At 39.3% G+C, this 127,563-nt stretch overlaps 4 protein-coding genes and 4 long non-coding RNA genes across 9 annotated transcripts; 4 read left to right on the top strand and 4 right to left on the bottom strand.

The window, feature by feature from the left end:
* Nucleotides 1–547: 547 nt before the first annotated feature.
* On the top strand, nt 548–2,272 carry LOC26528095. Its single transcript, XR_001449539.3, has 3 exons — nt 548–1,068; nt 1,227–1,616; nt 1,675–2,272. It is a non-coding gene; the product is annotated as an uncharacterized LOC26528095 (long non-coding RNA).
* Nucleotides 2,273–30,132: 27,860 nt separating this feature from the next.
* LOC6572799 (protein timeless homolog) lies at nt 30,133–121,652 on the bottom strand. The gene is made up of 18 exons (XM_001998869.4): nt 121,420–121,652; nt 121,030–121,353; nt 115,793–116,050; nt 115,349–115,668; nt 111,278–111,463; nt 106,728–106,851; nt 104,736–104,902; nt 96,160–96,337; nt 92,513–92,646; nt 92,348–92,428; nt 84,526–84,626; nt 37,210–37,296; nt 37,056–37,104; nt 36,327–36,468; nt 33,554–33,759; nt 33,157–33,245; nt 31,897–32,100; nt 30,133–31,838 (listed from the first exon to the last, which is right to left on the bottom strand). The coding sequence occupies exons 1-18, from the start codon at nt 121,519–121,521 to the stop codon at nt 30,211–30,213; spliced, it is 4,380 nt and encodes a 1,459-aa protein (XP_001998905.3). The 5' UTR covers nt 121,522–121,652; the 3' UTR covers nt 30,133–30,210.
* On the top strand, nt 40,979–72,542 carry LOC6572800. Its single transcript, XM_044007530.1, is given in 5 exon segments — nt 40,979–41,075; nt 41,668–42,211; nt 61,800–62,310; nt 62,395–63,504; nt 67,637–72,542. Coding segments are annotated over 2 exon segments (3,396 nt in total). The 5' UTR covers nt 40,979–41,075; nt 41,668–42,211; nt 61,800–62,310; nt 62,395–62,601; the 3' UTR covers nt 70,130–72,542.
* LOC116803692 lies at nt 87,013–88,287 on the bottom strand. The gene is made up of 3 exons (XR_004363732.2): nt 88,122–88,287; nt 87,116–88,046; nt 87,013–87,051 (listed from the first exon to the last, which is right to left on the bottom strand). It is a non-coding gene; the product is annotated as an uncharacterized LOC116803692 (long non-coding RNA).
* Nucleotides 102,801–103,908, top strand: LOC116803693. Its single transcript, XR_004363733.2, has 2 exons — nt 102,801–103,258; nt 103,566–103,908. It is a non-coding gene; the product is annotated as an uncharacterized LOC116803693 (long non-coding RNA).
* Nucleotides 120,156–121,119, bottom strand: LOC26527497 (E3 ubiquitin-protein ligase RNF170). Its single transcript, XM_015166599.2, has 2 exons — nt 121,030–121,119; nt 120,156–120,969 (listed from the first exon to the last, which is right to left on the bottom strand). The coding sequence occupies exon 2, from the start codon at nt 120,931–120,933 to the stop codon at nt 120,367–120,369; it is 567 nt and encodes a 188-aa protein (XP_015022085.1). The 5' UTR covers nt 120,934–120,969; nt 121,030–121,119; the 3' UTR covers nt 120,156–120,366.
* A 998-nt stretch (nt 121,653–122,650) lies between the features above and the next one.
* LOC6572801 lies at nt 122,651–123,124 on the bottom strand. Its single transcript, XM_015166600.3, has 2 exons — nt 123,057–123,124; nt 122,651–122,980 (listed from the first exon to the last, which is right to left on the bottom strand). Exons 1-2 carry the CDS (start codon nt 123,082–123,084, stop codon nt 122,682–122,684), a joined length of 327 nt encoding a protein of 108 aa, XP_015022086.1. The 5' UTR covers nt 123,085–123,124; the 3' UTR covers nt 122,651–122,681.
* Nucleotides 123,125–124,623: 1,499 nt separating this feature from the next.
* On the top strand, nt 124,624–126,191 carry LOC116804875. 2 transcript variants are annotated; one of them, XR_004364896.2, is made up of 2 exons: nt 124,624–124,914; nt 124,995–126,191. It is a non-coding gene; the product is annotated as an uncharacterized LOC116804875 (long non-coding RNA). The 2 variants fall into 2 exon arrangements; XR_004364895.2 differs by having other exon boundaries at nt 125,072–125,949.
* The last annotated feature ends 1,372 nt before the right edge of the window (nt 126,192–127,563 follow it).

Below are 127,563 nucleotides of genomic sequence, written 5' to 3'. Positions count from 1 at the left end.
TATGAATTATTCGCTGGGAGCCAATTGGGAGCCACGTTTACGAGCACAATTGAAACTCAACACCGTCGTTGGCCATCGAACGGGCGCTCCTCGATTTGCTGCCTGTCGAAATGCTGTAATTTGTTGTAACTGAATGTGGGTGGCACCGCAAGTGCGTGTGTGTGTGTGTGTGTGTGTGTTGGTGTATGTATGTGTTGGTGTGTATCTTTGCAAGCGCTTTTTAATAGCTGCTCGCTCGCTGCGCTGCCAGCGACTGTTGCTGCTTATTATTGCTGCTGTTATTGTATCGAGTACAGCCAGCCGCCCCCTGCCACCCCTCGCCAACCCCTGCCGCCCTCTGCTGAGCGTGCTGCATGGTAATGTGTATTTAATGACGCCATATCATGTACAAGCTGGAGCATAATGCTGGCCATAACTGGAACCCGGGGCCGCTATCCTCAATGGCCCCCACCTCTGCAGCCCAAAAAGCTAATGTCCAGCTGCTTCTCGCACTCCCGCGACTCCTGCCACCCCGGTTACTGTGGCCGGCTGGTGCCAATAAAGCAGGCGGGTGCGCCTGCTGCTACGCATTTCAAATTTTTCACTTTTATACATCTCGTTTTTAATATTTTTTCAAGTGGCCCCCATTAAACGTGGAGCACTGGCCTAATTGACGCTTCGCTCCACTGTCATATTTACCTGATGTAACGACGCTAATAGCATTAAGGGATTATTTATAGCTGCCCCAACGAGTCTTCTACATCAAGTAATCGCATCTAATTGTGGTCAAGTCTGCATGCAGTTCGCTCTCTACTGAAGTGCTGCATTATTTACATAGAGCTCTCGCCTTAACGAGTTGATGTTTGCTTTCAATTTGTGTGGCTTACGTCGCCCCTTCAGCTATGCCTGGCCAATTATACAAAATTTTTAAGACAACAATCATTTTTAATGGCCATCGGAACTAAGGAAGGCCGTGCTGGGGCATGGGGAGAGCATAGAAAATAGCATGGGTTGCATGCCTGATTGCCTTGCGGCAGGATACTTGACTGGCCTGGACGCTTAAGCAGATTGAAACAATCTCCGGTGTGTGTAAGTGTGTGTGGGGGAGGGGAGTGTCAGCTGAAAGCTTTAGCTGCTGTTAAAACGAAAAGGAAATGCTTTTTCTTATGCGCTCGTCGTTGACTACGCCCCCACTTCACCTGTCAGCCGGATAATTTATAATGAAGCTTCCTTATTGACATTGGCAGGCGGTGCAAAATGGCGGCTCTGGCGCTTCCGCTGCATTGATTTTTGGCTGTCATGCATGCAGCTTGGCTGACAATTGGCATAAATTATGAACAGCAGGAGCAGCAGCAGCAGCAGCAGCAGGAGCAGGAGGAGACTTTGCCGCTGAAATTGAAAATTAAGGGGCAGGCTAAGTGGAGCGGGCAGCGGACGTCGCTTGAGTCAAGTAAATAACAATCAAAATCACTTTCGACCCCCAGACGATTTATTTGGAGGGACTGAAACAGCATTAGAGCAGCGCAGAGCAGGCGGAGTCGCCGGAGTCGCTGGAGACATCTGAAGGCATCTGGAATCACAACTATGAGGCCTTAATCGCTAGGGCCAGCCTCATCGCCGTCGTCAGATCGTCAGAGGTTTTGATTTATTGCTATTTTATTTGCGCATATCCTTATTTGCCTTCTGTCGACTTAGCGAACAGCCATGCCTGCCCTCAGTCCGCAGTCCGCAGTCCTTAGCCGCTCGTCTGTCAGCTGCGACGGCCTAAGGCTATTTTATTGTTCGATAAGTTATCAGCGGTCGAGCAAACAAGCAGCCGAGCAAAAGCAAACGTTGCGGCTAAAACTTGACTGGGTCGGCATGCCGGACTCGTACTCTGATTCCGACTCCGACTCTAGCTCTGACTCCGACTCTGACTCTTGGGCAGGCAGTGGGATTCGAGCTGGGACTGGGACTGGCTCTCACGATATCATAATTTCACTCGCTCTGAAAGTAACTATGTTTATGTTTTGTACGAGCTGCCTAAATCTAAATTAAATGCCTTTTGAGCACAGCAAAAAAAATGAGAGAGTTGATCGGACAGACAACGAATAGTAGTTACCCTTTGGATAGAGTAAATGTAAACTGTATGGAAAAGTGCAGAGGTCGAGTTTAAAAGAGTTAAAAACAGACAGAGAAGAAATAGGAGAGGAGAGAATGAGGTGCGATAGGAGTTGAGAGGAGAGCTAAGATGAGATATTAAACATGACTGCATGCGGATGGGATAGGATGTTTGTAAGTATGTATGTATGTATGCATGTGTGTATGTAATTATGTATGTATGTATGTCTGTTTGTATGTATGTTATTTAAATATGTAGGTATGTAAGTGTGTATATATAAATACGCATTTATCATCTACAATATTCAACATATTTTCATTACATTTGAGTCAAAAGTTGTCTAAAACTCTAACTCAAGTTAATAAAGTGCGTGACATATAAAAAATGAAATAAAATAAATAAATAACACTTCTCAATATTGAAAAATCTAAAAAGGTCTTAAAATCATTCACGACAAATATTGTATGTATGTATTTATGTATATGTAAATATAAAAGGTGTTTAGCAAAAAATATGCCAAATATCAACTATTTACAATATTTTGCCAGCCTTTACTGTCATATATTACCATACAAGACATTTTTCTTTATATATATGCTCTTACAACTCCCTCAAACCACAATACACCACACAAGTGCCCCACAGACTGTAGAGTATCTGTGAAAGCCTTCAGCACGTTGTCACTCGCTGTGTGAAAAAGGACTTGTACTTGGTCTCTGACTCGGACTCCGAGTTGGACTCGCAGTCGGAGTCGAGGGCGGCCACACCCACGCGTGATGGGCAGTGTTTGGGCGCGGGCAGCGCAAATAAATATTAATCATTGTGTAATAATTTTCTGCTGTCAGCTAAATTTAAGCAAAGTATTCATAATCCACAAGTGAAAAACCACTTTTGACAAATCGTTTTGTGCGTCTTCCGCATGCTTAGGGCAACAGCAGCTGCTCGAAGAAGCGAAAAGGAAAAAGAAAGCAGAAAAAGGAAAGTAAAAGAAAATACACTTTTAAAGTTGGCAAAGCTGATTTGATTGCTCGAATTGTGTTTCACACATTTGGAAAGGACCTCTTGGCAGCAGCAGCAGGAGCAGGAACGGGCGCAGGAGCAAGTCCTTTGCGGCGGTTGCCAGGCAAATGGGTTTGCAATAATGAAAATGTATTAAAGGCCGATACCTTTGTGCGCAGCGACGTCTCTCTAACTCGTTTGGGTCAAACGAATATGTTGTGTTTATGCAGGACGACGGTCGATGGGGGCGTGGCTGGGCAGGCCAGGCATTGTCCGTGCGGTTGCCGCTGGCTGTTGGCATTCGATGCACGTAGCGCATTGTTTGAATTTCATGGCGACTTTATGAGTTTTGTAATCAAACAAAGCCACGCACACACACGTTGATGACGTTGTTATTGCTGCTGCCACTGCTGCTGCTGCTGTTGTTGTTGTTGTTGTTAATGCTGCTGTTGTTGTTGTTGGCTTAACCTGCACATTAATATGTCAGCTGCTTGCAGACGGCATATTTGGGCCAGCTTGGCGCTTGTTAATGCTAATGAGGTACGCCGAGCAATCAAATATTAATGCCAGAGACTTGGCAACGCCGTCGACTTTAGTTGCAGCAGCAGCAGCAGCAGAGGCGGCAACAGCAGCCGCCACTTACAGTATCTGCTGGAAATATTTTATTGCATACTTTCGGGCGCAGACATTACCTGTGCCAGGTAGGCGGGGCACACGCAAAAAGAAGAACAACAACAATAACAACAACAACTAAGCAAACGTCGCTCGACAATGTGATTTATTTGTGCTGCAGCACTTAAAAACTAGACGTACACACAATGCCGGCCACACCCACATCGACACGGCGTGTGGGCGTTCGACTGGAGTTCGTAAATTGAAAGGCATTGCCGGAGTGCCGTTCCAGGACTTAGTCAACAGACGTGCGGGCAAACAAAGGCTGCCCTGGCCAGAAATTAACTAAGCAACAGTCGCTAGCTACTATGAAAAAAACAGAAAGAGAAAGGGAAAGAGAAGGGGAAAGAAACTAACAAAAATAAAGAGAAAATAGAGAAAGGAAAACATTTTCAGGCACTCCAACCCGTCCCACAGAGAGAAAAAGAGAGAGAGAGAGAGAGAGAGAGTGCAAATAGCTGGATGGATGGTCCTTTGCATGCCGGCAAGGAGCATGTCCTGCGGCTCTATCGGTGACCATCTATTGAAGGCCTGCTCAAAAGCATTAAATAAATATTTGCTTGCCTCTGCAGGAATTTTTACAGCACGTACCCACTAAACGCATAAAGCACAACAATGCTGAGCATAACACGCAACACACTCACACACACACACACACACATACACATAAACATTGATATATGTATATTTTGTAAATATCATATCATCAGCAGTTTTCTATAGAGTCCTCATTGGTCGGCTTTTTGGGGTTGACTCTCCGTTGGACAGTTCAGTGTTTACCATTTATTTTTGATTTGGGTATTTAAGGTGCGGACGGACAGGGCTGTAATATATGTGTGTGTGTGTGTGTGGGTGCGAGCGTGCGTAAGGCACCCTGAGCGCGTTGGCCGTGTGTATTCAGGGCAGGGTATTCACCAGGGTGTTGACAGCTTAAGTGACATTTGGCAGCTCGAGCATATCTAATATCTAATAAATTGTGACAAGCCAAATGTAGAAAAATGTTGGCCAAGCACAAATCAATATGCAGTTAAGCAAATAGCCATGGCTCTAAAGCATTCATGGATAGCTAACATAGATAGTGTGAATGGATGTACATAGGCATATATATGGATATATATGTACATATACATATGTATATATATGTATGTATACATGTACATATGTATATATATGTATATATACATGTACATATGTATATATACATATAAAAATATAATAATACAAATATAATTCTCATACAAAGTCAGTGTTGTATAATTCGCTTGAGTGGGATCTTAAGCAACAATAAAGTGGAGCTGGATGAGCGTGATGGGCTGACGTGGCAGAAATAAAAACCCATATCGAGAGAAATTAATACTGACATTAATACTGCCTTTTAATACTGACATTAAATGATCTACTTTAAACACCTGAAAGTAAATCTTTACTAAGCACTTTATATAGGGCTGTCCATATTCGACAAACCTATCTGGTTACGACGGAACCATGTTTTTTTTTTTTTTTTTTTAAGTCAAAGTACAAAACAATTTTCTTATGTTGACTAGAAAATAATTTTAATTGGTTCAAGTAGATTTATTGACATCACTTTTTGAATGTGATATCTCTCAAAAAGCCGCCTTGAGTCTATACGGGTATTGTGTACTTCTCTGTCAAAAAATATAGGGTTACCAGAGAGGTAGGTCGAATATGGATAGCACTGTAAATACATTTTTACTTATTTTACTTTTTTACTTAACAATTTTGTATATTATATGTATATCGCCACTGCTCTATGCATACATGCTAAAATCAAAATATACCTAAGGTATTATGCATGAATTTTAAATAAGAGGCGTCACTCTTGGGATCAAATCCCAATTCAGCATTTCAATCATCACAGTAATATATGTGCTGTCTGTCCATGCAGTAATTTGCTAAAATATTTCCACTAAAAGTAGTTTTAATTTCCAACACCTCATTTATTTAATAATCTATTATTCAATTTGTGTGATAATTGTTTCGTTTATGCGAATCGCAGTTGGGTTTTACAGTCAACAAAAACGTGAGGACAAAAGCATTTGAAATTGATATTATTATATACATAATTGACAAGGCGTATCTAATCAATACACACACACATACATGGATGCAGTCACATAAATATATATCTATAAACATATGCCGCAACGATAACAAAATGGTCTCGGCGTGCCAAACATTTGAATTTGAAATAATTAACTTGCATGCTAATTAGTTGCATTATCAATACAAAGCGCATTATTGACATTAGTTGCTGTTGCTGTTGTTGTTGTTGTTTTGTTATGACAGCAACATGAAAGTGACCTTAAAGTCTGGCACAGTTGGCTTTTAGTGTCAAAACGTTGCGCTAATGGGTATTTATGGCAGACATAGATATATTCATATACGATGAATAACAAGTCATCAAAAGCGCAATATCAGCAAGTGCGCGGCAAGTGCAATGAAGGACCTCAACATAAATCATCCAGCACACCCACACACACACACATGTGCTCACAAGTGTCGCCTGGTGCCTTGGCATGAGTTGAATAAATTTATTGTTGTGCATTATGTTGCCTAGATCGCAGCTCCTTCATGTGCACGCACACACCCACACACATACAAATAGACATATATATATATATATATATATATATATACGTATGCGTAATAAAAAATGTCCATTATGAATATGAAATGCATTGCATTTAACCATGGCAACGAGGCAGCCGCCTGTTAAATAGATGGCTCGCAAAGTGTAAATAATGCCAAACCGCGACTCACTTCATAGGTATGAATATTAATTGGTGTGAGTGTTGCTGTGTATGTGTGTGGGTGTGGGTGTGCCACATCCCCTGGCAGGCTAATCGCCGACAGCCTACACCAAATAAACTCAAAAACTAATGGCGCAAAAACAGAGTCTATGAATAAATCACAGCAGATTAACTCGCAAATTATGCGAAAAGGGATAAGAGATGGGAGTGCTCCCATTTACCCCTTCGCTCTCTCATCTACTCCCCCACTCTGTCTATGTTTCGGTGTCAGATCCTAAACAAATATGCGGCACAAGCTAAACCCAATGCCCCAAACACAAAACATTCCGAGCTACACTCAAATACAAACAGTTCATGTTCGAATATACATATATATACATAAAATCGCATCGATTTGCATAGGTTGATATTCGGGTTTGAGCATAAGACAAAATACTGAAAAGCTAGTCGGGGAAGCTGAGCACTTTAAATTTATGCAAATTATTGATTTATAATAAATAAATAAAGTAAAATGAAAGTATAGTAAATAAATAAAATAAAGTCTCTCACAAATTGTCCAGAGTTGCTTAAATGGAAAACAGGATATGTGCAAGTCGAACTCTGCCCAGTTGTTTAAGTAGAGTATAGAATTTGGCCAGTCGAGTATGCTCAACTTTTTAGAGATGGAAGACAGCAAAACTTCTCATGAATTGCTTAAATTAAATACAGAGTCGAGCATGCTCTACTTCAACTTAGAGTAGCTAAAATTATAACTACTCATGAAAAACAGGGTATGTGCTATCTGATCATGCTCAACGCTTTATAAGTTCAAAGAAAAATCATTGGAGTGTCGCTCATAAATAGAAAACTTAGTTTTTGCTAGTCGCGCAAGACCAGCCCTCCTGAGTTGCTTAAATGGCTAACAGGGTATGTGTTAGTCGAGCATACTCCACTTTTCAGAATAGATTAAGGCATATAAATAAATCAATCATGCCTAGCTCTAACAGAGTTACTTAAATGGGAAGAGGGGCATGGGCTTGTCTAGCATGCCTAGTTCTCTGATCTTGATCGATTGAAAGAATGGGTATATGATACTCCAGCATGCCCAACTCTTCAAAGTTGAGCAAAGGGCAAACAGAGTATGCGTTAGTCTAGCATGACCTACTGGATAACTGGAATGGAGTAGCTGAAATGGAAAACAGTGTATATTCCAGTCGAGCATACCCAACTCAACAGAGCCACTAAACTGTAAAATATGTAAAATATGCCGAGCATAACTCAATCTTCACAGTTGTAAGAAGGGGCATGAGCTAGTCGTGCATTCCCTACTCTACAGCGACACTCTAGTAGAAAACAGCCTAACTGGTAGTCGAGCATACCCCACTATGCTGCAATTCGTCGCCTTTTGTTTGTCTGATAATAAAACTTTGTCATTTTTCTGCCAGAGAGCACTCAAAAATTTTCGCTTGCTTCGAGTGCCACATGGCGTATGCGTAATTTTTGCATTTTCATGGCTCTGCCACGCCGTCTGCTCGCCTGTCATGTTCCGCTCGATGTGTACACAATTTCGAGTGCTCGTTTAGTTTTTAGACAAACTATTTTTGCTCTCTATATCTCTCTTTCTCTCTCCCTCGCACTCTCTACATATATGTATATAAATTTCGAATTTGCAATTTATGCAAATTTTAATTGCTTTCGAAATTTATGAGCCTGCTAGAATATTGGATATGCTCGCATGTATCGATGATTAAACAAAGCAATTGCTTGTTTATTGTATATGACCGACATAATTAATTAAAATAATTTAAAGGCAAACAAATGTGAGCTCCCAGAGCTTGTTTACTTTTTGTAGAGTTTTTCTTTGGGCTCAAGTTTTTGGCTTAATATTAAAATGAGCTCAAAAGTAAATAAAGCCAAGTATACGCGTATAAGAGTATTGGTGTATATATGTATATGTGTATATCTGTTTAGCTGTAAATCTTAATGTATGTCTGCTTGTCTCGCCTAGAAGCAGTCATAAGTCATGTGCCAAGTTTTTGAACTTATTCAAAAAAGTCATTCCAAAGATTTGTCATCAACGTGGAGCTGCGTTTCGAGCTCAACTGTTTGGCTTATTGACATCCCATATAAAATGTTATTAATGTTCGCTCAACAGGGTCAATAACTGCGTTCATTTATGCCAGGCGAGAGATATTAAGGTAGATATTGAATGACGATTGGTTTTTAATGGCTTTCGCTTTTATTTATGTTGCGCTGCATGCACTCTTAACGGTTTTTGCTTAGCTTAATCAACAGGGGAGATACCCATCTATTTATATAACGGCATCTCATCTTGATTTAGCTCTCGTTGGGTAGTCTGTCGAGTTAAATGACTGCAATAATCGGGCCATTGCCAACGTGAACTCGCATATCTATAGTTCATATATGAACTCGAAAAAAAAAAAACAGTTAAGAGTTCCATAAATTGCGTCGCTTGGCAAAATAAATTCCCTTTCGCGTTGCCAAAACTTGTTAAAATCTCTCAATTTTGATCCGAATTTTTCGTGCTGTGGGGGGCGTGGCTGGCAGCTGGCAAATGTTATGCATTTGCAATATATTTTATGTGCATCGATTTCTGCTATATTGGCAAAATAAGAAATTGTTTTTGATCTAAATTTTTTGCTACTCCCGTTGCTGCTGTTGCTACTCCTGCTGCTCCTGCTGCTGCTGCTATTGCTGCTGCTGCTCCTGCCGCTGTTGCTGCTGGCAAAGGAAGTCATAAATAAGCCAGCAACTGACGCTGACTGGACAATCAAGCCCGCGTCTTCATTGTCCTGCTGCCCATTCTTGTTGATGCGCACTTTTTGCTGACTTCAATGCGGGGCGTGGCCTTTTCTGCTTGCATCTGCGGCAATTTAGCCCCCCCAACCCACAACTCTCCAGCCAATTCGCCCGCATTGTGAGCAAATCAAGTTATTACGCCCAGGGCCATGGATGGGTGTGCACGTGTGTGTATGTGTGTGTGTGTGTGTGTGTGTGTGTGAGGGGGTCACATATGGCGCGCATAAATAGTTTCAGCATTTTCTATTTTCCATTGACTTTGTCGCGCCAGCCATGCGACAGTTGGGGCCAGCTACAAAGTTTCTTTATGCGCTTTCCATGAATATTTCGTGGCAGGTTTATGTATTTAATGGACTTTCCACAAGTTTTTGTTGTTCTTTTGGCTGTTCTTTCTCTCTGCTATTCTTTGCATTTCTTTTCTTTTCATTTCGTCCTGCTGTTGCGCCAGCATAACAGCTACAACAACAACAATAACAACAATGTCGATGTGGATGTTGATGACGAAGTCGCATTATGTCCATTCGCAAAAGTTTTGTGTCGCCAGCATTTATAACCGTTCCAGCGTCCATTTTGATTATTAGCTGGCCACAAATGCACAGCGTGAGTGAGAGAGGGAGAGTGGAAAAGTGGCAATGGGAGAAGGCATACGCCTTCGCTTGCATTTTTGGTAACGGCAAATGACGCATTTTATTATTCAATTATTTTCCAGACAGACAGCTCGCAAAGCAACTCATTGGCTCGGGGCTAAATCAGTGGCGCCAACTCACCCATAAATACTTGAATGCTAGAGAGCAGCGCAGCAGCAGCTGCCCTTTAACTGGGCCTCTTTCAATCAGCTAGTCGCTAAATTTGCACAAAGCCCGAGGCGCTGCTCTTGACATTTCGCCTGCAAAAGGTTCAGGGCCAAGCGACTCGACTCGAGCTCAGCTCGGCTCTGAAAGGCAGTCAAACAAATATGTTGCCTGAAAGGGTTTTCAGTCTAAAAAAAAAACACAGCTCAATGCCAAAGCTCAAACAAAGATGGCCAAGAGGATTGCAGCCGCCATTAACCTGAACAGAACGAAGCACAGAATAAATAAACTAAAACATGTTTACATCTTGCGTGCAACGAGGCGTATTAGTAGTGTGCATAAAAATTGAATGCCCATTGAGCAGTTGCAGCAAACAACTCAAACTGGGCGTGGCCCAACATAAATCTTAAAGATGCCACTGCAAAAACTTGGCCAGCCTCGAGACAGCTCGAGAGTCGCTCCGACTGCCGGCCTGCCCGCCTGCCTCCTGCCCGCCTGCCTCCTGCCTCCTGCCTGTCCGCCCGTCAGATACTTTGACTTTGCCGCCCTTTGCCTGGCAGCTGTAATAAAGTGTTGTCATGCATTCCGTGCAAACAGTATATCATATTTGCAGCACCAGCAGCAGCAGCAGCAACACGAGCAGCAGCAGCGAGTGGCAAAAGTTCTTTATATATCATTGCAACGCAGGGAATAGCACTGCATAAGCACTTTATGATGGGGCTGAAAACAAGTTGTACGAACCGAAAAAAAAGCAAAAAAAAAAAAAATTGAAGTAAAAGTACGAAATTGTTATAACTTCATTTAAAGTGTGTAAAGTGGGAAAACAAATAAATTCTACTTCGCCAAAAAGGATGCAACTTGGCTAATTAAGGATTTCATTATAGCAAGTTTATGCTATACTGGCAGCCCGCAGACCCAACCTTGCACGGATTCTCATGATGGCAAGAAATTTGTAATGAGTTGATTTAGTTTACTAGCTCTATTTTGAAAGTGGATATATCACTTGAAACTGGTATTATACCTAAAAATATCTAAGAATTTTTATGACTAACTGTCATCTTGCAAGACTTTTTCTCGGTTTTTAAAAAAGATTTTATATTATAATAAATGTATGTGTGATACCCTCATTTGGAAACAATTTCTAGAAAATGTAGATCTTGTTCTAATGTATTACTCTAATACTAAACTAATTATTCAAAATATATTCTTTAGTTTAATAGCCCACTTAACACAATCAACCAATTCTCTATATAATAGTACAGATAGACTGAAGTAAACCTATTTGATATGCAAACTGACTATGGGAAAACTTTTGACTACTATTTTAGAATTCTTATATTCATATAGTCTCATATTATTGTATTCTTATATTCTTACACTCCGATACTCTTATACTCTTATATTCTAATATTCTTATATTCTTCTACTCGTGTACTCATATATTCTTACACTCTTATACTTTTATATTCTTATACTCTGCATTCTTATATATTCTTTCATCGAAGCTTCACCGTACTTGTATAGTAGGTCTTGTCAGTATTCAACTTTCGAGTCTCATCAAGGCTGGCAGACGTTAAACCAAATGCCATTAAATTTGTATGCTTAAACGGAGGTGAAGTCTTTTCTGGGCTGTAGTTGTAGTTGTTGTTGTTGTTGTTTTTGTTGTGGCTGCAACTGCTGCAGCTACAGCTACAGTTACAGCTAATGCAACTGCTGCCGCAGCTGCTGCTACTGCTGCTTCTTCTTCTTCTGCTGTTGCTGCTGCTGCTGCTGCGGTTGCTGCACTTGTCTGTCTCACACTTAACATCCGCCTCGAATGTTCCTGTCTGTCGCCGATTTGATTTGTTATTGTTTGCGAGTTGACTGCAAAGCCAACACGTCTGTCCGCCAGTCCGCCAGTCCGCCTGTCCGACCGGGTGACTGTCTGTCTGACTGTCTGTCTATCACTCACTTGGCAAACATTTTATGGCGCTTAATTGCTGCAATTGTCCACAGATTTTCAAAGTGAAAGAGATAGGCAAATAGCTAAAGTGCCAGACGCTTGGCTGGTCGAGATAAGTGAAAACCATGTGAGCTGAAGTCAAATTGAAAGCAGTTGACAAAATTGAATGATATCCAGGCATTAAAAGCCCATCAGCTTTAAGTGGAATGCAGAGGAATAAGTAAATATGTAGATATGTGAGTATATTAAAGTAAATAGAGCTTGGGTAATGAAAGAAATACTGTTGGTGTATCTAAGGATATATATTTGATGGATGGATATATAATATATAATAATAATAATATAATATGCAGATAATGAAGGAAATACTTTTGGTATATCTAAGGATATATATAGTATATGGAGATAATAACAGAAATACTTTTGGAAAGGTATATTTCTGACCCTATATGGAATGAGAGAATGAAGAAAATACTTTCGGCATATCAAGACGTATATATGTGATATAAATGTATTAAAGCATATAGAGTTTAGTTCAGAAATGAAATACGTTTGGTATATCTAAAAGAATATATACATATATATTATTATACTATGGACCCAATGAAAGGAATACTTCTGGTATTTGGATATATGAACATATTAGAGCATATAGAGCTTAAATAATAAAAAAAAAAGAAATTCTTTTCTTAAATCTCAAGTAAACATTTTCATCTCAGTCTTGAGGCCAAGCAACTGCCTACTTAATTTTAGATGAAAACAGTTTATTTCTTCTTTCTTTTGGCTAACATAATTAAATGTTGGGTAAAGTGAGTGCATCAACAGTTGACTGAGCAGCGAGCGCGCTGGTCATTCAAAACAAATGCGAAATTGATGAGCTAGGCGAATGACAGTCCATGACACGCCCACCTCGCCAATTCCATTACAAGCCGAACGTGCTGTCCTCATCAACAACAACAGCAGCAGCAGCGATGGCAGCGACAGCAGCAGCAACAACATCGTCATCGCCATCAGCATCAACATCATTATGACGTTTGCATAATGAACACGCGGCGAACTGTGTTCGATAAATTGTCGAAATTCGTTTTGACTAAAAGTCAATAAAAGTCCACTTAAGGCTTCATTGTTGTCCGCAGCCGGAACTCGAAGCAGATCCAAGGGAGCAATGGCTACAAGTTGTCCACTGAATGTTGCTGCTGCTGTTGCTGCTGTGCATAAAAATTGTTTTTTAATGCGCGCACATCAATAGTCAAGCCAAATAGTCCGCAGCAAATTTAACTACCAACATTTTGTTGCTCACTTTTCGCTCTGTTTCGCTGCCATAAAAAACGCAAGCAAAGGCAAGCAGGGGTTGGCTTGGGGCCAGCTTGGGGGTGGCTTTTAGCACCTAGGCCGAACAGCAACAGCAGCAGCAACAGCTCTGACAGCTACAATAAGAGTGCTCTCAACTCTGGCTGACATTAACATAGTTTCTAGCTAGTTTTCGTTCAGGTTTAGCCGTCGTTTTTTCTGCTTTGGCTTGCATGAGTCGAGCCCTTTTTTATTTGAAATTAGCTTTCGGAACCTTTTGGGGCTGGGGCTTGTTTTGGCCAGACAAACAATAAATTTAGCTTGGCTTTCACTTTGTTAAGAGCGATGCGCAGCTCATTAGCCATGTACTCGTATACCTTTAACCGGCTAATGCGACTTTAACAACAAGTTTTTGGCAGCTCAAACTTTGCCTGCTGCCAGCTGAGGCAGGGGCAGGGGCAGGGGCAGGGGCTGTCAGCGGCAGGAGGCGTAGCTGACTGTAGACTGTTGCTGCGCATAGTAGCAGCTCGCATGAGTGTGTGTGTGTGTGACTGTGGCTAATTAGAACACATTTCTTCAATTTAACCTGAACAACCCGAGCTGACAAAAGGAGCCAAACAGCAGCCAGCCGAGGGTGAGAGTGAGGGCGAGGGCGAGGGCAATGAAGCTTGAGTTCGATTTAATGAAACACATTACGCAGCAAAGTGGAAGTTGTGCGTATGAGTGCAGGGGTGTGTGTGTGTGTGTGTGTGTGTGTGGGAGTGAGAGAGGGCGAGAGAGTGGGAGGGATGTTGGCATTCATACAGCATGCGCATTTTTGTTAAATCATTTCCAATGAAAACGCTTAAAACTTTTCGCATGAATGTTATTGTTGCTGATGCTGATGTTGCTGCTGCTGCTGCTGCTGCGGCTCTTATCGTTGTTGTTGTTGAATTTGACAAATATTTATGCTAATAAAAGTGCCAACAGTTTTGGCTTGGCAACATTCGAACTTTGTTGTTGCTGCTGCTGCTGCCGGGCCACGTGTGTGGCAAAAACTTTCCGTGTTTCGTTTGAAAGGGTTGAGCGGGTTGAGCGGGTTGGATGTGGGGTGCCGGATGCGGGCCGGGTGCTTGGGTCGATTTTGGTTGGTGGTTTCAACAATCGTTGAAGGCTTAACGACCACTTAGAGCACCACAGCGCTGTGGTGCGTGATTATGCACTTTCAGTTTTAGCACGGCTTTAACCAGATGAACATATGTGGCTCGACCTTGTAATCCTTTTATGTAGTTTCGAAGCTTTGGCTCGATTGCCGTTAGTTGGCATTGCGGCATGTCTAGTAAATATAATTTATTTATTTTTTTTTTTATAATTTTTACAGGTGCTGCTGAAGTTAATTTTTGGCATTTACAGTTTCTTCTCGAAAAAGAAATATATGAAATTTTAATAAAGCTCTCTTCCCTCCCTCTGTTTATCGCTCTCCCGCATTTCTTTTGTAGTTCTATGCATACCCATTTCTTTTTTATCAGCCACGGATTATTTTGCAAATACTTTGTACTTTGCATATTCAACTAAGCACTTAGGATTATAATCAGATATTATCCAAATGGATTCATCTCTGATTCAGACTCAGTGTTCCTCAGTACGATCTTCATTGCATAAGACTATCTCTCTTTCTCTCTCTCCAAAACACAAAATCTGTTTCTCTCTCTCTCCCCTGTGTCAACGTTAAATATTCCCTCTCACTTTCACACAGATTCACGTTCTACTCTCGTCCAATTTCTCTTATTCTTTCTCTCTCATTCCTTGCATCTCTCTATTATCTCCTCCATTGGATTATCATACAATGTAATTTAAAGAGATTTGAGATTCACATATCGATTCACATTTCGGCACTGACGTTTGTCATTCGTCAACATCAAAGTCTGCTGATGGCTGTTTGGCCATGCTTTTAACTTGCCTCAATTAGAATTGCCAGAGGGCCAACAGCGACTCCCGGCCGAGCGACTCGAGACTTCGAGACTCGAGAATCGAGAGCCGCCAGCCATAGCCACAGCCACAGCCACAGCCACAGCCAAGCGGACCGAATTTGACTTTATTAAATTAACGTTTCATGTTCGTTTAATGAACAAAGTAAAGACGAAAATAATGATGCAGTTAGTTAGCCCAGAGGGGGTGGCTGACTGTGCGTGCGAGACGAGACGAGTGGAGCAGTGTGGGGGAGGGGCTGCGGGGGCTGAAGTAAACGTGTCGCTTACACGAAAACAAAAGACGGCAAAGGCGAAAAATGCCGCAAGATGTTGCCGCATTTTGTTGCGTTGGCAGCGACGTCGACGCACGGCGAACGGCGAACGGCGCACGGCATAGCGTGCTGCTGCGGCTTTTTGCGTAACAAGCCACTCTAATGACAATATTGGCACTTACAACAATAACAACAGCAGCCGCAAAACAGCGACGGTAACGGGCCGCCCCAAACTCTGGGCGCTGAAGCTGGCCAACAACAACAGCAACAGCAGCAGCCCAAACAACAACAAGAACCGTAATAATTTTTGTGGTTATTACCAAGATTACAACAAGCAACAACCAAGGCAATGGCAATGGTAATGGCATTACACACACACACACACACACACACACAGACACAAATACATACACTCAGACGTTAGCTAAAACATGTCGCACACAGGCATGTTGACACACAGGCATACCTACTCACACACACACACACACACTCATATATACATATATACACATATGTATGTGGCAACATTTATGGTCTGCTTAGAATTGGCGACGCTTAGCAGACGGCGTGCCAGCGGTCCGGGGAGAGAGACTTCAAGGCGCAATGTTTTCATTTTTAATGAAAGCACGTAAAATGCGAAAAAGTCTCGCACACAGTCACACACATGTGTGTGTGTGTGTGTGTGTGTGTAAGGTGGCTGGCATTCATAGATTTGCTTTAATTATAATTCTAGACGCGTTTATCACATCAACAACAAAACAAAGCACGCACACACACGCACACACACACACATTGGCATTTTTTTTGGCAGCAGTTCAACTGCGTACTTGTACTTGAAATATTATACACTCACACACACACACAGGCACACATGCACACATGCACACATGTATACAATGTGCTCTAATGCGTGCGTGTGTGCCCACAAAATGTGTTTTTCATCAGCTAAACCAACATAAAAACTAACAGACACACACACACACACACAAATACATTTGCCTGGCAAACACATTTCTGTTTGCCATTTTTAAATATTGTCTGTATCCGAGCAATTTTTCAATTTACCATACGTTTTATTATCGCATCGTGTATTAAATTCCCAATTCTTCTGCATTCGCCAAATATTTGCTGCCCCAAAAACTCACAAATATTTTAATATTTGAATATTTTGTTAGCAAATATTGAAAAGTATATTAGGAAATTGATGGGCAATGGCATGCGTTGATAATTGAATAGCTGCCGCATTCCAGATAGTTTCTGCTCCATGTGGCATTCGGGCTTAAGGTATTCGCTCTTCGAGCATTTGTAGTTTGCATATTTCCACTCACCATCGCATTTATTTACTTTTGGGTAAATTTCTTTCTTTCTCGTTGGCTTTTGTTGTTTTTCAAGTATTGTTGTGTGTCCTTTGTATGTGCCTCAAATATTTATGAAATGTACTTAAAATTCTTGATGGCATCATTTTTCAAATCATATTAAAGCATGCCATATAAAGCAGGATGAAGGTGGCCCAAAAGCTGGCATAAGCAATTTCAGGTTTTTCGCTTGTTGCATGTGAAATTTAAGATTATAGGCTAAAAGGAGAATGTGTGGCATTATAGAGATATAGAAACTGTTTTACATTTGAGGAATAACTAAACAATTGCGTATACAATTGTATGTTGCATACTTTTAAGGGCATGCAAAATGGGAATTTAAATGCGCACAAATTACGAATAGTGAGGTTAGAGTGAGATCTTTAAGTATATACAATTATTTACTGGTATTATTTCGTCTTGTATGGCTCAGTTAAAAAGGTTTTTATTTTTATAAAGACTTCAATTCGTACAATGAAAAAGTATTATCTGTTTTATACATCTTGAGTGACGGAGTATAAGACCAACTCTCATACAGTTATTAATTGGACTGACAGATAGTCTTCTGTTGGGAGCGGAACTTAATAGTTGGCTCAATCGTTTTAAATTCCAAGTGCATTCCCTTTTTAAGGTCTGGTCCTAGAGGTATCTAATTAGTCTATGACTTTATCTTCGATTGTACCTGTGAGCTTGTATAGTAAAAAATGACAGCATGGCTCATTAGTCCCGTAATAAAGCAGCTTTGAGTAGATCATCAAAATTACAAATATTACAGCTGTGATAAGATGTCTTTTTCGTCATAATTTATTAAAATACTCCTAACTCATATTCTATTATAGTTTGCTATATTAGTATTACATATTTTTCTTTACTTGCTGTGCTTATACTAAAAATGTTTTACCTTTAAATTGCATTTGGAATTGTTAATATTATCTCACGACTCTAGAGGTTCTAAAAACCTTATATCTGAAATTTGTTTTACTTACTTTAAGAATTAATAAACTTTTCTGAAGACTTTAGAGCCTCTGAAAAGTTGAAACAATTGTCTATAAACCAGTTTATGTATGAAATGTTTGGCTTCTACATTGAAGCTCACTGCAGTGCGTGCAAGCTGAAGTCTTTTATGATATAGATTTACCGATGTTGCATGTTAAATGAATCCATCTCTTATATGAATCAAACAGACCTCAACAAATTTCAAAATATTTGCTTGGGTTTCAGATATTTTCGGATGTAAGCGAAGTTAATATTGTAATTAATATTTAAATTTCTGGAATCTAGAAGCAAATTCCAGATATTTAACTGTTCATTACAATATTTACTTCTCTTAAAAATATTCGAAAATTTTTTAACCATGCTGAGTCATTCCTTTAGCTGCATAATAAAGAAAAGAAAAACAAGAATTTTCCATTGCCTCCAATATCACGTAAACAAATTTATCAAATGAATCTCTCAAATTCTCTTGGTATAAACCCTGGTTACAGTCGGTTAGCATTGAATGCAAATACTAACATCAGGTAATAGAGTTTTTAAAATGAACATTTTAGCTGCTAATTAGAATAGCCGGCAGCTAAGCAGCTTATTTCCCCTGCACCTTGCATCAAATATGACTAATTGTACGAGCTCTGTGCGCTTTATTAAAATTCGTATTCGTGGCTGTTTATCTGTTTTATTTTTGTGGCTTATTGAAATATGTGACCATATGCCACTGTGAGCGAATAATCCCAATTAAGCTCACTCTGAAACTAAAAGCAGCTGGCGGCATCGGCTATGAAGGCCACATGAGCCGCTGCTTAACGTAGACAACAAATTGTGTATTTTGGATTTGTGGACAGTTTAGCAAATTGTTATAGTATCTACAGGGATATCTGAGGTGAGACCTTGACGACCAACCAACACAGCAGAGCAGAGCCGAGCACAGCAACAGCTGGGTCAATGGCATGTCAAAAGGTTAATGCTCTGACAAAAATAGAAAGATAAATACAATGGCTGCCGGGAAAGGGCATATGAGATATGCAGATATAGATGTAGATGTATGTGTGAGCATGGAAGATAATATTTATTTGATGTTTCCGTTATCATTGACAACAGCAAGAGCACACGCAGACACAGAGAGGGAGGGAGAGAGAGAGAGAGAGAGAGAGAGAGAGAGTCTCGAGTGCTGCAGTCAGCAGACAGAATGAGAGGGAGAGAGAGAGAGGAGCAGCACTCCAAGTCCTTTGGCAGTGCATTTGCCCGTCTGTGCTTGGGCATGCAATAATCTAATGTGTAAATACATATGAATTGTAAATGTGGGCGTGGCGCATGCAATATGTTACATGCCACTAAAAGAGGCGCACAGCCAAAGTGCCAGCTGAAAAGGCAAACGGCAAACGGCAAATGGCAAATGGCAAAAGATTTGCCTTCAGCTGCTAGATGAAGTTTTGCCTAGTTGCTTTTATTGCCTGAATAGCTTCATCTGGTTGCATGCCAACAATTGCCGGCGAGCGGCTAGACGCCGGCACGTGCACTTGACTGTGGGCCCGGACAAAGCGCGACGACAGCTACACACATAGGCGAGGAGATGCCAGCGTCGCCAAAAAGTCAATAATAATAGGTTTGAAAGCGAGCGAGGACGAGCGCAAGGGTTGAGAAGGGTTAAGGAATGTAATAATACTTAAAAAAAAAAAAAAAAAAAACGAAAAAGAAGAAAAACATTGAAATTCGACGCTGCCAAAGGCGTATCAAACGACAACAACAACAAAGACGAAGACGAGGCGAGACTAGAGGCCCAACGAAAAAGTACAATGCGTGCGGCTCGACACGGGGCGTATGAGTTATATTCAAAGTTGTCGTAAGCCGTTCAACGATCTCGGCGCTGTCTGCTGGGCACGTCTTTGGCTGTTAGTGCTTGCTGCTTGACTTTTAAGTGGTATTTACTCATGTTGCTGCCAAACCACCCACCCCCCCCACCCCACACCCCACAACCCAACCCTAACCCTTCCCACGGCGCATCCACATATGCTGGCCGTGTTGTGTTGCAGTCAGTTCGATTCGATTTGTCATTTTGCTGCCAGACAGACAGACAGACAGACGAGCGAGTGAACGAGCAAAGGAGTGAGCGAGACAGCAGCTTTCAATTCTTTGCATACTTTTGTGTGTTGAATTCGAATTCAATTTCTGATGCTGAAAGGTTTTTAATCTTGTTTTCTGCCCACCCAACAGCCAACACCTTCAGCTCAATTTGAGGCAACTCTTCTAGCTGTTGTTGTTGCTGGCCTAAAGCAACCCTCGTTACATTTGCCGGCCAGTTGATTAGCTCAACCAGCATTTGGCCTTGTGGCTGGCTGTTTGCATAGCTGAGCGGAAAAGTCTGTTCGAGGAAACTGTTTTAAATAAATGAAAGGGCCTATTCATTGCCAGGGCTTGATTAGTTGGAGCTTTCATTCATATACACCTAACAAGGCATGCATATAACACCTGCCTAACTGTGACATGTCCGAAAATATTCAAGCATTTTAATTGCATTTCTTTTTTCTTCAATTTTTTGTCACGTGTTTCACAAGCGGATTAAAATCTGCCAAAGGGCGTTTGTCTTCGTTTTATTCTATTTTGTTCTGTGAACTGTTGCGCGATTTTTGGATTTTTGGATTCTTAATTGATTTTTGAACAGTGGCACGAAATTTGTGACTATTCGCATGACATTCGTCCGGGCTTCAACAAAAAAATGCCAATGCATTTTTAGCATTTTTACGAGAGGGAGAGAGACAGAGCGACATAAAACCGAAAAAGCAGAAAGAAAAATAAAAGTGAAAGTAAAACAAGAATTTCCAGCAGAACATTTTTTCGGTAACACCAAAAAATGCTCTAGCCATGCGTGTGTGTGTGTGAGTGTGTGTACGTATGTGCCGTTAGTCTGTGCACGCATTTTGCAAATTTACCACAAAGCAACCCAGCATCCAGCCACAGCGCCAGCTCTCAGCTCACACCTCTCCGCACCGGCAACGGCAACGGCTCAGGCTTTGGTGTAGATTATAAAAGTAAACCGAGGGCCACGTAGCAAAGGGATATAAAGCGTAAACTCACGCACACATTGCGAACAATAAAATAACACACAACAAAAAAAAAAAAAAAAAAAAAAACAGGAAACAAATCCAAAAAAAAAAAAAAATACTACAACAGAAGAGACGAGAGCTGCGTCCACGTAACATTTCAGCTGAGAAAAAGAAAAAAAAAACAGTGAGCGAAAAAAATCACACGCACCCGAAATAAAACACATTAAAAATGGCAAACAAAATGGCGGACATATTTCTCGCAGCCGCCAGCAGAATGCCGAAAGGTAAACTGCTGCTGCCTGCCTCCTGCTGCCTCCTGCTGGGCGCACGCGAAAGAGCTCTGCCAAATTTCCACATTTGTTTAGTGCTTAATGCCAGCCGCTTTGCATGCCAAACAGGTGCTATGTAACTTATCAGATTGGCCCGCAAAGCAACACGGAATGAAACTGATTTATGTACTAGCGAATGCCAGTGAAAAATGCCCAAATTGTGACTGCCATTGCGTTTGTCGCTCTTTCATACATACACCCTGTAATCAGCGGAGTGTGAGCAGGAGAGCCGGCGAGAAAGAGAGTGAAGGAGTGAAATATGAATTCTAAATTTGGTGTGTTGTATGATATATATGATGACATGACGTACTACAATTCATAGAACATTATTATCAAATACTATCCAAATTTATAGGAAATAAAGAGGGAGGAAGAGATATGGGGAGCATGGGTAAAATAGTGAAAGGAAGAAGTAGGCAGTTATAAACATTTGTTGAACAATTGCCCATAGAGAAAGACAATTAGAAATAGAGATAGAGGGGGAGAGAGACGGGAAAGAGAATGAGAGAGAAAAACAACAACAGATAGAGAGAGAGAGGAATAAAAATATAAAATATATATAAAGAAGTGATAAAAATTACACAGTTAGTAGAGTATAATCGAATTGTCCCATAATCATGAAAGAGTGAGGGGGAGGGAGGGGGAAGAGATATAGACAAACACGGAAATAGAGAGACTATTGGATCTTAAAGAATAAGAATCTAATAGCTGTTTAGTTGGGAAAAAATTAGATAAAAAGAAGAGATAGATTGATATGTTGAGAAACACTTTATTTTAATTATATCTGCAATTTATATTATTTTTATACCCTGAACCCATTGAAAATGGGAAATCAGGGTATAATGGTTTTGTTGAAATGTATGTAAAGGCAGAAGGAGGCGTGGCAGACCCCACAAAGTATATATATTCTTGATCAGGGCGACGAGCTGAGTCGATTTGGCCCTGTCCGTCTGTCTGTCTGTCCGTCTGTCCGTATGTTTGAACGCGTCGATTTCCGAAGATATAAGAGCTAGAGACTTGAATTTTTTTTTAAATGACCGTATATACAGCGCGGACGTCGAGTTTGCTTTTAAAATTCGATAAATCATCCCGTTATGTTTTTATCGAGTAAAAACATTCAAGTTCAAATCAGTTGCCACTATAGGTAATTGTGAATGATTTTTCTTTTTTTTAAATTTCTCAAATATTCAATATAATATGTAGATCATATGCTGAAAGTTTCATTAAATTCCGTTCAGTCAAAAATTAATAAAAAATAATCAAATATTTGGCCAATTAACAAACGCACGTGCAGCAGCTACAACAGCATCGTATGCGTATGCACACATACATTCAAACTTCTTCTAGAAACATTCGTTAAAGCACATCAGCTGTTAGTTTCGTTTAGTTGTGGTAGATGGCGCAGCAGCAGTGAATCTATTTCAGTTTTGCCAGCGCCAGTAGCAGGAGTGGGGTGGCCTAGTGTGTTAGATGCATGACGCTCGATCGAGAAGTCGCGGTTCGAATCCCGATCGATGCAACTGATGTTGTTTTTTTTAATTGTTTCAAAATATTTCTATATTTTCATAAATGAGTTTTCTCATTCCCCTCTGCAGGGTATCTCACTCAATCGTCAGGCCCTGGCATCTCGCCTACGTCACTTTATTCCACTTTGCTTTTAGCTTAAGATCTTAAGCAACCCAGACAGGCAATGCCGCATTGGTTGCGTATGCCCAGACACCTGTGTGGTCCATTCACCTGCGCCATTCCGCCCTCCCTTCCCCCCACTCCTCTCTGCCTGGCACTGCGAGCTGCAACTGCGATATTTGCCATCGATTTAATAAATAAGCCTGTAAACAGACAAATAAAAACCAGACTCTGATGGCGCCAACGTAATTTTGGTTTATAGTCGCGGATCTGTTAATGCGTTGGCAGCCCGTCGCCTGCTCCTCCCCTTGACCACGCGCCCCTCCCCCACATCAGCATCAAGACGCCCATAAATAAAAACCAACGAGGCTTGAATTTTGCATGCATTTCATTCAGTTTTTCAGTTTTTTCATTCCATTTTCGCTACCCGCGAGAAAAACGCGCGTGAAAATTGCCTCCGTATAAATAATGGGCGCCAATGGAGCACCGCCACCACCTGCCCCGCCCACAGTGTGTGCCGCTGCATTATACTGTTTACTGCTGCAATTGCCTGTAGTTATTTTATTTATGACTCCGCAAGCACTTATGTGAGGCTCTATTAACAAATCGTTAGCAGAATTAACAGAGCTGCCCACATTTTATATACCCTATCCAAAGTGAACTTGAAAGTGAATTGAATGATTCACTTTTGTGGTTTATATATTTTATATATTATACATTTTAGTTATTGAACTATATCCTAAATTCTTGTTAGTTTGATCGTTTGCTGAGCTGCTAATTTATCTATCGTTCTATCTTTCTCTCTTTCTGACTCTCTGCCTTTCTGTTTTCTTAACTGTGTGTCGATATTTCAATCTCTCAGTCTCCCACCTGTTTCTCTCGTGCTGTAACCCAGTGAATGTTTGCCATTCTCTCCCTCTCTCTCAAGCTTTCTCGTAAATAATTTCTCTATTTTTCACTCTCGCTGTCTAACTCATTTCTTCTCCATGTGTCGATATTTCTCTTTCTTTCTCTCTCTCTCTCTCTATCTCACTCTTTTTGTATGCCACTCTCTCTGTTTCGCTATTGATTGTCAGTTTTCTTTCTCTTCCTCTATCTCTGACTCACTTTCTCTTTCTCTCTAAAACCCTCGCTCATTCTACCTGTTTTGCTTTCTATAGCTCAGTCTCATTACTCTCTTTCTATCTCTCTCTCTCTGTCTCTCTCTCTCTCTGTCTGTCTATCTCTCGCTATATCTCTTTCTATCTCTCTCTCTACCTTTTCTCTCTTTCTTATTCAGCAGAGAGATGCTGCTCCCTCTCCCTTTCTCTCTCTCTCCCCATCTTTTCTAGTTTTCTTGCTTTCTTATTCCATCTCTCTTCTGTATCTATCTTTCTCTCTGATTTGTCTCTCACATTTTCTCCTTATTTCTCTCTCTCTCTCTCTTCACCCACTATCTTCCCGTTCTTTAAGTGTATTTGCTATTCACTATTCTAGCAGTTTGCTTTACTCCAACTGCCATCTGTGAGCTGGGCCAAAAGTTGAAAAGGTTTCATGCTAATAACTATGCCAAGCAAAAAGGTTTCATTCAGTTAACTATGCCAAGCGAAAAGGCCCAAGGAATTATGTTAACTATTTAAGTTGAATGCTGCACAAACTTTATTTTAAGTTAAGATCATATTCTTGGCATTCTTTATAGCCAGCCCAGTCCAGTCTAAGCCCAGCCAGGCCAGGCCAGACCACGCCCACTCCCACTCCCACCCCCATTCCCTGCCCGCACGCATAGTGGCTGCAATTTCGTTGGCAGTGACCAAAAAGCCCAAAGCACAAAGACAAAAGCCAAAAACTTTCTTTCTTGAGCGCCGCATGAGGCAAATCATCGAAATTGTTAGCTCCACGCTTTTGGCCACATTCAGCATGGCAGACCACATTTTGGCTCTAATAAATCCAGACAAAGGCTGCCTTTTGGCAAGCACAAATTTATGGCCGACGCAAACTTGGCGATTTGTTCGGGCTTATAATTCACGCTTTAATTGGTTAAGTCAGTGGGCGCTGAGAGGATCCCAAAAACAGTTGCGATTTATTTATTGGACCTTAAATGTAAAATATTTGGCGCAAAATCAAAAGATGCGTCCATGCTAAATCATATGAGTTATTTATGTAGCCGATGCAGCCAACGCCAGCCCAGACACTTGGCTAATTATGGTTGGCCAGGACCGGCAGGAAGTTGGCCTTAAGCGCTCCATATAGGCTCCCTAAGCCTTGGCTACAATCAGCTCTGCGCCTGCTGCTGTCAGCTCAAGAAATTCTCCCCCAGGGCACAGCGCACAACAATACCAATTAGTCGGCTTTGCGTCTCCGCTGTCCAGTCCAGGACAAGTCTCAACCCTCATCACAGCCCAAACAGAAAACGTCCACAAAATGTTGCTTAAGCCGTTTCAAAGAATTAGACTTCCAGGGTGCTAGAAAAAAACTAAATAAATTTGTATTTAAAGCCAATTTCTGTGAGAGTGCAAACAGACATTCAAGGCAATTCAAAGGATCTGAGGGATAGAACTTTGAATCCATTCCTCTGAAAACATAAAGATAGCTTCATTTATTTCTATAACTAATGAAATTTAGAAATCAATATGATTCATGCTTTTGGACTTTAGGTATTTATTAGAGTTTATAAGCTCTGTCTCTTTACAGTAATATTTGACGAGTTTCAAGACTGGAGCAGCAGAGCCTGGGATGTCGAAGGGCAACTCGAATCGGGAAAATTGAGATAAAATAAAAGAGGTAATCCATAAGTCACTCGAGAGAATGTACTATTATTCTCATCCAGAAGACGTCTGTGGACTGTAGCCCAAGGATCTGCTAAGCTAAATATGTGGATATAAATATAAATATTTATATACCAGTATATTCACCAAAAATTGATTTAATCTTTACGTATTTTGCTTAGATTTCTTAAATATTATTGTAATATTTTAATATTTACTTATTTATTATGTATTTTTCTTACATTTTTAAAATATAGTATTTAAACACTATTCAACAATCCTTAAAATAGCCAAATATATTTTCACTGACTACATGCGTAGAAAATGGATTTTATCATAGCTTAGTTAAATGGGACTTACTTTGCTTATATTCTTCGCATGCTGTGCAACATTTTAATTAAGTTAACTCTACAAAGCTGCAAAACAACTTTGTAGTTGTTCATTCTGCTCGATTCCGCAGGGATTTCAGTTTTTAACAACTTGAAAAAAAAGTCTCATTTTTTTCTGTCTTTGTTTTACTTGGATTTGGCTGTGAAGGCGGTAAAAATGAAATGTTTTTGTCACTGCACAAAGTCGGCAAATGTTGTTGTTATATTTTTTGTTTCTTTTTTTTTTCTCGCAAACAAATGTTTTCTTTAGCACTCTGTCTCCCTCTCTCTCTCTCTTACACACAGAGAGACTCTCTCTTAATGCTTATCGCACGTCAAAGACGCTTTTTGTCTTTGCCCAAATCTGCTTCAATTTGAGCTCTGCTTTGACTTCGGGTAGCGTGTAAAAAGTTCTGTTGTATAAACATTGTGTGATTGTTAGAAAAACATGTGCCGCTGGCATACAAAAACAGTCACACACACACCCACATACACCCACACATACACACATCCAAATGGAGACAAAGACAAACTCGTCAAATAGCGCCATCTTCTGCATATGCGAATGTCCTGAAACGCCTTTACCTCTGCCTCTGCCGCTGTCTCCACCTCTCCCTCTGCCATTGCCCCTACCTCTGCTTCTGCTTCTTTCTCCATTGTGCTTTATGACGAAAAATCGCATATTTTTTCTGCACATTTCACTGTGTATCCAACTCATTGAGTATACGTGTACGTCTGTGTGACTGTATGTGTGTGTGTGTGTGTTGATATAAACTCGCTTTTATAGTCCACAGATTAGGTTAATCCTTTCGGTGTTTGCCATTGAGATCTCTGACGCCCTTTTGTTCTAATGATGAGCGCATCGTTAAGGCGCGTGTGAAAAGCCTGGCTATAACTCTTTTAGCCCTCCTCTGCTTGTTGGCCTAATGAAAGCAGCTAGAGTTTATCCACACACGCTTTGGTGTGCTTAATGAACTCGGGCTGCTGGCTGGCTGGGGGAGAGAGAGAAAAAAAAAGAAGAGGAAATCAGCTCAAGACTTGATAATCAAGTTGACGGAGGCAGTTGCCGCGTTCGCCTGCTGTCAACTTCAGCTTGCCGCATGGCCTTTTGTATGGCAACCCACCCTCTTGCCACCCCGCCCCTATCACAATCCACACCTCAGCTGCTTGAGCAGAGTTCAACATAATTTACGATGTATTAAGCGATTTTAAACATAAACTTGTTTTTGTTGCTACTTTTCTTTTTGCTCAGATAGGCGGCCAGATAAAAAGGTGTGGCACCCAAACACACACACAGACACCTATACACTCTGTAGTACGTATGCAGTTGACATGTGCGTTGATGTTGATTAAATTAATGAAATAAATTATGAGTAGCGTCGCGTCGACTTTTTTAAATTGAGTGTGCGCCATCTTGAAATTAATAAAGTGACTGACTGGGCATGGCGGGAGGTGTAGGTGTACGTATGTGTGTGTGTGCATGTGTGCAGCCATTTTTGTGTCTTGCGTGTACTTTTTTAATTTCGCATCAAAATAAATAAAGTGTTTAAGCCAGCGACGACGAAGACGATGAGCCGTCTGACGTTGGTGACGTTGTCTGGGCACCTGATTTATGCCGGGCCATAGATGAGCTTGTAACGGCATTATGCATGCCACAATTTATGCACGTGCTTAATGCGATATGCATTTCATTACGCATACGCCACATTGGCCATGCAACGAGCGAGTGCACACAAGAAGCAGAGCAGCCTGAAAGCTGATGAAGTTTTGAATTATGAATAAAGATAGGAAGTGTGGGAGGGAGAGAGGGAGAGAGAGCTCAGTTTATGCTACAAAGTAATTGAAATGTTTTCAGCTAAGCTGGAAGATTCCAATAGAAGAAGCCAGAGAAAGTAATTCACATTTTCAGTCTCACTTTCTATAGGCCTTGGGTTATGCAGCCTAATTGGATCTTTATTTTACAATCCTTCCATCTTTCCAAAATCAATCGTACACGATATTCCCATTTGCTGCAAAAATTGGCTTGATAAGAGAACTGTCACAATGCTTTTTCAGGCCGGCATTGTTGTTGTTGTAGTTTTTGTTGTTGTTGTCCTGTCGAGAAATGCAATAAAAACGCATGACGAGAATGCAGGCCGTTTACAGTGCGTAACCCCAACAACAGCAATGACAATCATCTACAGTGGCTGCAATGCAATGCGACTAAGTACGACTTACCACGCCCTCAACCCTGCCAGCCCTGTTGTCTGCGTGCAGGACAATGCCTCCGCCTCCTGCTCTGGAGAGGGGAGGTCAAAAATTTTGAATGCTGCAGCCGTGTCAGGGCAAACGCAAGCTGGACATGAACAGTAATGGATGCAATGCAATGTGCAATGTGCAGAGTTCAGAGTGCAGAGTGCAGTGTGCAGAGTGCAGTGTGCTACTGCTGCAGCAGAACAATAACAGCAATGCCAGTTGCATCAACAAAAGCCACCAAATTAGCCAACATACATACGCGCTCTCACAAAAGACTTTTCTGAATGTCCTGCCTATGGCTACGTTCGAGGCTCCCACACAAAGGAGCCCTACAAATTGTAAGCTAACATTACAGAGATAGAGACAGAGACAGAGAGAGTGAGAGCGGGAGAGTGAGAGGCATAGCGAGAGAAGAGTTGAAGCCAAATGTCAGATATCCTTTAACTGTCAGACAGCTTGAACCGCAGTCTGTTGACTGACTTTTGTAACCTGCTCAGCAGCACCTGCCCGAGACAGGTGTATGCGTGTGTATGTGCGTGTGTGTGTGTTTGTGTGTGCCGCATTTTCGAACATCCCAACAAAGTGTTTTACCTCGCACCATAACAACTCACTTCTGCCACTGTCACTGGCAAGGCCCAAAAATGAATGTACTCGAAAAAGCAGAAAGAGTTGACATTTGACCTGTTCTTGGCATAAATGTATAAATAAATGATGAAATCAGTTATTATAGAAATATATATTTATATACCCATGCTTACAATGTGAATGTTCAAGTCTTCAGTTCATTATCATTCTGAGCTTTTAAGCAATAAAAATGTCACACCAGATGGATTATACGAAATCTGTGTTTTATAGGAATTACGGATGGAAGGACAAATGGATGGATTCAACAGACGAAAGGAAGTACAAATGATTCATGGGAAGGAAGAAGGAATGAACAGGCGTAGACAGACGGAAGGACGGTCAGAGGATGGAAGACGAGATGGACGAATAGAAGTACAGTTAGCTCTCAGTCCTAGTCACGAATATATATAACATATAGTCTGCCACGCCCTCTTTTATCAGGATAATGGAAGGACAGAAAGGCGAAAGCACGAATGAATGAAGAAACGGATTGATGGATAAAGAGTCTGAGAAACATACGAGTGGATAGAAGCACAGATAGCTCGTCGCCCTGATCAAAAATATAAAGAAGAAGAAATACAGTATAATTCGGTCATAACGACTCCGCCTAGACTGTCCACACGGTTAATTCGATGAAAATTCGGATCCTCAGACAAACTTATATGAGCAAACTTAAACGGTTGATGCGTCTTCCAGGTATACCGCCGGTACCTTGAGCGTCGTTATAACCTGATTCTACTGTACTTTATTGAAACTCATTTTGGACTGTACAGGAAAAAAAGTGTACTCAGTTTCAGAATGAATGATTCAAGTGCCCTTTTGGATGCATCCATGCAGATGTCTATACCTACAATTCACAATTCACTGAGATCTATATTAAACTCCTTTAGGTTTAATCTCTCCAATATCACGAATCAGAAAGCCAAGCTTTAGCAAGCTAGTGCAACACCATTCGTATATATCCTCTAGTTTCATGACATAATTGTAGTCTCACTTATGCCATTATAACATCTGCGCTTTCAATTGGTTCACACTCCCTCTCCCTCCCTTCCAGCTTCAATTTGGTAACATTCATTAGCCTTTGCTGCTGAAATTCACATTGGCCATCGTTTCTAATCAATGTCCACATCGTATGGAATGCAATATGCCAATCAAGTCGTAGCTGTTCAATTGGCCATCTTTGCAGCTGGTTAGCTGAGAGTGCAGCGCAGAGTATTGAGTCTATACTGAGGAGGGGAAACAACAATTTCAATTAATTCTCAGCGCGTTATGCAAGCTGCAGTGTGACATTTATTCAATAGCAAAATCAGAGTTCCAAGTTAATTACATTCTAGAAATCATTATTCCCATCAACGCCGCCGTCGTCGTCGTCGTCATCGATGATGGCCAGACGACGTCGCTTGGCCGGCTCGGTGCTGGCTGGCTTCTTGCGTGCCAGAAAATTGATATCCTCGTCGTCGGTGTCGGGCTCATCGCGTTGTTGGCCATCCTCCTGCTCATTGTCGCTGCGTGGGCGTTTGTTTGTCTTGTAAGCAGGCATGGCGCCAGCATCATCGTTGTCGCTATCCGAGTCAATTACATTAGCACGACGTGTGCGCTGCAAGGACGACGAGGCGACACTCGCGGAGGCGGAGGAGGAGTTTGCCTTGATTGTGTTATTCGCCTGCAATGTGGCATTCTCTTTGTCATGCTCCGACTCGGCTGGCTGCTCTTGCTCCTCCTCTTCGAGCTCTAGCAGCCGCGCCCTAAAGCCCTCCGAATTGAACTCGAGTGCATCATCCTGCTCGCCCGGCTCCTGCCCATCTGTTGCCGGCTGGCTCGCCTCATCGAGAACCATATCCTTCAATTTGATTTTAGTGGCGCGTTTAGCTTTCAATTGTTCAAATAAATCATCCGTGTTTGGCTTGCCAGCCAGCTCCTGCCTCTGCTCCTGCTCCCTCTTCTTTTCCTTCTCCTGCTCCCGCACCGTTTGAGCTATCCGTTGTGTCTCCTGCTCTGCATCGGACTCCTCGCTGGACACATCAGGCTGTCGCCTTCTGCGTGCCAATTTGCGCGCTATTTCATTGACTTCCTCCTCGTCCGAGGAGTCCTTTTGTTGCAGCTCAGCTTTCGCTTTGCCCTTCTTGGAGCGCTTGCCCTTGGCCCTTGCTGGCGGCTTGCGCTGCTCGGCCTCGTCGTCGCTTTTGTTGAACATCAGGCTGTCCAGCTTGCGCTGTTGCTGTTGCTGAACTGATATATTCTGAGCCGCCGCCTGCTGGCGTTGCCTGCTGCGCTTATCCAAGTAGTCCTCCTCCTCCTCGTCCTCCTGCTCGCTGTCGCCCGCTGGCTGGGACTCCTCCTCGCTGTCGTTATCAGGCTCGACCTCCTCACCGGCTACAATCTTGGCGCGCAGCTTCAGATCTGCCGCATTGAGATAGCTGGGTATGCGCCAATAGCTCTCCATGCCCACAATGGGCGGCTGCATGCCCAGGGCAACGAGTACCTTCTGAAAGTCTGCCTGCTCCATGGCAGCCTTTTGGCTATCGAGTAGCGGCAGCAACGGCACACCGTCATCGTCTTCGCCCGCCTCCTCGGCATCCTCGCTGGCATCTTCCAGGCACTCCCTGAGCCAGTCCAGCGCCTCCGCATCCACCTGGGCGATCAGAGCGCGCACAGTGCCTACATCCAAGGGCGTGCGCACACGAACTCGTGGCTTGGACTTGGACTTGGCCTTTGGCCTAGACAGTGGCTCGCCAAATGTTGGTTCCTCCATGTAATCCTCCTGCTCCTGCTCCTGCTCCGACTCCTCGTCGCTATTGCTATCCTCCTGCATTTTAGCTTGCTTCCGCTTGCCCTTGCTCGCCTTGGCTGGCAATACCTCCGACTTGTCCGCAATCAGATGCAGCTGCACCATTCGCTTCAATATTTGCTGCTTGTTCCGTCGCTCCCCAAACGCATCCACAATGCGCTGCAGGCAGTCTAGATAAAGAGACAAGAATAAGTTTTAATTGAAAGTGGGCGGCAGCAAATGACGCACCTGGCTCCAGGCGATGCTGATCGTATAAGTCGCTCAGCTCCTCATCCTCCTCCGGCTGCCACAGATTCTTGCCACCCAGCGCCGCCTTCGTCGATCGCTTTGTGGGCGCCTTGAAGAGCAGCCCCATTTCCTTCAGCTTCTTTAGCACGCCGCGTCGTGTGCGTGTCTTGTCTACCAAATTGTCCAGAATCCAATCAATCACATCTGAAAGAACACGAAGCACACACGCACACTCGACTTGATTAAAGCTGTTGCTTTGCTTTTTTGTGGTGTTAACTGGTTTCGGTTTTCTATCTTTTTTTTTTTTTCTCTATATACTCTAGTGGAGGGTCTACTGGCTATGTGATGTGAAATGAAATATTATGTACACATATTTATTAATTAAATAATGATGATATTATGATGTACACATAAATATTATTAAAATCATATATACATATATATTCTTTGACCATTATGTCTAGATATTCAGCTGTCCATGTATAAGATTTAATCTCTGTCTAGAAGTCACAGAAGAATAAATTTATTATTGTCATATTATAGAACTTTGATAAGCTTTAAAATGTTATAAAAGTTACAAAGTAGAATCCGATTATATCATTGCTCAAGGTACCGTCCTTATACCTGTAAGACGCTATAACCGTATAAATTTGTATGGAACACAATTTCCTCAACATAACCGCACGGACGCTATAAGCAGAGTCTTTGTAGCCGGATCCTACTGTAATTCAAATTTTTTGATTTTCATATAGGTAAACTGTTACCTTTACTTATTTCTCTATAGACTAGACTAATGAAGAGAATATACCAAATAAGAGATATATAGAGTATAGTATACAGACAGTATCTTAAAAATATACTCTCATTTTCCCCTCTCTCATTCTACAAAGCAATTTATATATTTCTTTCTAGTTGGAAAAATCTTTACTAATCATTTTAGTCTAGGTAAAAGTTTTCTATACAAACGAATTCGCTCAGATAATTCTTGATTCTTTAATCAGAAACTACCACATCCAATCCCATTAAAATATCTCCTCTGTATAAGAAATTCCTTTTGTCCCTCTCACACATCATCAAGGGTATTTATCCTTCGACAACATGAATGTCACTATTCAATTTTGTTTTCTGTTTGGCTGTCTTTTTGTGTCCCGCTCTTGTGCCTCGAACGTTTTGATTGCTTTCATTCATTTAGCGTAAATTGGGTTTTAATTTACAGGCTGGGGCAGTTGTGGCCCCTGGTCGAGTATTTGTCATAGTTACCCTTATCGGTTTCGGGATTCCGTTGATTCTCCTCGAATAGGAAGCGCAGCTCCATCTCCTGCTCCTCGCTCCAGGCGCCCTTGGTGCCGCTGCAAAAACCGAAATGAATGGAAGGCTACAGAATAAGTTCTTCAAACTGGACGCCCAGCATCATTTATCATCTGTTGCCAGTCCCCCTCCCAGCTCCCAGTCCCCCCTAGCCAGACTGACGACCAAAACTAGTCACAGCAGCTAAACGACAGGCGCAGACAGCCTCAGCCAACGACTCAGTCAATCATGTGCCCATTGTGCTGATGGGCCTTTAACCCCAATGTGACAGTGCCACCAAGGCAGAGTCCCCTGTGCCCCGTTGGCCCTTTGCTCCTTTGGCCCGCCCATCTAGTCTACCACTACTCACGCTTCATAGGCATCACAATAGCCCGTCTCGAGCTCGTTGGCCTCCCGTACGGTCTTGTAAAATAATAACTCTGCATAGATTTTTGGATTAGTTGGTGCCACTTCGACAAATTTGCGGACCACATAAATGCCCAGGCGGCGCAGCTCCTCCTGATGGGCGTCACGTTCCACGCTGAAGACTTGTTGAAAGATCCGAAACAGCTTGGCCTGTGTAGCAGAAAAAGGGAGATAGAGAAAAATACAAACAGAGACAGAGAGAGAGAGAGAGAGAGAGAGAGATGAGAAGACAACGAACGTCACTTCATATTTAAATGAAAAGTGCCGACAAAGACACTAGCCACAAGTCGAAAGCTTTTGCCCTGGTGTCCTTCAGGGGAAGGGCGGTGGGCGTGGGGCGACTGCTATCCTGCGGTTGTCGCCTGCGGTTCGGTGCCTGTGGCTGCTGCCAAAGCAAGATATCATTTGCAGTCGGCAAAAGTTTATAAATGCTTGCATACCCCTAACCCAAGGCCACACCCTATGCCGCCCTCAGATCCGCATTGTGTATCGTTGTTCGCCCCGGCTGGAGGTCTCCCATCCCAGCCGTATTTGAAATTTAATTTATCCTATGATTGCGCAGACCCATTAGTGGTTTTGACTTTGCATATGATGCCACTCTTGTTGTGCCCTGCCTCAGCCAGCTCGAGCACGACATCTGATGGACACTGGACATGTCTCCCCTCACAGCAGCCGAGAGCAGACAGCAGACTGCAGACTGCAGACAGCAGAGCCGGCTAAGCTGGCAGAAGGGATATGCAGAGCCAGGCTGAAGTCAACTCGTTCCATATGTCTGACGCTATTCGGTTCACATAATGCGCCATTTGTTGGCTACTTTGGTGATCAGGCGCATATCGCTTACAAAATACAGCTTAAGCCGCCAGCCAGCCAGTTATATAAATGTTGCCTCTTAGGACTCGCGACCGACGCCTGGCGTTGAATGTGATTTATGAACTCTGCTCAAAGAAAAGTTTAATTGCCAGCCGTGAAAAGCAGCAGCAACCAACGCGCACAAAAGAGCCATACAAAATCTATATATATATGTATATAGAGAAATATATCTAACAAAAAATAAAATAAAAAAGTTCTTCTAGCAGTTCGAATAGCGAAATACTCTAAAAATAAAAGTAATGAGAAAAGTTTAACTCTTTAGATTAGATACACAAAAGTTGAAAGAGAGGAATCGATTTACATCGAGAGAAATCGAGTTATATCGAGAGATATTCCGTTACATCAAGATTTATTTATTTAAGAGCTAACAGCAGAGGCGTTCAGCTCTGGAGATCTATACATTAAGATAAATTCATTAATATAGAGAGGTATCGACTTATGTTCAGAGAAATTGATTTGTATTGATAGAAATAGATTTATATCGAGATAAATTGATTTATATCGGGGGAAATTCAGTTATATCAGGGCCAATTAATTTATATCGAGACATACAAATTTATATAGAGAGGTATCGACTTATATCGAGGGAAATCGATTTAACTCTATCAAGACAAATTAATTGATATTGAGAGAAGTTCATTTGTATAGGCCGATATCTATTTATATCTAAATAAATCTAATCGATTTATATTGCAAGAAAATAACATTATCGAGCGAAGTAAATTTATATCGAGAAAAATAGATATAAATCAAGTAAAAGCGAATTATATTTCAATTTATATCGATATAAATAATTTTATATTACGAAAAAAATATATATTTCCAGACAATATATATGCATATAGGTTTTAGAAATAAACATTTATTAAATTGATATGAATTGAGTGAGTTTTATTTTAAAATTTTAATGTAGTTTCAATTTTAACTGCAATTCAACTGAAATAGATTGACTATAGTAGTATATAGATAGTATAGTATTAACTTCTGAAGGGAGCTCTATATGAATACGCCAGCAAATTATCTCATATCTCATGTTATATACGTAATTACATTGCAATATATACTCTACCTGTTTATCATCTATATCCAATGCACTCGGACTACATTAGAGCCCACTCGAATATATATTGGAATATATTTTCGAGAAACCCGCACGTTCTCTCAACAGCTGCTCGAGCGACATCGCCACGCTAAATACCCAGCATACCCTAACTTGCGTTGGCAACACAAACAGGCATATTTAAATGCTTAATTTCCGTGCCGCTCAGCCGCTCAGCCGCTTACTCCCACTACGGCGACACGCGGCAGTGGCTGAAAAGTAAAACCCAAGCAATGCTGAGGGGCTCAAGGCAGCGCGTAAAGGGCTTAAAAAGTTCAAATTCCAGCTGACAGCGGAAGGGCTTCGAAATGGGACAAACAAGCACCCAAAGTGGGCGGGGCAGCGACTGTTGTGGCAACTCGTTGAAAAATACAAAGAAGGCGCAGTAAATATCGTTTGTGGTTGCCACAAATAGAAAAAAGGTTCGCTTAATTTGTACAAATTACCATAAAAACGAAGCCACTGAGCGGAGCAGATGACGAAAATAAAAACCGGGCGCCTTCGAGTTAGACTGGCAATGGGCAACGGACAACTCGAGACTAGAGACTGCAGACCGTGGAGTCTGGAGAGTCCCGTTAGCCGGAGTCATGGCTGCTGAGCCGCAGCGCGCTTTTTTGCATTTGACTTTGATTTATGTGCCAAGAGCTGCGTCTCGGCGCAAAAACTGAATTAAAAGCAGCAGGCAGCAGGCAGCAGACAGCAGCCGGCAGACAGCAGGCGGCAGTCCTTAAACAGTTGGTTCACTCACCTGGTAGAGCATGCCCGGACAGGAGCATCCGTATGCGATGCGATGCAATATGGTGACAGCCGCCTTGAGCGCCCGCGTCGGTATCTGGGCCCAGTCCGTCAGGACGATAGTGCAGGCACGCACGATCTTCGGATGCAGCAGTCTGTGTGTGTGTGGAGGGGATTGATTTAAGCAAGAAAATATTAAAGCCATAATGAGAGGAGACACCAATTAAATTATGCAAAATTAAGCTAATTATGATTTGAGCGCTTAGCCGCAGCGAAAACTTTCCAAAACATTTCCAAAAGCAACAATTTAAATACAAGCCGCAGCGCCATTAAATAATATAATTGTTGTTGTTGTTGTTGTTGCTGCTGCTGTTTGTGGGCATTTAGAAGTACAGCCACTCCCCTCCCCGCACACCGCACACCTACACGCGGCAGCTGTGCGCGCAGCATTCAAGTTTTTGGCATTCATAAAACTTTGGGCACAAGTAATTTCTGACGCTAATCCTTAATTAGTAGCCACGAGCTGTGCGTTGCCACTCGCTTTCTGCCTTTCAATTAAAATTACAATTACAATTTTCAGCACGACCATCAATGAAACTTTTCAAATAACACCAATAAAATGTGGCCACAAAAAACAAAAAACAAAAAAAAAAAAAAAAAAAAAAAGGAATGGGAATAGAAATTGGCCTGCGGCTGGGACTGAATGGAATTGGGGAGACATTTGTGGCCATTGCTAATTTACCTGCGAGCGAAATCCTCAAATTTGAACGTTTTCTCCGTAAGTCCATTATCTGTTTTAGAAATGGGAAGAGGAAACGGGGCAGCAGATGTAACACCCAAATGCCATTAGTTGCGAAAACATTTTTCGTATATTCACACAGTTTTTCAGCACTTGCCTGGCTCGCCAAACTCCTCGTTCTCCACATCCTCCTCGCTGGCATTGTCCTCATTCTCATTCTCGTTCGGTTCATCTGCGGCTTCAACTGCAAAAGAAATCAAAATTTAATTAAATGAAATCATACATCTTTTGTGTGATATACAATGAGTGATATACCCTAGAATTATGAAAGAAAGATGATGGAATACAGATACAGATACAGATACAGATACAGATACAGATACAGATACAGATACAGATACAGATACAGATACAGATACAGATACAGATACAGATACAGATACAGATACAGATACAGATACAGATACAGATACAGATACAGATACAGATACAGATACAGATACAGATATAGATATCCCAGTTATCAACTTATTCCGGTCTAGTTCAATGGAGCACTAAGACAGCCGGCGCTAATTGTGACTACGGCCCCACTTATAGATGGGGGTGCACCCTGTTAATGACTCACTTCAGTTGTGAATCATTATTTGAGTGGCTTGGGTCCACCTCAAATGAATTTGTTCTGATTTAAGTCAGAACAACAAGCGCTTGGCAAATGGCCATTAACAATAATTACGACTGCAGCAATGCACAAACAAGTGCACTCCAAATACACTCCACACACACACACACACAACCAGGCACAGGCACAGCCACACGCACACAGTTACACTTGATAACAAGGAAAAATGTGGCGTATGTTGGAGGCAAACTATGAGATACTCTCTGCATTATTAAAGAGTTTTGTATGCAGACTTTGCTCTAATATTTTCAATGTTTATTTGGAATGCCAAAAATCATATCATATAAATCATATTTTTTTTTAGTTTTAGTTTATAAATATTTATTTTAATGTGCTAAACATTTTTTTTTTTTTTTTTTTTTTTTTTTTTTTTTTAATTATAACTTTATTTAAAAAGTCTTATAAAGAAAATAATATTCGAGAGCAAGAGAAATATTGTTTTATATCAAGTCTGGAATCTCTGAACTATAACTAATAATCATTTTCCAATCATTTTTCTTTTATTTCCAAGAGTCCCTAAAACTTCCTCTCCTACTGATCACATCATGCAAATCACAGACAAAGCTCTTGCGAGTTTTAAAATTCAATTAAGGTTTAATGTTTGTAGAAAACAAAAATATATAACTCAAATACGCACTATACCTGAACTATGCTCCATTGAGGCATAGCGTATAAAATGCAGGGCTTGTGAAGAGCGCACTGCACATCAAGTGGAGTAGAAGCAGCTCAAAGGGATGCTAGCAGTGCTATAGAGAAATAAGAGAGCGGGAGGGATAAAAAAAGAGGGAGAGCGGGAGCGAGAGAGAGAGAGAGGTTGAGCAGGGATCTAAACAGTGCAACAATGCAATACAACAATTTGCATGCCAACTGAGGCGGATGCCAACTGCAGGTATGCAGCAGCCGGGTACTGTTACAGGTGTGGCTGCCATTGCTGCCAGCTGAAGCTGAAGCAGCAGCAGCAGCGCCATAAAATGGCAACAAACCCCCAAAAAAAATGGCCCTCTGTTGCAAGTACAAGTTACAACTTCATTATGCAGTTGCGCTGTGCGCCAGCAGCCAGAACGCAACCTGCAGCGTGTGTCGCTTTATTAACATCTTGAATGTGCACAGCGCCAGACAGCGTGAGTAAGAGAGAGAGAGCGAGAGTGAGAGAGAGTGAGAGTGTGAGGTTGGGTGCCAGCTACATTGCTGTGCCCCATCATTAAAATACAATTTTCTGTGTCAGGTTCAAGCTGCGACAGCGACAGCGAGATACGGTGACAACGTGCATGCCTAAAGGACGCCAGGACCTAAGGACAAACGGCACTGAAACGATATTAGTGCATGTCCTTTTCGGGGCTGCCTTTGCCTTTGTTGCTGAACCGGCAAAACAGCAAACCCGGCACCAGGCACCAGTCGCCGGTCGCCGGTCACCAGTCACCAGCAGGCAGCAGGAACCGGGAACCAGGGACCAGGGACCAGGGACCAGGCGAACAACAAGGCCATTAAACATGAACCTCGTTACGGCGTCAATTTTGATGTTGTTGTTCACGTTGCCTTTGTTGTTATTGCTTAGCTTTTGTATGCGCCCTGCACTTGCTGGCCACACTTAATGACTTTTATGCACACACACACACACACACACACACAAACACACACCCACTCGAACCTACCTGACCTTGTCTAACTCTCGTGCACTGAGAGAATGCTGATGTAATGCTAAATACAGCTAGCTCATAGTATGAATAGAAGAAAACTAATATATTATATGATATTTTTCCCGATTGAAATCAGTAGGAAAATTGTCTAATAAAATACAGCAAATTATTAAATGATATACAGTGTATGCCGATGATACCGATGCTCAAGAGACCGGCGTTATTTCCGGAAAACGATATGGCTATAAAAGTTTGCTCATATAAATTTGTATGGTGATCAGACTAGCGGAGTCGTTATAGCCGGATTCTACTGTATATACAAAAATCATATGTAAATATGTAAATTTTCATTAAACGTAGCAGAAGACTTGTTTAATAAATTATACGAATTATTAATACAAAAAAATGTATGTATATATGAATAATTGATTCTAAAACCCAAAATAGGCTTTATACAAAAATTTTATGGCATATAAAAAATATAAATAAAAAAATTTTTTTTTTATTTTTATTTTATTTTGTTTTTAATAGATATACATATATAGTTCAGATCTGAGTATTATAAAAAGTTAAAATTTTGCTATTTTTGGTTACTAAATTCTTTATCTTAAGCAGAGACCAGAATATGGCTCTGACAGGCCCAAAGGCGAATATTTTAAGAGATAAATGATTGACAGCATTTTAGACCATTCCATTCGAATACTCCTTAGCTCTTGGACAAGCTGCAGCATGCTCACACATCCTGATACTTTACAGGGTATACAAAGCTACAACTTCAAAAATAACTAAGCTAATTCTAACCATAAAAAATGCTCTCTCTGTTCAACTCTTTCTTCGAGTGTATGTGCTGCAGTTACTGCAGTTGTTGCTGCAACCCCTGCTACTGCTGCTGCTATTGCTGCTGCTGGCTGTGGCAAACGTGCTGCTTGTTGGGTTTGTGGTCTGCAGCAGACAGAGTTGTCCACTCACACCATTGATAAGGACTATTTTTCGGCAGCAATTAATTTGAAGTTTAACACGCAGCATTGAGACTGACCAGGCGAGCCCCACCCACGCCCCCTGGCCGGGCATGACAAACAAATGCGAGGCACAAGTGAAACATTATTACATAATGTGGTTTCGCTGCCAGAGGCCAGCAGGCGACAACAGCCAAAGTCAATGAGGCAGTCGGCCAGGTGCTCTGCTGATGTGGCCTAAGCTGTCCCGATTGTCTACGCAAAGCTGCTACTTAAGCAACTGCTTCTGTGTGTGCTTGTGTGTTTGTTTGCGTGAGTGTTTGTGTTTGTGTTTGTGTGGACAGGACATAATCCTGGCGCACCACATGCGTGCGACTGCAAACAGTCGACTTCAAGGACTACCCAAATGCAAACAGGTGATGACAACGGCGACAGCAGCGATAAGCGAAAATAATAATAACAAAACAAGGCAGAGAAAGCGCCAAGGAGGCACACACTCACAGAGAGAGCGAGAGAGAGAGTGGGAGCTCTATTCAGTAAGACAGCCCAGAACTCTCTCTCTCTCTCTCGCTCTCTACATCTGGCGCAGGCGCACAAACATATTCGAAATTCGAACTAGCGACTCGCAGGAGTCGTGCCAGCTTAAAAGCAAGCGCTGGCCGCATGCTAAGCTCAGTCTAGTGCTGTATCCGTGAGCGGCAAGGACACGCGAGCAGTGCCTGCGAACAGTTCCAAAAAGTGACTAACAAAAGTGAGGCTCAGCGCTTAAATGGCCTAAAGCCAATTACGAGTGCCAAAAAAAAAAAAAAAAACAAAACAAAAAAAGAATACAATTAAAAAAAAAAAAAAAGAAACAAAGAAAAACGTAAATATATATAACTCAGAGCAAATGCTGGCCACATGTTAAATGCGTGTGTGTGCGAGTAAGTGTGTGTGTGTGTGCTTTGTTATGATGCCCGAGCTTGTTGTTGCGTGTGGCAGGCAGCTGCAGACGTCAAACTTTTTGGCAGACATCAGGGCGTCAAGGAAGCTGTGTGACTTTTGTTGTTATGGCCCGCACAGGATGTGCGGCAGCAGCAGCTGAAGGACTCAGCTGGCGATGTTTTCGTTTAGTCATTCATAAATTTATATAGCATACTTCTGTGCGCTGCTAGTTTTATTTCTCCTCCTGCTTCTTCTCTTTTATCTGCTCACAAGTTTTTCCTGCATGCCAGAGACACAAAAGCATAAATATATTAAGTTTGAGCTCAAAAGCAAAAGTTTCCTTGATAAATTTCTATTAAGTTTAAATAAGTTTATTTTGATTAAATTTTATTTAAACTCCTTTACAAACATTTCTCTAGTTTAGATAGCTGCAAACTGAAATTTATGACTCTGCTCTGTTCAAATTGAACATTCAATTTAAATGCAAGCTGCATCAAACTGTAGTGCTTCAACTGTGAAAACAAACCGAAGAGCAAAATAAATTAAAATCCAAAGAAAACAAACAAAAAGCAACGAACGCTGCAGCAAGCCAAAACAAACCGAAAAGCAAAACAAAAGCGTAAAGCGCAAAACGAAATTTAAACGTCTGTATATTAATCAGTGGCTGTCGCTCCGTGGACAGCCTCAGCTTCGAGCTTCGCTCTTCAAGCCTTAAGCTTCCTGCTGGACACCAGGACAACTTATCACCGAGGATTTGGAAGCGGCGAGTGCGAAGCCGCTTAGAGGCGAGGGACGTCGCTGCGCTGGCCCCCAAAGGAAAACGCTAATCAACGGCCACAGCGACCAGACGACAAACACAGCTTCTGCTACTGGCCACGCCCCCTTCAGCTGTACCAGCAGCAGCAGCTAGAAGAAGCAGCCCAAACATCGCCTCATTTGGCCACTGCGGATTATGTTAATTAGGTAATTTTTGCTTTGATTGCGCGTACCTTGAATTCGTAACACAGACACACACACACACACATACACATAAACGTACCTCTGTCTCACAGACACACCCACACACACACACACACCCCGTCGCACTTCATGCGCCCTCGCTTGGGGCCTGTCCACGTCGCTTACATATTTATGAAATTTTCATGTAAATCTCGCTAATTCATGCACATTTTGGAGCTGCTGCTCCGCCCCCCTCTTCATGCTCCTTCTGCTACGGCTACTGCTGCTGCTCCTGCTCCTGTTATATATCCTGTCGCTGTTTTTGTTTTATTTTTTGTATGTCTTAATTGCAACATAATTTTCGTTTTTTCTTGGCCGTTTGCATTGTTCAACCAAATTATTTTCAGAAAGATTTGAAAACAAATGTCAGACGAAAAAAAATGAAAGGGAAAACATAATTAAAACGCGCAGCAAAAGTTTATGCGTAAATTAGAAAAGTTCTCAAGTGATTTTTCATTTAATATTATATTCTCATATTTGTCTTTGCTTTTCTACCTGACTTTTATGCAAGTAAAGTTTAAAAATATTTTGAGCAGAGCAAAGAATACATGTTTTATTAGAAAAGTTATGAAATCATCTAGAGAAATACAGAAGGTGGAAAATATATGTGAGAAGTTAGAATGAAAAGAGATGGGGGAAGATGGAAGAGAGAAGATGCGAGATAGTAGATCGAGTATGGAAAAGAGAAAATAGAAGAAAGAAGGCAGAAGAGAGAAAGTGAAACAGAATATAAAAATCCTTCTATAGAAGGAAAAAAAAAAAAAAGAAAATAGACCCTAGGAAAGGGTAGATATAAGATGCCAGATGACAGAAGATGCATGTTAGAAGTGAAAGAAAGATATGAGATATAGACAATATAAGATAAATAGAAAATGTACGATGGCAGATAAGAGTTAGAAGATGGAAAATAGAATATGGAGAAGAAGGCAGAAAAATCTGAAGATATATGGCAGAGCGAAAAAGACAAAATTTAGAAAACAATAGAAACAGAATTAACACAGAAGATACAAAATACAAAACAAATGAAAGAGGGAGACAGATAATTAAAGATAATCCCAGATTCGAGTTCCATCTAAATCATGCTAGCCTCAATATTTATCAAGCCCAAAAGCTCTTTAGGTATACAAGCCCAAATTACAAACCAAAAATCTATCACAAAATATAAGCTTATTTCACTTGAATAGAAAATAGTAAAACACGTCAAATGGAAACTGTTATTATTTTATTTAATCAACGCCATTCGAAATAATAATATTATTCAATTTGAATGCAAAGATATGAAGTGCATTGAACGAGTTTATTTAGAGAAATCAAAAGGCCGCCGGCAATCAAATGCGCAATTTGATTAATTAAGCAACTATGAATGCCACACACACACACAGAGAGAGAGAGAGAGAGAGAGACAGAGGAAGAGCAACAAAGACAGGCAGCTGCACAGGTTCAAGAGAAAACTAAAACAAACATTTTATGAGCATTTGTAGGCAGTAAAAAGTTTTGCTTGTCGATAATTGAATTATAAAATTAGCAAGATCCAATTGGGAATTACGAGGGTCAATTCACAAATTTGAGGCCAACTTGATTCTAGGCAGCACCTGAATTGTAACAAAACATTTATGCAGAGCGAGTCCTATTAAGCCCACTTGCCAGCTCCAACAATCGGCTTAGCCAACTCTGAAAGTTGGCTTACGACAAAGTCAATGCTAACGCAATATTACTCTCAAGGCCATGATTACGAGTGGGCTAAATTCACTTGGCTTATTAGATAAGAACTCAAAGCAAAGCGGAGAGTTGCTGTAACTATACTAGGCAATAATCGATAAAAATCGATAACTTATGTTTGATTATTTCTTCGTTTAAAGTTATTAAAAATAAAAATATAATTGCATCCTCATCCATTCAACAAAAGAAGCTGCAAAGCGAAACATATCGACCCTATTGATACATATCGATACATTATACATTATACATTTTGCTGTTTTGTCAAACCAATTGACTAAAAGTTTGATATAACATTATATATTTACGGTAACTTTATAAAGAAATTTGAAGTAGTACCAAAGGATATATACGTTTTCAATATATATTAGATAACTTATATAGATAACCAATTGATAGAGATATTTTATCTATAATCTACACAACAACAACTTATCGATATTATTATTTGTATGTGTAGATTTATTATCTTTATTATCTAGACAATACTAATTTATCGATAGTATTTGGCAACTATTATTATTCATGACAATTATTCATCGCAAATATATTTCCATATCTCAGAAAAATCCAACCACAATTCAATTTCTCTACACAAAGTAGAGTACTTAAAAGTCACCATGGAATGGAAGCAAACTAAAAATTAAATTCCAGTTGGATTTGGCTCTGACGGACCCATAGATACAGTCTACACAGTTTGGGAACAGCAAAAATCTTCTGAAAAAAAAGAACAAATACTTTTTGTGCAGCTGCTGCAGCAGAGAAACAAACGAAGCGAATTAGTTTCATAGTTGTTGTTGCTGTTGTTGTTATTGTTGCGACTCAGTCTGGCTGCCGTTCAGTTTATGATTTTCAATTTAATTTTATTGATTTTGGAATTGTTTGTGCGCTGCTATATAAAATTCATGTGCACACACACAGCACAAACAAATGAAGAATGCAAAGCTGCTTTGTGATAAAAAGCACAAATACGAAAATATGAAAATCAAATGAAATGAAACGATGAATATCCTCTGGGCATATTATTTATGTATGACAGCAGAGGAGACAACAAACAGAATGAGTGAGCCAGAAAAAGGGAGATAGACAGAGCGAGAGTGAAGAAGAGGGAGATATTCGATGGCAGATAAAGCAATTTTCATTTGGCATTGTATGTGTGGGCAGAGGCGAAAAGTTATAAAGTCCAAGCGTTTGAGCCAATTAAGGTAGTCACAATGTCTAATTAGATGGCGGCAAAAGTGCCGCTAGATGGGCAGATAACGCACACTTACACGCACATGCCCATGCCCCCCGCCTTCCGTCGTTGCCCTATTACGGTTGTCTTCCCGATGAACTCAATTAAACATGCCCGGGCGTTGGCCAAGTGCCTCTTAAAGAGCAGCCAAAGCGACCGCAACATGGCGTATGAGTAATACGACAGCGCACGCACACAAGCTCGCCCAATTGCCCCAACGCCTGAGACACAAACACAAAGCCAAGCAACAGTCCCCACTTGAGCTACATTGTTTACGGTTAGAGCGGAGGGCTGCGACTCCTGCTCCCGCACCCATTCCCGCACCCGCACCCGCCCCTGCTACAACTCCTGCAATCCGTGAGCATCGAGTTATATGTACATAACAATCAAAATCGTTAGCTCTTACCCACTTGGAGCAGAGTGGGCGAAGTGGGCGGCGTGGGCGACTTGGGCAGGCAGCTAGTTGAGCAAATGTACAGCCAGTCGTAAGGTAGCATATAATCAAATATTTTTATACACTTCCCCCTGCCCCTGTGTGTGGCTTGCCAAGGTAAGCACAAAGCTCAGGGGAGTAGAGCCACGGGTAGGGTAGAGCCGGCAACCGGCAACCGCAGCTACCCACCCACATGCAGAGCGGGTGTGCGGCACAATTTGCATATTTATGAAGAAGCAGCGCCCAACTGCAAGACGCTTTAAGCTGCCTCAAATTGAAAAACGCGTTCAAGATACAAATGCAAATGGGCAACTCGCAAGAGGAGCAACAATAATCTGCGCTGATTTACGATTTGCAGGCGCGAAATAGACACAGTCGTCGAGCTGACGTCGAGAATAGGCCGTTTAAGCAGACAATTTGCGTGCGCAATTTGCAGTTCATGGGCGGCACACGCCCCCCAACCCCAAGCCCACAACATTTTTGCAACCAAATAGCGAAAGAGCAGAAAGAGAGAGAGAGAGAGAGAGAGAAAGCGCAAATAAAACACAGATTTTGATCTCCAGTTCACCGAATCGCAAGCTCAGATACCAAAATGAAAATGTGTTTCATTTTCTTTATTTCCTTTTGGTGGAGGGCAACATGAAATATGCACAGCCAGCAGAAAAACAGGCGACAGATTTTTGAGGCGACCATCAAGCATTGGCGCTTGGTCCGATTCATAACAGAAATTGCGTTCAAGTTTTTGCAATAACTGTAAAACAAAACAAAATCTACTTTATTTCCAATGTATTTAGCAGAGGCAAATGTTTTATTTTTGTATATGCTCATCCATTTTTATGCGAAATTTTCTTCGGCTTTTTTTTTCGCATATTTTCACTCAGCAGAAAATGTAAATTTACATTCGGAAAATGCACTCGACATGCAGCAAAAACATGCAGCAAATTGTGGCTCTATTTGCAAACATCGTTATTCATAAGGGTTCACTGAGAGAAATTGTCATGGTCTTTTGTTTAGAGTACAAATATTGACTAAGATTTTTCTTGTGAAAGTTTTCAATGAATGAGTTGAGCCTTAATTTTAAGTGTTTATTTTTGCAACTTTTCTTAGATTTGAGCTAAGAAAATAAACAAGACTTCGATTTAGATAAGCTTAATGTGAGAGGGAGAGAGATAGAGAGAGTATACTTGCACATAGCTCTCAGATAAGTCAAATAAAAGAGGGAGAGTTAGAGAGAGTACACTTTTACTTAGCTCTTAGATTAAGTGAAGACTCTGCCACAATTTCCTCTTAGTATTAAAAGCTTAAAGCTTTTACATTTCTCACAGTGTATTTTAAAAATATAGCACAATTACCAATGCCAACTGAGGTGCCATAGGAAGACCGAACAAAACACTAAGAATGGTTAGCCAAAGCTCAGCCAGACTTCAAATAATTGTCTGTCTCACTCTCCCTCTGCCACTCGCTCTCTTTCTCACTCTCTCTGCTCGTCGTGCCTTGCTTAGGTATAATGCAAATGGCTTGCCATAAAAGCAAGCAGGACGCACGCTGGCAAATCTCACGTTAATGCCTAATCCCTGACATTAAAGTGTTGCGCCAACAAAGTGATTTGTTGTAGACAAAGCGACCGCGCACTATGGAGCTGCCATGCCGCAGAGAGACACAGAGACATCGAGACAGACACGCAGACAGACAGACAGACGGAGATACGGCACAATGGGGCACAACGAGGCATTGCAAATAATCTTTGCAGTAAATACGCAACAACAAAGCAGCAGCAGCAACAACAACAACAACAAAATGGCATAGAATGTGTCTGGGGATCATTATTTGCGCAAGTGGGAAACAAAACGTAGGCAAAAAGCTAGCCCAACCCCAGCAAAAATGTCGCACATGACTGCGACGAATGCGTGTGCGTGTGTGTGTGCGTGTGTGCGTGTGTGTGCGTGTGTGCGCGTGCCAGCGTGTATTTGAATGTGTAATTTAAGCATTAGAGCTGCGAAAAAAACCTGAACTCAGAGAAGCAGCAAGAAGTAACAGCAGCAGCAGCAGCAGCAGCAGGAAACCGAAGCCAGCACAAGCTAAAGCACATACACACGCGCACACATACACACACATGAAAACGAAAATTGAATAAATTATGCGTGTCATCACATGCCGCCAACTGAAGGGGCGGCTGCGGCTCCTGCTGCTGTTCCTGCTCCTGCTGCTGTTGTGGCTGGAGCAAAGGCAAGCTCTTGCCACCGCCAGCCTAGCCCGGCAATTTGTGCTGCAAAGCAGACAGCGACAAGAACAACAACAACAACAACAGCAAGCAGAACATGCAACACGACATTTAATTAAGCATTTTGTATTCATCGGAAATGTCATAAAAATGTAGAAACAGCCGCGTTACGAGCGCTTGTGCGGCGCTAGCGGCAAAGCAGACAATACGCTCACACACACACACACACACATATATATATATATATGTGTTTTTGTGTGTGTGCGTGTTTGCGGGCTTTATGTTCCATTTAATTGGGCAGAAGAATCAACTGCAATGCAGCAATTGCACAATTGACAAAACCGCATTAGAGACTAGCGTGCATTATGTTCATTTCAAATAAAAATGTGAAACAATTCAAGTTTATAATTATATGTACCTTATTGTGTATTCTAATGTGAATCATCCAAAGTTATTCTTATAAATTTTCCATATATTTTTAATACGGTATTTCATATAATTTAGCTTTATTTATTTTTTGTTTTAATATTTTAAAAATATATGAACATTTTGTATATTTATGGATAATTGTAAAACTATGTTTTAAATATATTAATATTCTATTCTAAATATGTAAAGAAAATATACTATTAAAATAATTTTTTTTATTTACATATGCCTGATAGAATATTAATATATTTTTTATATTATCATTTAACATTTAAAAAATATATTTTTTTTTATTTATTTTTAAAATATATTTCATAGATTTTTCATAAATATAAAAATATGCTCAATTATTTTTAAAATATTTATTTATTAACATATTTATTTATTATATTGGAAATATTTTGTTTATGTATAAAACATATTTTAAATAGAATTTTAATATAATATAAAAAAAATCGATTTCTTTCAAAACTTGATGAAATTGAAGCATGGTTGATGCCTCTCATCTCGAAACAAACCGTCATAGATATTTCTCATTTTAATTTTTTTAATAATATTATTTATGTATCCAAAAAACCTAGAGATTAATTCAAACTGAATGAAAACAAATGTACAAAAAATAATTGGTTTTCGCCTTGGGCAAATAATATGCCTTGAGAATATTGCATTACATTTGACAAACATAATTTCTTTACTCAATTAAAAAACCTGTCAAATTCAACTTTACATTCAATAAGAAAACATGAATAAGAAAACAGTATAAAAATATAACAAAATAAAGCATAAAATTTTACGTCAACTTCGACAAGAAACTAACCAATGCTACGAGCACCTCAGAGCAGAACATTTAAATATATACATGAAAGCAAAATCAAATATTACATGAAAATCCAGCTGAAAAGTTCGCTTAAAGTGAAATTCGAGACTGAAACTTTTGGCAGCCAGCGAAAAAAAAAAATATATCAATTTAAATGGGAAACTATGCGATTTCGCTGTGCGGTCAAGAGTCTTCACTGGAGCAGCCACGAGCTGAACTGTTTTTGGCCAACAGTCTCTATCATAAAACATAAATTGATAATTTATTTATATAGCCTGGAACGTTGCGGTTCACTCTGTGTCTGTGGCTGTGGCTGTTGCTGTCGCAACCTAAACGTAAAGTCACGTAGCTCAGTGGAGCGACCCCTCAGGAGAGAAATAGTGAAAATATGCAAAGCAAGGCGGGGTACGAGACCGAGCTGAGGCACAGTCGGGGCAGAGTCTAAGGCTGAGGCTATGCGGGTCGCTGCGTGGGCGTCTCTGACGTATCCCATTTCAAGGTTCAATTGCAAAAGGCGAAATGCAAAAACAAAAAAAGAAAATAGTATATATACTCGATATATATATATATATGTATATGTATATACATATATAAAATAGCTAACCAAATGCCAATATCCTTGAAAATGGCAAACAATAAGGGCTCCAGCGACGCATAGCACTAAACAAAGTTTTAGGTTGCATACACACACATACACATACCCATACACACATAGAAACCTCTAGATATACGACTTTTTGTTTGCCTGTGTAGTTAGCCTTGAAAATATTTAGTTGGCACTCAGCGTTGCGTTGCGTATACGCATAGTTAACCCGCCATCATGAAGGCGACATTCACAGGGCACCTATGAGACATCAAGGTGTGTAGGTGTGAGTGGGCGTATCTATGTGTGTGTGTGTGCTGAGTGTAAGTTTCAAGCCAGCACTTTGACGTCGATTTTTTCTTCTCTTTTTTTGTTTTGTGATTTCCTACTTGCAGCTGCCTTGATGCTGTTTATGTTTATGTTCTCGACTTGACTTTCAGTGCTCCACACACACACACACACACACACGCACACACGCACACATACACGCCACACACACGCACTTAGCTAAGGTAACGGTACCAGTGGCATCATCATTTGGTATTCAACGTAGCATTAAGGTCAGGTTATCTGGGATTTATAAGTTTTGTCAGCAGTTTTCGCTTTCACATCCTTTTCTGTGCTTATTTATGCAGGTCAAAGGGCGCTGCTGGGCAGTGTTTTGCACTTTGCCACATCATAACCGGCAGCTGTTCGAGAGCCCAGTCACTTATTATTTATGCATCGAAATTAAATGCCAAAAAAAGAAGAAAATGCTCGGCAAGCCAAAACGAATTTAATACATCAACATTTGCGGCTCGAAATATTCAACATGTTTGCTTTATTCTTCGTGCGATCCTCGCTTAAATTGCTTAACGCTACGTCTAGCGGTGGGAGTGGAGTAAAAAGTTATATGCCACGCCCACACAGAATGGCGCACGGCTGCCTGCACTTTCGACACTTTGCGCCTCACGGCCAAACGGTTATGGCTTATAATGAAAGCCGAGCGCAAAAAATAAGGAAAAACCAAGAGAAAGTACGGAGTGAGGAGGCAGTGAGGGGCGTGGACGTGGGCGTGTGCGTGGCGTGAGTGGGTGCTCTGCGGCAGCTGTGTGGGCGAGCGGCACAACAAATTAAAAACTTGGACGCAAGGCAAAATGTTTTCCCATTAAAATATGAAAAATTGCGCAATAAGTTTGCCTTGGCCCAAAGCATTTAAAAAATATGCAAAACAGCCAACGAACTATTCCTTTGCTAAAGCCAAAATTATGAATTATATCTGAAGTATTCTATGAAAAAAAAAATAATAATAATAACAGTGAACAGCATATTCTTCTTATAAAGCAAATGAATGAAAGCTTTTCTATTTAAGCCAGCCGCCTTTCAATTCATTTTCAAAGACAAAGATTGAATTGCCGCTAAGGGGCTGAGGCTGAGGGGAATTTGTTCATTCAATAAGCAAAATTCACTATTATATAACATGCTGAGTGCTGAAACACAGCTGATTCTTACCTAAGAAATGGGCAAAAAAATCATTTTACTTGAATTCCTGTGGTATTAAGCGAGCTTTTCCAGGAAACTACAATTATGGTATAATTGAAGATAACTACAAAGCTGGCAGCAAAATCAAATTTCAGCAACTGATTCGAATTTAAAATTCAACATGATCTAACAACATACAAGGAGAGCCTGCATTATTTTCCATCATATTTTCATCGCTCTTTTTCAATTCTTATACATATACAATGAATCAATTGAAAGGTGCTTGCTTCCCAGGCGTTGGTCCCCGACATATCATCATGTTATCTTCTCATTTTCAGTTTCAAATACTCCTATGAGGGAAAGAGAGAGATATATACATATATAGGAGGAGAGATACTCAAAGCTGGCTGTTATAATATACCATGAGAGAGAGAGAGAGAGAGAGAGAGAGAGAGAGAGAGATATATATATATATATATATATATATATATAGATAGATAGAGAGAGAGAGATACGCAAAGGTAGCTGTTTGCTGAATATAGTTTTAATAGATGTGAGAGAAAGAGCGAGAGAGATAGAGAGATAATGAGACCTTTTGCTAACCATACTCCCAAGAGTTGCTTAGTAAAGGCAATGACCATTCTGGAAAGCCAGCCTACTGAAAGTTTTCTTCTGTAAAAGTATTAAAGGAGAATGCAAGCAGACGAAATGGACATAAATCCGACATATAGCATATGATATAATGGGATCATTCAATTCTCATCAGTACGTCAAGCAGATTTTGAAGAGGGTATATTCTTGTAATTGCAATTAATAGAGGAATAAATCAAGTTATATGAGTAATATGTACAACAAAAACCATGCATACAATGCAGCAATAAACAATACCTATTTAACTTTCTTTAAATATATATAGAAGCCACTTTAAAGACGAGCTCAACTCAAATAGGACACATTCGAATGTACCTACACAAACATACCTAAATCACTTTAACCTCAAGTTATTGTTTACTCTGAAGCTCCAATTTGAGCCATAAATACTTGTGTTCGTTGAGGCAGAAGGACAGGCGCACCAGCCACAACTTAAGTAAGCCCTGTGTGCGCCTAGCTGATCTTAAATCAGGAGCGACTCTTCGGCGGGTCAGAGACACGTCCAGTCATAACGAGCTAGTGCAGCTAATTGCTGGGGCAATCCTCCATCGTCGGGGAGCGCAAGGCGCAGAGAAAGGCAGAAATTACCGACATATATCATGGGGCTAATGCTTAAGGCGAACGAACCCTTGCTTGCCTCTGCCGCTAACTTTGCGTGTTGAAGTTGTGATTTCCGCCACATTAATTTCAATTTCAACATGAAAAGACGCCCAAGAGGAGCGAATCAGCACGGCCCAGGTTGGAGCCGGGGCCAGTTGAGGACACGGCGCATTTGGTAAATGCCTTAATGGCCTAATTTTTGTTTTCATGCCCGAAGACTGCGCGGAGCAGGAGCTCAAAAAAAATACGACAGTTATGCGTGTAATATTTTTTTTTTTTTTTATATATATATATTTTGTGAGGGGCAAATGGAAATTATCATTGAAGCTGGGAGTGGGCGCGGAGAGCTGGCAGCATTTGGGCGCTGGCAATTTTAAGGGTTCAACGGCAGCGCTTGTGGGCCATGAAATGATGTCGTAAATATTTAAAGTTTGTTGTCTGCCGGAAGGCAAAGCCTGCAAAGGCTGCCTCTGGGGGAACTCCTCTCCTTCCCTCTCTCTCTCACTCTCTCTCTCTACTGCCTTTACAATAATTTGATACTTGAAAAATGGAGCATAATGTGCGTTAATGTTAATGGCGCGTATTACTGACAAGTGCCTGTCTGATAAATGTTTGCAGAGCAATTGAATGCCGAAACAGATGCGCTAATTTTCAGCCCAGTGCTGGGGGATGGCCTCAGAGTACAGTTGATTCAGTGCAATCAAAACTTGGCCCCTCATATCGATAGCAAAACTTGTTAACAAAACAACAAACGCTTGACAACTCTGTGGGGCAACGGAAGCAGCTGCCCCACGGCTATGAAAATTAAAAGAGACCAAATGCCAAAAGTTAGCCAAAGAAGCACACGGCACACAACAATGGCACAGCCCCCAAATAAAACAAAAGCTGAAGCAAGCAACAACAAAAACAAAATATAATAAAAAAGAAGCAAACAAACAAAACGCAGCCAACGTTGACAACCAGCATCAAAATAACAAGCCAAATGTGCAGTGCGGCTGCGAGTGCTGATGATGGTGGTTGTGGTGGTGGTGGTGCTTGGGTGGTTCAAGTGGTGCCACTATGCGGCTGCAGGCACTATAAACACAAAAATCCAATGATGCCCTATAGAAAATGGGCATAGGATATGATAGGATAGATAGCTAGCTGGGATGGATACATAGAATCATAGAATAGATAGGATAGATATAAAAGATTTGATAGATTGGGTAGATAGGATAGTTAGGATAGAAAGACAAGGCAAATTGATGTGACTATATAATAACTTTGTGTGTGATCTAGCATAGATATGATAGGATAGCTAGATAGAAATATAGAATTAATAGGATGCAAGCACTATAAGCACTAAATTCCAATCATGGTCTTTAAAAAGTGGGCATAAGCTATAAATGGATATACAGATGGGATAGAGAGAGAGAGATAGAAATATAGAACAATTAGGATAGATACATAGAAATATAGAATAAACAGTATATAGAATAGAAATATAGAATATATAGGATATAGGAAATATATTAAAAATTAGATAGATTGGGTAGTTAGTATAGTTAGGATATAGGCAATGCAAAGTAATGGAATAGAAGTAAAAGTCTCTATGTGAATTAGATAAATTTGAGTAGAAACTCGGAAGAGCTTGAAGTTTAAAGCCCAAAGCTTTGCAACATACAGAAAATATATACTTTTTTATTTTTTTTTATATACAAATTTTTTTCTTACAATTTATTTATTGAGACTTTATGTCTTAGAACAGTGCTAACTTTTCACCCCGATTCTCACACAATATACCCAAGCTGACAATATTTTCCAGGGTATACCAAATCATAGTACCTTGGTCTTATTTTGGTTAAGCGTTTTGATTGTTTTGTGGTGCAACGCATGGCAACCCAAGGAACAAAGGCGCAAAGCAGCAGAGCAGCCAACTTGACGACACAAAAACACACAGCACAGCACACACACACAAACAAACATACACACACATCTAGAGCACTCTCAGTGTGTGCGTGCGCTTAAATATTTTTTCGTTTTGGGCAGCGCTTGCAATGTGAAACCACTTGAAGAGCAATCCGATTTATTGATTTTGCACTAGCCACAGATTTTTCATCTTTCTTTCTTTTCTTTTTCATTGTTTTTTTTTTTTTTTTTCTCTTTGACCATGTTGTGGGAGTAGCGCAAGAAGTTGGCTTAAAGCAAGCGACTAACAGCTTTAACTATCAACCCACGCACACACGCACTTGGAGCTGCTGTCGCTGTGGTAGCTAAACTGCTTAGCGCTTCCACTCATATCTCTGAGGCTGACAATTTGGAGCACATAATGCTAGTTGTTCAGCCGTTTGTCAAATGTTTGTGGATGTGTGCGTATGTGTGTGTGTGTGTGTGTGTGTGTGCATGGGCCTAATCTGGCAATCAGGTCAGTCCGAATGCCAGAATGGCCATCAGCCGTAATATCTGAAGCAGACACGTATCACAGATTTAATGGCCGAGGCACAGGCAATTTGGCAAATTATTAGAAAATCATTGTGCCACTTTATGTGGCAGGCTAGAAAATATATGACAGAGTGACACCAGTTGAGCAGGCGCCACAGCAGCAGCAGCAGCAGCCGTCGCTCGCGGCCAACTGTCAGAGGTCAAGCTGTCAAAATCATTTGGCCAAAATGCAATTTGTGCTGTTGCCCGGGAGTTCAATCAGATTCCCACTCGAGTCGAGTGCTGATTATTGTGCAGTGCATAGGCTGATGACAAATAACAAGAACAACAATAATAACAACCATAATAGTAGATGCCGCATTATTGAAAAACTTTTGCAATTTCACAAAAAGCTTTGTCAATCCAGCAAGGGGTTAAAACTGCGAGTAAAACAATAAAACTTAATGTTGCCCCATTCGAGGCCAGACAGCCAGTACACAATTTTTTTATTAAAATATCTCCTTTTTTTGTGTGTTTGCCTGGTTTGTATGTCAAGTGAGGCAAATAAGAACGCTGCGAGCTACAAAATTGGACTAGTGAAATGAAGCCAGAGACGAAACCAACTGGAAAACATTCAGAGAAAAAATAGTCAAATGGAACAAATAAAAGGGAAAAGCCAAGAAAGTAGAAACAAGTCGAAGTTTTTATGCTCTTTGAGAGAGCAATCTGAAAGGAAGCTTTCAATAAATTTCAATGGGTTATATTAGGAATGTAAACTTAAAGAAAAATAAATAAATTTAAAAAAAAATAAAATAAAAAAATAAAAATAAAATAAAATAACTAAATTAAAATGTATTAATTAATGAATAGTTGCAGAAAATAAGAAACCAAAGATCTACAGAATTTTGAGCATTAGACCTGTATATTATATTATTATAATGCCCATACATTATAATTTGTATATTAAATCCGTAGAACATATACTACAGAATATTAAAGTCATACGGATCAAAGACATCGTCTCTATAGCCTCCACATTTCAAGCTCAATATTAATAATATAACCTCTAGCAGAGTATAAGGGACCCCAAACATAAGAGCTTCTGCGGTTTTTTTTCCACATCCTTGGGCAAGTTTTCACTACACATTTTAACAAATAAAAGCAGCACACAACTAAAACAAAAATGAGCAACAAAGAAAAATCAAACATGAAAATCTACACATAAATAAAACAATAAAATCCCCACACACATAGAGTGAGAGCCCAAGCAGCAGCTCGAGCAGAAGGCAGCAGCAGCAGCACAAGTTTATTACGAATTTTACTTATGTGTTTTTGCTTTGGCTTGCCCCACCGTAGCGCGGGTTTGGGTTTGGTGGTTGGCTGGCAGCGCGTTTAGCCACAGGGCATTAATAAAGACAACAACTGGGCGGCGACGGCAATGGCGGCGGCAACCTCAAGTTGCCAGCATATAAGTCATAAGTAAAAGTTCCCAAAAACGTTTTCTGCTCCGCTCCTTGGCAAATTGGCGCAACTTGTGAAATATGAGAATTAAGCCAGAGTCGTTTCTCATCGTAAAGGCAGATATATATCACATTATTATTATTATTGTTATTATCAAAAAGTATTTTTAATGGCAGCTTTAGGGCGCTAGATAATTAAAGGTTTAGCTTTTATAGCTTGATGAACGATAAAGATTTGGCTTACATTTAACTTTATTAACTTTATTTGTATTTAAAACTAAACTATTTTTCAAATTCCTCAAATCTCTGCTAGTGTTTCTACAGAGTCATATCAACTGCATGGTAAAATATCCTTTGTTTCTTTTTCTATTAAGTAAAAAAATCCGTACACATTCAACAAACACTCACACTCGTGTGTCGCCGTCCAATTGACAATCATTTTGCCCCAAAAAAAGTTTAATTTAAAAACTTTTATGCGCACTGCAAAGGCAAAAAATTCCAGACAAAAAAATGAAAAAAAAAATGCCCAAAGAGAGGGAGACTCGCAAAGGCTGGCAAATTGTTTGCAAAGTGTTGGACACTTTGCTTAAAGATTTCACTGGCAGTTTAAGAGCCACGAGCTCAACTGAAAGTGACAAACTCGCACGTCCTGCCAATGTTGACATTGACACAGATGCAGCCAGCTGCAGGACGAGGGCCGCAGGACGCAGGACGTGGGCTACAGCTGCACAGCTGCAGTAGAGATCCAATGAAGTTGCTGGCATTGAATGCATGTCAGAAGCAACGGGCGGCAGACAGCATAAAACTTTCACAAAGCGGAAGTTTATTAAAACAGCAGCTCAGGGTAAAAGAAAACGGTGGAAAGGAAAAAAAAGAGGAAGAAGAAGCAAGCTCATGCATGACAAATAAGCTGGCAGGCGAGAAGACTGAGAGAGTCAGAGATACTCAGCACAAGGCAATTAAGTAGCTCTAAATGCAGATAGAAAGATCAGATGATGACAAATTTAAGTAGAACTAGACTATCAGAGCTCAGATGAGCGAATGTTTAGACAGTGTATATGTAGTAATTTAGATATGAAATCTTATTTGTAAATTATTGCTGCCATCCCATTTAGCCCTCTTCTCACATAGATTAAATCTTGATTTCCACATAACTCCGAAAATGATGGTCATATGCAAGAAAATATTTGTTATGATCGTTTAAAGGCGTATCAGCTGCTTATATACTAAATTTCATATACCTCGCTACCATAAATCCTGAGATCGATGAGATCAGTTAAGACTATATTATATATGGGCGCAAGAAGATTTAGATAGAAATGATGAAAACTATAGCAAATGTACAATCAAATATAATTTGTATGATTTTCTCTGTCTGCCTTGTCTTATCAGCTTCGATATACCCTTTCTATGGGGAGAATTCCTAGGGTATTCAAATGCGCATTACAATGAATGAAAAGGTGGTCACACTGTGAGTAAACTAACTGAGTAAGAATCCAGCAGTCACTGTATTTTTTGCATGAAATGCAAATACATACAATGCACACATACATAAACACACACACACACACCGTAAGCAGATACGAAACACTCCATTATGTATGGACCAGACGGGGGCAGAGATACAATTTTGTATTTTGTTGTGCAATTGAGCGAGCAACTGCAGCAGGAAACTGTGTGGAAAAGTATCGCAAGCAGCAGACAGCCAGGAGGCACTCAATGAGCAATGCATCGAGCGACAGCGTTGTCCTTGCCATCAAATGCCATTTGCATTCTGCTGCAGTAGCTGAGCCAACTGATAAAGCCGTGTTGCAGCCACGTACCACGACGCATGCTGGGGGCTGCCGCTGCTGCTACTCGACTGGGCTGGGACTCGGCTAAATTCCTATAAAATAAATCGTTGACGTATGGCAGCTGCATGCTGCCTGCAGAATCCAATTTCAGTGTCCTGGATTTTTATTAAAGCAACAATTTATAATATATACTTGAACAGAGAGAAAGAGTAACAGAGATAGAGAGAGAGAGAGGGAGAGAGGGAGAGTCAGCTAGGCAGCATCTTATCTAATCCAAAGACTCCTGTGCCATGCCGGTTCCAGTCTCCCGCCATTGCACAAAGGGCTGCACTTTCAATGTGCTGCATCGGCAGCCATTTGTTTGCCTTTTGTGCTGTGCATTTGATTAACTGGCTGAAAGCTAAGGCAAGCTGAAGGTCAAATGCGAGCTGCTTAGCGCATAAATATTCGAATTCCCTTCGGGCAGGGGGAAGGGGGCCAGCTTGCTAATGCTCAATCATAAAAGACGAGACAAGAGCGTAATATATAATCCACGTATAGATGGCATAGCAATTCGCAAATTATTTTCAAGCTGGCATTAAATAAACTGACAAACGCAGGAAACAGCCGGCAAAAAAAAAAAAGGACCCAGGAAAATATAAATAAATAAAAACCAAAAAACAAGCAGCGTCCCCTGACTGTTGACTCCAACGGGGCTTCGACTGGGTTCGGCTGTGGGCAGGGGTGGAGCAGGAGCAGGGGCAGACAGTCAGACAGACAGCCGTCCTTGGCCATGTTGTTTTAGCTGCTGCTGATATTGCTGTTACATATTTGTTGTTGGTTTGCTGCTGCTCCTTCTTCTTCTTCTTCACTTCTATTTATTTTTTTTAAATCGAATCTCATGTCAACTGACTTGTGTACATCATCTATCTGTCTGGCTGTCCATCTGTCTCACTGTCTGGCGTTAAAAAGGGGGGCGCTCTCTATGGGGCGTTCTCATTTTTTTCTATTTTATTTATTTATTTATTTATTTTTTTTTTTTTTCAAGTCTGTCGCTAAACGTATGGCCTATATTCTGCTGTTGCGTAAGCAAACGACAAGTGAAATGAAATGCCAGCTCCTTGATGGCATTTGTCAATAAATTTCATGTGATGGCTATAAATTTGTAGACACACTTGTGGGTGTGAGTGTGTGTGAGGGTGCATTTATGTCTGTGTGTGTGCATTGCTTGTAGTAGAAACATCAACATTTATGGACTTAACCATTCTACATAAAAAAGCATATGTACGTTTAAATAGAAATGCTTAAGCTGAAATAATATCGTACTTCATGATCTGAAGGCAAATGAGTCTGGGAAACAAATTAGATTTAAATCTTAACGTTAAATCGCAACATAAATCAAGTGCTTAACTATTTCTCATGCACATTAATATAATTTTCTACTACTAATGATATATGATACGATCAACTTGTTTATGATTAGATATAATTTCTACGAGCTACCATCTAATAAATATCTATTGCAGTAAATTTAATCTGATCAGATCAATAAATAGCAAAGAATACATGCTACAAAACTACATTATTTAAGAAATATAAAAAACAATAAAAATTAATATAATATATATAATAATATAATATAATTTAAAACGAATATGATTTTTACGATAAAAAAAAAATAGCTAAGGATAGACACAAGAACAGCTTTATCAAAACTATACTCCATTATAAAAAAAAAAATAAAAATAAAAAAAAAAAAAAATAAATAAGTAAATAAATTAATAAATTAATTAATTAATTACAATAAATGTTATATGATTAGATACAACTTTTACGATCAACTACAGCTACATCGAAATTATATTTTATTGTTAAAAAAAATTTTTAGTAGAATAAATTTTATATGATTAGATATAGCTTTTATGATCAAGGAATAGCTAAGAATAGCTACACACACACACACACACAGACACACACATCTACAGCTTTATCGAAACTAAACAGATATCTCTGAAGTTCACACCCCATCATCTACATAAACACAACGCAGTCTCTCACATCTCTGAGCAATTTGTAGATTAAGAACTTCCATATGCCCCACATGTATGAGCGACAATTCGCATATTACGGCCCCAAACTGCCATTTTGGGTAGCGCACTGAATTGGCAATTTTGACTTTAAGTAGACATTGACAAATTAATTTTTGGGCAGATTGTCCTAACAGCAACAACAACAACAACAAAAAAACAAACAAAAAATATGGGAGAAGGGATCTAGGCGTATATTCTGGGGCATCAATTCGACGACAAGGAGTAAATCAAATTTGCGTCGCTTTCGGCCCGGAGGGTTTGTCTGTTGACAGTTGCTGGTTATGCAGTGGATTTCCTGTCGCTCGTCTGCAACGGAAATGAAATGACCCAGTTAAATGATTTATAGCACACACACACACATCTACACACACACACGCACACACTAAAATACATATGCCAAGGCATGCGGCTGACACGCGGTCAGAAAAGGTGCCTCATGTGGCAAGGGGGCTCACGACCCGGCTGAAACTGCCGCTGCAACCCCTCCGCGCACAGCCAGGCCAAATTATGGCTGGTTGTTAAGCGTGTTGAAATTATAATTTCATTAGCTGCAATCAACATAAAAATAACACTTAAGCCAAAGTGCCAAAGCGCTTTCAAGTCGTAAAGCTCGAGCACAAATTAAAAAGAAACAGGGAGGAAAAACAACAACAAAAAGAGAAAAGGTATGAGCAAGCGAGAAAGTGAGAATGTGTAGCTAGAGAGTAATCAAAGACGGAATACCCTTACCTTAAAAAAAAAGAAATGATAGAAGATTCGAAAGTAGTAAAGAAAAGGGGAGGAAAAAGGAAAGGAATAACAAGTAGAGAGCGAAAATAAAATAATGAATTTGAAGAGAGAAGAGAGAAGGTAGAAAAAGTGAAAAAAGATAGAAGAGATAAGGAAATATAGGGAAGAGAGAAGCAAAGTATAGAGAATGGTGTAAAGAGAAGGTTGAAAAGGAAAGAGAGAATGAAGAGAGAAGAGTGAAAGGAGAAGAAAGAATAAGGAAAAGAGTAGAGGGAAGAAAGGAGTGGGCAAAGAAAAGTTAGAAAGGAGAAGACAGAAGACACGAAAATAGACGTGATAATCTACAGGGGCGGTAACAGTAGAGAGAAGAGAGAAAAGAGAAGAGAACAAGGAAGAGGATAGAGGGAATACAGTAGAGGGAAAACAATAGAGAGAGAGAGAAATATGAGAAAAGTACAGAGAAACGATAAGATATAGAGATGAAAGTACAAATAAGGCAGAAATAAGACAACAGAAAGGTATAGAGAAAAGAAAAAACAGAATATAAAGAGACAAAGAAGCACAAAGATAAGCTAGCGTCTCCTATATACACATATGTTATGCATATTATTTTATTATATAGTTCGATTTATATACATGTTTATTTAAATATATATCACGCTTACCCATCAGTGTTACTTCTTTCACCAAATATTCAAAATACCCTTTGCCCTGGTATTCGCAGAGCAAACAAATGCAAAATCAAGTGCGGACACAAAGCGAATGCTCAGCAAATTATAAAGAAGTTTGCCTTTTTTACCTCTGTTCTTTTTTCACTTCGTACTTTGCATTCAAGCAGCAGCAGCAGCAGCACACAACAACAATAACAACAACAACAACACGTACAACAATGACAATTGCAATAACAAACGCAATTACAATTATTTTTCTTTTGCTTGTTGCTTGTTTCATTACAGATTTTAAGCACGCGATGATGCCAGGGGAACAATCAACGTTGTAATGCGACAACAGACAACTGCAACAACAACAATAACAACAGCAACAAAAGCTAAGCCAACGATGCGCGATTTTTAATTGACATTTGTTGAAGTTGAGCAGCGTTTTGTGCAGCAATTAGCCAAAAAAAAAAAAAAAAAACACCGAGGTGAAACAGGTGAAACGTGAAAGTGTAAAAGGGCGTACGTAAGGGGAGAGAGAGCAAAGCGAAAAAATTGAAAAAGCTGATGGCCAAGTGGATATTTAATTAAAAATTCAGCATATTTAGCAGTCAGCGCTGAAAAGTAGGCAACGATTTTTCCATTTTCTTTGGGGCTCTCCCGCTTTTGCCCTGAAACAATGGCCGTGGCGCCGCACCGGAAGTCCATGCGTACGGCAAAGCTGTCAAACCGTTGACAGTTGTCACATGGTCCAGCACGTGACGAACAAGCCAAAGGACGACAGAGAAAGCCGAGAAATAGGCGCCCTGCTGTACGTGAGTGCATGAATGTATAAATAAATGGCAGGCAAATGAATGAAACGTCCAAAACGTTGCCCATATTCGACAAATTTCAGACGCGGCGCTAAACGTTCGCACGTACAGCGCATAAATTTCAAGTGAAATTAAAGGCCGGCCCTCACAGAAGGAGAGAGGGAGAGAGAGAGAGAGAAGAGGGAGAAAACTGGAAAACGAGCATAAAAAGAGAAGGGAAACTAGCGCCAAATAAACGAGGCGGCCTTCTAAGCAACAGCCACGCCCACACTCACAGCCCACCCAGAAAGATGCTGCTCGGGCTGTGGCTCTGCTTGGCCCTGCTGCTGTGCAGCGCCCAGGCATTATCCTTGACGAATGCTGCCGCCGAGCAGGAGGAGCGCAAGCTGTCGCTGGCGCAGCATCTCAGCTTTCAAGGCGTGCGCCGCATGCTGCGCGATGAGCACGCCCCGGCCCACTATAAGGCCGAGCTGCGCTACCAGCACAAGCGCGAGACGCAGCCGCGCGAGAAACGCGAAACGTCAGGGGCTGCGCTGCTGAATCTGACGCGCCAGGGGCTCAGCGTCTACGATAGCCAGCAGAACTTTCAGGGCCAGTTCGAGCTGGTGCATCGCCTCGATCTCAGTCACAATCGGCTGAGCAGCCTGCAGCTGCAGAACTTCACGCAGCTGCAGCAGCTGCACGCCTGCAACAATTCGCTGACGGCGCTGCCCGCTCTCAGCGCGTCGCTGGTCACACTGGATCTCTCGGGCAACAGGCTGAGCCGGCTGTCGGGCAGCTTCTTCGAGCAGCGCATGCCGCAGCTGAAGCAACTGAATCTGGCGCACAATCAGCTCGACGGCGCCATCGATCGCCAGGCATTCTACAATCTAATGGGTCTGGAAACGCTGCTGCTCAGCTGGAACAACATCACGGACATCGACTACGAAACCTTCCTGGCGCTGCCCAATCTGCAGCATCTGGATCTATCGCACAATCGGCTGAGCGGCTCAGCCATACGCGCTCTCCAGGGCATACCCGATCTGGTTAGCCTATCGATTGCCCACAATCCGCAGGTGGGCGCCGCCATGCAGGAGTTCGTCGCCTCCTGGAGCCTCAAGGAGCTGGACGCCAGCGGCACGGGCCTCTGCCAGGTGCCCGCCGCCCTGGCCCAATCCGTGCGCACGCTCAAGCTGTCGCACAACTGGCTGCAGGTAAGCGACGTGTGAACGTAATCAATGAATTAGTGAAACCATCAGGCACCGCCTACTGTCTTCTCCTCTCCTTTTTTTCTTTGTCTCCCTCTCTCTGTCTCTCTCTCTCTCTCTCTCTCTCTCGGTGTGTGTGCACGCAATGAACCGCAATTTTTACGCTTTTGTCGGCAATTAACGGCACATTCGCAGCAGCAACCAACCACCCACCCACCCACACACACACACAGACGCACACAGGCACAGTTATTCTTTAGCCGCGTCTGAGTTGCCCCTCTGCTGCCATTAATTACCATCTGTTTTGCGGTCCTTGCCGACTCAGCTCGACGCGGCGCTCGAGTGGGCCTCTGGCTCGACTCCGATTACCCACGCACGCAGCTATCCACCCGGGCATATGATTTACACTTTGTTATTTTTAAATTTACGCCGCCATTTTGTTGTTGCCACTCGACTCGCACATCCGGCTTACACTTACGGCTCCGGCTCTGGCTCCCCGTTCCGGCAACGGGCCAATGTGCGTCGCATTCCATTTTGTCGCCGAGCTCTAAAATTATTTTCCAGTGCAGAAAAGGAAATTTTACACATAAATATTATTGATTAGAATGTGGAAGCATTTGGCCCTATTTTATGCTGTAATTGATATGTCAGCCATATCTTCAAGTCAAATGATAAGAAATGACGCACTTAGCCCTTGGCTGCAATCCCATGGAGTTTATTTATCAATAAATTTTATCAGAACTTGTTTACGCCTTCTGCTCAAAGGGGAGAATTTATTATATTTTATGAAAGTTATTTTATATCAAATATATTTGGTATCTATATTATAAAATAATTTGCTATAGGTATAATTATACATATGTTGATCATTTTAAATAAATATGTTATGTTTTATATTAAATAATTTTTTGTATGTCTCTTATATGCAAATAATTTAATGCAAAATATATTTATTATCATTTATGTGCAAATTATTTCATATAAAATTTATTTATCATTTTTTTATGTTTTATATAAAGATTATCAAATTATTAAATATAAAATATATTTAATTATTTTTTATGCAATATATTTTGTTTTATTTTTTATAACATGCTTTAGGCAGATTAAAGTCTCTCCTTTGAGCAAGAGTCTTAAGCTACTTTCTACTACTTTCTTAAACTTAGTTTCCTTTATATGTATATGTGTATGTGCGGTAGGTAAAACATGTCTAAAAGCGTTTCAAGACTTCTGCTATTAGTGCCTTTCGTAAGCCCATTAAAATTGTTGTTAACTTTATTCAAGCTGCTTTGCGCTCTGCGCTCTGCACTGCTCTGCCATTTAGACAGCTCTTAGTCGGGCACTTAGTCAGTGCTAGAGCATAATTAAAATCACAATGCGGCCACACACACACACACACACACACAAAGCAAGCGCTAAGTGCACTTCGCACTTTCCACAAATGCCAGCGAAAACAATGCAAAATATAATAAATTAAATAGCCTCGCACTGTCCCTGACTGACGGCCGGACAGACCCGTTAAGCTGGCGATTAGCGCTCACAATGAGTGGCAAACAAAAAGATGGCATTCGGCTGGCAGCTGACTTCAGTCAGAGGGTGGCGCATTTGCAGAAAAGTCAAATGTTAAACAAAAGATTGGCGAACTCTTAAATATCCTAGAAGGAAGTTAAAGTGTTGACTTGTAGGAGATAATAGAAGAATGTTAGGCAATATTGTTTTTGTAAAGTCTTTAAAAGTAGGAATTTTCGGAGCCTAATTTACAATCATCTACGATCATCTCCAAGAATTATTACAAAATGTTTAAATAAACCAATTTCTGCCAAACGTTTGAGCGACAACATTTATCATTGAACTCAGATAATATAAGGAAAGAGGCTCTGATGAACAATGCAGTTTATATAGATATCCTTATTAATACATCATATCTGTTGCCATAGCCTCTTATAGTTAGTAAAATGAGCATAGCGCTCTATATATCGTTATATATATCTTAGAAGAGAATACACATTTATTTATATAAAAGACGTTGCTCTGAAGAGCATAAAAAAAATCACTTGGGAGAACATTTTTGTTTCGCAAAACAGATTTATAATTAGAGTATAGAAAAATATTTAAAAAATTAGTATATAGAAAAATATATATAATAGCTTAGATTCTTCTCTTTTTTGTTTCCTTATATAGGACAGAAATTTCTAAAAATACTAGAGAACCATTAAACATATAAAATATGAAAAACACAAACCTGTTCCTTGAATAGAGTCCTTACTCTGAATAGATTTTACGACAGATTTTGTTTGACAGACTAGTTTAATATATATAATTGAAATAATAAAGAAACAAATGGAAATTATCATAAGCTCAAGCATAAATGAAATATACAGCTCTTTGGCATTATTCCATGCATTTATAAATAATTAGCCAAGTCAGTGAGTCATAGACCTTTTCAAATTGAGCTGACCTGCAGCAGAAATATGAGAAAGTATAACGATAAAATGATTTATGACAAAAACAACTAAATTCAGCCCGTTTTGCATTAGCAGCACAAAGGACGGTCTCAGCCGTTTAGGGGCTTCGTTCGGGTATTAACTAAGCTCTAACAGGCTCGAGTACATATACAAAAACAAATGCGGCTTATAAATTGCTGTTGCTGCTGCTCCTGCTGCTGCTGCTGCTGTTGTCGATTATGGCAAATGCCATAAAAGGTGCAAAAATGCCATTCGTAAGCTGCGAAAGGAAGAAAAAAGTAGAGGCTAAGCAGGCAAAAGGCGCACGCTCGACGCTGGGCATTAATAAAATAAGGATAATTGGCATAAGCATAATCACGTTTAAGCCAACAGCCAGCGAGCAGCTGAGACGCGCCAAGACAGTAGACAGCCCAACTAGTTGCAATTGCTTTGTGCTCCCTTGCAGCGCCACCCTCTCCCACTCACTCACTGCCTCTCTCGCTCTCTTTTGTTGCCTGGCAGCAGGCATTTTAATTTGTCTGCCATTGCCTGCTCCTGCTTCTGCTACTGCTGCTGCTGCTGCTGCTGCCTTTTATCGCTAGTCAACACGCAGCCTTTTCATGGCAAATTATGGCGTTTAGAGACGACGTCTTCCACAGCCAAAGCTTCCGCCCGTCTGCGGCAACTGCGCCCGAAGGGCATCGACAGCAGCAACGGCGACAGCAGGAGTAGGGGCAGCAGCAGCAGCAGGAGCAGGAGTAACGGCTGTTCGGTTGGCCGCCCGTCTGAGCCGTCTGACTGGCTTCGTGGCTGTCGCTTGTTTCATTTAATGAGTCGCGTCTATGTTTACTTTTTGGCCCCAGACGAGGCACTGCTCGGGGCTAAGGCAACACCAGCCAGCCAGTCAGCTAGCAGCTACCAAAAAAGGGGCAAACTGGCATCCGACCAGCCTTTGAAGTAATTATAGCGGCTGATTCAAGTTAATTTTTAAACAATGTCAGCAAGTCACTCGCCTCTCACACTGATCAAATTTCCAAGACTCAACTGTAAGTTCGTTAAAGCTTAGCCTCGCGCAGATTTGTACCTAAAGGACACTCTCGCTGTCCTTTCTTTGAGGGCAAACAAAGAGAATGGAAAGTAAAAAGGAAAACCAAGTGGTTAGCAAAGTGTGTGGAGAGAGAAAATGCAAGAGCTTGCGCTACCTAAATGTTTTTACTAGAAAAACTTGCTTAAAATATTTTTGGAATTTTTTTGAATAAACACTTACCACAGAGAATCAAAGTGCTAACATTAAGAGGAATCTAAAGAAATTTGAGACTTTGTAGAATACCAGAATTATGACGTACACTCGCCAGTACTTCAGCAACTTTTCAACCCTTATCTAATCCTGCATATGCTGAAATATTCATTAATCACTGTTTGATCTCCACCCACTCCACTCTAGTCGTCCAGCCAAATCCCTTCATTGAATTTCCATGACCGCACCTCTAACAAATATAATTAGTGACATTAATTTATTTTATTTACGATTTATGCATTTCACAAAATTCTTTAATTACTTGAGTTAAATTAAATAAACTTTCCACAATAAATACTTCACTTTTGGCACAATTTGTGTCCCACACTCTAGCTTTAATTGAACCAAACCAACTGATGCAAATCTTTTTATATATTCCCTGCTCTTGCATTTCCAGTCCATCAACTGCGGCGACCTGGACAGCTATCCGCTGCTGCAGTACCTGGATCTGTCGTACTCGCACGTGGCACAGCTGGAGGACGATGCACTGGGTCGGCTGGAGCTGCTCGAGCTGCTGTTCCTCGATCACAATAGCCTGATGCATGTGCCGAACAGTCTGCCCACCTCGCTGGAGCATCTGTTTCTGCAGCACAACAGCATCATGGAGCTGCAGCCGCAGGCATTCGCTGGCCTCAAGAATCTGAAGACCCTGGATCTGTCCAATAATCGCTTGATGTTCCTGCCGGCACTGCCACTGCCCCAGCTGCTCACGCTCAATCTGCAGTCGGCGGGCATTGAGTCCGTTAGCCAGGCGATTGTGCACACGCTGCCCCAGCTGCGCGATCTCCTGCTGGAGGACAATCCCGTGCGGTGCAGCGATTTGCTGGGCATTGCCGAATGGGCCAGTCCCTGTCGCAGTGTCGATTTGGGCCGCACCATGGGCCGTATCGATCTGAAGCGACGCTACGTGCAGCTGGCCAACTTTTACGAGAGCTTCAGCCCAGCGTGCGCGGGCGTGGCAAATGAACTGGCCACCAGAGACGAGGAGGCTGTGCAGCAGCTGGCCAAATCAATGCCGCCCACTTGCGGCATAGCAGCGACAACAACAATGCCAGCAACGATGCCAAAAGTGCACAAGTCAAAGGCAGCAGCAACAACAGCAGCAACAGCAGCAGCAACAACAGCAACAGCAGCTCACCCAAATGCAATGCAATCAAGCGGCAACAACATCGCGCTGCTAACCACAAAAACTTTAGGGCCAGCTGAAACGACTTCGTTAGCTCAACTGCAGCGCCAACAAATGCCTGGCATGCCAACAGAAATAATAACAACAACAGCAGCAGCAGCAACAACAGCAGCAACAGCCACAGCCTTTGGCGTGCCAAGTTTGCAGCGCGCTGCCAAACGCACAAGCATTTTGGCAAGCAGCTCACCGACGTCGCCAGCAACAACAACAGCAGCGACAGCAGCAGAGCGAGCGCCGGCCAGACTGGGCAAGCCAACAAAAATTAGCAATGTTGCTGCGGTGCCACAAACAATTTTGGCGCTTATAAGCTCTGACATGGCAAACAAACAAAAACTGGCCAAGAGTGTATTAAAAGAGACAGCAACAGCAGCAACTACAACATCAACATCAGCAACTACAACAACAACCATTGCTCAGGAGGCAAAGCCGATGCATAAACATGCCACGCTGCAGCTGCATATTAAAGATCGTCATCTAATTGGAACGCCGCTGCTGATGCACAAGGGCGACAACCTGCTGATAGATGCGGAGCAATTGCTGCTGCCCGGAACGGCAACTGTGGCGGATGCGGAAACATTGGCTGCCAGCCAGCAGCAGGAAGCGACTGATAAGCGACAAGCGGAAGCAATAAAGGGCGACACAAAGGCGACTGGAGCTCATGCCGAGCAGCAGCAGCAGCAGCAGCAGCATCAGCAGCAGCAGCAGCTGGAGCTGGAGCATGCCAAGCTGAAGAAGAAGCAGAAACCGTCGCTGAGCATCAAGAAGATGACCTACAGCACCAAGCATGCAGCAGCAACAACAACAACAACAACTGAAGCAACAACAGCAACATCCACGCGGCCACAGCATCAACACAGCAGCGTCAACACGCCGAATGCATTTAAACAGGAGCTGAGCACATTCGCCCAGCTGAAGGCGTTTGTAGAGCTCAAGACGGAAGCCTCCAAGTCCGCCCAGCTGCTGGCCACGCGCCTCCACCCACAGCAGAGCCTGAATGGCAGCCATCCCGGCCTGATGCTGCTGCTCGTCTGCATCCTGGTGATTGTCCTGCTCGCCGGCCTCGCGCACGTCTATCGCTGCGAGCTGCCCTGGCAGCGTGGACCGCGCGCCGGACACCAGCGACCGCATCACCAGCGCCAGCTCAATGAGAACGACGATGTGCACAGCTTTCTGCATTATCAGGGCTCCGGCCAGACGGATCCGGCACGTTTGAGCGCCTGGCATCACAGCACCAGGCGCGAGGCGCCCTACAGCTCCCCGCTGCACAATCTGCAGGCACGTGAGCTGCAGCGCGAGCAACAGAAGCTGCAGTTCTACAGCGCTTCTCTAGCGGACAGCTCCGCCAGTGGCAGTGGCAGTGGCAGCGGTTGCTCCTCCGGCAGCAGTCGCAGCAGTCTGCATTCGCCCAGCAACGAGGACAGCTACTACATAGAGATGGCGCCCAGCAGTCCCATGGCTGCGGCCGGCGGCATGCCCCATCTGCCCATGGAGCTGCTGGGCAACAGCAACAGGAGCAGCAGCAGCAGCAGCACACATAGAGCTGCAGCTGCTGCCCCACAGCTGAGCAGTGGCCAGATGTCGACGTCGACGTCAGCGTCAACGCTGCGCTCGATGAGCAGCAAGCTGATGGCGCCCAGCACACGCCGGCTGGGCATCTGGTGACAAACCGTTTTTGGACAGCGACAATACGCAACACTCCAGTGAATCAAGGGCAAATAAACAAACATAAACACACACACCAAACACATATATACAACTATATATATATATATATATAGAAAACATTCTGCATAGTTTTAAGCCACAGCCCGCAGCCCGCAGCTAACGGGCCAAAATGAGTCATAAACCAAAGAGGAAGCAGCAGCATAGAAAAAGATATATACACATACATCTTTATATACATATACTGGGTACATATATTTATTTATATATATATCTATGTACATACATATATATTTATGTTTGCCGAGTCTCGTTTGATATATGGCTCATCGTGGCCACACACGTGGCAGGCATCTTAGTGTCTAGGTTAGCAGCAACAATTTGTCATAAAGTTTCGTTACGTATACGCCGCGTGGAGCGGCCAGCAGCCAAATAGCCAAGAGCAGCCAAATAGCCACCGCCAGCTACATTTTATGGGCCATCAGGCAACACCCACCTCACCAGCCCCAGTCCCTGCCCCCTCACTCCGTCGACCATTCGCAACACGGCCCTCGATTTGATGTCCATCTTGTGGTTGTATTTGGGTCAGTTTACACCAGGGCTAAAGCCCCAAGTTGAGTATCTGTGTGAGCTTAAGTGTGTGTCTGTGTGTGCGTGTGTGTGTGTGTTGGTCAGTTAACTTTATATGTGTGCATAAGTGGCTGTCCGTGGGCCAAGATTAAGTGCTTTGATAGTCATGCATATAAAAATGAAATATATCGATAAAGTATTAAATAACAATTTAGTTTATGGCCAAAAGTCAGCAGCTAAAGGCTCGAGCCGTTCCAATCGGCCATAACGAGCTCCGCCAAAAGGAAAAGTCTCAATTTGCTGGTGCTGTTAATTGTGAGCAGATGTCCAGATCAAGCGGCAATTTCCATAATTTCACCAAGGACATTTTTATGTGCTTTGAATACCCCCATTTGTAATGCGAGGAGGAGCTCGGAAGTAGGGAAGATTCTCCATATGTTCTCTTTAGGTTCTCTTTACAAATTTATACAGATTTTTTTTTGGTTTTTAACATTTTAATATCTTATAGATACTTTCTTCATGTCTGTTGTACTCTTTAATTTTGAAATAATTTTCATGCTTTTCAAATAAATATTTGTGCTACAAGGCAAAAATATTCTTTAAATTCCCACAGCTTTTTTACAGCACCAAACTCGTGTTCATAGATACTTTTTCAATCCCTGAGATACTTAATCATTTTGAGATACTTTTAATATACTCTTACTCTTTTGATATATCATTAACATGATGTAGCATTGAAAACAATGAAACTACTTTTCATAAATATATATTTATATATCTAACAGATACGTGTTTTTACCAGCATAAACTATCAAACTTATAGATATTTTTCATATTTATGAGATGGTTATTTGTACTGTACTGTACTGTAAGTACTCTGAGAGTCACAGTATATTCCATTCGTATATTCTTAAAAGCAAAAAATCTCCTTCAAATTCACAATAAAAATCCTAGTTTATCCTACAGATACTTTTGTACGCACTTTTTGAGATACTTTTCAATATTATTTAAAATATTAATATAATACTAAAAACGAAGTAATTCTTATAAAAACATTAATTACTTTTCTTAAACATTTATAAATCTCACAGATGCTTTTTTATCAAATTGGCAGAAACTTCTCATATATATGAGATATTTATTTATACCACAAGATGCTCTAAAGCAGCAGTTTAAATTTGTACAGTTTCATTCAATAAAACTATTCTTAGTCGTCTCTCAGATACTTTTACTATACCTTCAGATACTTTCATATAAATCTTGGAATTTTGATTTACTTTATATCTAGGAAATAAAATCCTGAAGAGGTGAAGCAAACATTTATTAAACTTTAAGAGACGCAACTCTTCACTCCTTCATGCTGTGGCATTCCTTCGTGCTGGCACTTGAGAACTACTAGCTAAGGCTCTGACTAGTGGAGCATGCGGACTAAGTAATTACAAAATGTTGGCCATCCAAGCGGATGGGGGAAAGTGTAAAACGCATTTGGCTCTCACTCGAAATAAAACTCTTGATAGATTTTCATCTTCAGGCAGCGACGCTCATTGCTAATGGACTTTAAAAGTCAACTGCTTCAGCAGATCTTTAACCCACTTTGAGCAATTTAATTAAAATTTCGACTCGACGTGGCTTGGCTCGTCTGGGCTGGACTTGAGCCTTGAGCAACAAGCACACTTGGTTTAGAAAGAGAACTCCTTTAGGATATATTTGATTTCTGTTTTGTATTGACACCCTTAAGGGCTGACCGGGCAATTGCTTTGTACAACCTCGTGCGGCACCCCATTTACTGTTATTTGGCACTTGTCGATTCAGTCGACAGCCGCCCTCTTAGCCTCAATTTATAAATTGACCAAGAGAGCATATGGTGTAAATCCAGCCAAATGGGCAGACGACTAATCCGCCACAGCAAATGTGAGATGTTGTAAAACTATTTGAAAGATATGTGAAAAATGCCAATGTGCGGAGCAAGAAGCACACACGCCCTGCTCTGGCCTTGCTCTGGCCAGGGCTGGGCCGACATCAAAATAATGTGCTAGCAAATCAAATTACAAGCAACGACTTCATGAGGGCGACTCCGGCACAAGGGGGCGCGGGCTGGGGGTGCAACACAACAATTACATTAAGACACGATAAAAAGTTGTGCAACAATCTTGTGCGAGCCGCAGACGGGGGCGGCAAAAGGGGGAGCGAAAGCCACAGTCATTGCACAGTTTTTCAACTTTTTGTGGCTTTGTAATTGGAATACACAAGAAGAACACAAGAGCCGCAGCAACAGGAAGATAGATAAAGATGCGGATACAAATGTATCTGGGGGCTTGGGCACAGTTTGAGCTACAAGCAGCAGCAGCAGCAGCAACAGCAGCGGCAACGGCTATGGAAGGCGTTCAAGCGTTTCGTCTCAAGCAATTCAGAAGGATTTATTTTTGGCCACAAAAGCGAAATGTGAAGCAAAGCGGGCTAACAACAATTAAAGTAATGCTGACCAACAAACTACGGACAACGGACTCTGGACTCTGGAAACCGGACTCCGGACTCCGGACTCCGGGCTCCGGTTCAGGGGATTAGGGCAAAAATAAGCAAGAATTGCGTTGAACGCACAAAATCTTAATTAAGGAAGTTCCAACTTCCAACTTCCAAGTGGGCAAGTGTCAGGCAGGCGGACAGATGGGCAGACAGACGAACGGACAGACATCCCCTTTTTTATATACGGCAATTTCTGCCAGTAAAGCAGAAAAACTGGACTACAATGAAGGCGGCCCATTGTCAAATTTAATGAAGGTTTTCTCTTGCTTATGACATGCGCAGCTGGCCAAGATTTACTTGCGAAAACTTTTCAGTTTCGTGCGAGCAGAAAATTGTCGCCAGGCAGCAACAACAACTCAAATGAGTTAATTCGATATTTGACACTTTTTGGCTCACATTCCGGGCGCCAGTACAGCACTGCGGAAAGTTAATAAAGAGACGCTGTCCGGCCCATAATTATTTGCCTGCTAAATGGTTGTAGCTGGCCATCAAGTGGGGCAGTGGTAAAGCGATTTGGCCAAGTTAAGTTGCCTTGGCTGTGCGCATAAATAAAGCCGCATAATTGCACATGGCCAGTAATGTAAAACAATCCGGAACAAAACATCAGACAGACAACATGAGCACACAATAATTAAACTTAATTGCGCTGTACATATAAATAAACAAAGAGAAAACCATGAAAAACAAAGGCAAGCAGAAAGAGAGAAACAAAGTTTACAATATTAATATGCATATAAAATATTCTGTGTTTAAATAAATACTAGGATAAAGAGGAAATACAATAAATTAAAAAATTAAAAATATTAAAAAAAAACAAGTAAGAAAACTCTAGTCGAGAGTGCTCGACTAGATACTACCCTGAACCTAACAAATAAAAATGCCCATTTAGTATGTCTGAAATTTCAATTTTGATGTATTTAAATTTTAAAAATATAAATAAAATACCAAACTCATTTAATACAAGTAAGAAAGCTCTAGTCGAGACTACTCGACTACGAGATCCCCTGAACCCTTGGAGTAATAGCTATTTCAATAATTTTTCGCGTCTTTCAGCTTACACAAGAAACACGCACACATACACACACACACGCACGCACACACAGGCATACATACACACACATAATACACACATACACACACACACACATACACAAACAATTACATACATATACACACACAAGCATAAACACGCATGGGCGGCAGTGAGCGATTACTCTGAGAACTTAATTGCTTAATAACTTTTTTGTGGACGTACGATCTTCATGAAACTTTCAGATTATGATTATGACATGGATATGCATATAATTGCTAAAGCACAAGTCTCTAGTTATTGAAATACGCTTTTTACAAAAGTGAGGGTGAGGGGGTGAATTTAAGGGTGGGGGGTAAATTTTAACAAAAACCGAAATTGTATAAATTGCATATAAGCATACATTAAAAATTTGGAGACTCTAGCAATAAAGGTGTAGAAGATATAATTTTATAACTGGTTTTCGATAAGGTTTTTTATCGATAAAAAAAGATCGGGATGAGTTATCGATTTTTAATGATAAACTTGATATGCGCGCTGTAATTACGAACATTTAAAAAAAAATTTGAAGTCTCTAGCTCTTATATCTTCTGAAATCGACGCGTTCATACATACGGACAGACGGACAGACGGACGGACGGACAGACGGACAGACAGACGGACAGGGCCAAATCAACTCAGCTCGTCGCCCTGATCAAGAATATATATACTTTGTGGGGTCTACCACGCCTCCTTCTCCCTGTTACATACATTTCAACAAAACCATTATACCCTGATTTCCCATTGAAAATGGGTTCAGGGTATAAAAAGACAGCGCAGATTTGCATTTAATTTTGCGCATTTTACAAAACCACAACAAATTGATTGCCAAATATTTGATGTAGCCGTAAAAACATATAAATATATAAAACACAATCTATAATACATATACAAATATATATACATATATACAAAAATATATATGTATATGTAAACAGTGAGAAAACATGACAAGAGTTCTAGCTTAGAGCAGTGCAAATACAAAAAAAAAAAAAAAAAAAAAAAAAAAAAAGAATATTAAACAAATAATTCTATTTACACAGTTTCAATATTTATTCAGTTTAGACAAACGCCACGCCCACAACACAACATGGCCACACAACATGGCCAGCCCAGTTCTGTATGCAAAAAAAAAAATCAACATATATGCGTGTGCGTATTTTGTAAATAAGTAGTTGACCGCAGCTAATTATAAACATTATTATTATTATGATTATTATTATTATTGTGTAGTATTAGCTCTTCGAAAATTGAAACGTTTGCCAACACTGGTGCGAGGCGTTCTTAGATCAAATCAAATCAATAACAGTTAATACAATTTAAAAACCCAAAAATAAAAAGCGAAAATTAAGTAAATTATTTCAAGAATTTAAAAACAAAAACAAAATATAAGTATTTAATGTATTATGAAATTAGCTTTAAGTGTGCGAAAATTTGCAGAGAAGTCGAGGCAACAAGAACACTGCATGAGTGCGTGCTTCTCAACACTGGCAATTTTCGAAATGGCCGACAACTGTGAAATGCGAAATAAAAATTGAAAATTATTTAATTTAAAAAAATATATATGAATTTTATTTTATTTAAGGAAAAAGTGTAATGGAATAAATGGATAAAGCTGGGTAGTCAAGCGAAGGTATAGGTTAACAAGTATTGAAAAGCGAATACATTCTTTTGGTTATATTATATTTTTATTACTATTTAACTGGAAGACAACTGTCATGAGCTTATATAACTTAAAGATCTGTAACATCATAACTAGATGATATCTAAGAAATATATTTTTCTCAGCGCAACAGAAAAATCACTCTTAAAAGAAAAAGAAGAATCACTCTTAAAATAAAAGATCTTTTTCCCATTGAAAACAAGGATCTTGTTAAAATGTATGTAACAGGCAGAAGGAGGCACGACAATCCCCATAAGGTATATATACATATATTCTTAATAGGGGCAACGTGCTGAGTCCCTAACCGTCAGTCTCTTCATTCATCCGTCTGTTCATATATAAGAGCTACACACTTGATTTTTCTCCAACTTCTAACTTCGCCCATGACCTACGCTCATTTACTTTAAATTCATTTAAAATGTTTTCTATTTAAAATATTTATATAACATGATCAGTTTGAGATGTCGAAAACTACTTATAGTTTCATAAATTACATGAAACTGCTTAAATGCGCTACTTGAATGTATTTGAAATACGCAAAACGGTTTATTCAAAGTTCTAGCATTCAATTATGTTCAATTGACAGCACAAATTAACATTTTGAGTGGTTCACGGAGAAGCAACAACTGACAAGGAACAAAGATTAGAGCAAATGCACAAGGGCAATAAAAATAAATGTTGAATTAGTGAGGCATGAGACAGTTAGACAAACGAAATGTGCATAAAAGCTAAGCGAAAAGGCCAATAATGGTATAAGCACATATGTGGCCAAATATACATATATATATAGATATGTATATAATCATTGGTTGTCAGGTCAAAAGCAAAACAAGTCGATGAGCAATTTTATTTCAAATCCAATTATTTCGCATCGAACTGCAATCAAATGATTGCGTTCAGCAACAGGAAACACGCAGCGCTGTGTATGTGTTTATGTTATGTGTGTGTGTGTGTGAATTGCTGCGCTCAACAAACGATGCTGTGAAAATTGCCGACAAAATGAAAGTCAATTGGTTTTTTTTTTCTCTGTTCGCCTTCGGCTGGTTCCTTTTGCTGTTGCTCTTGGCTGGGCCACAACACGTCAAGAATATGTGTGTGCGTGTGTGTGTGACTGTGTCTGGTCAGAGCTGTAAGGCATTCAATATTGCAGCATCAACGAACGCGACATTCAATATTATTAAAATTCACATCCATTTACGGCCCGTTGGAGGACAGCAAATGTCAAACAAAATATGCTCAACGGTTGCGCATAAAAAGGTTAATGAGAAAATAACAAACGGAAACAGAGCCGATAAAGAAGAAGGCTAATAAAAATAATATGACACAAGACAAACATAAGAGCTTAGGGGGTTCGAAGTGGACAGAGAAGAAGAGCAAGAATTTGCGTGAAGTAGAGAAATTATTAAGGTATACTGAAAATAAAAATATATATATATGTATATAAATTTTTATTATATTTAATAAAAAATATTTAGCAGAACTGAAAAGGTTAACAATACGAATTTTAAGCTCATTTAAGCCAATTCAATTAGCTTAAAATTGAAAAGAATAAATCTCATTAGGCAACTTTCTCTTTGACTCTTCCACATAAAAAAGGCAAAGGAAATAATTAAAAATCCCCTCTGCTGCTCAGCTTTTGCAGAGTTAAGGAATTGGCCGGTCCCCAGAGAATTAAATGAAATGAACCTCTCTGAAACTTTCGGCAAATGTATAAAAGGCCCTGTAGCCTCTGCAGCCATTGAACTGTTAATTTTAATTTTTATTCAATTTACAGCCAGAGCAATTCAAGGCGAACTATTCAAATGGCTGCACTGCATGGGCTACGCTCACATAAACCCATATATATGTATGAGTGTGTGTGTGTGTGCATGAAAAAAATGTTGTCTAATTGATTACGAAGCTGTGCAGCCAAATGGCGCTCCATTAGCAGCCGCCAAGCGGGTGGAAACAACAAATGGAAAAGCAAAACTCAAGCTTACGTCATTTGCCTCGGTTTTATAGATATATATATACATACCTATATACATATATGTATATATATAAATTTGTATATATATAAATATGCAAACAATTTTTGTGGCTGTTGGAGCGAGCGTGTGTCACACACACACACACTCGCTCCCACTCACACCCACACTCTCAACTGTAAATTGCATTCATATTTAATGCAGCGCTGCTGGCGGCGCGGCCAAAAGCATCGACGCATTACGTATACGCAACGTAGTGCTCCATTGGGACACATTGCTTAATTTCTGTGCAGCCCAAATGCATGAAGGCAGGCAACCGTGTGTGACACAAACACACAAACACACAAACACACACACATACACACAGACAAGCTGACGCACACACACACGCACGTGGAGTGAGAGACACATGCATATATACATAAAAGCAAATGTCAAATGTGAAGAGCACCATTCCACAAGCAACAACAAAAAAATGAGAAAAGCGAATTCGCATTACGTATACGCAAACTTCTGCTTTTTGCTACAAAAAAGTACAACACACACTCTCACACACACACACACACACACTGTTGGGGGCGGTAACGATTTCATTTCATGGTTTTGCACTCGTTATGACTTTTGCCCCCACGCTGCCCCCGGCCCAGCCCCCTCGCTTCGCGCTTTGCTTGCTTTTTATTGTCGCCCAGTTGCGCCGTTGCGTCCCCAAAGTGTGCATCGTTTTATGTTTACTATAGGTAAAATACAGCCACACATTGCCCCCTTGCACCACGCCCACCACCACTCACGCAACTACTTCGACAAATTTTATTTAAACACCGCCCACACGAAACGACATTGGGACACCAAGTTTTGTTTTTCAATTTAAACTTTAAACTTCACATGTTTTTCCATTCTCATTTCGTATATTTGGTTTTTTTTTTTTTTTTTTCGCTTTGCAACATTATTCGAAATGTCATCGCCGCCAGCTGTGGCCAGTTCTCTAGAGAAATGCAGCAAGGTGTTTGCACGTTCTTCTCTTTTTTGTTGCTGTTTTTTTATACCTGTCGAGCAGGTGAGCCTGGTGAATTGTGTTCACAAGTTTTTGTGTGCGCCGCAAAGTTTAAGAAAACAATTTTTGGCCAGATTAAATATTAAATCATGTTTAAATTAGTTTAAACAAATTATGAGATGGAGACAAATAGAGAAAGAAAGAGAGAGAGAATAGAGAGAGAGTGTGTAAATTCATATGCATAATATATCTCCTTATAAAAGAAATTTTAGAAGAGCGGTCCGGCCAGTGCACTCTCACTTATACACTCCCTACTTAGGCAATTTTCCCTTAAGCAATCTCAGCTAAATATCACAGATCATTTTGGAACTTAAATTAAAGCCAAGCGGAGTTGTTTTAGTTTTTTACTCCCCATAGGGAAGATTTATCTCTATACTACCATTGGCTGGTTTTTATACAATATAAAATAGCAGCCTCCACCTAAATTGCATCATATCGTTTATATTTTTTAATGTGTTTACGGCTTGAAATATTTAAATAGATATCAACAGAAAATCCGAAGAAAAAAAATTACGAATTTGTGGAATATACATTTACAAAATATCTGCGAAAATGATTAAGTTCATCGGGATAAAAAGAAGAACAAGCACAAAGCACAATAACAAAAACTTGATTGAAATTTACAGAAACAAATATATATTACAAATAAGAATATATGCATAAAAAAAATTGTTTATATTACATTACAATAAAAATTGAGCAGATAATATATTTCATAACAAACACTTCAGTAATTCGAGTGCTATACGAATGTAACATTATATACTTGACTAAATCTGGCATAAACAAAAAAAATAATAATAATAATAATATCTAAATATTTACTCCAAAATATATGTAATATATTCCCATCTATATAAAACGTTATATATTTATAATCTAGCCTACGCTCCAGCTGAAATGTCATTTTAACTCGCTCAACCTTATGAACTGAATATTCCTTATAAGTTTGATGCCCAGGCAATTAGCGAACCAAATCATTTAAAGGCGCTTGTTGACATAATTAACGCATTGATTGCCAGAGTTTATACACACACACACACACACAAAGACAATGGCACACAGAGACCCTTAAACCGAAGATCATAAACAAATTGTAGCTATTAAAAGCCAAAAGGGAACGACATAAACTGGGTAGCGGCTGAAAGCCAGCTGAGAGGCAAATCAGTGACAAGCCAGCGCCAGTTCGTGTCACCTAATTGAGTAAGTATGCTAGCCGGACTTGCTGAATGGTATCCTTGCCATCCTTTACACACACACACACACACAGACTCGTATATATATATGCAAGCGAGTAAGTGGCTTTAGCTTTAGCTGCGGCTTCCTTACCAACTGTGGCAACAGCAGCAGTTGAAGCTGTGCCAGTTGCAAATGTACTAAGTGTGCGTGTGTGTGTGTGTGTGTGTCTGTGTTCCGAGTGTGTTCCGTGTATATTTTATTTGTTTTTATTGTATTTTATTCGCTTTTTTGCCCAGCAACACGCGCTCTTTTCTGTTGTTCTTGGTGAGTTTTGTTGTTGTTGTTGTTGTTTTTGTTTTTATTTGTGTTCATAACATAAACTTTGTATTTTTATGCGAGACAAACGACAACAGAGCTAAAGGACACCACTGGCTGGGCAGGACAACTGGGCGACCAACTTGTTTGCGCTGCGAAATCTGTTAAGAGCTTGCCTTCACATATAGACGCACATCCACATATACATACACATATATATCTATCTGTATGTATATTCAACACGCTGCTGTCTGTCTTTAACGCTCTGCACTTTTTGCTTTACCACTTGAGTGGATTTTTGTGTTACTTCTATACATATATATATATAGTGTTTTTTTTTTTTTTTTTTTTTTTTTTGGTCTTGGCTGCTGATTTGAGCGAAGTTTGAGCGCGGGCTGAGGGGATTATCATCATTTATTATGCGCGCCACAAATCGAAATCAGGAAAGCAACTTGATTAAGATTTAACTAAGCGTACGGCTCGTCTGGCTTGGACCTTAATAAACATTCATATTCAATTCAATAGAAATTGAAATTGAAATTGAAATGGTAAAGGAAATGGAAATTCAAAATGAAACAATCCAAAACTCACTCACACACACACACTAACACTCACACGACAATGAGCATAAATAATTTTAAATGCCAATTCAATTTTTTATTTGCCTTGTGGTGAGCAAATAAAAAGGGAAGAAAAAATCGCCAAATAGACACGCGCAATAAATTGAAATAATACCAAAAAAAAAAAATTGTTAATTAAACGAAAACCACTCGCCACATGCAACACGCAGCATACACCAGGCACCGTGCACCATGCAGCATGCAGCATGCAGTTTGTGGTCGCTGGTAATTAATAAAATCCCAGACTGAACCGCTCAAAGGACACTTTGGGGAGCTGGCGACGCAACGCCGCCCCAGGCATCGCATTAGCTGCAACATTTAATATTTGTATTATTCAAATACCCTAGAGCATTCCACAAACATTTTATGTTTATTGGCTTTAAATATTTGTCAACTGTCTGCACGAAAAGTAAAGCTGAATGAATCCTCTGCTACTTTTATGCAATATCACGCGCGAAGTTTGAATAGTTTGAGGAAATATTTACTCAATATAAAAAATAATATTATGTATATTTTTTAAATATTGTATATATAAGGATTGAGGCAAAATATATTCTCGATACTTGTGAGTTGAATATTTATAAATCAGTATTTATATTTTTACATACTTATATAATTATATATTTATAGGTTCATATATGTATTTATATTTTTACATATTTATATATTAATATTTTTACATATTTACTTATTTATATATATTTTTATTTCTTATTAATAAATATTGATTTTTTTATACAAAAATTTTAATTTAATAACATTTACTGAATACGCTCCAACTTCTTATGCAAGTGGGCATTCCCCATTCAAACCCACTTCTCTAATAAAAATTTCTGCCTTTTTTTTATGCGCAACACACACCACGCACACACACACTCACACACATGCATGTATATTTGGAATTTTTTTTTTTAGACTGGTTAACTGTCAACCGACCATCAATCTATTGGCTGGCCCCGGGGCGTTAAGCTGGCCAGCAAATCCCCAGCGTGGCGGCTAGAAGGAGGTGCGCTTTACGTCTGGGGCTTAACGAGCTCAAAAGCTTCAAACAATGGCGCAGACACAATAAAGGGTTTGCAACACAATAAAGGGTTTCATCTGGACACCGGGACAAAAGATGGACATGGAGTATATCAGCGCTTCAAGCTACAGACAAACCGATTGAGCGACAGAGAGACAGGAGACAACAGACAGGAGCAAGAACAGCAGCGGCAGCAGCAGCTCAACTAGTCTAAACTACTTCAGTGTAGACGCACTCGCGCCTTTATTAACGTACTCAATATTCAAATAACGCATCGAATTACTGCCAATGGCTTGTAGATATGCAAATGAATAAAAGAAAAGGGAAAAATTATGAAGAGCTCTTCAGAGGAAAATATATTAATTTGCAAGAATCTAAGCTAAATAGCTGGTAACAACATTCAATTATGAGAATCGCTGAGAAGGGCGATGTTTCAGTATAATTTCTACTATCTCATTTCTCATCTGAGGTCGATTATGACAACATAGATTCACATTAAAAGCAGATTTCCTCGGGGCGTGAATATAGCACACAGCTTTTTATAAGCATTTAAGTATATAATATATAAAAATGTAATATTTAAAATAAAAACAACTTTCCAAACTTTTGCGCAAAAACTACAATCATAAATTACACTCAAAAAAAAAAGTTATATGTATTTATATATATGTAAAAGGAATAAAGATAATCTGCAAGGTGCGGCAAAGCTGGAAACTTTGCCGTTGCCAAGGTCTTTTCACTCCGCAATGGCCATTAACCCCTAAAAAGTATTATCTGTGTATGACTAGCTGCTGCATATGTGCTCATATTTTAGCAGGAAAGCAAAAAAAATAAGGAAGAAAAACTAGCAGTAGCAGAAGAAGAAAAGAGGAAAACTGTCAGCCATGGATGTGTTCTAAAACGCTTGTCAGAAACTTTTTCAGTGCACTGCAAGGTGCATCGACAGCGATAAGTCATATAGAATATATATATAGAAATTTAAGGGATACATACATATTTGTATATATGTATATAGAAAGCTGTGAGAGTGGCAGGTGCCAACTTTGAGTTGCAAATAGAATGAAAAAGTTTGATATGTACATATATAATAAATGGAAAATCACTTGAAAATAGAAAAGTCATGTTGGCATATGAATTGCGTAAGCCAAAGCTAAATATTGCCTTGAGCTGAGCTGAAACGGACAATAAATTGCGAATGTTGCCTAGAAAACTTCACATCGAATGAAGCGACAAACGCAAACAACAAATTTTACAGCCCAATGCACTTGGCAGAGCATTTAGTGCGTTCAACAAAAAAAATAAAATAAATAAATAAACAAAAAATAAAAATACGCGAAAAAAAAAACAATTACGCATTTAATATATTTTCATTTGGCAGAGCAGAGACGCTTCTGACTACCGAATTAAGGAGTGAAAGGGAGCAGGAAATTGGGGATAGGGCACAGGAGACTGGCAGCAGGAGCCGCTGTAGGTTGGCCAGTCGTCCTGTGCTGCCATTTTTTACTTTTAATGAAGCGCAAGAATTTCAGCTGGATAATTTGTTAAGCGCAGGACAGCCAAAAGGCAAAAAGCCAAAAGGAGCCAAAGCGCACATAAAATAACTAAGAAATTTGCAATCAAGTCGTAACCAACCTCATAATACTCGTTCACGGTTAAAAATCAGCTGAAATATGGAGAAAGTCGAATGGCAGCTTATAGATCTAAGTGTACGGTCAATAAGAATATGAGAACTTGGTAAAGTCAGCTATGAAACTCTGGTTACTTGACTTGCCACGCCCACACTAGCTGTATGTCTTAGATCAATCTATAAAGAAAGTCTAGAGCAAATCGATGAGCCCAGTTTTTGACTAATTAGCCCCAAGATCAAATCGAACAAAGAGCTAAAATCAGAATATACATAAAGCCAATATACTCTATACACATCAAAGGCGAGTATATATAAAAACTTAGAACAGCAGCAGCCACAGTGCAACAAGGGTACAGACAGGCTGAGAGAGAAGAGACAGAAGGCAGGAGGAAGCACAGAAAGAGACAGCCAAATATCCAGGGAGACAACGAGAGTGAGCGAGAGAGTAAGTCATTGCAGAAACTTTGCGCTATAATTTGGCTTATTTCAAGCCAACAAATTTATAGAGTCCAAATGCAAAATGGAGCGCTACAATAAGCCGAGAGAGAGAGGGAGAGAGATAGATAACAGACATATGCAGCGAGAGAGCAAGACAGAGAGAGAGAGAGGGCGGGAGAGAAAGAGGGGGAGCCTGCAAGATAAATGACACGCAAATGCCAAGTGGCAGATTTTCATTTTTAATTAAAAGCCCAACCAGCATGTCGCTTCATAATGCATTACAATAAAACATAATTAACAAGCTGAAATCGAGCCGAGCTGAACCGGACTTGGTCACGCTCAGTCATCCTCACACACACACACACACTCACACACATACATCTATCTACACTCACCTGTTGTAATGTTGTGCATGAAAATCTCGCGTAGCAGCAACAATTCATCCTCCGGTGCTGCGGTATATGAACCAAAGACATCCTCCTCTGGCCAGACTTCCCTGCAAAATGCAATTTATAATAATAATATAGTAATGGAATAAGGAATTTGACTACATTACAAATGGGTATAGATAAATATTTGAGTATAAATATATATAAATATATAAATGCAAATAATTGTATATATGAATTTTAAGCTTTTAATTTAAGTTACATTAGAGTTTGAAATTTAATTTTGCAGGTAAGCAAGCATTAAAGGATATATGCCTAGAAAAGTATCGCATCAAAAATTTTAAACGGCTTTAAGTATTGAAAACTAGATTTATGTAGCCCAAAGCTAGGAATCGCTTGAAAATACATTATTAAAAATATATGTAAATATATTTTTTAAAATAGACAAAAATTAGTAATATTTATTATATATTGATAAATATAATATAATATATATAATTATAATAACAAAAATATATTAAATATATTATAACAATAAAAAATATATTTAAAAAAAATTTTGTTAAATTTAATTTTAGTATATATATAACTACGCTTATAAAAACACAAAAAAGTTTGTATTTAACTTATAATATATTTTTATATTCTTTTAAACAATTTTTATTTTGTAGGTACATAAAATAAAAATATATGAATAAATCATTTAATATTATTTTTAAATTTATTTTTAAGCACATATAAATGTAAATATTTATATAATTTTGTATACACTTGAGATATATTTGCACGCATATACAAATATATAAGAAATATTAATTACTTTATTAAGTCAAGCTTGCATACAAATACAAAATACCATCAATTAAATCAGATGCTGAATATCAGAAAAAAATTATTAAAACTGCTATGGATAATGATGATGAATATATTAAGTAAATATTCATGTACATATATATGCATGTGTAAATGAATATATACTCAGTGCAAAGAAATTAAGGCAAAAACATAATTTAATCAACTACGTTCCACAATACAAGAGGCAAAAGAGTCTGCTGAAACATAGCTGCTGCATCAATCCAATTAAAAACTCGCTCTAAAAGCACACATGATAAAGTCGACCTTAAGCCATGGCCTATATCCCAGCAGCACCAACAGCAATTACAACAACAATAGCCATTTTTTTTAATGACAATAACCAGCGTGCACATCATGTTGCACGCTGCGTACGCTGGACATGCAACAAGCGGAGCTTTTAGCTTTCACAAAATGAAATTGATGCGCTTAAAATTGCGTTAAAATTTCTCGTGTTGCACACACACAGAGAAAGAGTGAGAGAGAGAGAGAGAGACACATACACACGCACAACAAATAGAAAGCTGGTCCACTGGCAATGGCAGTTGCTTGCATCACATCGTAGCTGCCGCGCCGTGTTGCACTTGGGGCCGCATTTTTGGTGCAGCACACAAATAATCCTTGCGTGTTGCAGTTGCATGTGTGTGTGTGTGTGTGTGTGTGTGTGGGTGTTGGTGTTGTTGCGCGCGTGTCTGCTGCATACACCAGTTGCAGGCTTTGCAACGTTGTCGTTGCTGTTAATTTAATATTTGGAAGCAGCTTAATATCCAACTACGCACGCAGTTAGAAAGCGAGTAGAACAGAGAGAGGGATAGAGTGCGAGGGAGGCAGGGAGAGAGAGAGAGCGAGCGAGAGCGAGAGATTTATCGACTTGCAACATGCTTTGCATCGTTTGCTGCCTCTCCACTCATATCGTTAGCAAGCAGGCAGCGTGGCAGCTGCTGTGGGACCAATTCAGTTGGCTGCCGTTTCGCCGCGTTATGTTCTGCTACTGATAGCGCAACTTATGTTTGCCACCGTCAAGCGCCAATAAATTGAAAGACATGCCACACACACAAACACACAAATGAACTCACATAACCGCACACACACACACAGTTACCGTGCTTGCCAAACACCCTCATAAAAAGTATTTGGTGTACATTTTGCATAATAAATAGTTTTCGGGTTTCGGCCAACTGCTAATTGCCGTTGGCCCTGCATCAGGAGTTCATTGGTAACTTATGCCACACACACACACACACACACATTATATTTATATATATTTAATGCACAACTTTTGCACTTGCATCCTGGCTAATTAGCAACGGAACTGGGCACCAAATATGGTTAATTATACAGTTGAGCTGAATCAAATGTGGGTTATTTGCGGAATATCGGGCCAATGCACTATGGGCAAAAATACCGATAGTGAGGCATTAACTGCAACTTTAAAGATAGAGCCTTGAAATTTTGCACATATGTTGCTAATATTAATACAAAATTTCGGTTTTTTTTTTTTTTAAGTTTGAGCCACGCCCTCCCCTTGTCCCCATACATGTGATTAATTTACCGATGAATATCGAAACGATTGCAAGCAATTTCATAAATATTATATATTTTAAGTTAATAAACACTATAAATAAATTCAAAAATAAGTAAATAAATAATTTACTACATATATATTCGCGATTCGCAAATCTGAAAGCAAAACATAGGATATGATATTATTCGTAGGATTCATTTTCTAATTGTCACATAATACCTGTTAATTAGTTTCTAATAGTCTTCATTTTCTTCTTCCAATTCGATGCCGTCCAGTTCAGAAGAGATTACATTCTGTTCTTCTTCCTCTTCTTCATTCTCAGATTGATCATCTTTGTTATCTAATGATTGTGAAGCATAAACATCGGGTTCTTCGAGAAGGGAGCATATGTTGATATATTGTTGTTTGGACAACCCATTTTCCATTAAAAATGCTAATGCCGCCTCAGCAGTTATAGGTAGTACTGCAATGGATGATTGCTTATTTTCTGCTTCCCACACATTCTCATTGCTCATAGCTTTTTGTAACAGATAAGTTTTTTCGGTTTCTTTTGATTTTTTTTGATGAAATCAAAGCAGCATGTACCAAAAGGGGTGTTGCGTTTTTGCTCTCTTCGGCAAGCTCAGAAGCTAATTTCCTCCTTAATCGGGATCCCGCTTCATTATAGTTTAAGCTCTTCCGACCTCCCATATTATTATTGTTGTCATGACGGTGTATTTTAAACTTAGCACTAGAAGCTAGCCAAAGAGAATGTTTTTGTTTAAATCGATTCATATTTCGATTACATTTTTTCAAATTATATTTCATATACGACGTCAAATTATGGACTTTCTCTTTAATAATGTCAAGTTGCACTTCAGATATATATTCGCTGTTTAAATTTTCCAAAATGTAGTTTCTGACAGCGCTTTCTTGCCTATTGTTGCTGCTCCAAACTTCTAGCAACATTGAATTGCTAATCTCGTATGTATCTGCAACATACGATATTTCGCCAAATGGAGCAAAAAGGAGCAAAAACCCTTTATAGCATTTGATTAAGGAATGTTTACTGAATACCTTGCTACTTAAACATTGAACAACAAACTCTAACATTATAAGTTATCTTCCACGAAACACACAAATATTTTTAAGGTTACGGCTGAAAATACAACTAGCAACACATTGGACGATTACACAATAAATCACAAGTAGCACAAAATCTTTTAATACATTCTGTTAAGCATACCTTTAAGAAGATTTTCCATAGTTAAATTGGTTTGTAAATTTTAATTGCAATAGTTTTTTTACGTCGACAGCTGAGAATAATTTGGCGCACTTTTTGCCATTCACCATGCAACCCTGAATCAGCTGACTTTGACGAAGCTTAAAACATTAGGGGAAGTCCCCAAAATTTTATAAAAATTGTTTTTATGTCTATTGGAATATCCTTAATGAGATAAAAAAAAAAAATTGCGGATTCGAGATAAAAAAAAAATTAGGTTTATGCCGCACTATCGGTATTTTTGCCCATAGTGCAATGTGGGACTGACAATGTGGTTCACACGTATACCAATTGCAATCAATAATGCTTGCTATCATAGCGTAAGGTTATACATATATAGTGCATATAAGAGGATATATAATAATACTACTGATGTGGTTGCTACTTAGAGAAGTCAATAAACCACGCAGAACGTACAGCTGCAACAAAATGGTATATAAGTATGTATATTAATCCACATTGAGGATACAGTGACTACAGTGTATTATAGCTAAAATTTGCAAAACATAAAATATTTTCAGTTTTATCTATAACTTTCTTACTTTTTTATATTTACTTTAGTCATATTTGTGTAACCTGTTCAAATGCTCATGATAACGTATATTTTAAGATAATCACAAGATTTAGTATTAATTCATTCTGGGTTGACTATATTCTTGAGATTTTAAGGATTGAAGTCCCAATGATACTTCCAAATCCTTCTTTATGCACTCTAAACTACAAATGATCTAATTAAGCATACTTATATCATTTTTGTATTTTTTTTGAGTCCATAAATTTTGCAATAAATCATTTCTATATAGCATTGCTTATTTTTTCATTTGTACTTGACTATTAAATGTATTTTGATTCTTTTCGATTTATCACGATTTTTTATTTAGCGGTGTACAAATAGATCGAGACTCGACTGTATCAAAAAATTCTGTGTTGGTCTGGCAATACTTTTGCATATGCTTAGTGACAACGCTATTTAAATTAAATTTAGCTAGAAAATAAATTTGAAAAGATTAAGTAGAGTCAATTTATAAAACTTTAAGTTTGTATTTAATTTTGTGGCATGTTTCAATTTATTTAGTCTTAACTCAAGTTGTAGTCACTTCATAACTAAAGCTATACCAAAGACTATGTTTTTATTTAAAAAAAATAAATAAATATTAATAAAAATAATACTAGTAGCAACGTGAGAAAAAAATTCCCTTTCGAATATTGCATAGCCCGCGCTTTATTCGATCTTAAGTTATTGCCACATAGCTTGATAAATTGGCTAAACATGCTCTACAAGCCAGCTTAAAAGCTTTAAATGCAAAGCAGCGACTGTCAACATTGCAACATTGCTAAATAAGCGAAGCAGCTGCAGCAACAGTAACAGAAGGAGCAGCAGGAGCACCAGCAATAGAGACAACAACAACAGCAGACGCTGCTGAACATAAGCTTAGTTAAGAGGCAACTGGGCAAATGCTGCGTTGTCTTCGTTTGGTTGGGTGGCGGGTTTGGGCCAGGCATCGCCGACTGCGAGTTGCAGCTTAAATGAAGTTTGAATAAACATTTTGCGCATTTACTTCACTTAAAAGTTTTTCAAGCTGACATTCCAGTGCTCGGCGCTGCCATTAAACCCGCCGCCGGGCGAGAGCAGCAAAAACCAAAACGTTTTCAGTTTCTATTTTATTTTCGTTTCTCCTTTTTTTACGCTCCCTTTTATTTGGTTATTAAAATGGGGAGGAAAAAAAATATATACATATATGTATATATCCATGGAGTATGACTTGGCAAGTATCTAAAATGTTGGCAGTCGCACACAGACTCGGGATCCTGGGGACTTGGGGGCAAGGGCACTACCACTAGCTGGCACTTACATGCCAGGCCAGACACATATGCAAGCAGACCATTCGCTTGAGCGTGTGTGTTTGTGTGTGTGTGTGTGTGGGGGCCACACTCTAGTTTATTTTCAATATTTTGTTTACCCAAAAATTCTTCTCGAAGGCAGCAAAAAACATTTACAGCACAGCAACGCCCCCTCGACCTCAAGTGCGAAAAAGTTGCAGACAAAAGGCAGTCGAGTGGGTGCTGTGGGTGCAGCGGGTGCGCTTTCAGGGTCTATGCATATCGCATTTTAATTTATTAGCACAAAAAGCGTCTAGACCTTTTTAAGCTGCTACTGCAGCAGCAGCAGCAGCACCAACAACAACAACAACTGCCAACTGCCGCTTCATACATTTTAATGCAACAATTTCTTTGGCAACAATTAAAATGCACATAAATTTAAATGAAGCATTACAATGGCAACATTGCGTATACGCCATGTAAAGCACACGACAATGCAAACGGCTAGACAATCAACAGAATCTTTCATTCTATTGTTCCGTTTCAATACGAGTATATACAACTGCGTATTTTAATTGGAAATCAAGACAGTTGCCAGTCTAACTGAATACCCTGTAGGTAGAATAACAGCAATGGAGTGTTTAAGCTGGGATAGAAGGAACAAATATTTGGATGTGGTGCGAAAGTAATGAAGTATATAGTTGACGGAAAGCCAATATATATCGGTTTTAATCGATATTTATAAATTTTAGTGAGTTAAATTTATATTTATCGATTTCATCACATATATATCGATTTTAATCAAACAAATATTTGGATTAGGTGGGAAAGTAAGCAAATAGATAGCCGACTGAAAACCAATATTTATCGATTTAAATCTATATTTATCAATTTGCACCTATACTTAATGAGTTTAATCTATATTTATCTATTTATCGATGTCAATCGATTGATTTTCAAATACATTTGTTTATTTTATAGAAATGTATCGATTCTTGGCGACATTTATCGATTGTACACAACATTGATTGATTGAAATTTATTTTAATCGTTTGTATTCTACATTTATGAATCGTAATCTTAATTAATTGATAGCAATCGGTAATCGATATTAAAAATGTTGAAGAAATAGAAAGCAAGCGTTAATTTTGGAACGATGTGTGAAAATTTGGCATAATTTGATAACAAAAGTGTAGTCTATCTATTTATATTATAAATAAGTTTTCATTTCATTCTTCATTACAGTGTCATCTGCATATTTCGTAGGTACAAGGCATATAAATTAGTCATACCACCAATTACAGTCGTCTAATTGGACGCTCAACAATTTTTTCGTTGTTTCAAACAGCATGATTTTCGCAATTTAATCCCCGGCGTGCAGCAGGTGGAAAGTTTTAATGATATTTGATAAATAAATGACTTGGAAATATTTAAGTAACATTTCGATAGCTGCTGTCTGTCGACAAAGACAACGACGATGACGACAACAGCCTTTGACAGCGAGGACAGCTCGCATCTTGTGTGGGCGGGTGGAGGGAGTTGAAACACGGTTAAAATGTTGACGCGAGAGATGGTAAATTATTTATTTTCACGTAATTTTCCCAGCACAAACAATAAACATTTATAGAGAGAGAAAGAGATAGATAGAGAGATAGAGAGTGTGAGAGTAAGAGTAAGAGTGTGGGAGGCTTAACATAATTGAGCTGGCAATTAAATCGACAGGCTACTTGCCTTGAACTCAACTGTGGCGCGGAGCAACCAGAAGCCAACCAAAGCCACTGACACAGTTGATGGCGCATAATGAGGAGCAGAAACAGAAGCAGCAGCGGCAGCAGCAGCAGCAGCAGCAAGAGCTGAACAACGAATTCCGTGCCCTGGCTGCTATTATCTGTCAGAGAAACCAGAGCCCCCTGGGCAGTTGAGTCTCCGTTGCGTGGCTACCTTCGCAATAAATGAAAACTATTTAATTTAAGCACAACAGACAGATAGACAGAAGGAGAGAAAGAGAGTGGGTGACAGGGACAAGGACAGTTTGTGCCAGAAAATCGCTGCACAAAAATATGAAATTCGCATTAAACGAAAAAAAAGAAGAAAAAATGCATAAAAAAGATATACGAAAGCAGGAAAAGCTCTGCCAAAAATAAGCACAACAATGGCCAAGCGACCCAGGCAGCTCCCACATTTTCTTTTTACCTGACTTAATTTATTATGTGAATTTTCTTTTGTGCCCGGCAAGCGCTGACGCACAATGGCGGCCAACAGTCAATGTCAAGTTATTAAAGGTAGACATTTTCCAAAGGATTACGGCTGTGCTGGAGCTTGTTGCTCAATTTGAAGGACACGGACACAGCGCAAGTAAGGACACTCACCTGGCAGCACGCAGCAGGGCAATCGCCGACTCCAATTTAGCGTTGCGCAGCAATTTATTTATGCGCATCATGCAGTCCTCGCTGCAAGCATAAAAAGGATATATAAATAAAATATATTGCATTTTAAAAAGGATTCCCCTCTCATATACATTAATGCTAACTCACCGTTGATCGTCGATGGACTTCTCCAAGGTGGCATCAAAGGGCAGCGGCTGCTGCTCCTCCGGCAACTGCAGCTCTGTGGCCAGCAGCAAACTCACCTCCGATGCCATTTCAGCCCATTTGGTGGCAAGCTCTTCCTGTTAAAGCAGCAAAAAAAAGTATAAGAGCTTTAAAATATATAAAAATAAGTCAATATTCTTAACTCTATAAAGTTTCGTCTGTTGCTGATGCCTTGTTGGCCCCCATGTTGGAGAAAATGCTAATTGTTATAATTTTAAAAGAGCATAAAACAAGATGTCTCCATCTTCATTTTAAATTTTCTTTATAATTATCAGACACAAAGCTGTATAGGATATACATGTATAGTATATGAAGAAAGTTTCTTCGCATACTTTTTTTTTATGAATGCATTAAGACTTAAAGTGTATTAACATTCTGATAGATTTTTATAGGCTTAAATATTAGTGATTCATAATATATATTACTATTTATTTATCATATATTTTAATCTATTTTCTAAATAGTTTCTCTAAGTGTTAAATAGAAATCAGTTCAGATTAAAATCTATACGGTGAACTATGATCTAAAATTAATGAATGAAGGAATTTTTATGAGAAACTTTGTGTTATCAATTATAAATGTCTGGAATGCAGAGTAAAAGTTGGCATTATGATACAAACTACATATACCACAAAAAGTCGATTATATGAAACTATATAGGCATTGCTATAAGAAACTTTGTGTTATCAATTATAAATGCCTAGAATGTTGAAAGTTTAAACTCAGTTTTATAAAACACTATACAAACTATGAAACAATATATATCATAAAAACTCTATTATATGAAACTGTATATAACAGACTTTTCCTTTTTGCATTCTTCCCAGTTTTAATTAATCACAATAAAATATCTCATACAAATATCTATACATAGTAAACAATCTATATGCATTTATGAAAAAAATTTTCTAATGAAAAAAATTCTCTTTTATTCCATTGATTTGCTTTTTTAAGCCGCTTCTCTTCATACCGATATTATTTTGTATATTTAAAGTCGATTAGACAAATTAATATATAGATAAACCTTTTTTTCATACATTAATTATTTTACATGTATTATAGTTGACTTTATCAATGAAAAGCTAAAAATATGCTTATTCTTGTCTCTCTCAATAAAAAGCCCAAAAAAATACAACAACAAAAATGTTAAACAGCTGCTGTAAAACACAAAACATTATAGATATTATAAAAAAGGGAATTCAATTACATTTAAAATGTCATAAATGCAAAGCTTAAATAGTGGAAAACAGAGAGCTGAACCACTAGATACCCTACAGAAAGGTAAAGCAAGAATACGACTACTATATACAAAGAGTGCAACCAAACAATTATATTTATATAATAAAAAATATATACATATATGTCATATATAATTGAATGAATATATTTTTTAAACGGTATATTTTCATATGAATATTTTAACGTATTATAACATTTTTGTTGCTGTTGACAATATTTGTTGGCCTGGTGTTAACATGTTCTTATCGAGCATGTTAACAATATATGCACTATGTCGATAGCAAGGCTATTCGCATATTTTCAAATTGTAATCCCATAAATATATATAATATTTATATATATATATGTATAAATATATAGCATATGTAAATGCGCAAAGCTAACTGAGAGATTTTCATTTATTTTGAACACATTTTGCCATTGTTTTATATATATATATAAATATATGTAATTTTTTTTTATTTTATTTCGCTTGTTATTCTCTTTTTTCTTCTACTTTTTCATGATATTTTAACAACATTTATAGAAAACTGACGGGACAAAAGCTGTTCAATATTTGTGAATTCGTGCGTTTAACTTGTTTGTTGGTGCTTTAACAAATGTCGCACACACACATTTCACAAATTAATTGACGCACAAAATATGTGTATCTGTGTGTGTGTGTGGACGTGTGTGCGTACAACAATTGTTACAAGGCACAAGAAAAAGCTTGCATGGACTGTACAAATAAATATGTCAGAAATTAGCACAATTGATGTTTTCCTTTTTTCAATTTTTTTTTTTTTTCGTGTAAAAAAAAAAGAGTACAAACTAAAGTCCGTCCACACCGTTCGAACCACACAAAATGGCGGCAACAGAACCGCACAATGTAAGCCTTGGCGCAACTGAGGTTTGGGGTGTGTGGGTGGCGGTTGGCTAGCTGTATGGAGACTGCAGAAAAACGAGCCAAGTGTTGGCTCTGGCCGGAAATCACGCCCGACGGCGCTTGCAACGCGTCAAAGTGTTTAAAAAAACAGAAAAGGAATATAAAAACCATAGCACTAGCTGAGTTTATTATGCATGCAAGCAAAACAAAATATAAGCAGCCATAAAGCAACACATAGTAAAAAGTGTTGTTAAAACGCGAATTCTCGTGCTAATTGCTAAGTTCTCTAAGAGTTTTGCGAGCTTTACATTTAATTATGAATATGCGAAAATTTATAAATATAATATAATATAAAATATAATAAATTAAAAGATAACTGGTTCATAGCTCTAAATGTGATTCCAAGTAAAAAAAAAAAAAAAACAACTAAGATCGCAGCTCCTGAATGATTTTTGCTTAGCGGGTTCGTGTCTTAGATAATTTTTAGCTCGACAGAGACGAAGATAGCTGTTGCTGAAGGTAATTTTAGAAATTCCAATTGTCGCCAAAAATAATATTTACTATGATATATGCATAATCTATATAAATCTATTTTTGAATTAGGATTGACTAAACGATTGAATGTATACAAAGTTCTAATAGAATAAAACTTTAGTCTCTATGGCTAAAAATATTTGTCGATCCGGATTACTTGACCTATTTACAACATATTCAATAAAATTGGTTTATTTTTAAATTTTAAAGCAAAGTTGAGTGCACAGTTAATATTAGTTATCCATATCCAACAGAAAACAAAATAATAAATAATAAAATAAACGAAATAAAAGTCTATCACAAAAGTCGGTTTGCAACAAAGTTATGCCCCCTCTTTATAAAGAACTTTTGCAAGCCCTGCAAGCTGAAAAGAGATTTCTAACTTATTTTTTGTTTGTTAACTTTAATTGACTTGGAAATATTTTCGAATCGAATCGTATAGAAGATTAATGTCAACTGGAGTGTGTATAGAGCACTCTGCACGCCATAATAAATAGTCGAAGTGACTAGAACATAAATAAATAGAGGCGAGGCCAGTAATTAAATGCAGCCAGCAGTCGCGGCGTTATCGCGACATTATTTTATTTCACTTTTAACCATATTTTCAGTCAATTAAATTTCATGATCAAACCTATAAATCTGGCTCGCACTGCCCCCGTCTTTATGCTAGACGACAATTGTTTTTGTGACCCCGCTCGCTGCTCGCTGCTCGCTGGCTGCTGGTCGCTTTTGCAGCTATTTGTTTTAAATTTTATTGGCAATTTAGAGAATATTTTATGGCGCACACAGCGGGCCAACCAGCGGCCAGCAGCTAACAGCCAACAGCCAACAGCCAGTGGCCACTGGCCAGTGCCCTGCGGGCAGCACCCGCAAGCCAAATAATGTCATTTAATGCAGCAATTTATTTATAAGCATTAAAGATGAATTCAATTTTCACCGACTTTCCACTCACCTCCGTTGGCTGTTGGGACGACTTGGATGGCTTGTTGGATGCCTGTTGCTTCTTCTTCTTCTTCCTTTTGCCAGCTGCCCCACGACGTTTGTCCTGAACAACGACTGCATCCTGACAGAAGCGCTCCATCATTTTAATAAACACATTTGCCGTATCCACCACGTCGCGCAGGAATACCCTGTGGAAAAAAGCACAGATTGGTTGGTTACTAAATCAAATTATTGCATACACATGAATTGATTCAATTAAGAAACTATATAAAGTACATATGGATATATATATATATACCTTTTGGTTACTATATTTATACTTATATGCGACCACGCATGCTGGAAATTCAATTAAATGAGCCAATTGCATTTTATATGCACAACAATATTTTATCATATTTCTATTACAATACAACAACAACAACCACAAAATGTTGACTTGCCATGAATCAATTTATTGATAAACAATTTAACTTGCCAATGAACCTTTAAAAGATGCAAGTTAATATATAACAATTAAATAAATATGAAATTCTTCTAAAAATACGCTCACAAATAATATTAATCATGCCTTTAAGAACTTAATTAAGCGCATCTGATACCACAAAGCAGCTTAAAGTCAGACCGAACCCAATCAAGGCAACATTTTCATATACAGCAGCTGCTCCCCCTCTCTTTCTCTCTCTCTCTCTCTCTCCCCCACTCCTCTCCACATTTATTGAAAATCATCGAGCACATTAAAACGGCCCAAGCAACCTTTTGCCTTAACTTAACTAGCCCAACTCAATTCGAAGGATGTCGTTGACTGATGATGTGGCTGAAGTCGTTGCCTTTGGCCCTGTCAATGCCGATGACGCCTCCAATTAGCAAATTAACCTTAAAAGGGAAATTGCGAGGAAGCAGCAACGAAAAAAAAAAAAAATTGTGAAAGGCAACAAAATGCCAAAATCAGCTGCCGCATAGCCAGCAATGGGCAAAACTTTAGCATTGTTTTTAGTCAAAGCCAAAAATAAAAAAAATACAAAAATAAAGAAAAAGGAAAAAATGTGAATAAAAAGCCAACGTCATTGTGCACGTCAATTTGTTAAAATGATTGATTGCTGTTTGAATAATGAAAATCGCGCGCGTCATAGAAAAGGACAATGCAAACAAGGCAAAATGAGGAATACCTCTCGATGATAGGCCATGGAATGCCCATTCAGCTGCATACGCTCGCAATGGATAGAATAATTGTCATGTAAAAGAGCGGGCATGGGCAGGAGTCTGACTTATCTAGAGCTATCGATATATATTTGCCAACATCAGGAAATATAATCTGCGCCTCGATGGAATGAAGTACATTTGTATCTATTTTAAACATGTTAAATACAGTCGATGCCTATACCGATACCGATAATCGATTTAAATTGTATATATATATATATATATATGTAATACAATTTTACAATTTTATGTAATACATTTTGATTGGAAAATTTTGATTATATGTATATATGTATTACATAAAATTGATAGCCAGATAGTTGTTTTTTTTTTTTTCTAATTGTCAAGAAAGTTTTATCGTTAGCAATAATCGATTGTTCTGCGAACTCTTCGCTAATCCAAATTAATTTTGTCATTATCGATAAAAATATCGATACTGACAGCTATTGATCAATTTGTTGATAAATAATAGCAACCGATAAACCACTCGATACATTGATATCATAGTCTGTTACCCTCTCTAAACGCAATTTACTCTAACAGCAATCCAATGAATAATATATAAACTAACTCAGGAGTTTTTTCAAGTCCATACGTTACAGGGTATTCAAATTGCCAAATTACCAAACGACATACAAAAAAATTATCGGATAAATGCGTTGAATACGCGGCTATTGTTGAAATTCCCCTCAAACATGATTTTGCAATATTTGCATACGTGCGGGCATATCCTTTTGCACGGGGTCCTTTGGCGCGCTCTGTAATTGCTAGACCTGATCGATTCGTGGGGGCTCAGCTCGCAAATATAGCACATATAAATAGTGCAAATAGAGTAGAGATACATATGTGTGTAGCCCAAACATACCCTGCATTGAAGACTTTAGAGTTATTTGATTGAAGGGAAGTAATATTATTTTTGTATTGATTTGAAGCACTCGTTTAGTTATTTATATATTCAGGTTTGCATAATAATATTTATATGCTATTATGCTCATCAATCTGCATATAATTATCAATAGTTAGGGTATTAACAAGACGACGCTATTTGGTTGAAAAATTTATGCAGATTCATTGCGAATTTAAATAGAGCCCGCTAGAAACTCGCAGAATAATCCAAAATGCGGTCAATATGCCGCAGGACGAGCCTCGCAGTTTCTGTCAAGGGAAATGCATTTGTAATGAAATTGGTTGTCGGCACACACACACACACACCCACACACAGAAAACACCTTTACACACACACACACACACACACACTCAGAGGATAACCACACTTTGCCCAGAGGTAGCGTTAGGTAAGCAGAAATTCGATGTAAAACTCTGTGAATATTTACCCAATTAGCAAAGTCTAATATATCAAGGATTTTGAAATTGAACATAGTAGGTTTACGAGTAAATTAAAAACTAATTAAACAAATAACCTGTAGAAAATAAGATATATAACTATATCCTATGCTAAGCTTTTTTTTAAAGCCGAAACACTTCCTGCATTTCATACAGGGTATATGCCAGACTAGCAACCCGCATTACTTTTCCATTTGTTTACTTAAAGTTTTCATTTAGTTAACATGATTTCGCTTTTAAATTGAAAACGCTTTCCGCTTTTCGGGCAGTCCACTTTGGGTCATTGGTAACGCCCACAATTCGCTGATAATTTGCTACCTTTGGCTGTGCCAGATAACGTCGACTAGTTGTGCTGTGCTGTACATTAAACCCAACCAATTGCATCGAATGCTCCGTTGATTATAGCTCGCATAGAATGCAATCGATCCACAGCAATCGCTGCGCCTACCACAACACTGTCAATGGCTGCCGCAAGTGGCAGCAAATGGCAGCAAGTGGAGCATGAAAATGAACGCCCCGTGTTTGGATGTTGAAATTAATGGCATACGTGAAATTTTGTACTCATTAAGCGAGCATTAGTTCGCATTAGAGCTGTCGATAATTATCGATGTGTTGCGATTTATCATTCGGCATAACTAAATGCATTTATGCGAAGGCATACATGAAATTTAGGCGAGCATTAGGACAGCAGTAAATGACATTTGAATTATAGAAAGCTATCGATTTGTTGTCATTCATTAAAAGTTAAACAAATTATGAGATAAGGTATGTCAAATCATGCACTTAATTATTGGAACTGCTCAAAACTAATCGTCTAAAAGAACTGATGAAATAAGACATGAAACTTTTCTTACATTTCAGCTATCGATAATTATCGATTTGCAGTCAATTATAGTTTACACGAATTAAAACAATTTATAAGATAATCAAATTCAGTGTGAGATTTTATATGATGTAATAAGTAAACATTTAACAGTCATTCACACCAAATCAGCAATTTTGAATTACACTTCAATTAAAACGCTTTCAGGCCCTTCAAACGCAACTCAATTGTAAGCATATTCAGCATAATTATTAAACTCAAATAATCCTTAGGCATGCTCTATATCAATATATTCACAGTTATCATGCTGATGACACCTGTATAGCTGTGCCCCAAGCTAACTGCAGGGCGGGGCGGGGCTGAGGCTGGGCTGGTCGCATGTGCAACTGCTGCTATTTGCTGACCGCAAAGCCAAGCAACCGCAGTTTGTGGAATGTGGGTGTACTATACTGTGTGTGTGTGTATGTGCAAATATGTAGATATATATATATTGAATAAATGTGTAGGTGCTTGTGAGGTAGCAGAACAAATTGCATGCCACACCAAAACAGTTTACAGCATTCAACAAATCGATTTCAACTAAAACGCAGCGATGCGACAATCATGCCACTACAATAACACACACACACATACACTCGCACACACGCACTCAGTTGCAGCATAGCTCAAACTCATGTGTTGCCAAATGAGACAAAGATAAATCGTTAATAAATTATTTATAATTAATTTGTTATGCACGCGGCTTGTTGCTGCCACGGCTCCGGCTGCTGCTCCTGCTGCTGCTGCTACTCCTGCTAATACTACTGCTACTGCTACTGCTGCTGCTGCTGCTGCTGCTGCTGTAACTGGCCATGCTTGATTTGATATTCGCGTTTACGCTGATTAAATGGACGACAGCAGCAACAACAACAACAACAACAACAGCTGACAACAATGTTGGGCAGCGCATAGAATTAATTAGAAGACTTCGGGCGCAAACTGTGGTTTGGGTGGACGCTGTGGAAACGGGGTGGCTGAGTGGGTGTTTGGGGCGCGGCTTTGTTCACTGGGGCCAAGCTTGAGCGCATGTTGAATAAATGATAAAATGTAATTGCGCTCAGTAGCAGGGCAAATGGTTAGCGAGCTCGCTGCTCCCTGCCATAAGACGTTTATAATGAAAATATTATTAATTATGACAGCAACACAATAGCAGCAACAACAACAACAACAACAACAACAAACACTCAACAATGAGTGATGGGCGCTGATTGCAGGCGGGCAAAACTCAAAGGCCGACCCACTTTCTGGCTCCCACTTTGTAAATGTGCCTCAGCTCATAAATAATTCATGCGAATGCCGAAAGGCTTCAATTTCTCCCAGGCACCCAAATTGCTCTGATTGCAGCACGAAAACGGCAACGGCACTTGCTTTTATCGCTAATTGCTAAGATTAATTGAATGCAATCTCTAAAATAGATTTGCATAATTTGCAACTTAATATTTAATCGATCCATCTAATTTTTGACAGCTGCAATTGCAACTGTTTTGAGTGTTAATAATAGCGTTCGAATAAGATTAAGATGCAAACTAACAGATATCCCACTATTATTAATGGTGGCCTGTTTATCGTAGGCAGGGCTAACTCATTACTGGAATGATATTATCTACTCTATAAGATTAATATTAGAGACTGCTTATATAGAATTCATATATGCATTTCAACACTTCTCTTGCGCATCTCAGTATTTACCATCTCTCTAAAGGATCCATATTATAGACTTCTCATGAAGACATCTTATATGTTCTGCTCTTCTTTTCTCTCTACCTGCTCTAATGATATTATCTTCTCTATCGGATCTACATTAGAGATATTAACATCATATACGCATTTCATCTCTTCTGTGCCCATCTCATCTTGATCAATATGTTATCTTCTGCTTAATCTTCTCTTAATAACGTCAGAATAAACTTTAACTTTGATACATGCATTTTTTTATTTTTTATCTCCCGAAATCGATAACAATCGATCAAAGTGTATCGAATTTCAGAGCTTAACCTATAAATCTATATGTAAGGATTCCCTTATGACATTACAAATAATAATGTTCTATATATGGATACATATAGCCAGCTGTTAAGCACAATTTTAAATGGTATTTGCTAGTCAGGCACACTCAACGAAAACAATAATTCTTCTTAATCATTAAGCACCTTAGCTATATATAGTTTACTTTAAATGAAACTACGATCCGTTATGATAATAACTAAGATGTACAATTGTAATCCTAATTATTTAAGAACTTAACTTGATTTAATAATTACTCGTAACATACTTAAATATTCCAGTTTTAACTTTTAATCAGCTTTAACATTAAGTCAGCTTTTGAGTAACTTAAAAGTGTATTTACTTATGTAAGTATATGTAGGCATCCAACTCTTATCCTCCCCTCACACATACACTAGTCAAAACTAAACCTAACCCAGCTCAGTTCGTCCTTGTTACGTCCGTCGTGTATTTCGCAACTGCATTTTCTCAGTTGCCGCTCGCTGTCAATTTCCTGTTTGCGCGCTAAATTAATTTAGTCGGAGCTTTTGAGCGTGCCGACTGCATTGCAATCCATCTAATATCTGTCTGTATCTGTGTCCAGCTCTTCATCGAGACTGACTCATTGAACCCCAGCTATCATTGCCAACAGATTGCCAGCGATTTGTGTGTGTGCGAAGCGCACAGTGGAACGAAATCAGCAAATGGTGATTAATTTATATATTACGATTCTTTGAAAATAAATATTCTTTATGACTGAATTTGATGCACAGCAACGACTCTGTAAAGTTTACGAATAATAAAATAAAATAGATATTAAAATGAGTTTAAATATTCTACTTTTATGGTGAAAAACATAATAGTATTATCATAAAAATATATTATAAATCTTCAGATTGTTTTGACTTTTTCACAGGTTTGAAAGCCCTTTGGAAAAATCCAATCTGTCTTTTATTTATTGATTCCTATTGGTCTGAATTATCTTTGCCAATTTCATTTATACATATAAATACATGTTAAATATTAAATGCACCAACGAGAGTCATGTCGAGAGCGAACCAATATTAATACCTAATACAGTTGCAACTCACAGGAGAGTTGAAGAAATACGATTGCGTTGACTTTGCATGCGACGCCGTAGAAGTAGCATATTGAACGGATGAGCGGAAGGTTCTGGCTGATGCAATTTGATGAATAACGACGCTGATTTCCCATGGTAGAGATTTGCATTTGTTTTAGTTTGATTTGCAGTCGTTGACTGTGTGTGACACAAAAACACACTTTCCAGTCATTTATTGCAGGTGGATCGGATCGACAGATTGCACCACATTGAGCCAGTTTGTTTGACAGACAAATTTGTGCAGCCGCTTAGAAATGTGCAAGTGGAAAACGCTTTGCTGAAAACACACATACGCACACACATAGAGCAGCAGAGGCGAAAAATTGCAATTATCTAAATGGAATGGATTAGTTCGGGGGCCAACAAAGACAAAAACCTTCAAGAGTGCAAACTACGCAAATTTCGTCACAACTTAATGGCAATTGAAAGTGCTGGCACGCATTCGGTCCACAGCTAGATGCCGAGAGGTGCTGCTGCCCCTGCCCCGATCCATAGTCGAGTTATTTAGTGGAGTAACAGACCCAACCAACTGGCAGCGACCGTGTGCTGTGTTAATGAGCGCCGTGAGAGCGAGCTCAGTGCATGCCCACTGCGTGTGTAAGTAACTATGTAAATCAGTTATGGGGTAGATCCTACCAGCTGTCAGCTATGAACTTGCTAATTGAAATGCAGCCCTGGTACGAGCCCAAACCAAAATAGCAATACGAGTATTGCAGGGTCGACTACAGAATATCCACACAGAATATGAAGGATGGGTGTATAAGCGAAATGTTGTAGTTACTCGATAAAATACAAAAATTATCGTTGTCAGATCGATATTTATCGAAAATCAGGAAATGTACATTCAGCAGAATCCTTATATTATACTTATCCTTATTATTAATTATTCTTATTATACTTGCAGATGTATATGATGATTGATGATTGTGCAACGCTCTTTTGGTTGTAAGTCTAGAAGTTTTTATATGGATGAGCCTATATTAAATGGCATTTGGTTATGTATAATCGATTCATGCTCAAAAAATCAAACGTTTAAGGTGAAAAGTTGTTTGTTATGTTTATATAGAAGCCTACATCATATATATCATCTCATAGAGACACATCCTTCGTGGTGGCATACCATAAGAGTTTTGTACAATATTCAATATTTATCAGAGCTGAACATTTAAAAATGAAGCAATCAAATCTGTTCTGTTCAGCTATGCTCACAGAAGCTCATACTTAAATATATATTTTTTAGTACACTATGTTCAATATCTATCGATATTTATCAAAGAGAGACAGTACAAGTTTTTTAATATTCTTCAAAAATCAACAATAGATATCAGATCTGTTAACCCCATGCGGACGCTCACTTAACCTAGTGAACACCCGATTTCTTCAGTGTACAGGGTATACAAAACATGTGCTGTGTGCCAGAATCTCGCTCACATCGACCGGCCAAAGCCAACCCAATCCACCCAACTATGTGAGCTGGCAAATTCTATAATTTTAATGCCAGAGCACGCGTGCAGCACATGCTTGTAAAATCAATTAAAGTTTTCGCTGGCTGTCGAAATTCAAAGCGCAACTAGTTCATTTGTTGTTGTTGTTGTTGTTGTTGTAAGTGCACACACACCCGCAGACACACACAGGGACAGACAGCTGCGCAAATAGCCAAACAAACATGCCAAGACTTAAGACAAAGGCATGCCGTCAAGACAAACAATGCCTGATTGTCGATTGGGTCGAAAGGCTTTAGCCAAGCACTCAGCTTCGAATGCCAGTTAGTAGCTGCATACATATTTTCGGCTTAGCAGCAGCTCCACTTGGTAATCCTATTAAGCAGCTGCTATCCACTGAGTGTGAGTGTGACTGCGAGTGCGAGTGTCAGTGTGTTTGCCTTAGTTATTTGTGACCATCAAGGCTCAATCTCCCATCAAACATGCAACACCAGCAGCAACGGCAGGAGTAGTAGCAATCAGGCATGGGCGCCCGACGCCTCCTGCTGGCCGGCTGCCTGTCTGGCATGCCTTTCAAGTTATTTCCAATATGCTTTAAGGGCTCACCGATAGTTATGTGCTTGGTTACTCACTTTGTGCTGTGCGCCTCATTGTAGTTCATTAACAAATGCAGTATTGTCTCCCTATACTCCAGCACATAGCACACATTGTTCAATAACATATCGAACAGTCCACGCGCGTTGTCATCATCCTTCAGCTTCTGCAGGGCCAGCAAGCTCTGCAGCAATTCACGGAATGTCTTTAATTAAGAAACAAGAAAAAAATATATGTGAGAAATATCTAAGTACACACATATCTATATCTATATCAATTTATATCCTTAGAGCATTAATGTGTTTGTCAACCATTTAAGACATTTGGAGCATGCTGGCAAGTGTGAAATGCATTTGCAATTAGTTGAGCGCAAACAATTCAATTAAATAAGAAATTTATAGATAAATACTGCAAATTATTTAACAACTTATTCGTCATGAATGTGTAAATGTTTTAAAGAGGCTTCACTGACTGTAGTTGATAATACAATTTTGATTAACAGTAAATGGCTTTTAACTTGGAAATTGTTTCTAGATACATAATACATTACTGTAATGTGTTGTTCATATGAAAATTAGTCAAATCATAGTATTTTAATTGTAGTCTATTTATGAATTACATTAGTCAGCAATTTTTACGTTTTTAATACTACAAGGAAGGAATACTAGAATGAAGAGATTGTTCTTAAGTGTAGGTGTTATAATCTGTTGCATTTATCATATATCTACTCTTATATTACTTTTATTATTTATTAAATATTTATAATTTTTTCCATAATAAAAAAATAAATCTAATGATAATTTTCTATTTTACTGATAACAATTTCGAATTTTTATTTTGAAAAAAATTGTTACACTTTCAACATATTTTACGGCATTGGCACTGTTTGGTATTTCTTTAGGGCAATTCATGAATTAACTTAACTAATTGCTTTGCTCTCACACCATAAGTCATCAAACAGAAGAAAGGAATGAATAAGAATTTTCTCATTTACTTCTAAGCCAAGCAAGATATTTTGTAAATTTAAATTAAAGAAAAGAAAGAGGAAATTCAATCAAGCTTTAAAAGAAATCTAAGCACTGTGGGTGTAAAACGTGGGAAATGTAATATTGGTCAAAAAAATACGTGACGTTAGATAGCAATAAAGTAGAGATGGTAGGGCAAGTAAACTGCATTAATCTGCCAAGAGGGATCTGCGAACATGTGCACTAAGATTACTTTGACCTACATTAATTGAGGTTATTTGAGAGTCAAATCTGTTATCATTTTAAAGTAGTAAATAGAGGATAAACCACAGGCATAGGATTTACTAAATCGTTATAGACAAAATGGAGAGAAGACTAAGATTTTATATCAAAAAGATAAGTGATCTAAGAAATAATTTGAAAAAGCTTGATATTAGAAAGTAGGAACAAAAAAGAGATTACAAAATAGATAAAAAAAAATCCAATAGCCCTTTTCACAAAAGTTTTTACAAACATGCTTTAGCATTTCACCAATATAAGTACAATACATACCGAAATTAATGTACTAAATCTTATCTTAATACCGCATAGAAACATTCGAGTAAATACCGATTATTCTACAAGAATACAAAGCTTTAGTTCTTGCCCTACAACATTTACACATTTTAAGTACCTTAATGAATGTTGGCATTTTCTATTTATTATTTATAGCAAAACATATGGAAATTTTCTATTGGCGAAGGGGTTAAGCGCATCCATTATAATCTGCTGCTTATACAAAATATTGTTAAAGTACATGGATTTCAGCTTCAATTGGCACAACATAAGGCTTACATTGAGGTAGCCGAAGCAGTTGCCAGTTGCCAGTTGCCTAGTTGAAGTTGGCTTAAGTTTTAAGCCTTGATTCAGGAGAAGCGTTTCAGATTTTGCAAAGTGCACTTACATAAGCAACGGCAAACAACGACAAGCTAATACACACACACACACACACACTTGCACACACACACTGGTAGACTCAACTCAGATTGAAGCTTAGCTTGCATGCATAGCGTAGCATTTACTTACCAAAAGGGCCACATGCAGCCGCTTGGCCCAGAGACGCGCCTGCTTCTTGTCGCACAGAATCATGTCCATGTCATGTTGCATGCGTGTCAGTACCCAGTGGAAACATTGCACGCTCAGCGATTCACTGCAAAATGTGGTGGTAGAAATATTAGTAAAAACAAAAAAGAACTAAACTCAAATTCAGTAGTCAAGAGTGACTGACTAGCTGATAGCCTAAGCCCAACAAAGAACGGCATTTAAATATTCTAGCTTTGTGCATATGTAAGAGAGTCCAACGATTTACTAAGAATTTTTTTAAGGGCGAAAGGTGTGTTCAAATTTTTAGCACATTATAAAATGCATTTCTCTACTCAAACACTTAGCCATCGAAAGCTTTTATATTTGCCGAACTCAGTGGATAAACAGGTAGATATATTTAGATACATAGATAGATAGATAGATGCACATATAAATAGATTGATTGACAAAAAGACAGAAGGAGAGATATACAAATAAAGATATAGATACATGGATAGATGGATAGATAGATAGATATATAGACCGACGAATAGAATATAAATATATGTAGATATAGATACATTGATGGATAGGTAGATAGATGGATAGATATTAGATCGATCCATATAAATAGATAGATTGATAGATTGATAGAGCGATAGATGGATGGACAGACAGACAGATAGATAGATAGATATAGATATGTAGAGAGATAGAAAGATAGATGAAGATATGGATAGTCAGTAGCTGTCATATTAATCCAGGTCAGGTAGGTCAAGCTTTTCCTTCTGCCCGTTACATACATAACCAATAAACTAATATAACCAATAAAAATGGCATTGGTATATAAGGTACATGAAAATGGGGAAAAACAAAGCTATCTTGTCTTAAAAACTAAAGACGAACGAATTCGAATTGTGAATTGAAGTGGACAGAGCAGCAGCAGCAACAGCAGGAGCAGGAGCAGAAGCCAGAGAAGGAGCAGGAGCCAAGCTAAACAGGTAAATAGTTTGCCTTGTTGCACGTTGCAAGCTGGCAGTTTCTAGTTGCCAGTTGCCGGCTTTGCCGGTTGCAAGTTGAAGCACCGTGAAAAACTCATTAACAAAATTAATTTTTAAGTAGCGCTGCAAAATGAGTGGCAGCCGGAGCGGGCGTTGCCACAAGCCGCATCATGTTGTTGCTGCTGTTGCTGCTGTTGTTGCTGTTGTTGCCGATGTCGCCGATGTTGTAAATGTTGCGGCTGCATTTGCCTGCAAATTGGCGAAATTAGCAGCGCGACGTCTGCTGCGACGGTCATTAAAGTTTGTTCACAATTGCAGAAGACGGGCAAGCAGCACTCGAAAAGGCATTAAAATCAAATTAATTACAGTGGGCGACAGCAGCAAACTGCAACTCAACTCAAACTCAAACTCGAAGCAAATAAATAAATTATAAAATCAATAAAATTGTTAAACGGAAAGGAGCAAATTCAGCAGGAACAGCTGCACATTTCTTTCTTTTTCCGCCATTCAAACTTGATCAAAATCGAACTTAATTGCCTAAGCTAATTATGCATATAAAATGGTAGACCCCAAAGCCTAAGCTTTACTTTTTCCACAAACGGAAAATTTAAGTTTCATAATTCTATATGGTTTTGGTAGTGTCTAAAGTTTATCCGAATGTGATGAGCTTAAAATATTCTTGAATATACTATAATAAGGAATAATTAATAGGATTAAGTTAGAAATATAATAGAATAAGGAATAGGGGATAGCACCATAGTAAAGTATCGTAGTTGTAGTTAAATACCGATAGTTCTATAGTTAAATACTGATAGTTAACTATAGTTAAGTAGCGATAGGTAACTATACTGAAATATCGATAGATAACTAAAATAAAAACCTTTAACATTTAAAATAAAAAAAACTAACTAAACTGAATTAATAATTTCATATGTCTATTAACAATATGATGATATTTTATGATCTTAAACGATATTAGCTTATCCTTTTTTACATTATATTAGTAATTCAGATAATATATGTATTTGTTTCTAAAGGTATCCGATTATAAATCTAAGTTGCTGTTTTACAAACATTTTATGGTTTATGCTTCGTATGAAAGAAAACTCTTGGCAACAAAGTTTTGTCGGAAAATGTGAGGTCAACGCCAAAGCCTAACCAAAGCTGAAAACTCGATTTCACTTTTTATTATAAATGCAATTCTTTATGTTGCTGTGTTTGATAGAGAGAGAGAGAGAGAAAAACAGTGGGAGGTAGACAGAAGTTTTGGCCACTTTAACGGTCATTCACTAGCTTTATATATAGTGAAAAATCAGTAGAAAATGACAGACGATAAAGTAAGTTGGGTAAAGCAGCAGGCAGCGGCAAATTGCATTTGTGAAAATAAACAGAAAGTTTTAGACGCCGAGAAGTACATATAGTATATATATATCTATATATTGCTATATATACATACATATATATGGGAAGCAGCGAACGGTAAGGAATGATAAAAAATGAAAAATAGCAGCGACAAAAACTTTGAACAGTGCGGCGGTACTTTCAGATTTTACTTTTTCCTCTTTCTCTCTTTTTGAGGCTGGTTGAGAAAAGTTTGCAGCAACGGAATGACAACATTTTTGCAAAGCTTCATTGTTGTCATTCAGAAACTAATTTGAAAGTAACCAAAACAATTTTTAAGAAATTTCCCACCACACAGCGCAACGAGCATTGGCCAAGCGAGCAACAAAGAGCGAGAGCGAGAGAAAGCTAAGGAGTGAGCAGATGACAGGAAAATTTTATTAACAGCAAAGCTGTATAACAATAAAGTGCCCCAAAACCAGGGCCAAGGCGAGTGACCAGCGAAATGCTTCAAATAGTCAAGCGACAATTGGACTAAACACATACATATATATATTGTATATATAGCAAAAGTAAAATACATATAGAATAAAGTATTGGGGCGGGATTTGTTGGCACCCACGCAGCTGTAAAGTGTGATAGGTCAGCGATTGTCGTCATCATTTTGATTTCTGCTTGTCGCTTCTTCTCTTTCAATGTTCGTCCGCACTGCCCCGCCCCAAAAGTAATCCAACAAAATGACAGGCAAATTGTCCTGTGGCCAGAGCAATGTCAAATTTTCAACATCAACTTTCTATTGCCAAGTAACTGAAACAATTTCGGTTCGAATCGAAATGCGAATTGTGCCACATGGAAATTGTTTAGGGGCCACAAGCTGCAACATCTACAAATTCTTTTGACTTTTGGAACAGTTGGTTGGAAAAGTATTTATTGGGCAGTTTAAGGGAACTGGAAGCATATTCCATTTACAATTTGAGTGATTGAAAAATTTCTGATTTCTTTGATGAGAAGCCATGCTAGTTGACAAAATGAAAATGCCAAAATTATATAAATTCGAGAAAATAGTTTAATATCGGAATGCAACTTTGTTCTGTAATATGGAGTTGAGTTGGGTGGGTTGTAAAACGACGATGTTGTTGAATTGCTATCCCTATCTCTCTCTCTCTCTCCCTCTCTCTCTTTCTCTTTTATCGCTCTATTTACTTTAGTCTTTCTTTCGCCATCTCATTTTCTCCTCAGCCCTTTCTACCGTCCTCTCAGTCTTTCTCTCTCTCTCTCTCTCTCTTGTCCCCCGATCGGCCTTTATCTCTAACTGGTCTCCTCGCTTACGCTGTTTCTCTTGCTTTCTCGCTATTTCTTTCTCTCGCTCTTTCCTTCTCTCGTTCCTTCTTTCTCTTCTTCCATGTCTTTCTCTACCATCTTCATTTTCATCTCCCAACTTTTTTCTTTATTCTTCTGCATTATCTTTTCTCCCTCTTTCTATCTTATGCTGCATATCTCATTCTAATTCTGTCTCTCTCTCTTTCTCTCTTTTTTCTCTTCTTTCCCCACTTTCATACTCATTCCCATACCTTACTCTAACTTCTCTTCCCCTTTTCCTGCCTCTCTGCTTTAATTCAATCCTTCTCCATCTGGATGCACAGCTTAAATCCCTGCCTTTATCCTGCTCTCAGTTCGATGTACGATTAACACCACCACCAATACAGCTTTAGTTTATAGTTCAGCACTTGCATTGTTGGGCTAGGGCTGGGTTAGAAAATAACAAATCGAGTTGGACCCGAGTAAATAAAAATCTCAACTACATATAGAGAACAGTGTGTGCAAAGTAATTTGATTAAAAGCCAACCCATAGAAAGTTCACCCAAAAGATTTGCATATTCGCTGACGCGAGCATTTTGAAGTTGATCACTTGGTTGGCTTTTCATTACTGAGTGGATGCAACTCGGCTCGTTCATCAAAGTCATCAGTAGCTCCTCTATCAACTATATCTCTCTCTCTCTCTCTCTCTCTCTCTCTCTCTCTCTCCACTCGACAACAATGTCTATGTGTTTGGTTTATGGGCATTATCAAAATCATTGGCAATTAATTTGAACGCTTTAGTGGGGCGCAGCTCATAGTATGTAACCAAGTAAAGGCAAGATATTTGCTGGCACTTGACATTGGTAAATGTAAGTCACATGCTCACACACACACGCTCACACGCTTACTTACCTGACTAGCTGCAATTGTAGTCCACTCAAACGATTGAACTCCATGAAAAATCGTATGGCCCACAATAGATAAGAGTCATCGTGACTCGACGAGCCGGCATTGCGTTCCAGGACACGTCGCACCTGCCGCACGAGCGTATTGTAAGCGGAGCGCAGCACCTCAATGCAATATTCGCGCAGGCACAGTCTGCAATGGAGAGGAAAGCAAAGCAGAGGAATCAAATGAAAAATGATTGTACCACAATAATATTGATTGAATGCCACTGCCAGTGCCACAAATACATACACATAAATACATACGTAACTATATATAGTATGTATGCTACACGTAAAATGCAATTCTTAGCCCGACTTGACTTAGTCAATTTAGTTTTCATTTAATTTAAATTCCACTTTTTCATGCATTTTTCAAACGCATTGCAGCTAATCGAAATGGCTAACATTTTCTTATCAAATTTTCAGGCAGTATAAAATAGTTAGTATCATATCAGCACAAATGAAATGTTTCAAGAAAACATATAAAGTTTTATTTAGATATCTTAGGCTTCAATATTATTTAAAATATTTTGTCAATCAGTCCATATGTTTACAATATTTTTATACATTATTGACATTATCATTATTTAATTTTTTCTATATTTTAAATACTTTATATTTATTACTTCTGATTTAGTTTACATATATACCTTGAGTTCATATTTCATTAGTGTGTTTATTTGCTATATATTTTATAAAATATAGTATACAGATTTATGCATTTCTCTTTTATCATTAGCTTTTAAATAAATGTTAATATTTATTTATAACATTTATTTATTTATTTTAATAATTATTTTCATTACTATTAGTATTATAATTATTATTTTTATTATTATTTTTATTTTTACTATTACTATTATTTTATTATTATTATTATTTTATTATCATTATTTTTTTAAATTTTTTTATTTCTGCTTCATTTTAATTTTGTTTTTTTTTTTTTACACTTTAAAATTGCTCACATTTTTTGGTTATTTTTATACATGCTTTTTAAACGTGATTTTGCACAAAATACGCAATATATCAAGCTATCGAAACCTATAATAGTCAGCATCAAAGTCACTCTAGAATCTTATACAAATGTTGCTCATGGTGCAATATGTGCATTCTTTTCAGGCCCCATTTTTTTCAGTGTCGGCATTGACAAGTGCTTGTACATAACAAACGGCAATTGGCAGCGTTTATGCAATAAATTTTCGCAGGCCAATTTATTTGAGTAAAGTGGGCCGTATAGGAGGCAGCTCCCAGCAGAAGCATTCATCTCCGAATCTGTGCAGCTCAGGCTCTGACTCAGGCAACTGCCAACCGCAGGATAACGCAAGCAACGCAGGCGACGCAGATAAATACAGGAGAAGAAAAAAACACAAAAGGAAAGAAAAATGTTGCCGCCTGGCGGCTTATTGCAACATTGCAATACGCGTTGAGTGGCAACAAATTGTTGCATGTCGAGGGTCGACACGTGACATTGATGAACTTTGTCGGTGGCTTTGGGGCACGTGCTATGCCGAGTGCATCAAATGCTGGCCAAATGCATGGCCAATATCGTTGTGGTAGCCAACTTATTGATGGCCTCTTTTGGCCAGCGAGCTGTCTAATCACAGTCGCCGTCGCGCCGACTGAGCGAGCAATTTATGGCTACCGAGCTGATTTGGATTTGCCAACAACGAGCGAGCCATAAAACCGGCCAGAAAAGAGCAGAAGTCAGCTGCCAGCCAAGCAGCCAGTCAGCCAGCTATGCAGCTAGGCTAGGCCAGGCTAACAAGCAAAAGTGTTGGCCCACATTGCGGAAAATGCTTGCACATTTGCTATGGCCAGCAGAGCTCAGAGGTTTACTACGATGGTGTCGTTGCCGTGGCGCCACCAAGATTACGTTGCCACTGCTGTATTTTTATCTTAGCTCGGCATTTTATGGTTGCCGGACGACAAATCGCAACAACAACAACAACTGCCAACTGCACTTAACAATAGTCGAAAGGAAGATGCTCTAAAGGCTATGTAAAAACTTACTTAAAGCAGATAATTACTTCATAATTACTTTCATTTCTTTCAAACTGGCTTAAGCAGTTCATTTCTAAATCGTTACAATATATATTAATTTATTTCATCCGAATAATACGAATGCTATTGACTTAATTACGAAGTAATTACTTGATGATTGTCTTTTTAATTTGGAAAACGCCTTACTTAACTACTAAGTAATTACATAATCATTTAATCATTAATTAGTGATAATCAAATCTCATTCTAACTACATATAATTACTATAAAAGTACTTCGTAATTTAAATTTGAAAATTGAGAAAATAATAACAACTATAATAAATAAATCCTTAATTATTTAATTATTTTATAATTAAATATTTATCAGGTTTTTAATAATACTGATAATGAACATCTGAAATACTAACTATATACAAATCTAGTCACTAATTTATAAAATAAAAGAATACTACAACAATTAAAAGTAATATATAAATATAATATAATAATAATGGAAATAAATATTTACAATTATTATAATGAATATGTACGGCACAGTAGAATTATTAATTTAATAATTTAAGAACGTAAATATCAAGTAATCTAATTATAATTTAGATCTAAGTAAAGAAATTACATCAATATAAATTATATATCTATCTGAAATTAGTTTAACAAAAAAGTTGCTCCACTTTAATAACCCCGCTGCGTTATAGAGTATAGTGGCAAATGCATTTGCCGAAGCCGAAACTCAAGCAACTCGGCTTATCCTGGGCAACGTTGGCGCATATCCTTTAAGTAGTTTGTTGGTTCGCAGAAAATCATAAAATAGCTGCACCTGGTGGCCATTAGGGAGTGCGGCGACAGCAAAGATGTTGGCCAACCGGCGCCTCGAAAATGGCCACATCTTTGTTTCGCTTGGCCCACTCAGCCAGAACCAGAGCCGAGGCAAGCCAACAAGCCAGCCAGCCCCAGCAGCCTCAAGCAGCCTCAAGCAACCCAGCAACTCCGGCAGCCCCAGCAGCCAATATCGTTTGGCTGATTCTATAAGGAAAGGAAAGGCAGCGAGGCAGCCATTGGGTGCGAGTTGTCTAAAAGGAAATGCCTTCATTTATTATTGAATATTATTTTATGCGCTCGCTCGACTCCGACTGCAGCGTAAAATCGAAAATCAATGACCGGAATGTGGCCTGCCAATCGAACCATAACAATTCCGATGCTAATGGCAGACAACATCCATAGCTGCGCACAATAGGCAACAGCTAAAGTGCAGGAAGCTGCCGCAGACAAATGGAGGCTACTAAGTGCAAGATATTGTCCAATCTTCATCCAAATACATATACATACGTATATCTGTAGACCGAATACATATATGACTCTTTTTGCTGACTCAGCGACTGACGGCCAGATTGATTTGCTGGGTAAACAAGACACAAGCCAAACGTTAAAAGTTAAGATATTTTTTGCACTGTTTTCAACTTTTTTAAACACAGTCGAGTCTTGATAATTTATACTCCGCTAAATAAAAGTGGTGATAAATCGAAAAAAAATCTGTCGCCTTGAAAAAATTCGTTCTCGATAACTCGCGATAATTTCAATTTCAAAGCAAATAGAAAAAAAAAACTTAAAAAAAAATATCACTTCGAATTATCGGGAGTAAACTGTATATACAAGCTCAGGAATATAGATTTATTTTCCTAAAAATATATATTTACTATTTTGTTATCAGGGTAAAATGTTTTTTTTTTTTTATATATATATAAATAATAATGTATTTCGTATCGATAATTACTTAATTTAAGCTAAATAATTTGCATAATTTATTATACACAAAGAAAATGCTAAATAAAATTGTCCATTTAATTTGAGACTTGACTATTTTTAATTCATAAATATTCTGTTTTTTTTTTTTTTTTTTTTTTTTTTTTTTTTTCTTTTTATTATTATTATTGACTATATAAATCAAACTGAAATGGCTAAGCCAATTTTTTGGAGGTACTATTCTGGTAATGTATGTATATCTATCCATAAAAATACCTATGTCAAAGTCTTACCTGACAGTAAAAGCGCTGCGTCGCGTCACCTGCGCCTCCTCCTTGATGTGGCGATGGGATCGCTTCTGCGCCTGTTTGTCGCGATCAAAATCCATAGCTGAAACACGCTGCAGCGGCTGATGGCAAATGATGTCCCGATCCGAAACGGATTTCATATTACGTATGACATAGGTGCCGCCGAAGCGTGAATGGCGACCGAGAGGCGGTCGGGCCTGTCGTCGAGCATGTTCACGACGGCGGGCGGCAAGCAATTCCTGCTGATCTCGCTGCTTCTCGCTGAGACTGCGCTGCAGCGAAGCATCCGCCAAAGACTCGGCGCTCTGATAAGAGAGAGAGAGAGAGAGAGAGAGAGAGAGAGAGAGAGAGAGAGAGAGAGAGAGAGAGAGAGAGAGAGAGAAACAGAGTGAGTGAGAGTTTAGAAAAGTAATTGTCAATGCGACTCACCTGTTCGCGATAGAGTAGGCAAATGATTTCGAGTCCGTGCAAATGAAATTGCTCCTCATCCGGCGAGGAGATTATGAAGAGCACCAGATCGAGCATGCCCGTTTGATGCAATGCCCAAATGACCTGATCATGCAAGCTGGCATCGTTATCCGCTCGACACTCGGCCTCCGGATTGGCTGGCACTTGGAGCACATTGCGCACCAGGACCAGGATGCGTTCAATCAACAAATTCTGCTCCTCGCTGCGTATGGCAAATGCCTGAAAACGAGAAACAAACAAGAGAGGGGGGAAGTACATTAAAAGTCAAAATAATAAAGAGAATGTCTTGCGGCAAATCCCAGTGTTAGAATCTAAGCAGCAAATCCCGCGAGTCAACTTAAAATAATCAAATGAAATTAAATTAAATTAAATTGCAAATTTATGTAGCTCGACTGTAAAACGGATGCCCCGAAATAGGGGGGGCCCCCGAGATGAACAGCGGCGGCGGCAGCCGAGTCGAAGCAATGCTACCACAACAAAGTCAAGTTGAAATCAATTTGTGTCGGTCCAGGCGAAGGGAACAGGAGCAGCAGCAGAAGCAGGAGCAGAGGCAGAGGCAGAGGCAGCAGTTACTGCTGCTGGCTTACAAATAAATACAACTAATGCGGCTTTTGTGCCTACAAGCCAGCTGTGACTGCGACTCCTGCTCCTGCTCCTGCTCCTGCTCCTCTTCCTATATGCCAGCATGGACACAGCAACCGAAAAGCTCAGACCCAGCGCCTTACACAAAGGCCAAAGTTAATAATGACTTCCGCTTTTGGTTACCCTACGCAACAAAAACATCGCCAGCAGCAGCAGCGGCGGCAGCGGCAAGCCCCTGGCCAATTCTCGCTCTCTCTGTCGCCCCCTGGCTGTCCACTTGACTGCCACACCAAGCCGCATACATCAAAGCGTGCAAGTCGAATCCACGCAAATAAGGAAGTAAAGCATAAAAAGTCAGCTCGGGCAACCGACAGCCAAAGGCAGTCGAATCCAGCTCCAACCCATGCGAACCAAGCCACACAACCCACCCACCCACACATTCATTATTAACAACAACAACAGCTACAGAGACAGAAATTCGCTAGCATTTAACCTAAAAAAAACATTGGCTAAAAAATACACACACAAAAAAAAAAAAAAAAAAAAAAAAAAAAAACGGGCATAAAAATCTAAAGAAATCCTCTGGCGACTCTTTCGCTGGCTGCGCAGCACCATGAAAATCCTTTGGAATTGCTCCCCGGAGTGTTATGAATGTCGATTCAATCGGCTTTAAATGAATTTATTTCGCTCTGCCAGCACAAGCAGCGCTCAAGGGCAGGGCCAAGGGTGTATCTATGTGTGTGTGTGTGTGTTCGTTGCCATGTTGCATCTACGATTATACAGCACCAACAACATTTCTGTGCGGTTACTAAAAATTGAACCCCATCAATGCCCGATAATTGCCAATGGAACTAGCGAGAGACCAGAGGTTTTGCCTCTTTATATTATATATACAGATATATGTATATGTATATATGTATCGTATATCTATATGTAACATATTTCACATATATATAGCTATATATATTTTATGACATTTATGGCAATTGCTCTATTTCTGACCACATTACATTGCGGTTCATAAATGGCTTAACAGATAATATTTCTATGTTAAAGAAAAAAAAAATCGATAGAAAATTAACTGTAAACAACGATTAGAGGATTTACTGTGCATATAGCGTAATATAATTAAATCATATATTTTGATAAACAAAAAAGGGATTCCCGAAATTTACAAAGTTTCACGTAATATAAATGCGTGCTAGTATTTAATTAGTCAAGGGTTTAGCTTATTTGGATTGGCAGAAATGAATTTCAATTGATTTAAATTATTAAATTAAATTCATTAAAATTAAAATTTAAATTTAAATTAGTCTAAAATTAATTAGTTCAGGCATTTCAGGATATTTTCTATTAAAACACATGTAGATTAGTTGTATATGTCTAAATGAATGTATGTATGTACATATGTATGTATGTACATTGTATATATGTATGTACGTACACATATATATGTATGTATGTATCTTATTTAGGATTTTAGTATACACATTTACAATATCTACAGGAAATCTCTTAAGGCTATTAGCCAGCTCCTAACTGCAATCTTAACTCAATACACGTTCATTAAGTAATTTCAAACTTTTCAACGTTTTTAATGACTGTGAAATTAAAATCAAAAATTTTATTGAATTAGGCTGCTAAGTCTGTTCCGCAATTTTTCAGGCCACATTCGCAATTTCGTTAAAAAAAATACGATTTTTACTTTCATTACTTCCTAGAATTAAAGCGAATTCATTTGAATTCGTTTCGTTCATGAGCGAAACAAATGGCAGCTTTCATGCTAATAAAGCCGATTGAAGAGAGCCAGGAAAAGCGATCATAGAATCAGAGCTTTGATTGAATTGTGTGAGCTGTATGCTCAGTATCTACAAAAACTGCGAAGTACCTTCCAGCTGCAAGTAGAGAGAATTGTACGTTCATGTCTGAAATCTTAAGGAAAAAACTAAAAACTAATCACTTAGAGAAGTCATCAACCAAACAAAAAGAGTAAAGTGATTGAGAGTCCTTTTGCTTCCATAGTGTCAATTAAAAGTTCTCGGACTGAAAAGTTCATCGCCTTTGTTATTCAACATTAAAGATGCAAGTCAAATGATTTTTCTATTTCCTTTTTCCTTCTTCTACACAGAAGTCTTAAACGCAATCTTCCATCAGCTGGGTCTACTTAAGCGCCAGCCTCTGGCTAAAATGTGTGGGAGTTTTTCATTTGCTGATTCCTATTTTTCCTGCTTTTCTTTTTCTCTCTTACTTGGGAAATTCATTGTGTATTCATTTCTTATTTTTTTCGTTTCCTTTTTTTTTTTTTTTTTTTTTTTTTGACTACAATTTAGCAATTGAAAACATTTCATGCTCAGACATATTCATCCACACAAAATACTACAAATTGTAAACAGAAATTTGCAGTTGTTTTGCTTGTTGTTTTTGCTGTTGGGGAGTTTGTGGTTTGCACCCACTGTGACACTGAGCATGTGGATGACGCCTAGAAAACCCACAGATTTTTTTGCGTTTGATTTGAAGGTGCCTGCTGGCACTTGGCCTCACGCATTTCCCTTTTCACTTTTCTGTTTTGTTATTTTGTTATTTTCTTCTCTATGCTTCAGACTGTTTATTAAATTCGACTTGTTGCGGTTTAGCCTTGGCGTCAAGCGAAAAAGTTTTGGGCGTCGATTTGATTTCATATAATTTTTGAACGGAATTACATTTTCTTCTGAGCATTTTCGTATTTTGAACACGTTTCGTCGAAGCAACTTCAAAGCACAGCCAAATTTCAAACCTCGCTTGATAATCAACAATCAAGGGTTACAAGAGAAAAAAGGGATAGATAGATAAAGAAAGAGAGAGATGGGAAAGAAAAAATATCTAGCTGAATGACTTTCAGCCATAGATGAAAAACAGATAGTAAATGAAGTTCAAATTAGTTATGAAACACACAAAGGAAGCTCAGGGAAAGAAGTCCAAAAGTCAGCCTCAGTGCCAGAAACAAAAGCCAAAGCAAGAATAGATTAAGCTAGCCGAATAAGAAATGCACTTATACATTGAGAATATTATGGGCAATATTCAAATCATAATAGTAAGCCGTTTGATGTTGATGACATGTAAGAATTCTCTTCAAATTTTAAGCCTATGCAAATCGCCATTGTTCATATAAGATCTAAAAATTGAATATTCATTTTCATACAAGATCTAAATATTTGGAATCTAATATACATAATTAAGCTCAAGCATACTATCAACATAATTCTATAAAAAAAAACTGCAAGATCTCTATACATTTTTATATAGATTTAGATCTTGTAGACGTGTTTTTTACACATGTATTTTTAGATCTTCTAAGAAAAAATGTCTAGAATAATAATAGCCAATGTTTTAGCGATTCAGAAAGCACAATTAGATCTAGAACTGTCAGGTTTAGGAACAAAAACATTCTACAGATGGCAACTAAATCAGATGTTTAATCCAGCCAACTGTTACAGGCATATCATATTCAGAATCATCATCAGGAAGGCTAATCGTGTCCAATAAACACCTAACCGTAGAAAGACTTTCAGCAATATTAACTACATAAAGCTCACACTGCTTAACAAATTGGGAATACCCCAAGCAGCTGGCATTTGCAAAATATTTTCCAACTTCATTCGCTGCTGGCAGCTGCACGAGAGCCATTAAAAAGTTCTTGCGCAGACCGCTGTTATATTAGGGCTCATGGTCGTGGTAAGGGTCTACATAAAAGATAACAGAGAAATAGTTGTGCAAATGCCAGAGAACGCTAATTGCCTGAGCCTCATTTAATTGGTATAATTAACAACGACAGAAACGACATATCAGATTCAACAACAACAACAACTACTACAGCAGTTTCTCCAAGAAGAGACTCTATTTAAATAAATAAAAAAAAAAAAAACAATTGCAACCAGATAACAATGAAGCGCAACTAACAAGGAGTTGAGTTCCATTTAAATCGGTCCGTCAGCATCTAGATACACGATATAAAGATAAAATATTATGATCACGATTAGAAGGCGTTGATAGATGGATGGGATGACAAAGGTGCGGCGTATTTGATACCGGGACACATCACGCAGCAGTTGTTCCGGCAGTGGCTTGATGCGTGGCATCAGCTCCGGCGGCCGTTCAATGTACGCGCCCAAATACATCGATGTCTCTGGCACCGAGGTATACATGGCAATAGTTTCCGCAAAGTGACGATGCTGGGCGATTGACTTGCAGCGTGCAAAGCGCCCGTATGTATGATGTCCGTTCCGGCCGTAGCTGACTGTGATCAGCGTATTGTTGCCGACACGCGACTGGCAGTACGGACACTTGGCGTAGCTGCCCTGCCAGGTGATCCACTTGCCGATGCAGTCGGTGCAGAAGACATGGCCACAGAAGGTGACACGTGGCAGACGAGCTGTGCGCATGCAAACCAAACAGGTGTAATAACGATTATCGAAGGAATCATCCTCCTCTGTGTCGCTGCCGCTGTGGGAGCCGCCACCCGAGTTTCTTGCGCTTGTATTCATAGTTGCTTCTGTTTTGCGTTAGTTTAGGTTCTTTAGCTTATAAACATACAGAATTTTCATACAGATATATCAAAACTCACAAGTTCATTAACTTACAATTTCCAATGCTTGTTTGAGCTTCTCAAACAGGGCCGCCCATATTTTATCCTTAGCAAAGGCTACTTTATAGCCCTGCAATATGTCGATGAGTTCAAGGAACACTTTACGCCCATGATTGTCACTGGGCGGCCCATCACGGTACAGCAGCAACGTCGGATTGGTCAATATGACCAGCAGACGTATCAACAGATCCGACAGCTCCGCGTCGTGCACATAGTCGGGCAGCATATAAACGAGATCCGTCTGCAGCACCTTGGCGCGTCCCAAATGCCGGCGATACTCATGATTGTCGAGATCGCGACGCAATATCCATATCAAGTGCTAAAATAGTGCAATGTCATTTTACTTGCTCTAAATCTCTAAAAATCTGTATGTATTTTCATTTACCTTTAAACCCTCCGCTGCATCGGGCTCCGCTTGGTAGCGTTTGCCATCGCTGACGCCAAGCGCTGCGCAGGTGGCATCTATGTCTGCCAATAGCACAGACATGACTTAAATACACACACACACACACTAACAAGTACACTTAATAAAATTAATTAATTATTTATTTCACAAGCACGCGCAAAAACAAAACCCAATTTGCCGAAATTCGCGCGCAAAACTCAACCTACAAAACAGCTGTTCGATCGTCTGGCAGCTCTGCTCACGATAACTGCTCACCGATATCGATAGTAGTAACGCAAATTTGCTCACAGTGCGTCAAGTGGATTGTGTCTTGACTAAGCTCTAATATTCAATGCACAGAAATAAGTATGTACATATTGAATATATTTTTTTGCTGAATGATTTATTAGACAATGTTTTAAACAAGCAAAACTTATTCGAAATAATACATACATATATGTAGACTAAATTAAACTATTTTTCATGTCTCTTGTATCAATAGTACGATCAGTTGGACGAACAGCAAGACGAGCATTGCACAAAACCAAATAAAAGCAACTTTTACTTCTTCCCTTTGTGAACAAAATATAAACAAATATCAAAAATATATAAATTTAACCATATGACCATATATTATATGACAGGTCAGACAGCCGACCTATGCAAGTGTCAATGTAGTATATTGGAGTTGTTCTGCCATAGCAATTTTCATTTCGATTCAATTGGAAATTATCTGCAAGCACACACACACATACATGCACACACTCAAGCACACACAGACATGCACTCACTCACACACTGAGAGCTTGAGTGCATCTCAAGTAAAGCTTCCATTTGAGAGATAAATGCAATTTCACGGGTCCAGCATGTGAAGCTGGAGTTTATTTGCGCAAAAAGGTGCCAAACAACTGAGGGAACATTTTAAATCTCTTTCAAGGATTTTCATTAAGCATTGAAGCAGCAAATTACACAAACTCCAGCCAGCTGAATTATGCAATGGGACTTGAAAGTTTCTCCTGCTGCTGCTGAAGCTGAAGCTGAAGCTGCTGCGGCCAACATGAGAAAAATCCAGATTAAATGCAAACAGAATTTGGCTATTGCACTATTTAACTACGATATGAAGAAATACGTTGTGCAAACAGGATATGCCGAGAGCACATCCTGTAGCTGCAGTTCCCTCTGCTGTTCGAATGGAATTTAATTAACTAAGTAAATGAACTGACAAGAGGAATACTAAACTGCTTATTTTTCTATTATTCGCTTTACACTTTTTTAGTCGGTATATAAGGTAACGTTGAACTGGTCGGGAGTTCAGTTACCATGATCTTCCCATTTACTACGAAGTCGAATGGATACGTTTTCTCAAGATCCACGGCATCGGGTAGAGCAGGATGATCTTGATTTATCCAAAAACAACAATAACTCTCCGTATCACCTGTTGACACAAGGGTCCGCAAAATGTTTCGCGTACGACCTATGGTATATCCGCTATTTAGATCATCATATTCATCCTCCTCCGAGGACAGATCATCGCAGATGACAAGTCCATACAGCACAAAGACTGCAACGATGAAAGTTGAGCACAGATGAAATCAAAATAAATGTTGTTCTTTTTTTGTTTTCAAAATTCATTTTACCGAATATTAATATGTGAAACCTTTTCATAGCGAATCGAGTGCTATTGCAGAAGTGAAATAGAACCAGAGTAATCCTCCAAATTATATATATAATAATTCGACACAGTTTTAATTTTCTTTGCCGTTGGAAAGAGAGATATATTGTATTTCTGAGAGTCAAACCTTTTGAGATAACCTATTTAATTTACCATGACATTAGAATTTGCCATGATTCTATTTATATTTTAACACTCTATTTGATATATGACGTGCGGTATACTTTTTAAACTACTAATGACAATGACAATGACAATGACAATGACAATGACAATGACAATGACAATGACAATGACAATGACAATGACAATGACAATGACAATGACAATGACAATGACAATGACAATGACAATGACAATGACAATGACAATGACAATGACAATGACAATGACAATGACAATGACATTGACAATGACAATGACAATGACAATGACAATGACAATGACATTGACAATGACAATGACAATGACAATGACAATGACAATGACAATGACAATGACAATGACAATGACAATTACAATGACAATGGCAATGACAATGAGAATGACAATGACAATGACAATGACACAATCAAAGAGAAACATTTCAAATTATTATAATTCAAACACCGTATTAAATTATATTTTGAATCACATTAAAGTCTTCTTCACACAATCGAAAAATCAGTCAAGCTGAAACAAAGGATTTTTGCCATATTTTCAACGTCCACCGAAACGTTTTCATGGCTCGGTCAAATATTTCGACAGCTAAAATGTCGATGGAACTACTTGCGCTAAGGGATCTGACAGTTGCCAGGGCAATGCAGGCCAATTCCGGCGCTTTTAGCCAACAAAAACAGCCAGCACAAAGCCAACAAGCACCTAAAAGTGTAATCCAACAGCAGCAGCACAACAGCAGCACCAACAGCAACAAGAGCCGACGTCTGTTATGCAACACATTTGTTGGCTTTGCAGCCTGCGGCCGCCATTTTGTCAACGAGGCTCGCCATTGTTAAAGGAGTGAAGCCTTCATCTTGCATTCTGATTGCACGGCTTAATTGCACAGTGGTCTGCCCCGTCCTGTGCCAGATTTCAGGTTTTTTTGTTCTGCTACCCTGAATATAGTACGTGGAGTATGATATGTTGCGATATATATATTTGTCAACCGGAAGCAATAGTGGCAAAAAACATAAAGTATATATTTTCCTGATCTGAAATCGATGTTCACCCGAAACTTATCAGAGTGTGAGAGCTAGAAACTTACCAGTTCCCTACCTTCAAGCGTACTCAGCACGCATGTATTTGAATTCATCGATAATGTTTCTCAAAACCTAATCGATATACAATTCCGGTTAATATATCCCCAATTTAAACACACCCATATCTGAAGGACAGCTTTTCTTCTCTAGACAGAAACCAAGTATTATGTCGTTTAATTACTTCCTTCTTTAGCTCGGCTCTAAATTCAGGGTATTTGCTAGTCAGGCATAGCATTCTACTGCGATTCTCTACTTTTTTGTGTGTGTTTTTTGAAAGTGAAAGCTGAGCAGACTTCCATGCACCGCAGTCGAATTAGAGTCCAGGCAACGCTGTGAATGGGAGGCCTGGGTGTTGTTGTCCGAACCGAAAGACGAACAAAAAAAAAACCCTAAAACAATTTTGGAACAAATAAAACTCACACCTGAGACTCGGAATGGGCTGCTCCAGTTTAGCAGCTGCTTGCAAAATGAATCGTTGTAAATCAATTTGTACGAATTGGTGAACAACATGAATACAACAATTACGACGGCTCAGGGTGGACCGAAGCGTGAAGGCTTTAGTGTGAACAACGATCCAAATACCCTGTAAGTCTTTAATAGAATAATGAAAATATGATAATGTGCTGAACTTAGCCGAAATGACGAATCTATATTCTATATTCTAGTAACGATTGAATAATTATTGTTGAGTTCTGCACAACACTAGAAAAGGTCCTCTTTAAACGACATACCCCATACACAGGTCTTCAAATGCTACGAGAGTTGGGCAAACGCTTGCAGCGCGTAAAATTTAAACCCAATGAAACTTGTCGCAAATCAGCGTAAATTTTAAAGCCATATCAAATTAGTTTTATTTCTACTTATTTTTGGAACAACTCACACGCTTCATTTGGTGGAGTTACGAGTAATCAAGTAACGAGTAAGATCTATAAATATATTAAGGGGAGCTCAGAGATAGAGTGAAAGATAAAAGTGAAACTGAAGGCTAGCAACAGGCAACACAGCAAAAAAAAATAAAAAATAAGAAAGGGGAGGACGAAAAAACAATTCAACCTTTCGCTGGCTCCCCCTTGCCTAGCTGAGTTCGTCCCCTTTTTCGATTTTTCGAAACAAATCAAAGAGAAATTGCGAACGACAAGTTAATCTCACTTCAAGCATAACCGGAAGCCATTTTATGACCCAATGGACAATGTACAATGTACATTGTATTGAAGGGCAGCAGCTTCTGTTACAGCTGCTCCAGCTCCTGCTCCTCCTGCTGTGCCTTCTGCTACTCCTCCTGCTGCTGCTGTTCCTGCTTTGCCAGCTGCTTACGCGTATTTACAATAAAAAGGCGGAAGCGCGGACATCGGCTGCATCCGCAGCCACATTCAACATCGCAATCGCACAAAGTAGCAACTTAAGTAAAAAGAATTTATGCGCCACATTTCGACTGTTGCCGCTACTTCTGCTACTCCTGCTACTGCTGTTGCTGCACAATGAATTAAAGTTCAATAAAATAGCCCACGAATACGAAATGTGTGGCGAAAAGTTTTCTATAGCTCCGCTGTTGCACAGTGGTTTGAAAGTATGTGAAACGTTGGTTGACGAAAATTGCAAATATAAATTTGTTTGATCAAATTTTTTGCTAAGGGTTCTTAAAATAATAATACATAATATACATACAGCAGACTCCGCTTATAGCGTCTGTACGGGTATAGCCACAAAAATTCTGGTCCCCAGACAAACTTCTATGAGTAAACTTATACGATTATAGCGTCTTCCGAGTATGTCGACGGTCGGTCCAGTGTCGTTATAACCGTATTCTACTGTATTTAATATAAAAATCAAGAATCAGGAATTAAAAAAAAATCATGAAAATATAATAGATTACATTGTCTTATATTTTCACCCCTCATTTATTAGGAAAAAGAAGAAGAAAAATGGCGCTCAGATAGCCGGAAGACGGTTTCTAAGTTATGAGAACAGTTTTCTTGGGAATATCCGTAAAGTCACTTTTTATGTCTTGTCGCCATTTAAAATGGATCATAGGGAATGCATAGCCCACATATATTTTAGCCTTGCACATTTAATTCTGGAGAACACTATGAGCAGCTCTATTTATACCGCATTTGAATCATTTTATTTTTTCACTTTCATGATCTGTTTTCTAAAGCTATGTTTGAGCGCTTGACCAAGTCATAACTCTTCAACTCTAACTTATTTTCCGAAACCCCAAGACTCTACCCACTTAGCCCTATATCTTATAGATTACCCAATCGAAGGTCATCTCGAGAAAGAAAACTTTTTCACTTACTTTACTTACTTCAAAATCCCTTTAACTAAAATACCAATAAATTTCTAATAAAATTCTAAAAAACAATAAATGGCACCTTGGCTAAATAAACTTAGTAATTGCCCTAATTGAAAGTCTATTAAGTGATTTTCGACCACTGTGCACCTGGTACATCAACCGCATGGCCTTTGTCCTTGGGCTTTGTTGCTGCTTGTTTTATTTTTTGGGCGAATTTTCTTCTTCTTCTTTTTTATTTTTTTTTTTTTTGTCCATGCGCTTTTTTCATGATGTTTGCACATTTGCTCCTTGTTGCTGCTGCTGCTGCTTGTCGATTTTGAGTTACAAAGCCAAAATCTCAGCAGCAGCCGCAGCAAACGAAACAAGCAGAGAGATAGAGATTGCTAGGGTGGGTGGGGGAGCGTGTGAGAGGGGAGGAGCAGATAGAGGAACGCGCTACGAAAACAGAAATACCTTTTGCATGCTTCATTGGCGTTGCCTTTCTGCTGAGTGAACATCAAATGGGATTTGTCCAGCCGCAGGGGGCGAGGGGCGGCAAGGCAGCCAAGGGGCCAATGCTGGACACACACACATACACATATGCTGTTGTTGCGTAACAGTTCAATGGCGTGTTAAGCACAACCCACACACACACACACACACTCACACACATGCACGCACAGTTGACCAGTTTATGTGGCAACAACATTATCCAATAACATCGAACATCGGTTTAGTATCTGAAATATGTGCGAAGTTCCCTGCTGCAGCTGTGAAAGACTGCACTTATCCAAATTAAGATTGTGCCAAAGATTCTATTTGGGAGTCAAACATCAAACATCAAACATTCGACATGAAAAATAAAAAATAAAGAACGGAACAAACAAAAACAAAAAATAGCCTTTGATGCTGCAAACAGAAGTCACTTCAGATCTCTGATTTGACCTCAACACTTGACAGCT

Source organism: Drosophila mojavensis, unplaced genomic scaffold, assembly GCF_018153725.1.
Source record: "Drosophila mojavensis isolate 15081-1352.22 unplaced genomic scaffold, ASM1815372v1 contig_16, whole genome shotgun sequence".
NCBI lineage: Eukaryota > Metazoa > Arthropoda > Insecta > Diptera > Drosophilidae > Drosophila > Drosophila mojavensis.
This window is presented reverse-complemented; position numbering and strand designations above follow the sequence as displayed.

What these genes read in the sequence shown, in the direction of transcription:
- LOC6572801 (XM_015166600.3), bottom strand. Translation starts at nt 123,084, where the DNA reads ATGAAAAGGTTTCACATATTAATATTCG. An exon ending in GTTTCACATATTAATATTCG is followed by an intron (nt 122,981 to 123,056) that starts GTAAAATGAATT and finishes TCATCGTTGCAG; the next exon opens with TCTTTGTGCTGTATGGACTT.
- LOC26527497 (XM_015166599.2), bottom strand. Translation starts at nt 120,933, where the DNA reads ATGAATACAAGCGCAAGAAACTCGGGTGGCGGCTCCCACAGCGGCAGC.
- LOC6572799 (XM_001998869.4), bottom strand. Translation starts at nt 121,521, where the DNA reads ATGTCTGTGCTATTGGCAGACATAGATGCCACCTGCGCAGCGCTTGGC. An exon ending in CGAGGAGTTTGGCGAGCCAG is followed by an intron (nt 37,105 to 37,209) that starts GCAAGTGCTGAA and finishes TTTCTAAAACAG; the next exon opens with ATAATGGACTTACGGAGAAA. An exon ending in TATTGTGATGCCTATGAAGC is followed by an intron (nt 33,246 to 33,553) that starts GTGAGTAGTGGT and finishes CGGTTTTTGCAG; the next exon opens with CGGCACCAAGGGCGCCTGGA.